The 144,179-nt window shown below is 34.2% G+C and overlaps 1 protein-coding gene across 1 annotated transcript; it reads right to left on the bottom strand.

The window, feature by feature from the left end:
* Positions 1-27,412: 27,412 nt before the first annotated feature.
* Positions 27,413-87,840, bottom strand: LOC143232454 (uncharacterized). Its single transcript, XM_076467928.1, has 7 exons — positions 86,657-87,840; positions 73,283-73,667; positions 40,725-40,998; positions 40,308-40,475; positions 39,145-39,221; positions 32,227-32,333; positions 27,413-27,864 (listed from the first exon to the last, which is right to left on the bottom strand). Exons 1-7 carry the CDS (start codon positions 86,895-86,897, stop codon positions 27,413-27,415), a joined length of 1,704 nt encoding a protein of 567 aa, XP_076324043.1. The 5' UTR covers positions 86,898-87,840.
* Positions 87,841-144,179: the final 56,339 nt, after the last annotated feature.

The following is a 144,179-nucleotide window of genomic DNA, read 5'->3' as shown; positions in this document are numbered from 1 at the left end:
AACAAACAAACAAACAAACATTTAATGTTATAAGCCATCTGACTTAAAGCCGAGCCTTTGGGAGACCGTTCAGAAATAAATGTTTATTATATAGAACTTCTCACAAGAAAAGAAAGATGGAGCCACTAACACAATATAAAGTTTTTTTTAACTAATTAAAATACGCATGTCTAACTAAAACAAGCGATCAAACAAAATAATCAAATACAGCTTAAACTAGAACAATGTCTGGAGTAAGATATTTATTAAAAAATTTTCACTATTTATGGTTGATGAACCTTTAACTTCTTTGCAGTTTTAATTTTTATTTTTAAATATTATCACAATTAATGCGATGTGAGAGAAAATTATTCAATATATTTAATACTTAACTGCAACTTGTTTGTTTGTTTTACATTTAAGCAAAACGATACGCAATGGGCTATCTACGCTTTGCCTATCAGGGGTATTGAAAATCTAAACCAGGTTTGTAGCGTTGTAAATCCTTAGATATGCCGCCGTACCATAAGGTAGAAGGACTTTGAATATAATAAAAAGCTCGTAAATTGGGCATTCTTAAATTTATATTTACAGACTATAAACTAACTTACAAGTATGCATATGAATTTAGTTGTAACAAATTTACTATTAGATGACAATTAAAGTTCAGTAAAAAATCTATATACTTACTTCTTTATCAAAAAGGTAAATTAATTTTCACACATAATAAATGATTTATCGAAAAACATTTCTGTTAGCACTGTCAAGGAAAAAATACTTTTTTTTTAAATAAATGGTGTGTTTAAATGATTACGTGAATATTTCCTCATAAACTGGGATGCATTAGGACAAATTAAGATAAACAAAACATTTGTTTGTGCTCTTTGTTTTGGCAGCAAAACTATTTGATAATTCCTAAGACGTTTAAAATTGATTTTGATACGTTTATAAATTTTCCTGCCTTTGAAGTGGACAATGTCTTTGTATATCTACTTATCAAAATGACATGTGATTTTCTTGGCTTAACTACTTTGATCAAAATAAGAAACATCGTTCAGCAGGTCTGCAAAACTTTTCTCAAAAAACAAAAGAACGTTAGAAAAACGAGGATCACTTTTGAATGTTGTGCTGCTGTCTACAGACCTAATAATTTTGCCTTTTCATAAATTCTAAAGAATATAGCTTTATTCTGGTAATTTTTTCTTATTTTATTCGTGTAGGGGCTCGGCATGTAATGGATGTCTTCGGATTTACGAATCACAAAATTAGATTAATATTCTTGCCTAGGTAATATATCCATAAACTCAAGTGATGCTTGTTTCAAAGGATGTTACAGAGACTTGTACAAGTTACTATACTTTGGAGTTGTTTCCTTTGAATATGTTTAGTTGGTACGAACGTTGGTGTAGATGTATAAGAGATGTGGGATACTGCACTAAGATCTTGGTCTGACTCTAAAAGTGTGGACATTTGGAAAGCCTTCTCTGCACTTTAGCAAAACTTGAAATCATATAACGAGAAAAAAGCCAGTTAGTAGGGAAAAACTTATGCTACACTTAAGTGTAGTTAGATATATTATTTATTCATTTTGCTTTGCTATATCTTTCATTTTAACACATTGCATAACATTTTCAGAAAATGCGCTTTGCGGATACTTGTAACCACACCAGAAAATTAGTGTACCTATATACCGCAAACTTTCTTGGAAGCTGTTTGGTTATACCTCTTTGGGCTTAAGAATTATCCGGTGAAATAAGAAGTATCTATCCTCACCATGCCTGATGATTAAAGGTTTGCCCGTTCTGAAGTTCGAATTATGGAAGGATAGGGGTATTCAGATCTAAAGCCAGATATCATGTTTACTAGTTGTGTATACTCTTTTGCAGATGACTGGAATTATTAAAGTTATTTATCTTAAGGTCGGATTTCTAATAATCCCTTATTCATCAGTTGAGATATTTGTATTTTGTTCTGTTGAGTAAACAGTTTCCAGCCTTAATCTTTTTAATACTCGTCATAATAAATTTTCTATCTTTATTAACCCCCATTCATTTATTTCATTTTTTCAGTTATTTACGTGCTGCCATCTAATGACAGAAATATTAAAAACTCATTTCATGTTTTTTATTCTGATAAGGAGGGAGATACCTCAATGAGATAAAATCTGAAGACATTCCACGGTTAGTGAACGATGTAAAATCGGGTCAATAATTTAAGGGTCAACATTTCAGTGTAGTTGAAGGTTATTTGACAGATAGTCGTCGTCAAATGTTACAATATATATATTGTATTATTTTGTCGAATGGTTTCGTGTATATATGTTTTATCAAAAACTTAAAGATATTTATATATTGAAATTGTAAAAAACGGTAGTTATACTTAGATAGGAAAGAATAAATGATAAATTAAATAAATAAATAAACGTCCCTACAGATATGAAGAGCTTTGCCCCATATCATGAATCGAAAGTTAAGTGAAATGAATATGTTTATAGGTGATTATTTATTACACTAGATGTACTTTAGTAAGTTCCCTGAAAGAGTACTGTGAACAGATATAATTTAGTTCGGTGAATGAATTTTTTTCCCTTGATAATGTTGTTACATTTCGTATTTGAAATTGAATCTTCCAAAGAACGATACTTTCACAAATTCTAGAAATTGTGTTTTTCCTGCATTACTTTAATGTGTTATTTGACCTTGGATATATATTAAAGTTCTGCTCATGTGGTGTATATCATGTACGTGACTTTTAAACAAAATTCTTACATACACATACACCCTATCAATAATAATAATAACATTCGTGACTCCATGCACATACACCCTATCAATAATAATAATAACATTCGTGACTCCATGCACATATACCCTATCAATAATAATAATAACATTCGTGACTCCATGCACATATACCCTATCAATAATAATAATAACATTCGTGACTCGCTATTTTAATGTTTCAGCTACAGACAAGCTTCTCCTTTGAAACCGTTCCTTTGGCTTCTAAATCTAAAGTGACGTGACGTATGCTTAATATTTTATCTGCAATTGAAATTCGTCACTGTAAGCACTGAAAGTACCATAAACAGTATTAAACATATTAAGTTTCTAGGCCTAAGACGCTGTTAAACATCTCAAACTCCATCATACATGTCCAAGCCAAACCAACAAATATTAACTTAAACACGTTTTAACACTAGTTTGAACAATTTTCAAGGCTTATAACAGATTAATTCACCAAAAGACCCAGTACTACATCTCAGCAACTTAAGTATTAGGTTACGTGGCTTGAAAGTTTGTGAGAATTTTTCTTTTTACTTAGAAAGAGTAGTAATATCAGTGACTTCACATGAAAAAAACAACAAACCTTAACGGTATTTGCTATGTCCACCTGTAACATAACCTTTCTAGAAAACCATTTCTTTACTGTGTTATATCACCGCACAAGACATCTTGAAACAGAAAGCCTGGTGAAATTCACTGATAAAATCTCAAAGTTCTTTGAATTTTTTGGGTCACATACAATTTTATTAGAACTAAAGTACTCAGTTTAGAAACAGAATACCCTAAGGATAATTTTAGGTCTAGTTATTATCTTGTTATTTCAATGACAGTGTGGTATAGGAATATACCATAGTTTTCTCTTTCTTGTAGAATTAATTTTTATTTCTGAATATGTGCCAGTTTGACATGAAACCCTGGTCCAAAAACTTTAAGGTTTCTCGGAACTGACTTTGCCCTGTGTTTTTTTTTTTTTCTACCTCTGTTTTAGAATCAGATGTAACCTCTTCCTTTTAAATTTATTTACAAAAATCCAAACATTTACACGTGGTGCCATCAACGTGTAGATAATATCAGCAAAAACAACAGATCTTTCTCGATAAATTACTGATGGCACTGATCAAAATTTGTAGACATTCCAGTGAACGAAGTATAATCAGGTCGATAATTTGAGAGTTAACATTTAGGTGGGACACAGTGTAGTTGAAGGTTATTTGTCGGATAGTGGACTTATTAACAAACGTATCAAATATGCGTAGCTACTGATTTCGAAGTATTTGTAACAACGACTAATATCGTGTACTTAAAGTAGTGAAATATATGTTATACAGGTTTGTTGAAAAGCAATAAGAGTGTGCCTTACAAGGAATATGATATTAACTTGATTGTTGTCAAACTTGGATGGTTTCTATAAATCCTATTCGACAAACGTTGAGAGGTGACTGATCACGTGTTACACAATCCAAAACAGAAATTGAAGCTTCTTGCGAATTGGGAATTTCGTTACAAGACATTTCTGTTTGGGTTTCAACGAGTTTAGTTCTCCATGAATTTGGATCGAGAGAAGGAAGTCTGAAAAGCTAGTAGAGGTAATCGTGAATTTTCCACGTAAGTACACACACACACCGTGTCTTTATGTTAATAAATATTGTACTCATAGAATCTTACAATATGTATCCATTCCAGCTAGTACTAGACTAAGGCTCAGCTGGTACACATTCAGCACTCTTCCGTAGAAACCTCATATTGTCGAATCTCTTAGTATTAGCAGATATATCGTATTCTTTCGAGTTAATTAATTTTACATTTGTATACCACAACAATAAGAAGTATGTATAGCTAGCTGATCGAATAAAACTATAAAATCATACATCATCTGACTTTGTCTCCAGATTTCTGCGGCGTTTATTTTTATGTTATATTTACATTTATTTATGCTCGCAATGCAATTGTAATAAACACTTTTAAACTATTTATTTTTCCATTTAATTTATAAAGTTGTATTTTAAAGTCAATCCACAAACATTAAATGACAAGAAATGTATAAATATAAATATTAGTCAAAGTTTTTCATGAGCGTTTCAAAATTATTAATTATTCATTTTTTTTTCATTTAGAATTTCCGTAAAGATTGGAGATTTTAGATTCGTTATCGGCCAAGGGTTTCTGAAACATTCAAAACACACTTTTCCACAGATGTTCTGCAATTTCGCTATTTGAAAATAATTCATGTAAGTTAATGCATATATATATATAAAATGTTATTAAAAACTTGGTTCGATGACATCATAGTGAGATAGAAAGCTAAACCAAACTAAAATATTAACTTGCCTTACTAAATCAAATATTGTCTCTGGTTTTTGCTTGAATATTTCTAAGTTAAATATATTTCTTCGTAACTAAAATATCATTCTATTGAATAGTTACGTTCAAATGGTTCAATGCGAACTTATTTAATGAAATTTCGCTCACAACTTCCCAAGGTATTTCTGTATTTATTCTCCCTAATCTTTAGACTAAGGACGGGGGGAATTAGTTAATATCACCAATGTCAGCCTTCGGGTTACTCTGTTCGAGTAGTGGGATTGGATTATTAATTTTTATAACACACCCACTTCTGCAAAGTGTGGAGCTCGTTTGTGTGTCAATCGAACGCAAATCAAGAACCGTTTAAGTTGCAATCTCGTATGTTAACCTCTAAGCCACGCCCAGATAGCTCATATACCAATAGTTTAAAAGCTTACAATATTCATTACGTAAACGCAATGGTAACCGTTATTTTTTGAAACTCACAGTTCTGATTTCATCTGAGTACGCTGTCTGTAAGCATGTGTTTTATCCAGCTGTTAAGTCACCATCTCTTGAAAAATCCCAGACGACGTCATGCTGTTGACGTGTGCACGTGCAAACTGTAGGTCAAAAGTATTGTCAAATGGAATGTGTGAAGAAGAAAATATGACCACAAAACATCATATGGTAAAAATGTACCACAGAATTCAGATAAGTTTAACAGTAGATCTTAAGGAAGTCAATATCAACCCAGGAGACATCTGAATGTTCATCACTGTTGAGGTCATTATTAAGTATTGTACTCGTGTTACCTAATCAACTTATTCTTCTGATGAGTTTTTAAGATTGTTATTAAAATATATTTTCCATTATTTATTAAATCCCACATAAAAGGTTCTACATACTGAATGTGTACATTGCAATATTGTCATTAATAATAAAATATTTAGTAACACTCAGTGTTTCTAATTTTACTGTAAGTTTTATGTTTTCAATACTACTGCTAACAATCTCCTGAAGCCATAACCTTCTGTATTTTTCATTAGCTCATTTTTCGGTCTTAGCGCAGTATTATGTAATGGGTTATTTATGCTGCGTCCATCTAAAGTTTAGCGTTATAAACTCTTAAGTTCACCGTTGTGCCAGTATAGAACATTATAGGATGGTAACTTCTGTCATTTTAGATTTCTAATCAATTTACTTTTAATTTTTACTTTTCAAACATCTTTTGTTCCTATTAGTTGGAAACAACCGCTGTGAACATTAATTATGTGTGGGTTTGTGTATTTTCTTATAGCAAAGCCACATCGGGCTATCTGCTGAATCCACTGAAGGGAAACGAACCCCTGATTTTATCGTTGTAAATCCGTAGACTTACCGCTGTACCAGAGGGTGGCAATTATGTATGTAGTAATAGCACATCTCAGAATTCTGATTATATATTTACACACACAGATATATATATATATATGCATATACTGATTTAGCCATATTCTTCAGACTTGAAAAACTCAGTACCTTCTCGATACTAGCATCATTATTTTCTGTCAGTTCCAGCCATCTCGTCGTATGTCTTTGTTTTAGTAATTTCATATCAAGGTTTATTCGCAAAGATTATTTTATTTTGGTTTAATTAAACTTTAATTGTTCGCCGCTTTATTTAAATTCAATTTATTTTATTTTTTAATTACTGGTACTGACCTGTAACAAAGTTACAATACACAGCAAGATTATCAAAATAACAATAAAAGTAAACAAATTACTTTCTAAGTATAGCTCGTTTCTTCAAATTCCATACGTCACGTCAAGTATTAAGCTTTATCTAAAAAAAAAATTACACACTTAATTTAGTAGATTTCGAAGTAGTTGTAACAGTGACCAATATCGTGTACTTAAAGTAGAATGAAAGGCTAAAAGCTATACACATTTGTATCCTTATAGTCTAAATGACCAAACAATAATATTTAGTAAGAAAGGTGAAATAGGTTAATGTTCAGTTTAAGAGAAATTTCAAATTAAGTATTTAAATGAGTTGGTAAATAGTTAGAAATAATATAAAAATATAATTCTCATATTTGTCTTATACGTATAGGAATAATTTAAATAAAATAGATGATTGACTTCTCCCAAGTTTCAGAAGGAAAAAAAATGTAATTCCTTGGTAAAAATTTCTTCTTTCCTCAAATTATTATTTATGCACATAATCTCAAACAGTAAGTTAATAAAAGCAAATTTATGGAAAAAAATGAAAAAATACAATAATTTTAAAATAAAGGGGGCGTTGTATTAGACTATCCTTCATTTCTCGTTAATACTTACCTAAAATAATCAACTGTTACATTCAAACAAGAATAACTGTTACATGTCTACCTTCGTCTATGTATTAAATCTACTTCATGCAATAAATAGTTATAACTAAAGAAATAACTAGCGGCAAACATGATTCACTGATAATATTGGTGAGAGGGTGCTTTATAAGGAATATGATATTTAATATTAACTTGAACTCAAAATTAAATTTATTGTTGTCAAACATGTAACACAGGATATCATTATTCAAGTAGTAACTGGTTACATTAAACCCATATGTGGGTAAAATAGTTTCTTTCCTTAAACTTCATTTAACAAAAGTATCGTAACAACACGTAGTGTCAACCGTTTCAAACGAATAATTATGAAAATTCATTTTAACCAAACTATAAAACTTTACTTTATTTGTACTAGATGGCGCTAAAAGCAAGATAGTGCATTTGTGTCTTTCTAATTACAACTAATTACACAAGAGAAAACAAAACAGAATTTATAAAAGAAAGAATCACTACTTAAAACATTTTCTTATAGTTTTAAATATAAAATATATATTTTGATGACTTTGAGATAGAGTAGGTATTGTACAGCATTAAATATATTCTATATAACAAGTGAAGGTTCTAGTAATATGACAGCAAGATCAATGAACAAAAATTAAAACTTTTTCGAATCCATTTAAATGAAACAAAAATTTGTTGTCATAATTAGTAACAATAATATCAACTAATTACTAATTAATAGTTTTTTTATTTTTTGTAAATATGAAACTTTATGTTTGTTAAAGAATATTATAAAGAAGAATATAAACTATAATTTATTTGTTTCTTGAATTCTTGGAAGTATTATGACAAAAGAGAAAATTTACCCTCTCTAAACGGGAAACAAAAGTTCAGCTCTCTACGGTAACTGGGGCGTTATTATTGTTAGAAGTCGTTTAGCTTCGTCTTCTTTTTATATGTAAGAGAAAAAGTGCAGCCCCTTAGAGTAAATGAGAAAGTTGTTAGTGACAATATCTCTTTTAGGCCTTGTCACCTCTATCTTTATATGGGAAAGAAAATCTTAGAGCCCTTTATAGCAATTGAAACACTATTAGTTTTATATGTCATTTAACCCTGCCCACTTTTTATACAGAAAGCGAAAGTTACAGCCCTTTTCGGTGCATGAGAAAGTTGTTAGTGACTATAAGTACTTCATTTAGGCTTTGTTCTCTGTTTATACGGTCAAGTGCAGTTTACATCCCGACAGAGTAACCGGAAGATTATTATGCTATACGTCATTTATTCCCGTCCTCTCCATTAAACAGAAAGAAAAGTTACATTCTTGTAGAGTAACTAGGACATGGTTAGTGATCACACTTGTTTTAAAATACGTTGTTTTTTTCATTAGGTTTTTCTTTTATATTTCTACTCGATGAGACCTATGTTGTGATTGGTAAAAATAGATTATTATTTGTGTCAATAGATCAGGAATACTTGTGTACTGCTTGTGACTTCAAGTTAAGCTGTGTGAACTCAGAATTGTTTTACGATTTTTTCATAGTTTTGATTGTGAAAGTGTACAGGTATTCGTGTATTACTGTTTTTACCGCCACTTAGTGACAATGGAAGTAAAGTAAAACAAAACTTCTGTATCACCGTATTCAAATAACGAATGACGAATATATTTTGTATACAACTCAATGAGCGACCATATAAAATTTCCCTTACCATTTAAATGAGTGGAATCATTTAACAAATAGTAAGTTAAGTCATCTGTGAGAACTGCGTGCTAGGTTCTTTAGAGAATCTCTAAATGAACTCTTGCTTTATCTGATTGTCCTGATGTATTAACTAGTATTCGTATAAATGCAAAACCACTTGTAACCGCCCCTCATACCGAACTACCAACTAGAGGGGAGGCAAGCAGGTAACAGCACTATACCATCCTCCATTTGTCTTAAGGAATTGACTGTAACTTTTATAACGCACCCAAGGCTTAAAATGCGGGGAATATTTTCTGACTTGCCACCTCAGAAATTCAAAGTTCTACCACAGGGCCAATCTGCTGTGAAGTTTGTGTTTGTTATTTGTCGAATTTCGAGCAAATATAATCAAGTACTATCTACACTGGGGACTAGGGGATGCAGCTAGTTAACCCTACCCACCGCCGGATCTTGGGCTGCTATTTACAAACGAGTAATGGAATTCATCGTCACATTATAACACCCCCACGACTAAAAGAGCTAGCATGTTTAAATTCCGTGATCAGCAGATTACAAACAGAGCGCCCCAATCGCCAGGCCTTCTCAAGTTTGGCTTTAAATAAACATCTGATTTTTATTAGTTTAAAATGAACTCACAAAAATAACGTTCTCAGCTCCAAATTTTGGATTATTTTAAAATATTCAAATTTAATGCTGAAACAAAATGTACTTGCAAAAATGATAGAAGGACAGCTAAATTTCGAGATATTTTTGTGTAAATAAAACTATTATGTATGTATACCCTCACACACAGACATGCATATGTACGTCGCTTATAGGTGAGCGTTTTCCAGAAGACAGAACGGCGCCATATGTAAATAAATGTTTATGTAAAAACAACTGACACAGATGTGCGTGTGGTGTTCTTGTCTGCTATTTATAAGTCTTCTCGGAAACGTTTTAGTTGTGAATGGTTGTGAATAAATAAGAAAAACACAGAAAATTATAGAAACATAGAGCAGGTGGTTAACACATGTCAGTACGCATCAAAGCAATATACAGGTGATAAAAGAATCGCATACAAAGGTTGTATTTCAACAAATATGTATTTAAATATTTTTAGAAAGAAATGAGCAAAAGGCATAGCTCAAAACAGATGTATATGTGCATCAAACAGAGTTTTCAAAAATTATTGTTCCGTTTAAACTGATCCTAAAGTCACCATATGTTATTTCCAGCTAAGAATGTCACAGAAATGTTGATCTAAATAAAACGAAATGGATTGAAATTTTTTTTTAAATTTATAATAGCTTTAAATTTGTTCTGTCGTATATGACATTCGTTGCTTATCCAGAATAAAGTAGAAGTTTCGAATTCAAGCAAATGTTCCAATAAAGTACAAGTAATTTAACTATTTTCAAGAAGGTTTGTTTTTGTTTTCTTAATTTCGTACAAAGCTACTCGAGGGCTATCTGTGCTAGTCGTCCCTAATTTAGTAGTGTAAGACTAGAGGGACAGCAGCTAGTCATCACCACCCACCGCCAACTCTTGGGCTACTCTTTTACCAACGAATAGTGGGATTGACCGCCACATTATATCGCCCCCACGGCTGAAAAGGCGAGCATGTTTGGCGCGACGGGGATGCGAACCCACGACCTTCAGATTACGAGTCGCACGCCTTAACACGCTTGGCCAGTTTCAAGATGGCTTAGTGCAGCCCAATAACTAACGTGCCGGGCTGTCTGACCAAGGTTTCCACGTTCCTATCCTGTTACCGAAAAAAAAATGCTTTTCACAGTCTGAGGCTCTGGATGCGTTATAAGAATGACGGTAAAATCCATCTATATATTCAGTCTAACAAGAATAGCCTAGTAAATGGTGGTGGGTGATGTTGACCTTTCATTGTTCTATTACTTCAAAATTATGGACAGCTAGCATAAATTACCTTTGTTTAGTTTTTCGCAAATTCAGGAACAACGAAAACAGTTTTAACTTCTCCATGGTTTTCACACCTTGGCTGGTATTATACTTTTTATTAAAAACAATACTTCGTATATGAACAAAATATAAGAAGGCAACAAAAGTTTAGATTTCTCTTCACTTTAAAAATATGAAAAGTGATACTATAACTTTGTTGCTAAATTAGTTTTATTGGTATTAAAATAACATCATGAGCTTTCATCCCAATTAAAATATTTAAACCGTATACACGTTTGATTGTTAACTGTCAAGGTCTTAGCATAAGGTATTATTTCTGCAGTGATCGAAATGATACACACTAGTGGTTTTTATGAGACATAATCTACACTTAATAATTGTTTCAGGTTTTTAGTTACGTTCATTTCAAGTGACTGAAATTATGTACAGAAGTAGTTTCAGAATATAAAATCGTATTTAGTATAGAACTTTTCAGAGATTAAATTACATACAGTTTAAAAGGTTTCAAAGCTCAAACTACATACAGTATATATATTTTAAGGGCTCAACCAACATACAATTTAAGAGTCAAATATACATACAGTATATAAGCTTTAAGAACTCACACTACCTGCATTATATCAGCTTTAAGAGCTCAAACTACATACAGTATATATGTTTTAAAAGCTCAAACTACATACAGTATATATGTTTTTAAAGCTCAAACTACATGTAGTATATGTGTTTTAAGGGATCACACTACATATAGTATATGTGTTTTAAGGGTTCACACTGCATATAGTATATGTGTTTTAAGGGTTCACACTACATACAGTATATGTGTTTTAAAAGCTCAAACTACATATAGCATATGTGTTTTAAGGGATCACACTACATATAGTATATGTGTTTTAAGGGTTCACACTACATATAGTATATGTGTTTTAAGGGATCAAGCTAAATACAGGATATGAACTACGCACAGAATACAGTTTTAAAGACTCAGACGCAAACTAATTAAGGCAACTAAATTTTTGGAGTCCAAACGACATACAGAAACTAACCTTTAAAGACTCAAACTAAGTGCATAAGTTATATGGTTTGTAAATTATGTGTAATCACATTTTGCTCACTAATTGTTTTCAGGATTTCAAACTACGTAAATTTTACAGTTTTAGGTTATGCATATGAGTATAGTTTTCAGGGTTATATGTCAAATTTTAGTTTCCAATTTGTAAATCATACCCTAAATAACTAGAGACGTTGGACATTCTACATTATATGTGCATATGTTATTTTTGACTTTTGAAATATATAAACCTACTTGAACATTGTAGTAACGTGCATAGAAATTTAACATTTACTATTCTAAAAACACATACGGCAACCATATTTGAGTCCCGCTGTGTTTAACGCGAACGAAACGATAAACTGTTAGAATACTGTTAAATTCTACAATATTCTACCGTTTAAAAAATAATAAACTTTAATTATTGAAGTGTAACCTTTGTGATATATTTTGTTCGGAAAGCATTTAAACAAACCACATCATTATAGTAATAAGCTTGTGGGTCTGACTTGATCATTAGAGCGATTGATTCATCATCTGTGGATCTCAGTTGGAACCTCCGCCACTGAATATGGTAGACCTTTCAGCTAATTTTTAAAAGATTAGCCCAAAAGTTGGTGGTAAATGGTATTGGCTAGCTGTCTTCCCACTAGTTCATCAATGCTGAAATAGGGACGGCTAGTACAGATAGCCCTCGAGTTACTTAGCGCGAAATTCAAACCAAACCAAACTAATAAACTGATGGCTTTTCCGTTAACAAAACGGTATGCTGGACTTTGTGTTTGATATGTGTGTGTGTGTAGACATCAATGGTAATTTTCCTCTTTTATCATTATTTTAATATTGTTATAAGTACACACTCTTTTAAGAGGATCGTCAACACCTCCACTTTACAAATGTTATTTTGGACATGTCGTATAATTAGCTTAGAAAAATTGACCTAAATCGTCTAAGTTGGTAACAAATCTTGATGGAACTCTTGTCATCTTTGTGACAGTTTCCTGGATGGGAACCACTGAAGTAGATGTCATGTAATCGTACACGTAGTTGGTTAATCCTTCACGAACCGAGAATCTCTTAGCACGAACAACGATCTTCAAGTGGAACAGGTAACACAAACTATTGATCCACGCAATGTGTTACAAGCAACTCAATATGCTTATTAGAGCTAACACAGCAGAAGTGTAAACCTGCCTTGATGATAACACACTGTATCATTAATTCCAAGGTTCACAGCTTAACACTTAAAAATAAATTTCGTTATTTTTAATTAGATGGTAAATAATATTATTCATAAACAAATTTTACTTGCGTCATTTAAAAACTGAAATAAATTCCAACATCTGTTTTTAAAGCTTAAATTTGTTTCCACTTGTCAACTTTTAAAAGTTTAGCTTGTATAGCTGTGTAATCTGTATAAGAAATATTATAAAAATTAGTTTTGAAAGAATGACGTAACTGTTTATCACGCGGAGTGTTGTCTTTGTAAAATTGGTCCCTTAACTTACTTGTTATTACATGTGAAAAAAAAATATACTCTTCAAAAACAGAAACGCAAAAGGCAAAATATGAGACAAATTGTTAACAAGTTTATTCCAGGTAGTTCTGTATGACATGTGTGAAACTTTGCACATTCACTGCTGAACATCCAAAGTCTGCAAAGACGAAGTCCACGCTCACTAGGTGAAGTTTAACGTCACTCAACGTCAATAACGAGTATGCCCCCCCGTGAGCATCAATAACTGCTTGGCATCTCCTGCCCATGGAATCGATGAGATGACGAATCACATCCTATGGAATGGCTGTCCACTCAGCCTGCAAAGCTGCTGCAAGCTGAGGTAGAGTCTGCAGTTGATGTTGTCGCCGTCGCAGACGTCGGTCCAACTCGTCCCAAAGATGTTCGATGGGGTTTAAATCTGGTGATCTGGAGGGCCAGAGAAGAACGTTGATGTTGTGGTGTCTCAAAAAGACAGTGGTGAGTTGGGCTGTGTGAGAACGGGCGTTGTCATGTTGAAAAACGTCGTTGACGTTCACCATTATGATGCCCATGGGCACATGGGACCTAAGAATCTCGTCAACGTATCGTTGAGCCGTAAGATTCCCTCGAATGTGCAAAAGGTCTGTTCTGGCATTGTAGGCAATGGCAGCCCACATCATGACGCTGCCACCACCAAATCTGTCAACATCCTGCACATAGTTTGCTGCAAAACGTCCACCTCGGCGACGGTAAACACGGGTCCTTCTATCCTGCCTACGAAGCATAAAACGTGATTCATCGCTGAACCAAACATGCCTCCATCGTCGATGAGGCCATACCCGATGTGCATGAGTCCACTGCAGCCGTGCTTGACGATGTTGCTGGGTAAGGATGACCCCTCTGACTGGACATCGAGGTCGGATTCCTGCATCTCGTAGACGGTTGCGTACGGTCTGGTCGGAAATCCTACGCCGCCCTGGTATGGTTGAGGCAGTAGACGTCGCAGTGGTGGTCCTATCCCAATGGTGACGTAACTGGATGTTGCGATCTTGTGCGGGCGTGGTCACACGAGGTCTGCCAGATCGTGGACGGTCACGAGTTGATCCATGTTGTTGGTGACGATTCCATAGCCTTGTGATGGTGCTTGGGTGGACATTCACAGCTCTGGCAACATCTGATCGAAATTTGACTGCTTCCAATCGTCCAATGGCGTTGTTGCGTTGTGCTTCAGTCAGTCTTGGCGTAACTGTATTGCGTGTCGGTGGCTTAACACTGAGCTATGGAAACCGAGAACCCGTCACTTTTATAGGGATTTTGCACATGTTGCACTTGCAGAACATGCAGATCTCTCAAACAAATTTATTGGACACGAATGCGTATTGGCGAAAAATCCGATGTTTTCCTCCGTTTTCAAAGTGCACAACTTTTATTGTCATTTTGGTCTGACAATCAGTGCCTTAACACGTGTAACATCACATACTCTGGACTTGTAACGTTATTACATATATTTCTCTTTAAAATAACAAAAATATCCCTTTTGCGTTTCTTGTTTTGAAGAGTATATTTGGTTAATTATTTAAATCCAATTGACTATGAAGTGCAAACTGTTAAGCACCAATACTATTCTCATCAATATCAAGACAAATACTTTTTTAAAGTAAAGAATGAATAAGTTGCATCTTAACAAGATATGATTTCTATATCATTTTGAAAGTGTCTTGCAGTATTTGTAAATATTTAATATTTGTGTGTGTGTGTGTGTTTTCTTATCGCAAAGCCACATCGGGCTATCTGCCGACTCCACCGAAGAGAATCGAACCCTCTGATTTTGGCGTTGTAAATCTATAGACTTACCTTTGTACCAGAGGGCGACATTTGATATTTTGCCATAATCTTTATTCAGTTAATTTCGTATAAACTTATGTGATATTTATTAAATAAACAAATTATTTTGTTTATCTATTAATTGAGTTTACACAACTTAAAATTCAACGCGATTAACGTTAAGAAAATAAACATTTTGTAGCTATCACTATGATTATCATAAAACAATTTGAAATAATGTCCAGCAGTACAGCAGTATGTCTCCGGATTTACAACGCTAAAATCAGGGGTTTGATTCTCCTCGGTGGGCTGAGCAGATAGCCCTTTGTGGCTTTGCTATATGAAAAACACACACTTGTTAATGAGTTTATAAAAAATCAAGTGTCTGCGGCGTGTTCAAGTTTTCGAGTTCAGTTAATAGTAAGCTAATTATTTAATAAACATATACGGTATATATATATATTGATATAAATGTATGTACGACAATATCAATTTGTTTTATTTTCAAGAAAATGTGTATTTTTAATAGGACACGTAAAACACAATTAATGAGCTGAAACTATAAAGGGGTCCGCCATGGCCAGGTAGTTAAGGCACTCGACTCGTAATCCGAGGGTCGCGAGTTTGAATCCCCGTCACACCAAATAAGCTCGCCATTTCAGCAGTGGGGAAGTTATAATGTGACAGTCAATCCTACTATTAGTTGGTAAAAGAGCGGTCCAAAAGTTGGCGGTGGGTGCTGATAACTAGCTACCTTCCCTCTAGTCTTACACTGCTAAATTAGGAACGGCTAGCGCAGATATCCCTCGTGTAGCTTTGCGCGAACTTCAAAACAAACGAACAAGAGGTAGAATTAAAACAAGCTAAAAAGTTACAAGTTTTCATATAAAAAAGAAACTAACAACGTGCAAAATACTCTAACGTCAATTCTATGAAACAATTTTTCTCCTTAGTAAATTATTGCCTTGTTAAAAGTTAGATGTACATGCCTGATATCAGTTACAAAGTGTAAGTTATTGTAATGAGCTCAAACTAATTTGGTAGTTTAGTGGTGTATAGCGTATTTAGCATGTGCGTGACGTTGCGTCGAAACCGGTGTATCGGCACAATCATTTTGTATTTATTTCCGGTCAAGTAAACAAACACATGAAAACAAACATTTGCACAGCAAAAACATACAACATACATATATATTTGATGAGTTGGGCTGTACAATGTACATTACGAAGATTTTCATCAAATTCCAAAATCTGAACTTCCACAGCATGTCTTAAACTTATATCCTTAATATCTACAGAATATCTCTTATTCGTAAGTCTTAACATCTAAATCATTAATATTCACAGGGAAAAAAATCACTTTTATTCACACACGGACGATAAATAGTGAACATAAATTCCTGGAAGCTATGACATTACTAACCGCATGTAAAAAAATGTGTTTAGGGTTTGAAATTCTTGCTCTCGCTCTTCAACAGTAAAAAAATGCGGAAGAAATGAGCCCCATTTCTGTTGTGTTGCAACCTCGCAACGAATAACGTTGTACAGTAACTATGGAAACTCTAAAACCGCTCTAAGTAGTACGCTAACTTATTAATCATAAATGTCGAACACTTATAAAAAATGGTGCACTTGCACACTTCATCTCAACATTGATTACGTCTGACTGTGAGTATGGCTTAAGCCATTTATCTGTTGTGGTACGCAAAGATCTGAATTATTTCTAACATGCGACGTTGATTCTATTACAAGGAACATAGTAGGCATAGTTTTGGTTGAAATAAATGTCAAAATAACTAATTAGTTTTGCTGTTGTTTTCAGTCTCAGATGGATTTTTTTTGTAGTTTTCCACTGTAGTGTATGAAACACGATATCCTAACTTAAGCTGCTCCGACTTGCCTATTTCATAAGAAAATAAAATAAACCATTCTTATCCTAGCAACACAATGTAGCGAGTAACAGGCCCACACGAATAACAATTTTGGTATCCAAGGTGACCACCAACTAGTAAATTGCTTCTTCATAGAGGAAAACGCTCTCAGTTTAAATATAAAAAACTATTAAAACTATTACAGTTTATGTAGTTCATAACAACTATTTTATTTCTTTCAATGCCCCCAGTAGCACAACGATATTAATGCGAACTTATGACGCTAGAAACTGGATTTCAGTTTTGTGGCTGACAGAGTACATTATAGCTCCTTGTGCAACTTTGTGCATAGATTTAAACAGACAAATAAATTTTCTTTCAAACAACCTGAAAATAAAATTTCTCGCAAAAGAATCATTCCGTGACTTCTCGCCTACAACAGGAAGCTTTATTATCAGATAATCGCTCACCTCCACAACAACGAAGGTTTCCCAGCTGTGCTCTTATATAAGCACATTATCTTACAGCTACAAAAAATTATTTTTAGCTGGTAGTAAATAATGTATAAAGAGCTAGAAATGTTTTTCTATAAACTTATTTCCGGCTGCGTACAGGCGTATTTCGGTAAAACTGCAAAATGTTTATTTGATGTCATATGGTAATACATTTTTTTTATACACTACATGGCCAAAAGTATGTGGACACCCCTTCTAGCTAGTTTTGTAATACATTTTTTTTATACACTACATGGCCAAAAGTATGTGGACACCCCTTCTAGCTAGTTAGATCGGCTATTTCTGCCACACCCATTGTTAACAGGTGTATAAAATCAAGCATACAGCTATGCAATCTCCATAGACAAACATTGGCAGTAGAATGGGGTCGTACTGAAGAGCTCTGTGACTTTTAACGTGGTACTGTCATAGGATACCATCTTTTTAACAAGTCATTTCGTCAAATTTCTGCCCTGCTAGAGCTGCTTCGGCCAACTATAAGTGCTGTTATTGTAAAGAGGAAACGTCTAGGAGCAACAACAGCTCAACCACGAAGCGGTAGGCCACACAAATTTACAGAACGGGATTGCCAAATGCTGAAGCGAGGAGCGCGTAAAAATCGTCTGTCCACAGTTGCAACACTCACTACCGAGTTCCAAACTGCCTCTGGAAACAACGTCAGCACAAGAACTGTTCGTTAGAAGCTTCATGAAATGGGTTTCCATGGCTGAGTAGCCACACACAAGCCTAAGATCACCATGTGTAATGCTAAGGGTCGGTTGGAGTGGTGTAAAGCATACCGCCATTGGACCCTGGAGCAGTGGAAATGCGTTCTCTGAAGTGATGAATCACGCTTCACTTTCTGGCAGTCTGACGGACGAATCTGGGTTTGGCGAATGCCAGGAGAACCCTACCTGCCTGAGTGCATAGTGCCAACTGTAAAGTTTTGTTGAGGACGAACAATGGTCTGGGGCTGTTTTTCATGTTTTGGGCTAGGCTCTTTAATTACAGTGAAGGTAAATCTTAATGCTATAGAATACAATGACATTCTAGAAAATTGTGTGCTTCCAAATTTGTGGCAACAGTTTGGGGAAGGCCTTTTTTGTTTCAGTATTACAATGCAACCGTGCACACAGCGAGGACCATAAAGATATGGTTTGCTGATATTGGCGAGGAATAACTTGACTGGCTTGTACAGAGCCCTGATCCTCAACCCCACCGAACGCTTTTGGGATGAATTGGAACGCCGAGTGCGAGCCAGGCCTTTTTGCCCGACCTAATTAATGCTCTTGTGGCTGAATAAGAGCGAATCCTCGCAGCCATGTTCCAAAATCTAGCGAAAAGCCTTCCCAGAAGAGTGGAAGCTGTAATAGCAGCAAAGGGGGACCAACTTCATATTAATGCCCATGGTTTTGGAATGAGATGTTCAACAAGCACATATGGGTGTGATGGTCGGGTGTCCACATACTTTTGGCCAAGTAGTGTATGTCGAGCATATTGATTTTTTTAAACTAATTAAAATTTAACTTCACCTAAACTAAGTCCGGGATTGACTGGTAACTGTAAGTTTTTTGTTTTGTTTTAGTTTTCTCTTCAGTGGAAAAAGAGATAAACTAAATTCCAAAACTTAGCAATATAACAGGAGTATCCGATAAAGGTCATGGGAAAAATTAAAGCTCAAATTAAACTATGAGGGTATATAACAATAATCAAATGAAAGCTACTTTTTAAGTAACGTCTTAGAACATATGGTGGTGATCAAACTGAAGTTATTTCTGATTAGCGTCTACGAGCATATGACAATCATCAAATTCACTTTACTTTTAATTAATGTGGGATAACACGTGATGATGATTACGTTGAAGCTAATTCAGCTTTTAAACTGAAAGGTCAGAAAAATCAGAGATGAAACAATTATATCGCTGAGATATATAGTGAGGAAAAAGCGAACTAGGGAATAATGACATATTTCAACCACTTTTTCTGTACTTTGAGTGCTTTCCTGCAATACCATTGCTACTGTAACCTGCTTTCGATATCAGATATGTCATTCATCTCAGTAGTATGTCTTAGTAGTATGTCCCGTTGAATAAATGTTTTTGTGTTATACGGTTACTTTCTGCACGACATTAAGCAGAATAACTTCGGCACACACAAATATTTTCCTTGTAATCTCAAGACGGCTGGTATGGCTATTAAAACTTTAATCAAAATGAAGTACAAAACAGCCGTCTTGAGAATATATTTTTACTTCAAGTGGATTTCTCGTCATCACAAAATATTTTTCTTTATGATAACCATTTAAAAAAATCCCCTTTTCTATATTTATATAGCATTCGAAGAATTTGTAACTCTTAAAATTTCGAATTCAGGAAAATATAAACTTAATTTAAATTTTTTTTTCTTGTATGCCAGAAGTATTCTCACCAAATTTATAATGCAATCGTTGTAATATATACATACAAAAGACATGAACTTAAGTGAACCATTTTGTTTAAATTGTACTTCATAGATATCAGTTACTACTTTTACATGATATATCATCTATTCATCTCTGTGATCCAAAAATTTCTCACTTTGATTTAATGTTTATGAATTTTGGAAGTCAAACAGTACATGATTTTTTTTCTAGCTGAAAACCTTAAACGTAATTTCGAGTGAGATATTATTTCTTAATATAGAACTGATATAACAAGAATCATAAATTCACCTCTTTTAAGAGAATTATTAAATTTATTTTTTGTCTTTTTATGAAGTCACGAAACGAAGAAACTTGACTTCCTTAGGTGAGATCAGTCATAAAGTATTTGAAAGACTGTGAAATACATGAAAATAAGGTATTTTTTATGTTAGTTTTAAAGGTTCGGCAAAGCACTTAAGGTAACAGTCCTTTACTTTCAGTATTTACTGGTGTTTTTGAACTGGTGGTTTGAAGGAGACTGGGCCTTAAGTATGGATGAAACTTCAATCCAGAGTATAAGGTCACTCAACGTCAATAACGAGTATGCACCCCGTGAGCATCAATAACTGCTTGGCATCTCCTGCCCATGGAATCGATGAGATGACGAATCACATCCTGTGGAATGGCTGTCTACTCAGCCTGCAAAGCTGCTGCAAACTGAGGTAGAGTCTGCAGTTGATGTTGTCGCCGTCGCAGACGTCGGTCCAACTCGTCCCAAAGATGTTCGATGGGGTTTAAATCTGGTGATCTGGAGGGCCAGGGAAGAACGTTGATGTTGTGGTGTCTCAAGAAGACAGTGGTGAGTTGGGCTGTGTGAGGACGGGCGTTGTCATGTTGAAAAACGTCGTTGACGTTCACCATGATGGGCTGTACATGGGGCCTAAGAATCTCGTCAACGTATCGTTGAGCCGTAAGATTCCCTCAAATGTGCAAAAGGTCTGTTCTGGCATTGTAGGCAATGGCAGCTCACATCATGACGCTGCAACCACCAAATCTGTCAACATCCTGCATACAGTTTGCTGCAAAACGTCCACCTCGGCGACGGTAAACACGGGTCCTTCCATCCTGCCTACGAAGCATAAAACGTGATTCATCGCTGAACCAAACATACCTCCATCGTTGGTGAGGCCATACCCGATGTGCCCGAGTCCACTGCAGCCGTGCTTGACGATGTTGCTGGGTGAGGATGACGCCTCTGACTGGACGTCGAGGTCGGATTCCTGCATCTCGTAGACGGTTGCGTACGGTCTGATTGGAAATCCTACGCAGCCCTGGTATGGTTGAGGCAGTAGACGTCGCAGTGGTGGTCCTATCCCGATGGTGACGTAACCGGATGTTCCGATCTTGTGCGGGCGTGGTCACACGAGGTCTGCCAGATCGTGGACGGTCACGAGTTGATCCATGTTGTTGGTGACGATTCCATAGACTTGTGCTGGTGCTTCGGTGGACATTCACAGCTCTGGCAACATCTGATCGAGATTTGCCTGCTTCCAATCGTCCAAAGGCGTTGTTGCGTTGTGCTTCAGTCAGTCTTGGCGTAACTGTATTGCGTGTCGGTGGCTTAACACTGAGCTATGGAAACCAGAACCCGTCACTTTGTTAGGGATTTTGCACATGTTGCACTTGCAGAACATGCAGATCTCTCAAACAAATTTATTGGACACGAATGCGTTTTGGCGAAAAATCCGATGTTTTTCTCCGTTTTCAAAGAGCACAACTTTTATTGTCATTTTGGTCTGACAATCAGTGCCTTAACACGTGTAACATCACATACTCTGGGCTTGTAACGTTATTACATATATTTCTCTTTAAAATAACAAAAATATCCCTTTTGCGTTTCTTGTTTTGAAGAGTATATTTGGTTAATTATTTAAATCCAATTGACTATGAAGTGCAAACTGTTAAGCACCAATACTATTCTCATCAATATCAAGACAAATACTTTTTTAAAGTAAAGAATGAATAAGTTGCAACTTAACAAGATATGATTTCTATATCAATTTGAAAGTGTCTTGCAGTATTTGTAAATATTTTATATTTGTGTGTGTGTGTGTGTTTTCTTATCGCAAAACCACATCGGGCTATCTGCCGACTCCACCGAAGAGAATCGAACCCTCTGATTTTGGCGTTGTAAATCCATAGACTTACCTTTGTACCAGAGGGCGACATTTGATATTTTGCCATAATCTTTATTCAGTTAATTTCGTATAAACTTATGTGATATTTATTAAATAAACAAATTATTTTGTTTATCTATTAATTGATTTTACACAACTTAAAATTCAACGCGATTTACGTTAAGAAAATAAACATTTTGTAGCTATCACTATGATTATCATAACACAATTAGAAATAATGTGTTAATGAGTTTATAAAAAATCAAGAGTCTGCGGCGTGTTCAAGTTTTCGAGTTCAGTTAATAGTAAGCTAATTATTTAATAAACATATACGGTATATATATATATATATTGATATAAATGTATGTACGACAATATCAATTTGTTTTATTTTCAAGAAAATGTGTATTTTTAATAGGACACGTAAAACACAATTAATGAGCTGAAACTATAAAGGGGCCCGCCATGGCCAGGTGGTTAAGGCACTCGACTCGTAATCCGAGAGTCGCGAGTTTGAATCCCCGTCACACCAAATAAGCTCGCCATTTCAGCAGTGGAAAAGTTATAATGTGACAGTCAATCCTACTATTAGTTGGTAAAAGAGCGGTCCAAAAGTTGGCGGTGGGTGCTGATAACTAGCTGCCTTCCCTCTAGTCTTACACTGCTAAATTAGGAACGGCTAGCGCAGATATCCCTCGTGTAGCTTTGCGCGAACTTCAAAACAAACGAACAAGAGGTAGAATTAAAACAAGCTAAAAAGTAACAAGTTTTCATATAAAAAAGAAACTAACAACGTGCAAAATACTCTAACGTCAATTCTATGAAACAATTTTTCTCCTTAGTAAATTGTTGCCTTGTTAAAAGTTAGATGTACATGCCTGATATCAGTTACAAAGTGTAAGTTATTGTAATGAGCTCAAACTAATTTGGTAGTTTAGTGGTGTATAGCGTATTTAGCATGTGCGTGACGTTGCGTCGAAACCGGTGTATCGGCACAATCATTTTGTATTTATTTCCGGTCAAGTAAACAAACACATGAAAACAAACATTTGCACAGCAAAAACATACAACATACATATATATTTGATGAGTTGGGCTGTACAATGTACATTACGAAGATTTTCATCAAATTCCAAAATCTGAACTTCCACAGCATGTCTTAAACTTATATCCTTAATATCTACAGAATATCTCTTATTCGTAAGTCTTAACATCTAAATCATTAATATTCACAGGGAAAAAAATCACTTTTATTATATCAACATTTGTAAAGTTCGAATAAATAAAGATATCCACACACGGACGATAAATAGTGAACATAAATTCCTGGAAGCTATGACATTACTAACCGCATGTAAAAAAATGTGTTTAGGGTTTGAAATTCTTGCTCTCGCTCTTAGATTTGTCTTCAACAGTAAAAAAAATGCGGAAGAAATGAGCCCCATTTCTGTTGTGTTGTAACCTCGCACGAATAACGTTGTACAGTAACTATGGAAACTCTAAAACCGCTCTAAGTAGTACTCTAACTTATTAATCATAAATGTCGAACACTAATAAAAAAAATGGTGCACTTGCACACTTCATCTCAACATTGATTACGTCTGACTGTGAGTATGGCTTAAGCCATTTATCTGTTGTGGTACGCAAAGATCTGAATTATTTCTAACATGCGACGTTGATTCTATTACAAGGAACATAGTAGGCATAGTTTTGGTTGAAATAAATGTCAAAATAACTAATTAGTTTTGCTGTTGTTTTCAGTCTCAGATGGGTTTTTTTTGTAGTTTTCCACTGCAGTGTATGAAACACGATATCCTAACTTAAGCTGCTCCGACTTGCCTATTTCATAAGAAAATAAAATAAACCATTCTTATCCTAGCAACACAATGTAGCAAGTAACAGGCTCACACGAATAACAATTTTGGTATCCAAGGTGACCACCCACTAGTAAATTGCTTCTTCATAGAGGAAAACGCTCTTAGTTTAAATATAAAAAACTATTAAAACTATTACAGTTTATGTAGTTCATAACGAGTATTTTATTTCTTTCAATGCCCCCAGTAGCACAACGATATTAATGCGAACTTATGACGCTAGAAACTGGATTTCAGTTTTGTGGCTGACAGAGTACATTATAGCTCCTTGTGCAACTTTGTGCATAGATTTAAACAAACAAACAAATTTTCTTTCAAACAACCTGAAAATAAAATTTCTCGCAAAAGAATCATTCCGTGACTTCTCGCCTACAACAGGAAGCTTTATTATCAGATAATCGCTCACCTCCACAACAACGAAGGTTTCCCAGCTGTGCTCTTATATAAGCACATTATCTTACAGCTACAAAAAATTATTTTTAGATGGTAGTAAAGAATGTATAAAGAGCTAGAAATGTTTTTCTATAAACTTATTTCCGGCTGCGTACAGGCGTATTTCGGTAAAACTGCAAAATGTTTATTTGATGTCATATGGTAATACATTTTTTTTTATACACTGCATGGCCAAAAGTATGTGGACACCCCTTCTAGCTAGTGAGATCGGCTATTTCTGCCACACCCATTGTTAACAGGTGTATAAAATCAAGCATACAGCTATGCAATCTCCATAGACAAACATTGGCAGTATAATGGGGTCGTACTGAAGAGCTCTGTGACTTTTAACGTGGTACTGTCATAGGATACCATCTTTTTAACAAGTCATTTCGTCAAATTTCTGCCCTGCTAGAGCTGCTTCGGCCAACTATAATTGCTGTTATTGTGAAGTGGAAACGTCTAGGAGCAACAACAGCTCAACCACGAAGCGGTAGGCCACACAAATTTACAGAACGGGATTGCCAAATGCTGAAGCGAGGAGCGCGTAAAAATCGTCTGTCCACAGTTGCAACACTCTATACCGAGTTCCAAACTGCCTCTGAAAACAACGTCAGCACAAGAACTGTTCGTTATAAGCTTCATGAAATGGGTTTCCATGGCTGAGTAGCCACACACAAGCCTAAGATCACCATGTGTAATGCTAAGGGTCGGTTGGAGTGGTGTAAAGCATACCGCCATTGGCCCCTGGAGCAGTGGAAATGCGTTCTCTGAAGTGATGAATCACGCTTCACTTTCTGGCAGTCTGACGGACGAATCTGGGTTTGGCGAATGCCAGGAGAACCCTACCTGCCTGAATGCATAGTGCCAACTGTAAAGTTTTGTTGAGGACGAACAATGGTCTGGGGCTGTTTTTCATGTTTTGGGCTAGGCTCTTTAATTACAGTGAAGGTAAATCTTAATGCTATAGAATACAATGACATTCTAGAAAATTGTGTGCTTCCAAATTTGTGGCAACAGTTTGGGGAAGGCCTTTTTTGTTTCAGTATTACAATGCAACCGTGCACACAGCGAGGACCATAAAGATATGGTTTGCTGATATTGGCGAGGAATAACTTGACTGGCTTGTACAGAGCCCTGACCTCAACCCCACCGAACGCTTTTTGGATGAATTGGAACGCCGAGTGCGAGCCAGGCCTTCTTGCCCGACCTAATTAATGCTCTTGTGGCTGAATAAGAGCGAATCCTCGCAGCCATGTTCCAAAATCTAGCGAAAAGTCTTCCCAGAAGAGTGCAGGCTGTAATAGCAGCAAAGGGGGACCAACTTCATATTAATGCCCATGATTTTGGAATGAGATGTTCAACAAGCACATATGGGTGTGATGGTCGGGTGTCCACATACTTTTGGTCAAGTAGTGTATGTCGAGCATATTTATTTTTTTAAACTAATTAAAATTTAACTTCACCTAAACGAAGTCCGGGATTGACTGGTAACTGTAAGTTTTTTGTTTTGTTTTAGTTTTCTCTTCAGTGGAAAAAGAGATAAACTGAATTCCAAAACTTAGCAATATAACAGGAGTGTCCGATAAAGGTCATGGGAAAAATTAAAGCTCAAATTAAACTATGAGGGTATATAACAATAATCAAATGAAAGCTACTTTTTAAGTAACGTCTTAGAACATATGGTGGTGATCAAACTGAAGTTATTTCTAATTAGCGTCTACGAGCATATGACAATCATCAAATTCACTTTACTTTTAATTAATGTGGGATAACACGTGATGATGATTACGTTGAAGCTAATTCAGCTTTTAAACTGAAAGGTCAGAAAAATCAGAGATGAAACAATTATATTGCTGAGATATATAGTGAGGAAAAAGCGAACTAGGGAATAATGACATATTTCAACCACTTTTTTCTGTACTTTGAGTGCTTTCCTGCAATACCATTGCTACTGTAACCTGCTTTCGATATCAGATATGTCATTCATCTCAGTAGTATGTCTTAGTAGTATGTCCCGTTGAATAAATGTTTTTGTGTTATACGGTTACTTTCTGCACGACATTAAGCAGAATAACTTCGGCACACACAAATATTTTCCTTGTAATCTCAAGACGGCTGGTATGGCTATTAAAACTTTAATCAAAATGAAGTACAAAACAGCCGTCTTGAGAATATATTTTTACTTCAAGTGGATTTCTCGTCATCACAAAATATTTTTCTTTATGATAACCATTTAAAAAATCCCCTTTTCTATATTTATATAGCATTCGAAGAATTTGTAACTCTTAAAATTTCGAATTCAGGAAAATATAAACTTAATTTAAATTTTTTTTTCTTGTATGCCAAAAGTATTCTCACCAAATTTATAATGCAATCGTTGTAATATATACATACAAAAGACATGAACTTAAGTGAACCATTTTGTTTAAATTGTACTTCATAGATATCAGTTACTACTTTTACATGATATATCATCTGTTCATCTCTGTGATCCAAAATTTCTCACTTTGATTTAATGTTTATGAATTTTGGAAGTCAAACAGTACATGATTTTTTTTCTAGCTGAAAACCTTAAACGTAATTTCGAGTGAGATATTATTTCTTAATATAGAACTGATATAACAAGAATCATAAATTCACCTCTTTTAAGAGAATTATTAAATTTATTTTTTGTCTTTTATGAAGTCACGAAACGAAGAAACTTGACTTCCTTAGGTGAGATCAGTCATAAAGTATTTGAAAGACTGTGAAATACATGATAATAAGGTATTTTTATGTTAGTTTTAAAGGTTCGGCAAAGCACTTAAGGTAAAAGTCCTTTACTTTCAGTATTTACTGGTGTTTTGAACTGGTGGTTTGAAGGAGACTGGGCCTTAAGTATGGATGAAACTTCAATCCAGAGTATAAGGTGGATAAATGAAGCTGAGAACTATATATATGATTAGGAGAGAATGAAGCATTTCTATCAGTTACGCTAGATATAGTTGACAAAGACGTCGGAACGGGTCTGGACGAGGAACAGTCAAGTGCTGAAGACAGTGACATATGTCCATAGGTGCCCTCGTTGGATCCAGTAGCTCCAGTCATTATACTTGGAGCTGAGACCATGGGGAAAATTGTTCTTGGCAGACCCAAGTAAAATCCGGCAAACTGGTTTGCCTGTTGCTGTTGGACAGTCATTAGGGAACTAAGATCGGTCATGCTTAGAGGGATTCCTGGCATTTTCCAGGGATTTCCGACTTGGCTGGCCATGAGAAGCAGTTCCGTTGGAGGAGTTATTCTGCCTAGTATAAAACATAGAAATATTAGTTAAGGTAATTAATACTTAAAGTAAGATAAAAAGTAATTAGACACATCTGCACTCAAGTTAAATTTAAATGGTTTGTATTTTATCTCAATTAGCAGAGTAATCAACGGTGATCAGAATTTGCTTAAATATCTATACGAAGCTCTGCAAACATAGTTGAGGAAGACTGTATTCATAAGATAGCTGGTATGGATATTAAAACTTTAATTAAAATAAAGTACAGAACAACATTTCGACCTTCTTAGGTCATCTTCAGGTTAACTGGAAGATTCAGCTTTTTATGAAAATAAAAACTTTATCATGAGATTGAAGCATTCTCTACAAAAATTCTTTTTCCATTCTACTGAGTATTGAAACAAGGAAGTTTTATCACATTACCAGTAACAGAACCAAGTATATAACAATGAAAATAGGAAATGTTAATACGAATGAAAAAAATCTATGTTATGTCTAACAATAGACGGGAACTGGTGAAACCCGTAACCAGTTTATAATCTGATAGTGTACGTTTGTACATAATGTTCATGTTCCTCCGCAAAGTTTCCTGCAAGATAGCAATTTTCTCTTTAAAACATCTAGCAAAACTTTTGTTTAAGGGCGACGTATTTCTTATCACAACTGCTTTTTTTTTTATCTTTCTGGTGAAGTTTTCTGTTATGTTGCTGATAATTATTTTATATACTTTAATATATTAAAATTTGTCATTCTCACTGCAACCAAATGATCTCATCAATTCCATAATACGTAAAAGGTCTGGCATGGCCAGGTGGTTAAGGTATTCAACTCGTAATTCAAGGGTCGCAGGTTCGAATCCCCATCACACCAAATATGCTTGCCCCTTCAGCCGTGAAGGCGCTATAATGTTACGGCCAATCCCACTATTCGTTGATAAAAGAGTAGCCCAAGAGTTGGCGGTGAGTGCTGATAACTAGCTGCCTTCCCTCTAGTCTTACACTGCTAAATTAGGGACAGCTAGCGGAGATAGCCCTCGAGTAGCTATGAGCGAAATTCAAAACAAACAAACACGTAAACTCAGCTTAAAATAATGATTTATGGAACAAACTGTTTGCAAATCTGATTTGTAAATATGTACATAAATAACATTAAAATTATATCTTGAATGAATCAGGTGAAGCTTTAATACTTGTTTCGTTCGTTCAAAACGAATTATTTGTCCTTTTCAAAATAACAGGATCCGAAACACAATATTTTGGCTTTATGTATTTTTCATTTCCTCTGTAAGGCCCAACAGACCCGACAAATTCTAGGTGAGGACTTAATAAAACCAAGTGTACCACAATTGCAGAGCTCAAGAGATAATATGTTCTCTTCCTTTACTACACTCACCAGATCATATGTTATTTTGTTTTATAGTCTTAAGAGCTCAAGTGTTCTTTATATGCAATAGTAAATTCAACAAACCATATGAACTTTTCCTTGTGGCACTCGTCAAATCAAATCATTTTAGGGTACTTATCACACCAATTATTATTCTTTTTTTTGGATATTGCCTAACAGACCATACGAACTTTTGTTTGCGTTGCTTAGTAGAAGATAAAAATATATTTTGTAGTTGTTTTTTTATGCAAACTACTACAGTAAAATAAGATAATTTAATGTTAAATGGACACAATTTCCACCTTTTAGGATGTCCGACTTTAAAGCGATTAACGTTCATATACGAAATTGAATACCATATGTTACAAGAACAATAAATGACAATTTTTCAAGTAAACACGGTAACAACTTGCGGCCATATTGGACGTAAACATTATCCGTGGAAACGTGATCTCCGCTACACAATCATCTAGTTTTCAGTTCATTTTTCAATAATTTACTTGCGAGTTAAACAATATATGCAAGTCAAAATATGAAGAGAATTGCAGAAAAAATAGTTTTGACACAATAAGTTTGTATTCCATTCTATAAGGAATGATAATCACGATAAATGCCAATAAACTAGTCGATATTGCAATCGGATGACCCGAATTAGGACTACAAACCAACATTAAAGTCCGACAGGTTAAAAATAAAGACATCGTCCTGACAACATCTTTTTATACCGAAAGAGGCCTTGAGGCCTATGAAAGCCTTGATGCTTATAAGTATTTTGTGGCCAGCTGGATGTTTGGTTTGTTTTAAATTTCTCGCAAAGCTACACGAGGGCTATCTGCGCTAGCCCCGTTCCTAATTTAGCAGTCTAAGACTAGAGGGAAGGCAGCTAGTCATCACCACCAACCGCCAACTCTTGGGCTACTCTTTTATGAACGAATAGTTGGATTAACCGTGACATAATAATGCCTCCACGGCTGAAAGGGCGAGCACGTTTGGTTGAAGGGGATTCGAACCCGCGACCCTAAGATTACGAGTCGAGTACCTTAGCCACTTAGCCATGCCAGGCCGCAGCTAGATGTACGATGACACGCTGTAGAAAGTGTACAAGTCCTACAGAGCTTTATCAATGGTAAGTCGCAGTAGTTTTTAGTAAATAACCCTATTGTTTATGTTCTATCAGTGGTATATTTATAACCCACATCTACTGCATCGTATTGCACTGAATTTTAAGCCCTCTTGTATTATAAGACCACTTTCTTTGCCAAACATCATCATATATTTTACAATGGATTTTGAGGCCATTTGTCTTGACAAAACCACATTTTTAATAAAACTTTATTTATCCCCTACTGGACTCTTCCACGTATGTACCTATATCACAGTATGTAGAATACCAGAAGAATTAAATATTTACAAGCTACAGATTTTATCAAGATATGTGTAATATAATTGGGACAATGTGTATACGTTGTATATACAAGTAACCACATATAAAATGGGATCTGCATAGTCTGTGATACGACAACGGTTTCAAAGCCTTGTCAATGTTGTTCTGGTCTGAACGGTTTATTGCCGTAGTACATTTAACTCTACATATTTTTGAAACCTATAAAACGTTAACTCCGTATTCCTTGGTTGTTTGTACAATTACCTGTTGCAGAGTTGATTGCCATGAAAGTTGCTGTTGTCATGAAATAAACTTTCTACATAACCTCTTAAAGATATACAACAGAAAGCACACGTTTGTACTTTTATGTTCAAATTTATCTCCAAATAGGGCCTGGCATGGCCTAGCGCGTTAAGGCGTGCGCTTCGTAATCTGAGGGTCGTGGGTTCGCGCTCGAGTCGCGCCAAACATGCTCGCCCTCCCAGCCGTGGGGGCGTTATAATGTGACGGTCAATCCCACTATTCGTTGGTAAAAGAGTAGCCCAAGAGTTGGCGGTGGGTGGTGATGACAAGCTGCCTTCCCTCTAGTCTTACACTGCTATATTAGGGACGGCTAGCACAGATAGCTCTCGAGTAGCTTTGTGCGAAATTCCAAAACAAACAAACAATCTCCAAATAGACGGTCTCTCCACATTCTGGAACCCGTTCATACGTTGCACAACATATTAAGTATTATAACTGCGATGAGACAAGACATATGCAAAGAATAACATAAATCTTATGTGGTTACATATATAAACCAAGTTGTAGAAAAACGTATTCACATATTATATATGATAATTTCAGAAACTGTATAGATCTGATTCAAAGAGTCTGTATTTAAAGGCAAATACGAAGAGTTAAATACACAATTATTGATATAGGTTTTCTAAAGGAAGCGTTTGATTAATTGAATTTAATGCTTTTATATCATTCTTAAGTTAAAGTATTCGTGTATTTTATCTTTAAAATTAAAAGGAAATATCATATTAGCAAAAATATAAGAGAAAAATAACAACAAAAGGAACATGTCTGAATGACGTAACAGATATAAATGTATTCGTCTAAGAGATAAAACAAATCAATAACACAGTATTTATATTTATAGTAGGTCAGTATTAGCATACTTATGTTTATAACAGGTTTATAATACTTTATTTGTATTTATAACAGGCCAATGGCATCGTATTTATATTTATAACAAGTTAATGATACATATTTGTCATAAGTCAATAATACAGTACTTATATTTATAACAAGTTAATGATACATATTTGTCATAAGTCAATAATACACTACTTATATTTATAACAAATCAGTGTTATGATACATATGTATTTGCTGTTTCATATTCAGTTTAACTTCTCGAATATTAAATGAAATTTCAGTATTTTACCATACTGATTTTCTTCCCTTCAGAATAGTATAAAATATTGTTTTGGTAAATGTTTACGATATTGGCTGGTAATAAGTTGAATAGCAATAGATAGTTATTATTAATTATAGAACTTACATGTTTTATTTAAGAGACATACAGAATGCATGAAGACTAAAAACCATGCTCTAACGCCTACCTACCTGCTGCTTCAGTTACTGGATTCGAGGTTATTTCACCAGCCACTAGAGTCCGAAACGGTGAATGACGAAAAGCGTACTTTCGAAAAAGTGTTTCCATGGTCCCTCTGCTTTAATAGGACGTGAAACATTTGTTAAGCAGAAAAAATCAAAGAAATAATAAAAAACAAATGTGATATTTTCTTAATATCCTATAAATTAAGAATATGGAAATGAATAAAAACCAGAAAAAAAGGTAGATAATAATTTGAGAAACTTAAGTAAATGACACAGAAAAAAGGTTAAAACGCGTAGATAATTCTTAACAATAAAAGTGTTTATACAGCACATAATATGGAAGAGCGACAGAAAGAGTAGATTTATGAAAATAAAAACAAGGAAAAATCATTCACTGGTAAAAAATGATAGTGATAAAATTAATACATAGTTCAAAGTGAAGATAACGTAACTTGGAAAAACAACAAAATATTACAAAACACAAGGGTGCATATAACTTTGAAGGTTGAAACATTTGGCTTGTCTGTGTGAGAACTCAACTCTTGGTCGGTTGTAATTTGTTGACAAGGGTAAACATGGCATAAATATACATGTAGTGAACACAAATTCATCCATTCTGTTCTCATCCATTATTATTTATTTAGCGACTTTTTCAGCCTTAGGCCTAGTTCAGGTGAGTATAAAGATTGTGTTAGTTATGAAACACTGCGATATATATAGTTAAAAACTACTTATGTGGTGTTTCAAAGGCTTCTGGATGCTGCAAATATTGACGTATTTCGTCATAATAAATGCCAGGCATTTAAGTACCAGAATAGTCACTCCTGTATTAGACACTAATTTTATGTCACTAAAATTTAGGTAGACGAAATGGTTGTCGTTTCAAGAACGTTCGGATAAGTGTTACCTCTAAAAAATACGGAAATACAATTGTATTATAAACATGTGCTGCACGAGATGTGCATGTACTACAGATACGTACTATATATGTATTATGTGTACATGCTGTACGAGATATGCGAGTATTATGGATATGTGCTATGCTAAGCCTATACGCAGTAGCTTAGATAGCTTACGCAACACAGAATGAAATAGTGTCACCGTAGCTTGAAATATGTAAAAAGTTTCACAAGCTGATCAATACGAAGGTGAAAAATATATTCGGTTGCAAATGGTCTCTGTATTAAGGCTTCGATAGAGTAGTGGAATCTCGAATAATTAAAACATGTACCAAAAATAATTAAGAGGAAAAAAAGCCTTGCAATAAATCTGAATTTGCTCCGACGGAAAAAAAATAATGATATATGAAAAGTATTAGAAACGTCAGAACACTTAGATATTATTACGGAATAATCACAAAGAAATAACAACGGTACTCACGAGATTAAGTGAGAAAGAGGGTTTTACCAGAAAATGTTCCTCCGCGGAAATTAAATGGTTACATTGTTGGTAAAAAAAAATTAGGTAAAGGAAAAAGACTTACACCATAAAAAGATGAGAAATTGTGTATTTTAATTATTGTTTGATAGTCCATACTAGAGATGAGTAAAAACGCTAGGAAGTTGTCAAGCGGTCTCTTTGTTTCTTGCTAAACTTCCAAAACAATAGAAATTAATGTATGTTTAATTATGATGCTACCAAGTCGAACAATATAAAATGAATGGCATCTTGTTCCCGCCAAAAATAGTGTAACAAAGTTTGAAAAAGGGTTGTTTTGCTGGTTTGTTTTTTATCCGAATATTTATAAGTGGTACTAGAGAGCATTTGAATTACCAGATTTTCTACAGATTTAAATCTAAAAATTTACTTTGATTGACTTATGGGAATATTTTAAAGTACCAACACGTCTCAAAATACCGTATACCGAGTCTTTGAAAGTACGCAGTGTTCTACACACACATTAATGACGACATTCTGGTACATGGTTGCACGTAATAATGAAATTAGAACTGTTTTTAAATTACCACAAGAGAATAATTTAACCTTGGAACGAGAAGATTGCAATTTCAATAACTATTTGTTAAAATATATTAAATACAAAACGTTGAAAACTAAAGTTTTTCTTCAAATCTAAAAACAAAACCTTTCCAACAAACTAGAGCTAGATTTAACGTATTTGAAAAACACGTTTCGACAACTATAAACTTCCTGGGAATAATATCAGTTGTGTTTTACAGAGACATTCCGTTGATGAATTCATTCACGCACGAACTAGATGACAAGGTAGTTAGATATAACGACGCCGCTCTCACTGATATATGTACAAAATAACGTTGTAACACATACTGGCTTATTAACGTCAGTCCTAGCCGAAGTTGTCATAACGCCGAATAAACTATTTTATGTCGACGCTAGCCACTCACGCACTACATAACAAACTTGGAAACAACCATTTATACATTTATTATAAACAACAAGTAAATTGCAGATTTCGAAGCTTTACAGCTAACCTTGGAATACCCAGAACCAAATAATTACACGGACTGATCACTGTTATTTCCATTTATGACCATTCAGAGCTCAAATCATTCATTATTTAAGGAAAATAAAATGAATAGCAAGATGTGTCACGAGATCAGATTGTAGGACAACATACGGAAAGTCATAGAGTAGAATAGGTATTGGAGAAATGCTCACAGTAGGCAATAGTGAGTGCCTCTTGGAAAGAATAGAAGAAATAAAAAGTGGTACAGTCAAACAGTAGGTAGATCATAACTTTAAGACTGTTACCAACCGTCAGTAACTTTGCTAAGTATGTTGCTTCAGTAAAGTTCCAGCCATTCCTAGAAGCTGCGAGTCTATTTAACATTATTTCCTGAAATACGCATCTTGCATTATTATTGACTTTATCAAATAATGATTTAACAGTGAAAGAATTAGAACTGATAAAACACCATTTCGAATGAGATTATTAAATTCTAAAATATCTGATAGAACATCCTCACACAAATAATGGTTTTTATGTCAAACCACTTTGAACTTCTTAAGATGTCAATATTATTCCCCTGTGAACCGTAGAAAGACATCGGTGTTCATTATCATTAGAGAAATACAGTCTAGATTGTCATGCTTTTCATTAAAAGCAGGAAAATACAGTTTAGGAAAGTCCTGCTGCTCTTGCCTTATTTGTTGAAGCTGTCAATCATTACCGATGTCATGAACTAATCTACCGCGAGTGGCAAAATTTAACAAATCAAAAACTATTTAATGGCTGGCTATTGAAGAACCCCTCTAAAAAAACTGGTTGTCATATCAGGAATGTTGAGCTATTCTGGTGAAAAGCCAAGGCTTAAGAAGAAAGACTTACGAAAAATACGAATTAAATTTAAAGCATGAAAAGTCTATATACGATACCCAAGACCCAACTCTGGGTCGCCTTAGAGAATACAGTAGAAATATCATATGAAAAAAAATAAACCAGTTCTAACATGCTTCAACAAAATGAGAAAAGACTTAAGGCTTTTCAATAAAAGAAGTCTACCGCTAAACTTCGCGTGCAATCCACGTGTTTTGTAATCAGATGTTTTCATGTCTCTAATTTTTCACTTGTAAACGTGTGTTAGTCAGCTTTATGAAACAAAAGACAGACGGTCAGGGATAAATTCTCGAGTCTATATCCACACGTCAACTTGAAACTGATATTCGAAATGCGCTACTAATTACTAATAGTATATGACACTTTAAACACTTTGTGTAATACTTATTACATGAACTGTTTTATTGGCCTAAATATGCAAGCACATAATGTGACGAATCATACAGTAACTGTGGCTGATTAACGTTTTCTTAGTGCTTAGGTGAGTGGATCTTGTTACTAAACGACGCGTAGAATGACACACCGATAGAAACAGACGCAAAGGTAAGTTAGGTGACTGTAGATAATTACAAGTAAAAATGTCGGTAAAAAGTAGATCGGCACATCGATTCCGTTAATGGTATGTTTGTAAGGAAAAAAGATATTATTAAGTGGGCAAAAATAAATAGAGATAAAAACAGATAAACATAGATACAGATATTCCCAGCAATGCCAGATGTTTCTACGTGCATACATATACAGCGTCCTTGTTGAGGATTAGACACACTAAATTAATACGTTTATATGTTTTGTAAATATTACACGAAAATCAACGTAAATCAAGATATAATATCATGGTAGCGATAAACTCTGCCTATCATACAAGGAATAGATGATGTGTAATATATATATGTGTATATTATTTGTCTGACATGTGACAGCATATACTTAGTATGTGAATGAAACAAATCTCGTGTCGTGCACAGAACTGAAGTGCTCTTCGCAGGTGATGTATAACTAGGAAAGGTTTATACTCAAGCACCTATTTCTGAGAGAATGCATCGTATATGAATATTCGTTCACCCTCTGTCATACTGCATACGTATAGGTTTTGTACAGTGTTTTATGAACACAAAATTTCACATGTAACAATACCTGTCACTATTGGTAATGTTGAATGTTTTCCCAGTATTTTGTTTAATTTTGTTAGCTTATATAGTAAATTATAAAAAGTGTCACTAAAAAATAGAATTTATTATAGACTACTTTAATACAACTATTAAAACAGTTATGTATATGAAGTTTCTTTAGACGAAGCTAAATTTCTCACCATTTTCTCTTACAATACGACATTAGATTGATCTATTCTTTACTATTTTTCCCACGCGTTTTGATTTGCTTTTAAAATTAGCCCACAAGAAACAGGGTTCATTTGACTCTTGCATATTCTTATGTTTGGACCAGTATTGCATAGAATACCATACCGTAGACACTAGAAAAGAGCTTCAGGCCTGCAGGCATGTGTAACCCAGGCTGTCAGCCTTACCTAATGGAGTTAAATGTTTAAATACCTTAAAGGATAAAAATGTTAGTGATACATGTAGGATATGTTTCGACAATGTTTTTGTATTTTGTCGAATAAAAAAAGTTAGTTGCATACTCAGCGTATGTTTAGGTTCAGTATGTTCGGTTTAGATGGGTAACAGAGGTTAGTTGCATACTCGACTTATGTTTAGACTTTATATGCTTATTCTTCTCGAACGAAAAGGGTTAATGGCATACTCAACATATATGTAGACCTTATGCGTTTGTTTTGTGTCGAATAAAAAGGGTTAGTGGTATACTTGACATATGTTCAGATATTGTGTGTTTGGTTTTGTCGGGTAAGAAATGGTGAGTTGCGTACAACGTTTGCCCAGCTGGGTAAAAAGTGGTTGGTTAGTTTCGTGGAACATATTCTCAGATGCTGGTTTATTTTTTGCAGCGTATAATTTATAAAAAAATAAAATCAGACAGAAAATTAAGCCGTTTTCTTTATTTTCTTAATATAAAAATATTGATCTACGTATTTACACGTTGAATTTTTGTAAATAATGAAAATACTATGATTTTGTGCTTGAAAAAAAAAGTCTTCATCAATTTCTGTACGTGATCATAAAATCATGTTATGATTAGGAAATACGACTCTTCAACAAATAGTGTGTACTTCAGTTGTTTGGACAGTTTAAGGTTTATTTGTTCTATTCCTTGTTTTATTTGTATGACTCACTACTTAAACATACATGTGTTATTCGGTTAATGGAAAGCTCAAGTTCATCTGGCGTACGTTTCTTGTCTTCTATTTTTACCTATTGATAAATTATTAATTATAGAGTTATGAGAATGTGACTTTGAAAGATAAATTTAATTCGTAATCTTAGGTTTTAGGAAAATTTAAGGATTTCATTACGTATCTGATATTCTATGGTAACTGGTTTTCATCATTCCCGGACATAAACAAACAAACAATGTGACTGTTAGCCGTAATTCGTTTACGGTGATGAAGAATGTCTTATGATTTTGTAATTCATGTAATTGTAATTCATATTTTGTTCTTATTAATTTTGTTCGTGCTTGGTATAATACTGTATGATGGGTAATTAAATATAGTTCGATTTTGCTCAAGCAACATAAATATGATTTTGTTTCATTCCTTTTAGGGCATAGCTATAAAATGGACTGTATGCGCTCTGTCCGCTGCGGGAAATCGAGCCCTAAACTAGCATTATAAGTCCATAAATTTGCTGCTGATCTACCACGAGACCAAATTAAAATTAAATCATTCTAATTCAACCCCTCGTTTTAAAACCTTTATTTCTATGCTAATAAGTTGTTACTCAAGTAGTAGTGTGAAATCCATTATTCGAAAGTTTTCAAATATTTTAATATTTAAATTGGTATCCAAATGTTCAAGCATAATACAAATAAAAAACATATAATAAAGCTTTTGAATTCTGATTGTCAATCGATGTTGTTTATGTAACGTCTTAGGTTTCATTAAAATGAGATAATACATAGAAGCAAAATTATGGTTCTTGAAAATACATAGTTATGATGGTATTATTTCTGTATTTTGATGACTATGTTGTCAAGAAATAAGTTTATAAAACGTTAAAAGTTACTTATAGCGGAACTAGACAAAACAACTCATATTATAAAAATAATGTACGATCAAATAAAAATAATAAAAAACAAATCTCCCTTTTAACACTTGTTTTGAATTTATCATTAGTGGGATATAGAAATACTAATATCAACTGAAACATTCGTTTCAAAATAGTCTCAGTTCTTTCCTTCTCAAAATAATTTAGTTGTAATTATCTTACATAGGCTGGTAATGTTTTTATAATACTAGAACTGCAAGAATAAGTTGAATTCAGTACGTCAATAAGATAAGCCTACTTCTATTTTTTCAATAAAGGATGAATAGCTCGCCTGTGTGTAAATCTATAAACTGCAAGAAGTTTACCTCACATTTTGGAGATATATTTGTATACAGTTTGTTTATTGGAGTTAATTTCATATACAATTCTTTTCAGAGAGTGACATTTGTTCTGTAAAAAATAAGCACCTAAAAATTCGAAACTTACCTCTCTAAATCAGTAAGTCTAGAGGAATCTCGGAAACCTTTAGCGAATGGATTGCTGTCAATTTTCAGTTTCGTAATCTGACGAAAAAAAATAAATTATAAAAAATAGAAAACATAATAATATTTGTAATATAAAAACTGATAACCTATCAATAATGAAGTAAATATACCTTAAAACAACAACAAATCAGCTGGAATAACATGAAATTTACTGATATAAAAACGCTGTAAAGTAATGAAAGAGTAATGGTATTGTAAAACTAATATATTAAAAACATAGAAAGCAACAACAGAACTAGTAAACCAACAATTCAAAGCAATGGGTATATTCAATACATTACATACAGAAATATTATTGCATCCTATATTTATAACACATAGGCTATAAAAATAATAAAATAAAATGAAGAAAAACTTCAAGATTTACAAAATACCCATGTAAAAGAGCAAAATCAATACACATGTGCGAGATATCAGACGTATAACAAAAACACATACAATAATCCATAAAGCCAGAAATATAAACAGGAAACACGAAAAGCTACGTTGTAATATAGACAATTAAAATCAATACGATAACAGTTATACGAAGAACGGTACAATTAATTTGTCAATATGAGTAACCTAATCAGAATTATTCAAAGTATATTTTATACCCTAAGAAAGAAGAGTCAATTTACTGTAATTACGTATTTGTACTGTAAATTATATTCTATCATAAAATCCACCATGTACGATAAATGAGCTACTTTTGCTTTCAAGTTGCATTATCATTTATGTCCAGATATAAATTCAACAAGCACTTAGTTTGTGTGTTACAGTTCTGCGTAAATTGCATGCATATAATTCACTTACAAATACACACATTCCCTTTAACGATTACTTATAACTTATACAAAAACTTTAGCGCAATTAAGAATAAGATTTTGCATCGAAACTGCCAAGAAATATTATATCGTATACGACTGTTCTTTCAACTAAAGTGGTTAGGCTGTATACCAAGTTATTACTGTGATCTGGTATAGGTTGTGTTTAACCGTTTGTAAGGAAAGGCTTGTTTAGGTGTTTAAATAAATTTTATTTGGGAACACACAATCAAAAGAGATCCGTGTCTCTTGCCGTTAATTAAAAATTTGTACGAACAACACGTTTGCACAAACGTACCAGTTGGTTCTGGTAAGCCGTCACTGCTGTAAAGACAGTTTCAGGGAAGACGAAAGTTCTGGTTAGCTCAGTTTCCAAATCTGTTATGTGAGGCGGATTCAGATGATCTTCTCTGAGTTTAACCAAATGGATCCTGGGCTGATACTTGTGCATGGAGTTTAGAACGATCTGAAAAAAACAAAATACAGTGTTGGAGATCTGTCGTTTTATAAATCTTGTAAAGCTTTTGTGTATTTTGAAAGAATTCCAAAAAGCACTTTATATAAATTGTAGGCTTAACATTGGAACATAATTTTCTTGAATAGTTACTTAACTTCACCATCTGAAACAAACTAAGTGAGACTGAAATAACACTATAGACATTGTATGATATTTATAAATAACCTCTTTTGTGTGTTTGTGATTTTTAATACTTACATGACACTGTTTATCCATATCGTTATTGGTCAGTTTAACCTTTTCAAATGAAACTATCTGCTTCTTCAGTTGGTCTCCAGTGAAAGGACAGTCCGGATGGAGATAGAGGCGAGGCGGGGAAGGAGGGTCAGCTTTACCGGCAACTAGCCAAGAGGACCGATGGTAAGCGTAGCGGTACCGTTTGTTGTCCACCGGGACGATGTCCATTAGTACAGCATATTTGGTCTCAACGTCGATATTACTAAACGAAATTCTCAGCGTAGGAAACATCCTCCTGTTAGCAGAAAAATATGTAATCAAATTATTCAGATTTAAAGCTTCTGCTAATATTTAACTGTTTTCGAACAGTGTTATGTATAAAAGTACATCAGACAGGTTAAGACAGCAAGACATTTGTCCTTAGGAGAAACCGTTAATGTATGTTAATGCTATTCAGATGCTTTAACACTTGGCAAGGTTTCATATAATTAAGAAAATACCAAAATGAAATCTGTAATTAACCTAAAATATACTGAGAAGCATTAGAAACGCAACAACATGCATACAGTTAAACAATTTTAATACACCAAGTTAAACATAAGTTTTGTATGAAACAACTCATTTTACAACTTGTTGCCTTTTAAATGCCGCTCAGTTTATGATTTAATACAGTGACGTATTTTTCACCATTATTTTCCTTCTAACGTACTTACGCAATCTAAAAAACATATTTGTCAAGAAGTCAAATGTGATACTGACAGTATATTAAGTTTCAGTGTTCTGCTGTTTATAAAGCTTTTCTTGTGACTAAGTATTGAGTATATGAAGACAATAGGCTCTCGTGAAGACTCGGCAGCAAGGTTAAGAGCTTATAAAGCCAAATTGCGGGTTTTGATACCTTTGATGGAGGCTGCTCAGTTAGCCCATCGTGTAGTTTTGTTCTTATAAAGAAATACACAAAAAACTCTTCCACAAATATTACTGTATTAAATATAAATAAAACAACACTTATAGAAGCAGAATATACACACTATTACAGGAAACCGACTCTTTTCTTTCTTACTATTTGTTCAGCTTTAAAAGTCATGTAGGCATACAATACCAGAATTGTTAGAGGGGAATGTTTAGGAGGATAAAATATTAATAATTTCAGTGTCAATATTTTTTTATCTAAAGCAGAAATTCAAAAAGCCAGACTACATTTGACATTATGTTCTCCTGATATATGTCGAGTTGTGATAGTTTTATTTTAATAGCTATCTCGTTCACGACATGTTCCTTATATACAAATAAACATTTTTTATTACAGTTTAACTGAACATTTTATAGGTATTATATGTTTAAAAACGGCTGATATGGGTAGAGAAGGCACTAAAAGGTTTGTGATTTATAAAATATAACTTAATTAATTTTACAGTGAAGTAAACAAACCATTAACCTCTTATTAACTTATTACGCATACAAAATATCATAATTTATGTGAAACGTTAGAAATATCGATCTTCTATACAAAAGTTGGTGAATATGAATATAAGGATATTTTAATGATAACTACTTAGTATTTGTAAAAATTTGATATATAGAATCAAGTAAAGTGATTAGTTTTAGTCCCTTCTGTGCTACATCTTTTTTCATCTTCATTTGTTGAAGATTTCTATCTTCGGTTCATCGCAATTTACATCAACCAAACTCCAAGTCTCACATTACAACTGAAACTAGTTTTTTCCATCGTAACTCAGTTTTATGGTCATTGTTATGCATTATTGTCTGACACTGCAATTTCCGTTCTGAGGTCAGTCTTTAACCGTGAACCTTGAACTTTTGACAAATCCTCCAATATAGTGAACAATACGACCTTATTCTGATGCATACATACACTCGTGGTATCCCAACCATATGTAAAGTCTGGGAATTTCTTTTTAAATAAATAGTGTCAAGATGTTCTGATAGTAGTTATAGTTCACCTTTGTTTCACTGTGTATTTTGATAAATTATAATTTTTGATCATGTGAGAAACTTCCAGCAATGACAAAGATAGAAGGAGAATTTCCTTACTTTCTCTGTAGATTATGGAAGACAATTTGTGTGTGGTTGATAGCAAGTCCCCCGTTTCGTGTCGTGCAACCAGGTCTAGTCTAATGTTACAATCAACTCCACTCTGTCGTGTTCAAGGAAATCTTTGTGCGCACAGTTTGCCTTTCAATCGCCAATGTGGAGCATTTGTGCATCCATGGTTAATGATTTTTACAAAAACCAAAATGTTTGTGAATTTTCCTGAGGTCAGTTGATCAGGATATGTGAAACTCCAGTCATAAGTATTCAGTGGTGACATGTGGAACCAATGGTATGAAATACAACCATAAGGCGACCATTGGATCACAGACATTTAGTTATTGGTGGTTGGGAATTCACAATGAATCGAATATTCAGGTGCTAAACATATCACCAATATTCCAACTACAGCAAAACTTCACTAAATTAGGCAAAGCAAACATTTCTAATAAAATATCATTAACTTTCCGTAGTTTGCTATATGTATGTTTGATATCATGGAATTTAATTGCTTTACATACTTTTGTTTGTGTAAAGGGGGACCGTGTACAGTAAGCAGGAACTAATATATTAATTAGTATAACATATCGTTACAACATTAAAAGAAAACCCCATAATTCGCATATGACTGGAATTTCATGTTAATTTAATTACGATTTCTTTCTTGTGTGTGTTTTTAATGCCCTTCCTGTATCTAAGCGGTAAATCTGAAGGCTTACAACGCTAGACATCGGGTGGGCACAACACAAATAGCCCGTTGTATATCTTTGTGTTTAATAGCAACCAAAACAAAAACTGCTTTTAACGTTCTTTAGATAAATATAAAATTTGTATGTGATGTTATCACTTGCCATACATACAGGGACAATGTATAACACCTTACGCATTTAGTAAATACAGAGCTCAGTAGGAGGATAGTCACATTTGTAATCGTAGTAATTTGATATTAAAATTTTACATACATTTTTATAACAAACGATACGTTTTATTAATAATAAGCAACAGTGTTGTAAAATATTTCAAGTTTTTATTTTCTAAACTAATAGAACAATGAGCTAGAATTAAATGTTGCACCAATCAGTATTACAGAGAAGCGAACTTCACGTGAAGTATGGAAACAGAGACATCTATACATCATTTAAGTTTCCCTCTTGATTATCGTACATGATAGATTAGTTTGTCCAGACTATGGATTTAAGCTTTAGTTGTTCGCGTCTTATTGCTGCCAACACCGCAATAGCTGCGTATCTGTAACGTTCGATTGGACAAGCCTCGATGGATGCATTTGGTTTGCTGCCTTCCTTCTTACCTACCAGTTCAACGTATGAAATTGTTATGCGCAAATAGCAACGTTTGTGTATCTTTATCTGAAACTTCCCAACCAACATACTTTTTCATGTTACACGTGTTTCCTCTAATGTCAGTTTCCTTATTTAAGAGAGTAATTTAATGAAAGAAAACGTTTCACGAAAATATAATTAAATGAAAGACAAGCTGTGGACATTTGTTTAAAAAGATTCAATTAATATCGCTTTTAGTTTCTTTATTATTAATTAAGTTTTATGCTAAATTATTAATATTAAATCAGGTTTATATTTGTTATTGCCTATTGCTCTAGCATAAATTAGAAAAATGTTTAATGGTAGGACTATTCCATAACTTCGAGAAATACTTTAAGCAGTAGATTAGTAAATATATTCGTTAACTTTAAACATATTAACATCTGGGAAGACAGCAAAACGGAACAACAGCGTGAAGCCCTCTTAGTGTTAGTTAGAATAAATAATTTCAGTGAAATAAATATTTTTATTAAAGTGCATAATGACGAAAAAAAAAAAACAGCTTGCTCAGTTAAGTCTTTATAACATTTTCTCTCAATGACTGTGCTTAAAATTATTAACATACCCCTTGAGATGTTATAAATAGTGCAAATAATTTCGAGTTATTTTGAAAATGCAGAAGCTGTGGATTAATGTGCTTAATTTGGACAATTGTGAACAACACCGTTGATGTTAGGCTGAGCTTACGTATGTTTACCTCGTTACTACAAGGTGCTGCCCCCAGTGGTCGGTGGTTGAAAATTATGGACTCCATAATTTGGAGGAACGAGAGCTCATGCTTTGGCGCAAGTACCAAAACCTCCTGTAGCGTTTAATCATAAGCGTAATGAGCAAAAGGTTATGTCAAAAGTTATCCTACGTTCTGAAGCATAGAAAACACACGCGAATTTTGTGATAATAGATGCATGACTACATTTCAGATTAATCGTGTCTAAAGCAAACAGTGTATGCCTTTAAACAAGTAAATACATGGCGTGCAGTTAACAGTGTGAATGACTTCCTGACTTCTTTTAAAATCGTGATATTTCAAAGACACTCAGTGTAACAGGTAGTTACAACATGAATGAATAAAATTACCATTGGGTTATAGCAGTTCGTGTAACAACAAGTTTAAACTAAACTCGTCTCTATGTATTTTGTTTTGTTAGTCTTCTGCATTTTGCTGACGATTAAAAGAAAATGTCTGAGATACAACGTGTCACGCGATCAGAAGACAGTTTTGATTATGTTAAATTTCTATGAGCAACATGGTTACCTGTTCGTCGACATTGTATTTACTTCTAGGAAAATATTACCTTGTGCATGAGTGAACTTTTATTTTTATGTGTATAATATGAGGACATCTACTCTTCAACACAACAGGAGCTAAATAGGTTGGCTGTGTCGGAGCGGATGTATGTTAGATAAAAGATAACCGTGATATCAAACAGTAGAGTCCTTATTCATTTTATTGTTGTCCTCCAGACATCAAACATTATCTTGGATCACCTAGAATCTTTCTATCTATTCATTGAGACAATTGTAGAAATCGGAGGAAACTGTATGATTCGCTGATTGAATTGATTACATGTGCCACGGATGTCATAGTTTTGCGTGTTATCTCATGGCTTTGTCGACATGGGAACAGGAATTGTATCAAAAAGACAGGGTGTTCTGATCACAACAGAAAACTCCTAAATTTTTCCGCCCAGCATGGCCAGTTGGTTAAGGCGCTCGACTCGTAATCTGAGAGTCGCGGGTTCAAATCCTCGTCACACCAAACATGCTCGCCCTTTCAAGCGTGTGGACTTTATAATGTGACGGTCAATCCCACTATTCTTTAGTAAAAGAGTAGCCCAAGGCTGTGGGTGTTGATGACTAGTTGCCTTCCCTCTAGTTTCACACTGTTAAATTAGAGACGGCTCGCGTAGATAGCCCTCGTGTAGCTTTGCTCGAAATTCAAACCAAACCTAAACTTTTGCATTAACTGAGATTCCAGAGGGCTCTACTCACGTCAAAGTGACAGCATGGAAGAGAAGAGAAAATGTTGTTTGTTTGTTTTGAAGTTAAACACAACGATACACAATGAGATCTCTGTGCTCTGCTCACTCACCACGAGTATCGAAACTCGGTTTTTAGTCCAACGTAGTGTTCAGTTCTATAAAGTAGTTATGCACCCAATACACGTTTGAATAAGTCTCAGGCTGATTTAGTGATAATTTGTTACTGATTTATATATATATATAATGCTCTGGAGTAATTTTATGTATTTTTATCTTGATCTTCAGAAAGGGTACTAACTAAAGGCGTGACGATACGACACGAGTGAGCTCAGCATAGCCACGTGGTTAAGGCACTCGACTCATAATCCGAGGGTCGCGTGGCGTTATAACGTAACGGTCAATCCCACTATTCGTTAGTAAAAGAGCAGCCCAAGAGTTGGCGGTGAGTGGTGATGACTAGCTGCCTTCCCTCTAGTTTTACACTGCTAAATTAAGGACGGCTAGCACAGATAGCCCTCGAGTAGCTTTGCGCGAAATTCAAAACAAACCAAACCGCTCTCGCATAAATGCCTGGAAGTGATTTTTTTTTAAGATTGAACTTATAACAACCATGATTTCTTAAAATTCTAGTCTCCGGTTTTTAATCCATGTCAGAATCTGTTACCCTTGATTATTACGATTTTTTGTTTTATTAAAAACATTTTTTATATCATCTATATTCCATCTTTAATATTGGTTTCGTAAACACCATTTGTTAAAATATTTTAGAGTGGGAAAAGATCTTGACAGCGACAACTTACCTATTTGTAATGTCTTCAGTCTCACCAAGCAGAAAAATATATAATATCAGATAGAAATATTCAACTACAAAAATTGTCAAGAATATAAAACAGCATTATATCAATTTTACCATAAACTATAATTCAAACTGTCGGGAACCAATTTGGAAATAAGTAAGTGTTGTCAAATAATCACGTAATACCTTACAAAAGCCTTTACACAAACAATATAGCTACAAAAACACACAATAAATCATATCTGGAAACTACATACACAACTACTAAATCTCATCAAAAAAACAAAAACAATACATGGAAAACAGAAAGCAAGCAACATAAACGCAAATAAACACACTAAGAAGTATGAACAGAAATCAAACTTCTAAAACAAGAGCAATAGGACAATTTCTACCTCAAAATATGAAAAAAGTACAACCAAAACAAATGGGTTTCTCGTCATCAAGAATCACAACCAAAACAACTCTGGTCACACGCAAAAAGGTTCTCCAATGGAAAAACACAACACGTAAATACCCACCACTTGAACATAATAACACTATGGCATACACGAACATAGATGAGGTTGAACCTTTGAAACAACACTTACAGAACATGTTCCGAACGCATCATGAACCAAACATGAGTATATGCTTCTATAATATATTAAACAAACACATAACAAAGGACACCAAAATGTACAAACTACACTTCACTACAAATATAAATAACATTAACAAAATATAATATGGTAGGAAAGATGACTACAGAATAAAAATAACGAAAAAGAAAATAACCAAATAAGAAATATTGAAAGCAGTTAAATTAACAAAAAAACAGAGCTCCAGGAGATGATGGCATACAAGCCATCCTCCTCAAGAAAGGCGCTCAGAGGTTGTTTGACCATTTCATCAGCAAATGCAAAATAAATATTGAAGGAATCTTCTCTGAGTTATTTACGACAGAGGGGGTGTCTCTTGGGGAGGGATAGCTAGCCCTATCCTCATGCCCATAAACGATCCAAATCAAGGATACTTTTCACAGTTCGTTGACGATGTAGCAGTCTGGGAAAGTGCTCCAACTACATCAACAGTAGTTACAAACCTAGAGCCCCAGTTAAATAGAACAGGTGAATGTTGCCAGAAATGCTGAATTAAGATTTATGTACCAAAACCTAACTGGTAGTTTTTACTGAATTAACAAAGCATGAAAAGACCCAACAAAACTCAGAACGCTTCTTCAGATTGCTATATCTGTAAAATTCCTGGATCTTACATGTGATTCAAAATTAATTTAGATCAACCATTCAAACAACATCAAAACCAAAATTTGGCAACAAGCGAAATATGTTAGCAGTCTAACTGGTAGAAACAGTGGAGAAACAAACGGTAATGCATTTAAAATATACCAAACATACATACGACCTGTAATGGAATATATAGCTTCAGCATGGATAAATGTAGCACCTAAACAAATACAAACAAAATCTTAAACACTACAGAACACATTACTCAAAACATTTTACAATCTTCCCAGATCAACTTCATGCACAAATACACAAACACAGAAACGGTAACCAATATACTCCTACATAGTGCGCTAAATTATTTAATTATTTCGCGAAAACGAAATCTTGGAACAAAAATGACTTTTTATCCGAACCTGATAGATACTGCATACGTGCTGGTGATAGCTCTAAGCACCTCTCTCCTGCGAAGAAACAAGAAATAAAAATAATAAAATACGCCACCTAATTTTAACATAGAATATATGTCCAGTGCCGGAATAGAATTTCAACTGTTTGCGCAGCGTAGAACTTTGAACAACCAAATAAAGTGCCAGTGTATTTCTGCATCAATGTTACCATAATTACTAACATGGACATCGTCTTGAAAGTAGTCAGACCAAAATTCACTGATTATCTTGTAGTAATTATATAATATTATTCAGGAACCTAGAACATATACCTAATCTTCCCAAATCTTAAATGACCAGATTCCAATGACGGGAAAGAGAGAGAGGTTTCATTTTATCGACAACTCATTACTCGTTTTAAATTAGAATACAATTGCTACTAATTACATTGAAAGTAATTGAAATTTAAATAACTGGTAAGTTATGTATTATAAACCAGAGTAATATTGGAAAAACTATGGAAAACCCAAATTACCTGTGTTGGCCGAGCTTCATAAAATATTGGAATTGCGGCTAAAAATATAAAAAAATATAAGAACCATTGCATTCTAATAATTGCAAGTAAAATGGTAAATTAGATTTCAAGAATTAGCTACTGTAGTTGTATTTGTTCTTTTGTTCTAATATATCTAAAGAAATTATCAGAAATCCAATTTTATTCACTGTTTTCTAATCTTTGGATCAAGTCTTGTATAAAGCTTTTCCTTGGTTTTCTTTTCTCGACTGTATTTTTTTCTCTTCTTACGTACAGTTCCATTTTATAAACATAGGGTCTCCTACTATGGCAAAAAAAACACCTCAAATTTTGATTCCGTATTTTCCATGTCTGCTTGAAATATATTACAGAAGAGGCAACTACACAGAACCTGACTGGATGCGCATCAGTGATGACATTTTCTGAAAGTACACATCACCGCTGAAGAATCTTCACACATTTACTAAAAATAAATTTATAAAAGTTTTGCTCTCTTTGTCTATGTTTTTGAGCATTATCAGGTCGAATTCATCTGACTATTTGACGAAATGTCTTACTTTCTCCACTCCGTGCAAAACTGATATTCCACTGTCCTGATTCTAAAGATGTTCGATTGATTCACTCTTTGATTTACAGATACCATCTTGTATCATCAGTTCGAAGAAAGATTGCAGGGCATTAGAATCCACATGTTTCCCTTTTTTCTTCCTTTTTTTCATTTCGTATTGGTTCTATAATATTCTACTTCTTGAATAGATTGAAAATAGACGATGCTTTGCCAATAATTCTTTTCGCATATTTATTTGTATATGATTTCCTGTAAACATTTGTAGGTTATCTTCTGCCAGCTGGCTGCTGTCTTTGTGTTGTAAAACTCTTCAATTATTTATTATTTGATAAATACATCATGATGATTTTGATTATCATATGAACTTGTACACTATCGTTTTCATCGTTTACACTGTTTGGTTTCATGAACACATCGCGGCTAACTAAACTCACAGTTATCTTCAGTATTATTAAATACATTTTAAATCCATATCCTTTGACCCTGGATATAATTTTTATTAAATGCGTAGTTACTGGAGTGAAGACTTAAAAAAAATACTGAAAGTGTAATGACTCTAATACTACGAGTGCCTGCCTTTTACATGTATCAAAGATTACTCAGTATGAAGCAATAAATACTATCTTATTTTCTAGGTAATATATACATTGTTTATATGGATTTGGACTGGTATGATGTTAGAGGCCCTGTAAACAGAAAAATGAAGCAGGTTGGCGCATAAATAGTTTGACAAAACGTGCTTTAAAAGTCTATGGAGTCTAGATTCCGTTGATAATTCTATATGTTTGTGAGCTATCTGCTATGTCCATCGAAGGAAATTGGACTCCCTAATTTTAGCGTTGTAAATCCGAAGATTTATCGCTGATAAAGCTATTTGTGTAGATAAATAACTCCAGTGACTGTGTATAATAAACCACATTAATTAACCTGTCCATATCATAAGAGAAATACTTAATTCTCATAATTTAACAGTGTAAGACTAGATGGAAGACAGTTACTCATCACCGCCCTCCGCCAACCCTTGGGCTACTCTTTTACCAGCGAATAGTGGGATTGACCGTCGCATAACACGGCCCCACGGCTGAAAGAGTGAGCATGTTTGGTATGATGGGGAATCGAACCCACGATCCTCAGATTATAAGTCAAGCGTCCTAACCACCTGACCATGCCGGGCGGACTTAGATGACAAGCATTTAACACGTATACATTATAAGAATAACATTTTACCATACTGTGTCACAAAAGAAATATTCAAGTTATTCATGTTATAACAAAAGCATTAGGAAAGTAAAGATATAAGCTTTATACGAAAATTTCTGAACTTATTTAGATTAAAGAAAGTATATGTGGTAATATGGAAAATTTGAGCTGTGTATGTTTAAAAGTATCGTTAGTATGTGTGTGTGTGCTCAAAGGTATACGTTTAACCTATCTGTACTAACTTCATATCTTAAAACATGTGCATCTTACCGCTGTGTATTACCATCATTATTGCTCTTTTGAAAAACTTGATAATTTATTAATAAGACAATGAATATAATGTGTAGTGACCATGTTTTTGTAAGTAAGTGCTAAAATGGTTACTTGACTTTCCCACAGAGGAAAAATCGTGCAAGTTATTGAATACGCATCGAAAAGTCATTCTGTTGCCTTGAAAAAATGGCATCTTATAACTTACAGGAAATAACGAATAGAAACTCAAGTATCCTTCCTTAATAACGTTTAATTTCCTTCTTAATGCTGTTATGTACATATATACAAATTGGTAATTTTATTTTGTTTAATCTGTAATTTTCAAAACGTACTTAAACACAGTTGGTTGAACAAAACTTTTGTTTGATTGTTTACGTTCGCGCAAAGCGAGAGCTCTCTGTGCAATCCATCTTTAATTTAGTAGTGTAATACTAGAGGGAAGGCAGCTAGTCATTACCACCCACCGCCAACTCTTGAGCTACTCTTTAGCAACGAGTAGTGGGATTGACTGTAACATTTTAACAACCACACTCCTGAAATGGTGAGCATGTTTGGTGTGATAGATATTCGAGCCAAAGACCTTCAGATTAGGAGTCAAGCGCACTAACCACCTGCCTATACCGGGCCAACGAATGTTTTAATTATATTTACATTTTCTAAATATCTGTCGTTCTTTAGTGACCTGTCTTGAATATTATTTCAAATAGTTTTTTCCTATTATATTATTTATAGAATGTTACTATAATTTCAGGTCTAGCAATTAGTGGGCTGAACCGGGAATCTGAGGTTTCTGTATTTCCCGTCTGTTGTCACACGATCATGCTCCACCCTGTGTTTAGAATAGACTGAGTCTTTGTTAGGCGCCGCTGCGTAACCATATTCCCTCTATTTTATCAGATCAAACTAGAGATGGACATACGCAGATAACCCTTTATCTAGCTTTGCGCGAAGGTTCTAAAAAGTCAAGATTTCTAAATGCAGTCATTTCTTAACGACACATTCTTTTTAATGTAAACATATTTTATGAAATTTTATTAGCATAGTGGTTAAAAATATACATCTCTAAAATAAGTAAACACTTGATAAATCAGTCTCTTCGGTGTCTTAACCAACGTTATTAAAATTTAAAAAAATATGACTGACAGACGTACTATAAGCTGATGAAATGAAACATGTAAAGAATACGTATATACATTATTAACCATGTTGTAGTCCAAAAATAACTATTAATTTTTATTTTTTATAATGGCTTAGCATGGCCAAGCGTGTTAAGGCGTGCGACTCGTAATCTGAGGGTCGCGGGTTCGCATCCCCGTCGCGCTCACCTTTTTAGCCGTGGGGGCGTTATAATGTGACGGTCAATCCCACTATTCGTTTGTAAAAAACTAGCCCACGAGTTGGCGGTGGGTGGGGATGACTAGCTGCCTTCCGTCTAGTCTTACAGTGCTAAATTAGGGACGGCTAGCACAGATTGCCCTCGAATAGCTTTGTGCGAAATTATAATGCTACCACGGCTGAAAGGAGAGCATGTTTGGTGCGACGGGGATTCGAACTCACGACCCTCAGATTACGAGTTGAACGTCTTAACCCACCTGGCCATGCCAGGCTCTTGTTCTCTTGTGTAGTCATTTTTCTTTTGGTGCCCGTGTTTGAAATTACATTGTGCGGTACATTTCTGTAATGTATTCTGATACTTTTAACTACTTGGCGGACACCAGTGTAGCAGTATACAACGATGATAAAAATTAGTAGAACTTCATTTACGAAGATGAAAGGATAATTGTGTAAACAAAACACAAACAAACACTGTGTGAACGGATGAGGGGTTTGCAACATGAAACGAAACTTTACCAAGTACTCTTTTCTCCACCTCGACCCAGTCTTAAAAACTGAAAATCAATTAATTATGAAAGGATTAAGGGCATCTCAGTTGAAGTATCAATTTCAGATACACGTTAACACGTGTAAAAGGCAGTGTATCTCTGAATAAAACCAGCTACTCCTAATACATAGACGTTGATTGTGTAATTTTTTTCTATATTTAATTTACTAGTGCGAACACCTAATAAGTTGTTAGGAAAAAATCAAACTTTCTTTTGTATTAAGTAGATTCCTTGTGAAGTGGTCCGTATGAAACATTTATATCTCAACTGGAAACATGAAACTACAAAATGTACGACCAAACTAATTAGAGCTCAAGGAATATTGCGAATACGCTTAAATCCTTTAAAAATAATAAGTATTCATTTGAGCTAAAGGTTAATCATTTGAGGAATGTATTACACGCGCGCATGTGTTTGTTAAACAGCAGAATTGTGATCGTGAACTTCACGCTGACATCAGTCAGATGTTTTGTTTTTACTATCTTCTGAAACTACATTGATACTTGAACTTACACTTTTTCATTTCCTAAGTTAATCTCACTTTATAAAAAACAACTTACCGATGTCACACAAGACGGACAGATCTGTTTATACATATCTGAAGCTGTAAATACTCCAATATTTCTTTCTACAAACTTCAGGTTGTTTGTCATAGATCACTACTACGTCTTATGAACCCTGATATTCATTGAAAGGCCTCGTGGGTGCTGGATACGGCAGATATAGTACATTTAACAAATTCTCCTTTATTTTTACCCATGAGATCTTAGAAACAAAATTTAATTTTCAACTTTTAGAACATTGAACCAGACGACCGTCAATACAGGTCATGTTTTATTATAGTACTTTCAGCCAGAATCAGGACCTTTTATCTTAATAGCCTGGCTCGACAATATCACTTGGAACTTGAACAAATTTCCGAACACGAAATTGTAGAATACACGCTGAAAAAAAGGTTACCCAGAGTCAAAGCTGGAGAACATAGTCCTGCATTACAGTAAAAGCAAGATAATCTGAGGTTATAAAGATCAGTCGTGTCTGGTTCTCTTTACAACTTTTGGTATCTGCATTGTCACGATGGCTGTTGTCGAATCTGTATAGACAGTCGACTGCACAGCTCTCTAGATTAGATTGAGTATATTGTTTGAGCACGATCAGAAATGGTTCTGCAAATGCAGTGCTACTAAGATGAGATATTGGCAACCAATATCAGCCTTTGTCACTTTTGCCATTCAATCTAATTTTACTGTGAGATACTACCTATCACCATCGTGTGCAGTCGTCACTTTCTGCCTTAAACAGGAAGCTATTCAAAGAATGAATAAACTTTCTCGGTCCCGGACACTTCCAAGACCAGTTTTAAAGGTGGAATTTACATCTACTTCGCGTACCAAACACACTAGATCAGCTGGTAGATCACATGGTGATAGAACGGGGAGAAAAATTCTCCAGAACTCCACCCAGAGGCACAAAATATGTGTACTGAGACGTTACAGAAGTGGATTTGTCACTCCTGGTGGAGATATTCACTATCATAAAGAATACATCTATTCCGAAAATTTTATTCTGGAACAAATAAAATATTATTTGTTATTGAAACGCCCTCAACTAGGACCAGCAAAGTATAAGGAATATTTGTGAATACATTCTGTGAATACATTTTGAGGTAAATGATAATAAAACAATAAATATCACTTCATTATAGGTTTCAAGTTATTGTTTAACTGTTCCCCGCTGGTACAGCTGTAAGTCTACAGATTTACAACGCTAAAATAAGCGGTTTGATTCTCCTCGGTGGACTCGGCAGATAGCCTAATGTGAATTTGCTATAAGAAAAACACAACATTGGTTAACTATTTGCAAAATAATACGCCAATAACGTATTGTCTCAACTTTTTAACAAGTATGTATGTATTATGCATGTTTTTAAAGTAAATAAATTGATAAAAAACTGAAAACATGTATTCATTCACTAACTAACCACAAACAATTTAAAGTCAATACGCTTGTGCAAAATGTGTGTTCATAATAACATCTATATTCAGTTGTTACATGTATTGCACATAATTGAGAGTTCATAATGAAATATTTGTTCATGATAGAGTGCTTATAAGTGTTTGTTCATAATGGATTGTATGTATAGTCATTGTGTTTGTGTGTTTTTAAAATTAGCGTTCATAATAAGCGAAAATTGTTTGTGTGTGAGTCTTCATAATATATGTATATTAATTATTTTTGTTTCAGTGAACGTTCATAAAAATTAGAATTTTCCTTTGTTATTTGTTTTAACACCCGTATGGTCATAATGACAAACATATTTACTTGTTTTCTGAGAAGAAAAAAAAAGAATGGTCGATATTGCTCTGTGGAAATAAACGTTAAATCCATGAAATCCCGTCTTACGTTTGTCTACATACCGTAGAGAAGATAGAATCTTAATTCTTACATACGACTTGACTTAGCTGATAATGAACGTCGTACAAAAAAAGGTATCCATGAAAATTCCTACAGAAGCGTTAATCTTCGCGAAAAATCCTTCTGAATGTATTTAACATTAAAACAAAGATTTTCTTTTGCCATTCGTTAACTCTTATGCCTTTAAATAAATCTTGAACTTCAGCACTTAAATGGAGATTTAAGAGGTTTAGAGTTGACTGTGTGGAAAATCTCAACGCACATCGAAGCTTCGGAAAGTTATACTTGGCTTCGGGGCTGCGCAACCGTAATTAAAGGAGAGAATTAACGTAAAAGACTGACAACAATAAACGAGGTGTCTGATGAAGGCAGGCAGCCAACAGGCTGGTATTTGCATTTCCACGAGCCAGGCTTATGTCCGAGAACTTGATGCGCTCGACGCTGACACGTTTCCTCGCTAACCGAATTACGTGCGATCAGCGGCTTGCACTGTGAACAGATTCAGAAAGTCTTGAAGCAGGCTTTCCGTAATGGAATAGCACAGATGGTTTTCATTACATGAGCGGTAATGACTAGGTGATGGAATTAGACATTATCTTGGAAATGCCGAGCTTCAATTTACACTATGAAAAACATTCAAAATTGAGATAAGCAAAGGCCCAGCATGTGCTAATATCCACGTGCGCATGAATTGTAGAGTAAAATCTAAACTCTCATCTCGTAGCACCACGCGCTTTAACACTCTTGCTATCATTACGATATAAACCATATACAAAACACCCTGTGCTTTTACAGGAAGAATCAATAATGAGTTTCACAACTTCGAGCAGGCCTACATTTGTTTAAAAAACAGCACGCTATTCTTGACAGGTTACAATTTTTTTATCAAAAAACTGGCAACCTATGAGAGCAAAAAACTTTATAATTATATTATCCTTCCTCGTGAGTTTATCCTATGAACATATGTACTTTTTATATTAGATACTGAATAAAATGTACCTAACTAGATTACTTTTTAACAAAGGAAAATAATTACGTAACACGATTTTTTTATTTCATTCTCCTTAACGATATAATATGGAAGTCTCATATATATTTATCCCTGTTTGTTTTTTTAATTTTGAAAATCTAATAACATCATTACATACAAAATATACTTATTCGAGCAGATCTAATTTTTTCGCATAAACATGTTCTAACTAAAGATGGCTGTATATTTAAAAAACAAAAACTGGAAAAGATTAGGACTAGATGATAATAGCGCCAAGTGACAAACTGGGTTGGTTATCGCACCGAAAAATAAATGTGAAACTTTACATTATTTCTGATTTAAAACAGCTGTTTATTGGAATTATTCTTATAATTATTATCACAAGTAATCCAAGATGTAACGTTCTGAAAAACAGCTTCAAAACTTCTGTATAGACAAAAGGAAATAAAACAATAATATATAATTTAGACTATCTTTAAAATGTTTATAGCAAAAACAAAAGTGATTAATACATTAACTTCAATATCATGATTTTAGGACTACTAATTTAATAAGTAATTCGCCCGGCATGGCCCAATGGTTAAGGCACTCGACTCGTAATCTGAGGGTCGCGGGTTCGAATCCCCGTAACACCAAACATGCTCATCTTTTCAGCTGTGGGGCATTATTATGTAATGGTCAATTCCATTATTCGTTGGTAAAAGAGTAGCCCAAGAGTTAGCGGTGGGTGGTGATGACTAGCTGCTTATCCTCTAGTCTTACACTGCTAAATTAGAGAGGGCTAGCGCATGTAGCCCTTATGCAGCTTTGCGCGAATTCAAAAACAAACAAACAAACAAATAATAAATGTAAGAGAAAAAGAAGATGCACTCTTCCTTAAACAAAACAGTGTTCATTACTACTATTGGTGTGACTGAAACCATTATTTAAAATGTAATGTAAATTTGTCTGTAACATGTCATGAGTGTTTAAATGACTACAAAAACTGTATACCACAAACATAACTTCGTACAATTTGGGAGTTACTTGTCCGCTTAATTACTGCAGTAGTACCATGTATGAAGACTTTTAAAAGAAATGTTTGTCAGTGGAACGAACAGTGAATTAAAATAATAGAGAAAAAGAGGTCAAAAGGAAAAAGACAAATACTATCTTGTTCAAACGGTTTATTACATGCGTTTATTAACACAGTTGCAAGTTTCTGTTTTCTGCCATTATATTTAGCGGACAACCAACTGTGTTATGTACGAAGCTTTGACAATGCCGATTAGAATGTCAGTTAAAGTTGTGATTTTAAAACTGATACATTAGTTTTATTAAACACATTTTTTTTTTCCCTTTTACTGTAAACATGTATTTTTTAATCATGTAATGAACTAGCGTTCAAGAACCGGGTTTTTATTTAAAGAATTTTAAAACAAGCTCCACTATTCAAACTATATATATTTTCTCTAACAAATTAATACCCTTCTAAAACATGATTGCGACATAATTGTAGTCATTGAACTTTTTTACGTGTGCCAAATGTAGTACTATTGCAGACCTATTCAATATTCTAGTGTGGACTATGTACTTAGAGGAACAATCACTCTATGTTAGACGAGGATTATCTGTCCCTAACTTGGCAGTGTAAGACTAGAGAGAAGGCAGCTAGTCATCACCATTCACCGCCAATTCTTGGACTACTCTTTTACCAAAGAATACTGGGATTGATCGTCACATTATAACGCCCCCAAGGCTAGAGGGCGAGCATATTTGGTGTAACGGGAATTCGAACCCGCGACCCTCAGATTACGAGTCGAACACCTTAACCCACCTGACTATGCCGGGCCTATTGCCCAGTTATGTCGGGCCAATAAAATAAAATATATAAAAGAGTAAAGTACGTCGGTAGCCTAGCTGCCAACAGCAGAAATAGTTCAGCCAATAATGTATTGTTATTCTATAAGAATTTCATCGCATCAGTTATAAACTACGTCTGTTACGAGTAGTAAATGTAGTGATATCTAGTATTACAAAACTAAAACTAATTTCGAAATCACATTCTACGTTCTGCAACTTCAAGTTCCAAGACTAATGTTCTTAAAGGTTATGCAAAACTGTGTTAATTTCCATATGTTGCCAAAAAAACTTCGTCGTTCAATCGCCTGGTATTTCTAGAAAAATGTTAACACTAAAACACTTATGTGACCTCATTGATAAAGTCAATGAAACTAAAAATAACGTAATTAGGTAACTGTACTTAATATGTGTTTGTAAATCCATCTAATGTCAAGGTCATTTATTATTCTCGATATTTAATCCATTCCTTTTATAACTAAACTATGTTTTTGTTTTTAATGCGGATAGGAGTAAATGTCAAACGTGAGTGATGTTTTAAATCATATAGACTTCATTATATTGCTGAGGATATTGTCTGTAAAGGGCTGTGTGGTACTAAACTTATAAACGTTGGTAGCCTAGTAAAACCATCAACCAGATGTATGATAAAACCTACGATAAGACCGAGCGCGCAATCCACACTACAGCAGGGAGAAGAAGTCTTCCTTGTACCTGAGTTTCCAAACTTGACCTAAATCATAGCCTAGATCAGTCACAAAGCTAAGACTAGTTGTGAAGAAGCTAACTTTAGCGGGTATATCAAAGTATAAGTACTGTAACTCGTTGCTATCTGTCATATAAACATATACAGCTGAAAGTTGTTGATAAAGAGAGGCAGAAATCCTGTCAAGACCTCTTCCCATTTAAAACTGGCTTAAATTCTTTAACACGCGGTGTTTTAAATTACATTTAAATAAATTTATATATATATATTCCTTTCTCCAATGTTGTATTCACACTGTTCGTGCAGAATAGCCACATATAATTAATAACCGAGCACGTATCGCATTTTGATTATTCTATGCAAAATAGTAGCTTAAACACAAAGGTAAAGTGAGACCCATTTTTCATTAAGGCAGGAGCCACACGGGTCCAAGTGTGAATATTCTCACCGAACACCTTTCTCTTTTAACATTTGTAAAGAAGACAACATGAAGCTCATAAACAAGGTAAGGGTTTGGCAGCAGCCGTTTTAACTCACAATATAAATGTTAATAAAGTAATTACAAATATCTATTAAATCTATAAAATAACAAATAAATATTAATAATTGCTGAAATTATTATTCTAATCATTTTTTAATGTATCAAGCCCCTTTATGCAAAGAAGAGCCCAACACTATGTTTTTATGATTAAATGACAATATAGCCTAAAGGTGGTTTGTGGTCTATACTGTATAACCAGGTTTTATCCATAAGATTAAAAGTATATGTACTCCGTCATTAGGTTTTATCAAGTTTAATACTATTTAAAATACATGTGAGAAAAAATTTGAAATAAATACGATTTTGCTTTAATCCAAGTTATACCTTACACAGGTTTAAAAGTACACTCATGCTGTAGTGGACGCATGTTTCTTTTTTTTTCGCATTTTCAGAAGTGTTTCCTTTAAAATCTTAGGGCTAAAATTAACGAATATAAATATAAAAGTGATAGAGCTTTGATTCCGGGAAACCATTGTTAGAGATTGTTACACATTGTTGTTAAGTTCCTTGTTGAGCTTATGATTAGCGGGAGAAATGTTTTATTGAAACTTGTTATGGAAACAGAACTATGACAGCAACAGGAACTTATTACATTAATGTATGTTTCATGAATGTATGCTTCACGTTTATATTTCTGTGTAAGTAAAGATTTGCTATTCGTTCCTATTCTGTTTCAGAGTATACCTGTCAAACGCTTGGTTCCTCAGTTGTGCACTGAAAGCTAGATTATTGTAACTAATTGTTGGAACCTGATGATTAATGAGTAACTAACTATACTACTACAGTTAACATATGTCACCTTAATACACCCACAGGTGTGAAAGCACATGACCTGAGAAGTGAAACCAAAAGGTTTTGTTTGTTTGTTCTAAAAGAAAGCTACACAATGCGCTGTACACACCGCGAGTTTGGAAATCATAACTTTTTATCGTTATAAGGATACATTAATTACACTCAAAAACGTACTAACGGAATGAAATTATTTATACTAGATAGTATTCTTTATGTTTCAAATGACAAATTTACGGATTATTATAATATTTTGGCCATCATATTGAAGCCTGTGCTTTTACAATGCTGATTAGCCAACAAGAAAAATCAAGCATTTTTAGTTGGTTGTGATACATTTTCAATGAAACAATGCTTTGGTCCAAATGAGTGTTCTCACGCATGTTTTCGTTTGTTTCTGTACAGATTCAAATAACCTTACAATTACACATATTCATCTTGACTGTATATAGAAAATGAAGCATATGTTGTCCAACTTCTCTTGAAAGCATACGATAATCTCAATACATAAACGTTATGATAATATCAAATTTTGTTTCACGGCAGATTGAAAAAGGTATCGTAGTTTGTATGATAGATTGTCTCAAAAAAACATTGAAGTGTGAGCTTATGACATAAAAACGCTTCCAGTCACTGTCCATTAGAAATATTATACATCTGTAAACATTTCTATTAGTTTTTAACTAAACGCTCCCCGCTAGTACAGCGGTATGTCTCCGGATTTACAACGCTAAAACCTACGGGTTCGATTCCCCTCGGTGGGCTGAGCAGATAGCCTTTTGTGACTTTGCTATAAGAAAAAACACACAAAAATACATTTTAACTAAACTGACTATATAGATTGAGAAGAAAATCATAGAGTGTTGATTGAAATATCTAAGTGAGAAGCCAGAACAGAATTCTGAAGCTTCTAATATTACTTTTAGTAATGTTCAAAAGATGGCGTGCCAGCAAAGGATTATTTGATTTTTTTTTTTGTTTGTTGGTACAACGAGCAAAGCGAAACAATAGGTTTTTTGTGCTGCGCTTACTACAAGTATCAAAACCCAGTTTTTAGCATTATAAGTCTTCAAAGGCACAGCTAAGCCAACCATTGTGGGGAGGAATGAATATAATAGTATTGTTGAAGTTAATTTTATTTTTTTAGCTAATTTGTTTATGAAATAATAAAAGTTTGTCTATTACATACTAATCGCTCCAAATCTGACTCGTATGAAAACTTAAAATGGCTACAGAAAGCAAAGTCTAAATATACTGCAAAATGCACAATTATATTCTATGGGAAAATTATAATAAAGTTCAGACATTTCTCATTGTTCATATGGCCATTTAACTCCTGTTAATTTCATGCAGATGGTGACAATTCTGTGAGGTAAACAACATGTTAAAAATGTCAGAAATTTATCACCGATGATTAACAGTAATCCTAAATACCGATCAGTTTGTTTGTTTAGAATTAAGCACAAAGCGACACAATGGGTTATCTGTGCTCTGCCCACCATGCGTATCGAAACCCATTTTTTAGCGTGTAAGTGTGCAGACATACCACTGCCACTGGGGGTCACACCGATCATATTTTAACGATACGTTGAGACTGGGTTTTCAATATATATATTCTGTATATAAATATTATAATATATACGTTAAACACTAAACGTTTATTTTTCAAATCAACAGAATGCTAACTTTGACAGTGAAAATCTTAACACTTTACCTATAGTTTCCAAACCTAGAGTGCAAATAAACTAACAATGCAGTAACACATAAGTTTGGTTCCCCTCTTTGACTTAATAAGAATATTTTTAGATAATGTGTGTTAAAGTTTGGTTAAGAGAAAAAAAATACCTCGTACAAATTATAACATATCCAAAGAATGGATAAATGTATATTGGAATAACTGGAATGAAGAGGGCAGCATTTACTAAGCGTCTGCATTTCAGTATTTGAGTTTCTAAGAAGTTCGATGTACACAAAACGTTTCGTCAACTGGGCACCCTCGCTGTTAAGGATATTTTCGGCCGTAAACCCAATAATGTCTTTCAGGGTTCGGCCATATGCTAAATTAACAATGCAAATTAATCACTAAAATAAAAGTATAATGATTAAAAATGATAAAGTTTAATAATAATAAATATTATAACCAATACTCTTAATGAACGTAACACCAAAGAAAGAATAAATTGCATCTTATATACAGAATACATAAATACTAGTTGTTAGCTCCAAGTACTGCCATAGATATAACGTTACATCTGAATAAGAAAACAGGAAGAATACCGTCAGTACAAAAACCAGACTTATTGAAAATGTCCTCGGCTAACGTCTTGACTTCACAATAAACATTTTATTCCGTAAAATGCACAGCTTGAATCAGTTTCAAATCTTCCCTTCTAAAATAAACATATACGCTGCCATCAGTTTCTTGTACGCTAAGTTTTGCTGTTAAATTGGGGAAGCAGTGCTCGAGGTTTCTTCTATTAAACATTTTATGTCAATAGTTTGTAATTATTTGCGAAATGTTAAGTCAATTTCTTTTTTAAAATTATTTCAGTTATATTTTAAGAAGAAAAATTGTTAAACTTTCCAATTAGGTGCGTCTGAAGTAATTTTACGTTTTTTTATAGCGAACAATAACGTTTTGATGTCAAGAACATTCTCAGGACAAGATCACTTCGTTACACTAACTTTGAAATAACTTGGAGAAACACTAACGGTATTATTAGGAGAGGGATCACTTCGTTACATTATCTTTTACGTAACTTGGAGCATAAATGAGACACCGGAATGTAACTCTGAGTCTCTCCATTATCGCTAAGCTATTCTATTACATATCTACTGATATAGAAACCTGTTAAATTTACGTAACAAACAGTTACCTCAGAGTTCAGTGCAGCCTGAGACGATATATCAACTGAAAATTAACACAATAAAGCAGTACTTGAGTGACGCTCGGTTATGACTCTGATCCACCTGAGTGATGCTGGGTTATCACTTTGATATACGTGAGTGATGTTGAATACCACTCTGCTATACGTTATTGATGCTGGGTTATCACTGATTTTCGAATGATGCTGAGTTATTACTATGATCTTCAACAATAAATTTCTACTTGAGTGATGTTGGGTTATCACTCTGATCTACTTGGATGATGCTGGGTTATAACTCTGATCTACTTGGGTGGTGCTGGGTTATCACACTAATCTACCTGAGTGATGCTGGGTTATCAGTCTAATCTACCTGAGTGATGTTGGGTTATCACTCTGATCTAGTTGGATGATGCTGGGTTATCACTCTGATCTACTTGGGTGATACTGGGTTATCACTCTAATCTACCTGAGTGATGCTGAGTTATCACTCTGATCTACTTGAATGGTGCTGGGTTAACACTAATTTTTGAGTGATACTTGGTTATTACTTTCACCTTATACGGTAATACATTACCTGAGTGATGCTGGGTTATTCAGTGATTTTCAACAATACAACAGCTTAATCACAGCACCTTCGTAAGCGCCACTTTAGCTACTGGTTTGCGACCACGGCACGTGCAAAATGGTTTCGCATTTCATATTTTATTTTGAGAAGATGTTAGAAATCTAAATCTCTGATACTCATAGCTCTTTACCAGCCTTGGACCTGATGTCCTTCAGTACGGCCATTGAAATGTTGGAGATTATGATCGGTGCAAATTTTATTAGAAATATCATTAAGTTGTCTGAAGTTCTTGGGTATATACATTATTGTGTACTTAAGAGATATAACTGTGGTTAGAAGTAACACGACTTCAGCTGCTCTCGATCAGTTCTTTGGAGAGCGTTCTTTGTAAAATGTGTTTTCTTATAGCAAAGCCACACCTGGTTATCTGCTGAAACCACTGAGGGAATCGCACCCCTGATTTTAGCGTTGTAAATCCGTAGACTTACCGCTGTACCGGCGGCGGACTCCCATCTTTATGAAAGAAACAACTGAAAACATATGAAAATATATATATATATTAAGGAAGATAGTTGTAAGTTGTAACCCTTAATTTAAATAGCGACACGCTAAGATAATGATAACCTCATATCAAACACCTTAGCAGCTTTAAAAAAAATTAAAATTATTCCAATGCATGTTTTCTAAATAAATTAATTAACAGATCACTGATCGCAATTGACTACAAAAATAATTTTGGGAAAAGTGTTAATACTTAAAAAACATTTATGTTGCATAGGTTCCCTTACAAATTTTATTATTTAATCCAATACTTTAAAACCACCTGTATTTATTAATAAATATTATCAAACTATATTTATTGCCTGTGTTTTGTTTGCTTTTGTGAAAGTCTCAGTAATATATAATTTACTAAAATATCGTTGTTTCAGTCAGTGAAATCGTGATTTGAAGATGAAGCGTTTGGGGTGAATGTGGCTCAATTATTATCGTGTTGAAGTGCAGATATTAGGTTTCAAGGTTTGCGCCCCGTTATCACTGAAAAGAAAAAAAATGGTCTTCATACTTTGGGACCGTGGGTGTGATATAAGAGTAATGGTCAGAACTCATTTTTTGGACTAAAAGGATTAGCCTGAGGGATAGTGGTGTGTGGTGTTGACTATTTTCATTCCCTCTTGTCTATCACCTTAGTGTCAGGGATGACTTTCGCAGATATCCTCAGTAGCTTTGTTTACAATTTGACAAACAAAAATTAGTTTAGTGCATCTGCGATTTTACTGGTACAGTAAATGTCGTACAATAAAAACTCATAATTCGAATTAACTTCTTGGTTATCTGAATAGTTGGACTGGTATGGCTTAATATTGAATGTATGGGACTGTAAAGCTGAGAGTCCATGATTCGTCTCCTATTCCTGAAAAAAAAAGTGCGTCAGAGTTAGGAGCAGTGGGTGGGTTATATATCAGTGTTATATATAGCACAGATACTCATTATGTAACTGTTCGCCAATATCCAAAATACGCCAACCGAATGTGAGTAGTTTGTTTTCAACAATGATTAATGTTATTAGCTACGTACAGAGTTTACTTCACTTGAAATTAATATTTTTACAGTTACGTACACCATTTACTATATCTTAGAATTAATATTGTTGGTTAATTTTACAGTTTACTTTCACTTGATATTCATATTGTTGTTACGTGCAACTGTGATAAGTACGTGCACGGTTTATTACCACTTGTGATTATATTGTTAGTTACATACACCGTTTTACTCTCACATGACATTAATATTGTTGTAGTTACGCATACGATTTACTACCACTCAAAATTAGTACTGTAAGTTGCATATCGTTACGGTTACGCACGCAATTTATTACCACTTGGCATTATTTATAGCAGTTTTGTTTTATTATTATTTAAATAATAATAAAACTTAACTTTGATTAACTTAATCAACACGACTGTCTGACCTGACCTGGAAAGCATGTATTAATATCTCTGACTTGCTATACCATAATCAGAATGCCTATCGAGTCTCATTACATGGTCGCTGGACACTGTTAAGAATTAAATCTTTGCATGAGAACTGTTTATTGAAAACATTATAACGCTGTATAGAATTCATCTGAAATAACACGTAGTTTTACTACCTGCCATTCTAACGTGCCACGTGAAATATTAACGCATTACAAATCAATGATGTAAATTTGATTCACATCACGAGCTTGCTGTACCAGTACGCCACTCATATTTAATACATGATTTCCGGCGATTTTTCGTGTAACAGTTCGCAGAAACATTTTGGCGACGTAAATACAATGACTATGAGATTGCAGTAATTTTTTACGGCTCTCCTCGATCGCAAACCTTTCATAAATACCACCGAACATCTGCATTAACATCGGATGTATTTTAGTTTTTTTGTTTTTCATTATGAATTAAAATACTGTTTGAAATATGAACCACTGAAGTGTACAAAGTACATTATTGTTATTATTAACTAACAACTTTATTAGACAATAGATTATTTTAAATTTCTTGATCTGTTTGTGTGTTTTCTGAATTTTGCCCATAGCTACAGGAAGTCTATCTGCGCTAGTCATCCCTAATTTATCAGTGTGAGACTTGAGGTTCGGTTTGGTTTGTTTTGAATTTCGCGCAAAGTTACTCGAGGGCTATCTGTGCTAACTGTCCCTAATTTTGCAATGTAAGACTAGAGGGAAGGCAGCTAGTTGTCACCACCCACCGCTAACTCTTGGGCTACTCTTTTACCAACGAATAGTGGGATTGACCGTCACATTATAACGCCCCCACGGCTGAAAGGGCGAGCATGTTTGGCGCGACGGGGATGCGAACCCGCGACCCTCAGATTACGAGTCGCACGCCATAACCACCTGGCTATGCCGGACCCTTTAATTTTCTTCTATCTTTGATTAACATGTACAACACCAACAGAAAACACTATTAATTTACTTTGTTATCCCACTATTTATATTTTGTCAGCTTATATCAGCTTATTTATCTGCATAACTATTTATCTGTCTTTAGATTTGGTGACAAGAAGTCCATTGATGATGATATAGTATAATCGAAATGTTGTACGTTTACAATAAAGGTTTCTTCATTATCTATTCAAGCCGTGTCAAAACTTTAACTTATATGTCTGCCTTCTGTTTTTATTACGTGTCTGTCCTAACCGTCTATAATTAAAAAGCTACCTGTATATCTTTGATCTAAGTTGTAAAGATATGAATTACATTTTACACTCTTAAACAAATTTGATGCATGAATATGATTGCGTCAAAAGTTGATCTTAGATATCTGGTGTTACCGCTAATATAATAACTGTGGTCATACATAGCTGTCATATGAACATAAATGGCTATATTAGTATATAAGTATGTATATTATTATTTTATTTTATAATAATTCATATTTCATTATAATTATTACTTATTTGCGTGATCTTCCATGGTAATAAAGGTATAACGTTCAATAACCAATCAACAGGTCGTCAGCCAGTCAATAAATAAATTATATCGAAAATATGAAATTGCAATGAAGCAGTTCTTGAACAAAATTATAGTATTTTATATGGTAATTACCGTTCGTACAAATACATATGAAAAATATCAATTTATGATGTTAGAAAAACACGTAGGTGCAAGAAGTTTTAATATAAAATAATAACCCGAACGCCTCTGAAGGATAGACATTTGTTCTTCAGGGGAAGACTGGGAATTGTGGTGTAACTGAATAAGTGATATATAATGGTAGTTGAGCGACGTCATGAAGTCACCTGGCCTTCCAGGAAATGTTTTATATATGCTTAATGTACTCCTATTATATGTGTTTCATCGCTGGTGCAACACGGCTGGAAACGAGACAGTTATGTAAAAGCGTGTTAGACATATTTTGCTTTAGAAATGGTCAAGAAAAACTGCATTTCAGTGTTTCTAAAATAAAATAAAGTTGACACAAGGAGACTGACTGAAGAAAAGAAATGTTTACAAAGAAATTAATGGAAAATTATCATAAATCAGTAGTAACTGTTAGAAAGATCAGAGATAAACATTGAGATTTTACACTGGATAAAAATAAATAAATAAATAAATGCATTTTTCTGACAGAGAAGAAATCATTGATCGAAGATCGCTGATTCCAGGACCTACATTTATTTCGTTAGATTTAACAGTATTTTGATCATCAATCCAATAGCTACTTTTATCTCCATGTGGGATTTAGTTTTAAAGTGGGTTTCAATGCCTATGAGACTAACATTTTTAATAGAATGATCAGGTTGGTTAAAGTGTTGAACAACAGAAAGGTATATGATTGTTGTAACGTTCCCAAATAGTTGTTCGTGTATGTCCAACATTTTGGTGACTGCATCTCTTACGCTGTAGAAGGTAAATGGTACTTTTTGGTCTACAAGTGATGTCTTTAGAATTCTTAGTTTCTTTAGTTGTGCTTGCCAGAAAAAGCCAATAATTTGTATAAACTCGTTAAGTTTGAAAATTTGCCATATTACATTGTCTGGTGGGGTATAATTTATTTATCTCGTTTCCAGCCGTGTCCCCCTAGTAATGTGACACACACAATACATTGAAATATATAAAAAAACATAAGTCCTGATATCCCAGATGACCATAACGTCGTCCAGCTCCCTTTATATACTAGTCATTCAGTTACGCCGCAATTTCCTGTTTGCCCCTGAAGAATAAATCTCCCTCTTTAGAAAGCGCTCGGGTTATAAGGTTTGAACCATTTTGTAAAATATTGATGATAGCACTCACTATATAAGTTCAATATCAATAGTTATATAAATTAACATTTATTAGGCAATCACCAAAATAACTTTACTGCAATTACCTAATCATAAAAGACTAATATTGATCGTAAATATCTCTAATAATAGAAAAAGCCTAACTTATATAAAAAAGAACTTCCAATGAAAAACTACAGTTTATTAATATACAGAGACTGATTTTTCCACACATCTGAAAGAGCAAGGGCTTAGTATTGTGATTATAATATCTAAACAGTGGAACTAAGGCACACATTACAAAATGTATATAATATACTGTATCCTTATAGAAGGGCTATCAGCAGAAGTAGAACGATCACAGTGTTAGTGGTACACCACTTATCAGATTTGACTCTTGTTTGTAAGCCTCACTTGGATAATAAAATTATTGTTTAAAACGTAATGGTAGATTTGATCACTCAAATTCCCAACATCGTACGTATAAAGTTATAATACACGGTCATTAATCGGTTTAGGAGATATATTTACTCTGAATCAAAAAGAAAATTTGATTAGCACGTGAGCTTTCATAATGATCGCATACATGTAAAATAAATTGTTTAATGAAAATTAGATTTCGTTCCCTACATAGTTCAACTTATTTTTGTTATTCTACTCTTTTCTTCCTTTGAATGTTAAAATTAATATAACTTTGTGTTTATCTACATAAAATAACTTGAGAAAGAAATTCTCTTTAAAACGGATAAAGTACTCAGCTTACAAGAACTAACTAATGATAGTTAGATAAAATGTTACTAATTTGATTTGCGATCTGACACATTACTTTGTCAATTTCTATGCATCAGCTAACATTATTATTACCCTATCAATAGATTCGCATCAGAGAGAAAAATATCACGTTTCATCCTTTTGTTTTAAAGTTTTTATAACGCATGCGCATTTACGCTTTTCCAAAAAAGGTTTAAGTTGTTTATATGCTTTTTTATATTAATGTTCAGGAAAATTATGAATGGTAAAACGTATGAATGGTAAAAAAGTACAAGTGGATAATAAACATGCTCATGATATTGTTAAAAAATGAAACGTAAAGAACTGGTTGAAAACATTTTATACCAAAAGTATTCGTGTCCATGATACCCTGCAGTAATAACTGAGAGGAGTTTAACGCATCAACTATTTCACAAATAATATTCCCCCTCCAACAAAACCATTAAGGCTAGGAGTTAATAAAACATTAGATTGTCAAAAAAAATACGATGATTAAAATAAATGTATATGCTCTTTATATCTCAGAAATAACTCAGCTGTAGCCGTATTGACAGTATGTTTTTTATATCTCAGAAATAACTCAGCTGTGGCTGTATTGACAGTATGTTTTTTATATCTCAGAAATAACTCAGCTGTGGCTGTATTGACAGTATGTTTTTTATATCTCAGAAATAACTCAGCTGTGGCTGTATTGACAGTATGTTTTTTATATCTCAGAAATAACTCAGCTGTGGCTGTATTGACAGATACAAGTACGAAGATTAATTCTGATTCTATTACAGGTATACTTCACTTGTTTACAGTTTCTCATCTAAACAAATTTTTGAAACGTTTTTAACCCTAAATATCTTCACGTAATAACATTTTCCTCACAACCGTTCTATTGGACCTTGGACTGACGTACTGCAGTCAACCTAAATTGGTCAAATATACCTGAAATCATTTTGTTTTGGAGTAAAACATACAAACCAGCTGTTTAGTATAAGCTTGAGTTTTTCATCTGACTTAATATTCTATTCACAACCGACCAACCAGATTTCGTTTTGACTACTGTGCTAGTCAATACCGAGTTTTAATCTGATATTCCATGATTGGCATGTGTTTTGTTGTTGTTTTATTCACTAAAACGTCCTTCAAGAACACACGTCTCTTCACGTATTAAACTCGCATTTTAGTAAATCGACTACTTGAAAAAACATGTTGTGTCACTATTTGATTACTACTTAGCAGTATCATTGTTTTGCAGAATAGACAGACGTAAATAACATGACAAGGAACTTCTGGACACCTGGAGGTTGATGACAGTATCTATCATCACAGAAACATATGTTTTGAAGGTACGTGGAGTTTTTTATCTTGTTTTATAGTCTAGTCTCTTGTTGCATTATACATCTATTACTAACATTTTATCAGCGAAACACAGAAAACTTGTATGATTAATCGGAGATATTGCAGCAAACACGTTGAAACCGTGTTTGGCGCGCTCACTGTAAAAGCATCGGATATTGAAAACTTCATTGTAAAATAACTTCCAACGACGTAGTTTTACGTTTTAAGTTTTAAAAAAGGGCATGAAACTTTTCTAGAAATAAAAAATATTTTGAATTGAAGACTTACGTTAAAGTACTATTGCTGATTATTAATAATTAGGTCAAATACATTGTTTTTCCTACTGTCTCAAAAACAAAGATTTTGGATCAGGAGCTGGAACATCACAGCACAAACCTCTATTTAAAGTTTAAGATGACTTGGACATGAAACATGATTGATTAACATGATATCAATTTGTTTTTTTTCGAATTTCATATAACTATTTCACTTTGTCTGTGCCATTGAAAATTTAATTTGATGTATTTATGTATTTGTGTATACTTATGTTTTATATTATATATACTCCTCTGTAACAATCTCAATATGTCAACCGGTAATTTTTTAAGCCAAGAATTGTTTTTTACACCTAAGTTGCCGGTCCAGACAGCATGTGCTGGACGGTGATTCAAACTCGTAACTCCAGGTAACGAATCGAGCGCCCTCACTACCAGGTCACACCAGGTCTTAAGTACGTACTAGTACAATAATAGTAATTTATTTCAGCATTCTTAATAATTCCGTACAATCTCTACAGTTAAAATGTTTAACTTAAATTTATCATTAAGACCTTTCCAACACACAAAACAATCGGTGTGTCATTTTTGTATAATATTTTGATCATATGGCATTTATTTTTCACATCCTCTATAAATAAGATTTTTCTGTCTTTCAAAAGAAGATATTTGTTTTAAAAAACAAAAGAAAATAAATTATCTTACTATTCTCTTTGTACATAAAAACATTCTTAATATTGAAGTGCAAAATAAATTACTAAGATATACACAGTTAAATATCACAAGCCGAGTTTAGGTAAACCTTAACAATCTATCTTAAACATTAACAAGTGATCTAAAGCTAATTTGTTAATAACTGTTATAAAGTTCATTATATAATACAACATTTCTGTTTTTTAACAATTTTCCACAATAAAACTATTTAAAGCCATTAGATATCGGCCTAAATCGGTTTGTCTCTTCAAACTCTACAAGTACTTTTTCCAAATCTAATCATACTGTAAAATCAACTGTGTAAACCAAATATAATCTTACACGAATATAATAAGAACAAAACCTGTGACTAGAATGCTTTTGCCTCATGAAAATTTGTCATACAGCCTGTATTATAATAAGAAATATCATAATAAGACTTATTTATTTGCATACATGTTTTCCTCATACAGCTCGTGTTATAACAATTATAACCAGCTTCAAGTCCTTTTAAAAACAAACGTGTACTTTGATTTCACCATATATATAAACACAGTTTAGGTTATACCTTAATAGTGTGTCAGTGGTTGTAAAGTCAAAACTTATCAAACACTAACGATCCAGTTAATATGTTTCTAACTGATCTGTATCCTAGTTTTTAAAACACATTTTAGGTTATATTTTAAGAGTCGATTCGCTGATGTAAAGTCTAGTTTTATGAAACACTAACATTCTTTCTTGTACATTAATAACATAATTGTTTGCATATGCTATAATTTTCTAAACGTAAATCACAGGCCTAAACTTTATTGGATTTATGTATTAACCGTATTTACTAGAAACATGTCAAAGACTGGTATGAAGTCCAGTGTTTACGAAATACAATCTGTTATTAGCAAGTACTAAAACTTCATTAAAAATAAATAACTGAGTTAAAATCCAGTATTTAACAAGTAAAACAGTAATATCTGGTTTCTAATTCTTTTTTTTAAACGGATAATTTCAGTTCACCTAATATATAAAAAGCTGAGACAAAATACATTTATCAGAGGGTTATGTAAGCAACTTCCTAAAAAAGGTTACATAAACCACTCAATATAACACCGCTTTAATAAAAATTCGTTCTTAGCTTAATAATTATAGCCTTTTAACTTTCAGCATATCTTCATAAGATAAAACCATTATATCGCACAAGATATAGGTTGAAATTGATCATCACTTCAAATTATCTACAGGTGATACTTAAAGACCTAATCATAGTATAAATAAACTGGAAAATAGCAGGTTATCCTACACTTACGAGAATAAAAGGAGTGATTTTAATACTTACGTTCCATGGAATTTTGTTGTACAACTTGTGTAATAACAAGTAATATCATAATAAGATTTATACACTGTGTTTTATGACAACTATAATATCCTAATGAAACTTAATGATTTATTTGCTGTCTTACAGATCTGAGTTTGGTATTACCCTTATATATTCAAATAATATCGTACGACAATATGATTTAATGCTTTTTATCGGTGAAAATGAATAGGCCATTATTTGAAAGTGTTTAACGCTTCTTTACTTTAGAGACACCCAGTTAATGATATTTCTCATATGAATACACAATGTTCGGGTTATTTACATTATGTATATGAACAGCCAGAACATGAATTCAAATGTGTAAGGTTAGTATGAAAATAACGAATGGGAACGCAACATTGCGTTTGGATCTTGTAAACAGTAAATATAAGTAATTAAACCACACGCTAAGTTATTACACAAAGAAATAATAGCTCACCGTCCTGTTTTAGTGATAATCATCTCAGTTCCTAGTTCATGAAACTTTTCCCACAACTCCTTTGTCTCTAAATAAGCATGGACATGCTTGAGTTCTTCACAGTTACAGCTGGGAAGAACCTGCGGGTTCTCCTGTTTCATCTTCCTGTTACCGTGACTAGATTCACAGCTTTTGTAGCCCTTACTACCGGAACTACTTGGTTCGTTTTCTCGCTTGATACGGTCTGTGCTAATCGTAATATCATTGTCACTGTTATATACTGTATTCGTATCTTCGTATTCTAAAGTTAACTTGTCTGGAACTTGAACTTTCTCTAAGGAGCAGGATGAACTGGAAACTGCTTCTATTAGTTGTCCACGACTTATTGTTTTTTCCACAAATTTCTCTGTAAGAATAGACCAAAAAATCTCAAAATAACTTTGTTTTACGAGGACTTTCTAAAATCAGAAAAAAACAGTTAAAAGTGTAATACATGTTCGTCATCGGTTTTGTAGTGTGTAGATTTCTAAGTCAACACAATTAATAGCTTTGATTCACTGAGAAGAGTTAGAATGTCCATCGATGGGACAGTGGTAAGTCTACGGATTTATAACACTAAAATCAGGGGGTTCGATTTCCCTCGGTGAACACAGCAGATAGCCCTATGTGGCTTTGCTATAAGAAAACACACATAATACACTTAGATAAAATTCATTTAATTCCTCAAACTAACACCAGAGTGAAATGCAGTGGTTCTAATCCTCGTAAATATTTATACAATGGTGGATAGCAAGAACAATTATTATACTTTCTTTCGTAAAATCAAGGATGTATTAGTGTCTCTTCATTTCTACAGTGCATATTTTACATTTCAATGGGTTGATGGTTTTGCAAGGAAAAAAAACAGTGATTTTTTTCAAAAACATATTTTTGTTGTTGTTTATTGGTTAAAATGAGATGCAATCTGATCACCAGTTCATGAAGAATAATTGTTTGAAAATACACACTTCAAAGACTTATATCTTGTGAAATAAACACTGTTTGTTTTAGAATCTTTGCACAAAACTACACAAGGATTATATTTGTGCATAGCAATCCCTAATTTTCTAATTGATACAGTACATGAAAGCAGTTAGTTAATAGCATCCACCACCAACTCTAAGATAACTCTTACCTGACCAAATAGCGGGTTTTGATTGTCACTCTAATAACTCACCCATGGTACAAATTGTAAAGTGAGTTTTAGTGTCAACGTTCAACTTGGATTCATAACTGGCTCATACAAGGCCTATAACATTGTGATATAATATTGTGTATAAAATGAGATATTTATACCAAAAACTTAATGTTTTAGGTTTGGATTCCCAAAATAACAGCAGTGTATTAGACACTTACGTGAATAACACAGTGCTGTGCAAAAGTGTTAGACCAAAAAATATTTTGTCATTGTTTCCGTCTTATGGAGATATAAATCTTATATACCATTACAGAATGTATATTTCAACACTATGGTAATGCTTCACTAGTCCCTCTTGACAACTGAATATGCCAGAGTGAGAATAGTTATCATTCTTTATAATTCCCATACTCTTGTACTAGAGACATGTCATAAGGGTTCTGCTTGAATGAATATACTAATCAAAATTAGGGTCTGAAATGATTCCAAATTTGAAATATTTGATTCAAAGCATAGATTATACGTCCAGATGAAGTAAAATGAAAGCTACTTACTTCAACCCATAGTACCTGCAATGAAGCATAGGGCAGATAGTGTGATTGTTTGTGGAGTGTTTTTCTGCTGAGGAGACAGAAGATACTTGCAAAATAGATGAAATAATGGACCAGCACAAGTACCATCAGATACTAATCAGTCATGTTATACCCAGTGGTTTGTATATTATTGGTAAAGGATTCTACTACTAAGAAGATACTGACCTCAACTACTCATCCAACCTATAAAAAAATTAATTAGCTAAGAAAGAAGCTGCTGGAGTCATTCAAATGATGCAATGGTCCCCACAGAGCCTCGATCTCAACCTACCTGGACAGATCCGGGATTTGATAGATCAAAACTTGACAAATTAAAAGTTACTCCCATAGAGTTTTTGATATGTGTTTGTGTTTTCTTATACCAAAGGCACATCGGGCTATCTGCTGTGTACACTGAGGGGAATAGAGCCCCTGATTTTACCGTTGTAAATTATTTTTAGTTGAATATACAAAATCAGTATAATAGTTTAGCATGCAATATATGTCGTAACAACGGCTTCTGATACTGTTAAACAGTATTAATACATTTATACATGACAACACGAAAATAAACAGTAATATACTATTGCACTCTATAAGATTCTTAAATCCTATATCGCTGGACTATAGTGGCACTTGAGCAAAGTGTTGTTGAGCAAAGTCTGAAGCAATTGTTCCCAACCAGAGGTGCGATATAGCGTTCCAGAGGATGCAAGATAACATGTGTTTTGGCCACCTTCACCTTTATTCTCAAATAAATAATTACTGTAAGGGGTGCGAGAACATATTAAATTTGTTTTAGGGGTGCGGGGCATAAAAAAGGTTGGGAACCACTGCTCTAAAGCTTCAGAATCTTACATAGTGTTAAAAATATAATATACCTAAACACTAATATCTCAAAAGTGTAGCTAGTTATGAACACATTGTGTATTACACGCATACTGAGAAATGTATTACTACCTCGAAAATAAACGTTTAACAATATTTATTTTCATAAACAGTAGTTGGATCTAATATATGAACTTTCTTCAGCTTACCAGGGGAGTATTTTCACGTCAAGTTAAAGCGACAGCATACAACAGTAGGTAGCACAGTCCACGTGCATCAAAAGTCATAGCATACCAAATAGTGAATACAGATCACATACAACAGTACAAAGCAGTAACAATATTACGACAGATACATATAACACGATAGTTGAAATAATTTGATAAGCCTCAGATTTATACCGAAGGCGAATAAAAAAATCTTTGAAATCAAGCAAGATCATTCAAAGTAAATCAGACGAGATTAGTTTCACCAACGCACTGATTATTTTACGCTAAAATGTAAAATCCATAAAAATATATATTTGTAGTTTATTCAGTGGCGGTTCACCAGAATAGAACAAAAATACTATTTTATTAAAGAACATTGTTACCTATCAATGTCCAATTATAATTAATGCTTTAATCTCTCCAGTTTCTATTGGTAACAAATATTATATCAGTGCCTGTTTGTTTTGAATTTCGCGCAAAACTACGCTATTTATCCCTAATTTAGCAGTGTAAGGCTAGATGGAAGGCAGCTAGTCATCACTACCCACTGCCTACTCTTGGGCTACTCTTTTGCCAACGAATAGTGGGATTGACTGAAACATTATAACGCCCCTACGGCTGAAAGGACGAGCATGTTTGGTATGACAGGGATTCGAACCCGCGACCCTCGGATTAGGAGTCAAGTGCCTTAACTACCTGGCCATGCCGGGCCAAATCAGTATCAATCATTTTAATGTAAACTGGGCGTGAGAGATAGGAATGGATGTTGTACTAATGAGGATCTTTGTCACATCACTATAAGTTGTCAAGAGTAGCCGTATTCCTATAAAAACAATTGTAGCTTTCCCCAACACTTTTCCTGTCACATTCCAATAGGCTATTCATGTTATTTTTTCTGGCTGTATGGTATTTTTTACGTTGATTAGCTTGTTTTAATAGATAAATTCAACTAAGCTGATAGACAGACTTCAGTGATGAAGAATGGTATTTTAGGAGATCTTCTACGAGCTGCTGAGTGTGCATTCTTTGTGCAAAAAAACCCATACTACTCCAAGTTCTATAGACGTCTTATGAGTTGTGAATAAGTTGTCCAGGTATTTATTATATAATATATGTTTGTTATACATTTTGGTAAAAACTGTTCAACTATTAATCTCCTGTAGAAAATGTCGAAAAGAGGGATTACAATGCCGACTGTTATTTCTATTGATCAATGGAAGAGTTTTTCCTCTGATGGAGACACGTTTCATTAAGCTTTCGAGTTGACGGTCAAGGCGAATGATAGAAATGAGTTTTTACCAAACATACTTATGTTTTGAAATCATTTTTGAACTTTCTGTCACTTTGCCATACACACACACACATAAAATATAACCGTAATTTTCTATTATCTTCGAGGAGAAAGTTAGAGGACAACTGTTGATAATATTTTTACGGTAACGAAAATAAGTGATCAACAGAAAGTATGGCTTCATGAACAACAAAGAGCATACTTGTTTATTCTGAGTAACATTTCACAAACAATAACCAGGTGGATGTATAAGAAGGAAATTATTAATTGAAATTATTGTTAATAGAATATATACATAAGCTTATAATTGTATTACCTTATTTTTTCTATTGTCCCCTAGCGAGTCAATACTTAGTTCACAGACTAGACAATGCTACGGTCCAGAATTCGATTCTCTACGATGGACAGAGCACAAGTAATCTATTATGTATGTCTGTATTAAAAACTACAAACCCTTTTTAAAAGCGTTTTGTTAACAAGCTATGTTAGAGGAACTTTTATGTCACGTGACTGAATGCCGAAAGTTGGCGAAACATCGATAATCACGTGTTCTTGAAATACAATACAAATAACAATGAAATTAGAACGAATTTGTTTCCTCGCTGATTGTTCATTTTTTTTAGCAACATGCCTCCCAGTGACACAGCAGTATGTTTGGAGATTTACTACGCTGAAACTTGGTTTTGATACCCATGATAGGCAGAGATTGTATAGCTTTCTGCTTAACTTCAAATAACACAATAAATTACCATTACATGCTATATCCAAAACGTATTGTTTTTAAATATTATTTTTAATTTGACCATTACGAAGTAAAAATAAAAAGGAATGTTAAAATAGAAGTAAAAATCTATTTAATTGTGACATGTATGCTAATCGTTAAAATATGAAAAACTTGGGAAAAACAGTTGGGGCTACTTTCTAATGTAATGCGCATCAATCTTATTAGGTCTAGGTTTAAAAGTTCATTTTCGACTAGTTGATAATACTGATAATTGTGTACGTTATATTAAAATGATTTAAAATATGCAAATCGGTAAGTTACGTGATAGCTACACCTAACATAGCTGTGAAACTGCATATATTAAAAATACATTTTGACATTGTTTGAGGTTTTGTTGATAATGTGATGCTACCGAAAACTAATTTATTTTGTGAAAGGTTTGAAGCAGCCTCTTCAGCCCCTTCCAACACAAAATGAGTAAACACTCTGTTCATAAAGATGTGTTTAAAGTGAGGAATTAAAATTTCCAAGCACCCCACTAGTATAGCGGTAAGTCTACGGATTGACAACGCTAAAAACAGGGGTTTGATTATCCAAGGTGGGCTCAGCAGACAGCCTGATGCGGCTTTGATATGAAAAACACACACACACACTCTACTTAGAATTTCCAAGACGAAGACATAGTTTATTCTTAATGACATTGGAAAACAAATCAGTTTGAATCAGTTTGTGCTCTAAGACCATCCTAAAATAGACTTGTAACAAGTCGTGGTAAGAGAAGTTGAGCGTTTTGTAACAGATGAGAAGCCAAACACAAAGGTCAGTGGCAAAAGCAGTTCCAGCGGACCTGACAACAACCTACTCAAGAATGATCTTCATCTGAAAATGCAGCACAAGTCACGTGGACACAAGTTGCTTTCACAACATATCCGTTTAACCTTCCACATCTCAAGCAGCTGGAGAATGAAACGGTTATTCATGCCGTTACACAGAAAGATTTACCAGTCAAGTTATCACATTTCTGTCCAATCGGACTATGGAAACGGACGCTGGAAAATCGTTGTGCACTGGATGGTTTTTGCGAGAGCTGTTGAGAGAAGAGATATGGTTTTGACCTAACAACCTTACGACGAGTTGTTTGCAGGAACTGTTGACAAGATGCATGACCGCCGAAAGGTAGAGAATGATCAGAGATGGAGGCATGATCTGTAACGACATGGGCGTGGTGAGGTTCCTAAGTTATTTTAATATAAACTATTTAGCTTGCATAAGTTTTATTATATATTTGTAAAATAAAATTTTAAAATATACGTGAACAGTATTATTTATATTTTATGACATAGCCAGATGGTTAAGACGCTTAACTCCCCGTTACATCAAACATGCTAGCCCTTTCAGCTGTGGGGCGTTATATTGTGATGGATAATCCCACTATTCATTACTAAAATAGTAGCCCAAGAGTTAGCAGTGGATGCTGATGACTAGCTGTGTTCCCTTTAATCTTTTACTGATAAATTAAAACAGCTAGCGCAGATAGCCTTCATATAGCTTTGCGCAACATTCAAAACTTTATGATATAGTAAAGTGCAAATTGTGTATGCAGAGAAATTACTCTTACGATGATCTTTTATTTGTTTATTATTTGTAAAGACCTCAACTCGAGAGAGGTACCTCAGAATACACAACAACAATAAACGTATATTCAGTGCAGATTTGTCTAAACTTGCCGGTGAAGAAGTTTCGATGAAAGAAGACATTTAGCCACAAAAGCACAGGAAGCTAACCAACAATTTCTCTTTTAGGCTTAATATGGATATGTAAGTTGTTTTTGATATTCTGTACGCATTGTACATAGTATTTAGATATTTTTACACATATGGTCCATAGTATTGAGTTACTTCACACATTTTGTCTACAATGTTGAGATATTTTACACATATTATTCAGAGCATTAAAATATTCCATTAGACCAATATATATATATAATGTGTGTGCATTTCTATATATGTATATATATTTGGTATTGCATTTGCATGATCGCTGTTTTCCTGAATTATAAAATAACTTTAATGATCCATCAGGAGGTTCTTAATTTTCATCTGGATGAATTTCATAAACCTGTACTTGCTGCTAAGATGTTAAATCTGTTATCACATGATAGATACATATATCAAAGTTGCACAGAAGTCTGCTGTAAACAACTCAAAGCGTTGAAATAAAATTAGTGTTAAACTTGATAACAACTGCAACAAGACCAAACATTCTTAAATAGAAGTTTGCAGTGAGGATTATAGGACATCCCTTCTGGATAAGTTACATGTTAAGAAGAATCTCTGGGTTGTTTGCTAGACAACGAAAAACAGGATAAAGTCTCAAGTTGAATTTAAGTTTTGTTAACTTGGCAATGCTTTTGGTAGTATTTCAGCAACATGTAGCAATATATTTGTCCTTAAAAAAAAAGATTATTTTGAATATACTCAAATATTATAAAGATTATAGAAAGACTAGAGGTGCGTTAAATTTTAGAGAGTTTATATGATCCAAAGGCTTAAATATATTAACTGTGGTATTATTACTTACTTTCAGCATACACTTCAATATATAAAGGAGTACGGAGGCCATGTATAATATAAGTCAGTATTTGAACAAAGTGAATTAAAGACGAAGTTTAAACCAGTAGATATGATATCATGTTTAATTATGTTTATTTTTGAATTTCGCGCAAAGCTACTCAAGGGCTACCTGCGCTAGCCATCCCTAATTTAGCAGTATAAGACTAGAGGGAAAGCAGCTAGTCACCATCACCATCCACCACCAACTCTTGGGCTAGTCTTTTACCAACGAATATGGACACATCTGTAGGAAGAATGGGATAGAGAAACAGATGCTATGTGGAAAAATAGAAGGAAGGAAAAGCAGAGGGTGTCAAAGAACTAAATATATCGACAGCCTCAATAACTATGTCACCAAGAACTCAATGAGCAACATCGAGTTGATAAGGAGGATTGACAACAGAGAAGTCTGGCATGCCATGGTCGTCGATGTCTGCCGCAGATTTGACACATGAAGAAGAAGAAGTGCGATTGACCGTCACATTATAACGCCACCACGGCTAAAAGGGCGAGCATGTTTGGGATGCGAACCCGCGACCCTCAGATTACGAGTCGCACGCCCTAACCTACCTGGCCATGTCGGGCTTTGTTTGATTATGTCCTTCTGGTTCAATTAATGTGCATTGAGTATGAATTAATTATAAATCACATGTCATCTCTGAGTAAACATAGTTAAATTTAAAAATCTAGTCCTAACAACACAAAAGAACATTGATAATGACAATACTTATATAATTAATAATCCAAAGATTACGATAATTTAAATAGTTAAAAATAAATTGCCGTGGTATTTATTTTACTAATAGGATGGCGTTATGTATGCATTTTCAATAATTGTAACCTTAACTTCACCTGTTCTTGTTTATGATAAATTCTAAAGACTTTCTGCCGAGGAGAAAAACAACAACTTCATTTTGTATATATTATTGTATAATACAATTGTATATATTATTGTGTGATATTATTGTATAATATAATTGTATATATATTATTGTGTAATATTATTGTATAATACACACTCTTGAATGATTTATTAGAAAACACACGATACTTAAACAAAGCACCCCACTAGTACAGCGGTATGTCTCCGGATTTACAACGCTAAAATCAGGGGTTCGATGCCCCTCGGTGGGCTGAGGAGATAACGCGATGTGGCTTTGCTATAAGAAAAACACACACTTAAACAAAGCATGTTACTTTTTAAGAAATCCACATAAAAGAAATGAAAGATTTAAACCTTAATAACTTTTCTTTGACAACGAATGTTAGCACTTGACTCTTTATAGTAAATAATGGAATAAAATATACATCTTGTACTGCTGTATTTCGACCATTCAAGCTGATATAATTTTAGTCAACTTTTTACACACCATACAACTATTTTCCTGTACCTCTTTTCACTTATTTTGTTCATAATAAATAAACGTCATAGAAAATTTTAAAATTAAAAGGATAATCCCTCGCCCTCTTCAAATAGTTACACGTGAAACCGAAGAATTGGATGCACTTATCTTATTTCTTCAAAGAGCTGGTGAATATTTTATTCCATACATTCAAAATCTCTAATTTAAAAAAACACACACCAGAGAACAGAATAGCTTTTGTATAATTTTTATCGCAGTATTTTCACTGTGTCCATGAATATTATATTCATAATAAGATTTACTTATTCTTATTTTAGTCATTATGTTTATATATATACATGTTGTCATAACCCAAATATACGGCGTGTACATGTTACTCTTTGAAGTTTCGTACTTGAATGTTTAAAGTTACAGAACGTAATGTCGTTTTGATGTAGCAAATGGAATTATTTGTTTATTCATTAATGCTCAACATACGTAACCTTTGTTTCACAATAGTTTTGTGTTTTTTCTATTTCTTAACAATAATATAGACTACTGTTTTATTTTACATATACATATATATGTATATATATATATACACAAATAAAATGTCGTGTTTATTTTAATCTACAGAATATGTGATAGTCGCAAATTGAGCATTATCAACATATTTTCACAGACACTAATGTGTAATATTGGTTAATAGATAACTGATATGTTTTGAGAAAAGTGGGGTTTAACTTTTTTGTTGTTTTTGTTTTTCTATTTTGATAATAAAGTAAAAATCCGAGGATTCATATGTCAAAAACGTTAACCACTTCTCACAAGAACGTTAAAGATCTGGCAGGATATAAGTGCAAAAACAAAATAATTCGAAAGTTGACAAAATAATTGTCGTACCCTTCTTAATGTGATATATAGTGGTAGTATTTAGTAAATATATTGAATAGCATTAACATGGGTGTTGAGCTGAGGATTCTTCTACAGTAGATGTCTGTGACTTGTTGGCGATCAATAAAAAAAAAGCGAATAACACGCACTCCACTTGTTCTTAAAATAATATATATATATATATATATTGTTTACAAATTATGTACACTGCACAGATCATAGGCATATTATAAACACTTAAACTGTCATTAGGCCCGGTATACCCAGGTGGTTAGGTCAATCGACTTGCAATCTGAAGCTCGTGGATTCGAATCCCCGTCATGTCAAACGTGCTTTTCTTTCAGCCGTGGTGGCATTAAAATGTGACGGTCAATCCCACTATTCGTTGGTAAAAGAGTAGCCCAAGAGTTGGCGATGGGTAGTGATGACTAGTTGCCTTCCCTCTAGTCTTACACTGCTAAATTAGAGATGGCTAGTGTAGATAGCCTTCGTGTAGCATTACACGAAATTTAAAAACCGGCAAACAAACAAATAAAACTCGTCGATTTACCATAGTCGTATACTGTTCTTTCAGTAATCGCCTGACTCTCGTACTTTAGAAATCGCCTATTCCTTTTGTCATAGTGTATTCAGACTGGTTCATTTACTTTAGAACTCGCTTTGACGAAATAAACTATACTTTTTATCTCTTTCAAAACTACTGGTTTTCCTCTGACATATTGACGATTAGGCAGATAACTTTACGTTTAACTTTCCTTGGCCGAACCTCTAATTCTCGTGATTTTACTTCCTCGTCTGCTCCGTCTGTCTGCTCATCTCACACTATTTATATATTTATCATTTAATCATTTGTTCGCCTTTTAAAAATCTCTATATCCTCGACATCAATAAATTTTACACGACATTCGATAGCCTCAACATCAATAAATTAAAAACACAGCTTCCAACAGTTGTCTACCTATAACTCTCTTTTTGTTAAAAATTAAACAGTCATAAAATATTAACTCACAAAATAAATTAATTAAAAATATCTACACTATACAGTCTTATATATCATGACAGTTGTTAAAGATACAGGAAAACTGCTTTTTTTAAATAATTTGTTTCTGGGAAATGAGTGGAGACACTAGTTTGAAAACTACACTACATCTTCAGAGTATTTTAGATTTTTTTTTCCATTTCCTTCTCTTTCGTTTTCTTCGGATGGATATATGTTTTAAAGTTGTTAATCAATACTTCAGTTCGACTGAATATTCTTACAACAAATAGATATTTATTTTTGCTGCTCATTATAATTTCATTAAATAACAAAATTTGTGTTTATTTGTGAGGAAAATAATCACTACAAAATACGAGAACGTAATAAGTATCATTTACTGACAAACAATTTAGAAAATATTCTTCTTTTGTTTTCAATTTTAAAATATCCTTCAAAGCTCAATTCTCGATCAAAATCGTGTTCTATTATAATCAACAATATATTTGTGCTTTGAGAAACAGTTGAATCATTAATTATATTACCAATTATTAGAACATTAAAAAAAAACTTTAACTCCTTCGAAGTTATATTGAGATTTTCAAAATATATATTACATGCCTAAATATTTTTTTTCATCTTTTCACGCAAAATGAACTCACAACAAAATTAAATTGACGTAAAATATATTTTAGCCAAACAATAATAAAATTCATAGTATTAAACTGTCAACAATTATCTTAACTAAAACTATACATCACAGGTAATATAATATCGACTTGGCAGTCATGTTCAAACAATAATATTCTCAATTGTGAGGAACTGTCAGTTTGACTTCAATCAAACTATATAGTCTTATCTATTGAATGAATATCATTTTCACGGTTTTCGCAAAATTATAATACAGAATAAAGTAATGAGTTGTTAACCTTGTAGATTCAGCCAAATTTTTATGTCATCAAAACTAACATATATAACATGATATAAAGATACTCATCTAATGTTTTATAAAATTGTTATACTTCAGATAAATGATATTATAATCAAAATCCACTCAAACTTTAGATATATTAATCAACGAAATAAATTGAGCCTAGTAGTATAACCAAAATATAGAAGTGTTTAAGGTAATAATACATTGTTAACTTCTTTATTTCAATCACTCTGTGTTAGCTAAACTACCATGTAACAGACCATCATTGTACTATCCAAACTAAAATGGCACCCATGTTGACAGACAATTATCGTGGTGTCGTCAGCCAAATTAATATGCTATATATATGTTAACAGACTGTCATCATAATTTAATTAGCCAAACTAAAGTGCTACACACTTTAATAAACTACCAACATGGTAAAGTTAAGCTAAAATGTTATCTATATTAATATACTACCACCTTGGATTGTTAGCTAAACTAAAATGTTATATATATTTTAATAGACTACCATTATATTAATGTTAGCTAAACTAAAATATTGTCCATTTTACTAAACTACCACCACGGTATCATTAGATAAACTGAAACATTATCCAGATTAATAAACTGCTATTACGGTATTGTTAACTAAAGTAAAATGTTATCCAAAATAAATACCACTATGTAGAACAGACATACAGCGTATGAAATATTGTATTCTACCAACTATACATTAAGTTAACAAGTTAAAATGTGAACGTGTGTGTGTTTTAAACGTTCTTATTACAAACTAACCCATATTAAATATAGAAAGAGCTAACGTGTAGATGACGGTGAAGCTTTTATAGAATTTTAGGCTGGTCGTGATTGATCAATAATGCTTTGTCGAGTTGTAATATATCGTTACATTTGTTACTTTGTAGTGGATTACCTTTCTGTATACAGTTGCCAAATACTGATGTTTTAATATAAGTTATTTGTTAACTGGAGGCTTAACCTCAATCACATTGATAAGTTGATGGGAGTATTTTTAACACTTAACCGATAATTATATTGATAGAAAAAATAAAGTAATTCCCATGTTTTCAGATATTCGTAGCAAAATGACAAATAAAACATAAACTGACACAAACAATCTATTTAAACAGTTTCTAGTTTTGAAAATTCAGATATGTTATAATTACAAGGATATCAGCTATCAGTGATCTAAAACTTTCTTTTATACTTATTAAATCGGTATTTCTGTATAAATAATGTTTCATATTAAAAAGAGAAGCTCTTTATAGATTGTCCAAAAAAGCTAAATAATTTTACGAGTAAGATTCTACGTAAAGGTAAGACGTTACTCATACAAAGAGGTGATTCTACGTAAAGGTAAGACGTTACTCATACAAAGAGGTGATTCTACGTAAAGGTAAGACGTTACTCATACAAAGAGGTGATTCTACGTAAAGGTAAGACGTTACTCACACAAAGTGGTGATTCTACCTAAAGATAAAACGTTACTCATACCAAGGGCTAGTTCGTCGTTCTTGACATAACAGTAAAACGTTACTTATACAAAGGGCTAGTTCGTCGTTCTTCACATAACAGTAAAGCATTACTTATACAAAGGGCTAGTTAGTCATTCCTCACATAATAGTAAAACGTTACTTATACAAAGGGCTAGTTAGTCGTTCTTAACATAACAGTAAAACATTATTTATACAAAGGGCTAGTTAGTCATTCTTCACATCACGATAAAACGTTACTTATACAAAGGGCTAGTTAGTCGTTCTTCACATTACAGTAAAACATTATTTATACAAAGGGCTAGTTCGTCCTTTTTGACATAACGGTAAAACATTACTCACCTAAAGGAGAGGCGGTCTTGCAGTCAGCTAGAGTTGTTCGGCCGGAGTTGTAATCGCAGACATCGTCACTTGATCCAATGCCGGGACTTACATGTGACGTTGCTATTAAGGAATCGATGGAGAAGTGTTTGGCTCGCACGGACAGTGGGGGAAGTACATTTTTGCGAGCTTGGAAAGTTACGGGTGGTGACAGCGTGTCCCCGGTGTCCATATCCGGGCTACGTGCGCCTGGCGCCACCATATAATCCGTCGTGGGACAGTTGGTATTCGACGAGAAATTAAGTAGTCTCGAGGGATTTCTTAAAGAGAACGTCAAAAAATTAGAAAGCTTAGAGTCTTGATAAATAACAGGTTTAACTTATTGTTCAATAAAAATAGTTCGGAAAAATTAAAGCATAATTTAAACAAAATAAGGGGTATCTGAAAAGATAAAATATTGTTCAGCTTCTCAAACGGATCAAGGCTTATGAATACTGTTTGGCATATATCCAGTAATCACCTGAAGAACGACTCTCATCTTGACGTCAGTTGATGGGAAAGTCCACAGCAAGGTCAGTTGTAAGCAACGACACTTAGAAATCAGCCTACGTCAGTTTCTCGTAAATATGCACAAGTAAAATGTGTCTCTTCCTGATGTCTAAACTATTGTGTAACATGGATATTCCCTGAAGGCCTTGTCTTAATGAGTATTCGTTATTGGGCTCAGCGTGAGAGATTATAGAGACCGTGGATAAACCAGTAGAGAAACAATTAAAACAAATGCTTAAAGCCTAATGGATAGAGACCTGGTGCAAAAAAAAACAAACAAAACGTTTTGAGACATATTTCACTGGTCCCTACTCAAGACGGAAGAAACACTTATTATAGTTTCGACATTCCGCGCGTGAGCATTTACTGTCAATTTTATGCTGATATCCCGAAATTTGGAGCTATATTGGAAAGCATGTCCGAAATGTGTTGAGTGCTTGATCGTACAGTTGAGTCAAGAGAACACGCCAGATATGTAACACTGTTCGTTAGTTTGTTTCTCCAGGCCTGTGCAGGTGTTTCACTCGCTGTTCACCACCTTCAGAATGCTGTAAGAGACATTTAACAGTTTCGAATTATCAACGGTTTAATCTGACTTTGATCGTCAAAGCTAACGCAAGTAGCCAAGTATACACAGTAGCGCCCTCTAGAGTAATTATCCCACTTATTTCCATTTGCTCCTGTACACTTGTACTAGATGATTAAGCCCATCACTTTATGAATCTTAACATTACATGATCGATGCAACCTATGTTGCTTTGTGGCGCCACCTACTCCTTGGAGGAAATATTCTGGACTCCACCTCTTTAGACGTGTGCAAACTGATACAGTGTGTGATAATTGGGTGTCGTTTCTCTGGATTACTGCTGAACAAAGTAGTGGTAAATTAAGTTAGTGTATTGTAAGGGAAAAGGCGGAGCTGTTAACAAAATTAAGCTATGATTGGTTGCCTTACTCGTCAGATTCGTTGCTGAGATGTGGAAGTTTGGATACATATACGTTTCCGCGAGTTCACTCTATAAACTTAATGAGAAAGATCTTAGTTTAATCCCTAAATGTTTACTTGTCAGTGACCACTCATACTAACATTAACCACCTAATTATATATACGTTACTCTCCTTAGCTGGCCCTAAACACAAACACTCCAACCATGATCTGGAGTAGTTAACGTCTGCGAGCCAAAGTGATAGATAATGTCCATTGGTTTCCCAAGTACTTTTATTTTTAAAACTTGTGTCGAAATGCTTTAGAGTTGTTTTTCTGGGTTGTTACTAAACAAATTATAAGTGTTTATAATCAAATTATAATAATTAATTTATTATTATTTCGATAATCAGTAAAATATAAAAGTAATTAAGAAAATAATCAAACAGATTGATGCAAAGTTAATTTAACCTGGAGAAAAACACAATAAAACTACAGCAAAGTTAAACCAAAACAGAAACTTATCATTCTCAATTACATCCACAACGGTTTTAATACTAACAATATACTCATCTATAAATATTTAAACTAGATATTTTTAGTAGTGTTTATACGTTTCTGACATTTTAACTTCTTCAACATAATATAAATCATTTTACCTTGTTCATATTATTTAATCATTCTCACTTATAGTTTTCACAATTTCTTGTTTTATTTTGTAGCCCATTGTCTTGTTTAGAATTTCAAAGTCAACTGTTTCTTTTTTAGTATTAATTTCAACTTTAATCTAGTATTATTTCATAAACTGTTACTTCATTTGTACAGTAATACAATATACTGTTAGTTATTATTAAGTCATTATGTTTGTACATTGGTTAGTAATCTTTTCATGTCATTTTCTACTCATTAATTAGAGTTTTTAAGAGTTCCAACTTCCTTGAGTGAATCCTAATATTTACTTGTACTTTGTAATCCATCTTCAGTTTGTTTGTATTACTCACTGAATCTTCAGTTTGGTAATGTTTAGAAAATCCTTACTTTGACTGGTATTACTTTATTAACTTTCACTTTCCTCGAGGGTCTTTAATAGATGTTCGTGTTGTTTGGTATTGTTAAGTGAACCTATCAAAATGAATGGTTCACTTTGATTTTTATCACTTTCTTTAACATTGTTAAATGATTCCTCTGTTAAATATCGTTTAATTAATCCCTGCCTTGATGTATTTTTCCCACGTGTATCCGTATTGTCTAAAGAGTTCTTATTTTGTTGGTAAAGTGAAGTGGGTTTCGATATTGTTGCTAGATATTAATTTTGTTTGGTTTGCAATGATCAAAATAAGCTTTGAGTGATAAAATATTACAGCGGCAGCCTATTCGAATATATGAATATACGATCCATTAGTATGGTAAGTATATTTAGAAATAAATAGAGAAAACAAATATTTAAAATTTGTAAATAAAAAAGAAACGACATAAGTGACTCTAAAAAGTTAGATTTTTTTTCTACAAATAGTTTATGTACTTATATCTATACAGTACTTTGTCTAACGCGTATAGTTTATAAATGAAACGAATAAATATGCGTTATGACAATGTACCACAATGGAAAAGATATAAGATACATAGCTATATATTTAAAAGTTGTTATTTATTTAACTAAAATAACCCTACCTTTCTTCTTTTCTTAACATCTGTACTTCTATTGAGACTTAAATTATTTAACAATATTTAGTAGAAAATAGAGGGAGCTTAGTACTTTCGTATTTGTTTTCCATTGTTAACTTTAAAATTCGGCACTTTATATTTCTCTTTTACTTTCCACCCAGTAAACATAGCATGATGTATTTTTGTTCTAAGTTGGTCATTATAATAATTTTCTATTATTATATTATAATGTATGTATGCTCATAACAGATAATACGCCCATAATTTTGAAGAACGATAAGTCTATTTCCACACCTATCCCTAATATGAGTTCAGGCAGACACCATGTCTTAAATATTGAACGTTTTTGAATAAAAGAAACTTTTGTACTATGATAAATAAATATTAAATGTATAATAATAACTAACCAATTGCCTACAAAATTAATATACATATTTAATGGTAACAACTCTTGCAATTTTTTCACGGTCTGATGATTGAGGCACTTGATTCGCAATATGAGGGTTGCGAAACTGAATCGCGTTTCCAAACATGTTCGCCCTTTCAGCAATGGAAATGTTATAATATGTGGTCAATCCAACTATTTGTGAGGAAAAGGTAGCTTGAGCGTTGGAAGAGGATAGCTGAATTCCCTCCAATCTATCAAAAAATATAGGGATAGTTATGCGCAGATAGCTATGTGCGAAATTCAAACCAAAGAAATGTTTCGTATCAGTGAAGCACAATTTATTGTATACTTCTTGTCTAAATTAAATCTTAAATGTTTTCTAGGCAAGACTTTTTGCAAATCAGTTTTAATAACACATGAATGAAAACAAAGAAAAATATGAATAAGATGTCAACTACACTGAATCTGTCATGTCTTGTGCCGATGAGGCCTTTCGGGGAATACCAGACAGACATGATAGTGGTTTAGGTGCTGCTTATATCACCAGCTTCCACAAACAGCGAATGCTATAGTATGAACTAGATTGAGTATTCCATTTGTAATTATTACCAATTTAATTCAAGTCATTTAGAAAAAAGGATTTTAGAGCAAGGGTTAATAACAAAACGGGCCCGGCATGGCCAAGTGTGTTAAGGCACTCGACTCGTAATCCGAGGGTCGTGGGTTCGAATCCCCGTCGCACCAAACATGCTCGCCCTTCCAGCAGTGGGGGCGTTATGATGTTACGGTCAATCCAACTATTCGTTGATAAAAGAGTAGCCCATGAGTTGGCGATGACTAGCTGCCTTCCTTCTAGTCTTACACTGCTAAATTAGGGACGGCTAGCGCAGATTCAAAACAAACAAATGATAACAAAACTATTTATCACTTTTCAAAATTGTTGTTTCCTGGTAATTATAACCTTTAAGACATGGATCTGCATGATGGTGTTACGTTCAGAATTCCTAAACAATAAATACTTGGGAGATAGAAAAAAATTCGCTTTAGTATTTAACTAATTAAGTATGAATTATTTATCACAAATCGTTTCCCGACTTTATTGAAGTATTTTCAAAGAGTGTTGGTAGTTTTTTTGATATTTCGATCTTTAATAAAACCTAGTTGATGGCACCTATTAAGAAAGTAAAAAATATTTTAAAGAACAATGTTAGATAATGTTCCTCCTTCTTTCTTTTGTTATTAAATCCCTAAGGACCTCATTAGATACTAACAGCATGAACCTGCTTTGTGAAAAGTAATAATTGGCTCATTTAACTGATTACGTACTTGTGTCTTTAAATACAAAGCTAAAGGTCTCATAAAAAATTGGAAAGATACGCTATTCGGAGATCTTCATCTTTCTTCTTGGGATAAAATTCTAAAAATAGTCCATGTATACCGTCCGACAGTTTCCAGTTGCCATACAAAAAATTACGGTTGTCGAACCAGCTAACTTCGGGCGATTGATGCTAACACACCCCTAGACATTTTAAAAATAAGATAACATTGTCTTATGCATGAGTAAAAGTCTCCCGCTGGTACAGCGATAAGTCTATGGATTTACAACGTTAAAATCAATGGTTCGATTCCCCTCGGTAGACTTAGCAGATAGTCCGATGTGACTTTGCTGTAAGAAAACACACAAGTACATGCATGAGTAAAAATCGAACTTTAAATTTAATTCACCTCTGTCATTTATAACATGTAACTGTTATTGTTGTTTTAAAGTGCAAAGCTACTAAAAAGGTTGTATGTGTTTTGTCTATCGCGAGGAATCGAGCCACGAATTTTATGGTTGTAAGTCCAAAACTTACTGCTAACTCAGAGTAAGACTTGTAAATAACAAAACAGAACCGGTTTCAACACAGAAACTTGGATACCATTGGAAACTAATCTAAGCTCGTTATACAAATTCTGGTAAATTTTGTTTCTATATATAATTGATTACGGCAAAATGTGACCAAGTGGCTAATTTGCCGGATTATGGACCTGAAGATTCATGGTTTGCATTCCATCGCAGCAAAAAATTGCTGCTCTGTGACCTGGAGACAAAAGTGCGTTACAAGAGTGACGGTCAAATTCTCTTCGTGTGGATTGCTGATTAAACTGTTTTTTAAATAATTCTTAAACCATTTCAAGAGTGGCTTTCCTGTACAATAATCATTAGTTTTAAAAATTAACTGTTCTAATGAAATGCACTAAAAGCGCCAGTGAGGATTAAAAACAATATATATCATAATCATTTCATTTCTTCCAAAAACATCCTCTGTTGTACTCTTGTTAGTTTGATAGCAGAGCACAAACAGTCCATTGCTTAGTTTTGTGTTTAACAACAAGATTAACATTTAGTTTGATAATCTTATTATTTCTTTAGAATTATATGAAGTTTATTTAAAAACAAATCATAATCAATAAATAATATGTCGTGAAATTATAATTCGTATTTGATTACTATATTCATTGTAATTGTCAGATTTAAACGCTAGTATAATATTTCAAATTTTTAACTTTTAGTTTAGTCTGCATCGAATATCAAATTTGACAATTTGACTAAGACAGACAATTGACGTATTACATCGGTTTATTTTTTAATTTGTGTATTATTAATGCTTGAAATGCTCTTACGATCAAGTGAAGAGACATTGTTTGAGACTATATATATTTGTTTAATGTTTAAATCGTTATCTTCCATTGTCTCTAATTGTTTATTCTAACAGATTGCGAGTATCTGTTTAACGTATAACTCATTCTCCTGATTGTCCCTAAGTACATGTACTAACAGACTGCTTAACTGTTTAATTATTAAATTGTTGTCTTGCAATGTCCCTAGGTACATTCACTAACAAACCACATTATCTTTTTAATGATTAAATCGTTGTCTTGCAATGTCCCAAGGAACTTACACTAACAAACTACATTATCTTTTCTATGATTAAATCGTTGTCTTGCAATGTCCCTAGGAACTTACACTAACAAACTACATTATCTTTTTAATGATTAGATCGTTATCATGCAATGTCTCTAGATTTTTAGTGTTTTGTTGTTGTTTGATTCAGAACCAGCTTACCGTGAAAGACATTAACATTATTCTGTGATATCTATACATGTTAGTCGATCACGAAATTAATTTTAATTTTTGTATAGATATAAATCACTGTAGCCGAATATAAAAAAACAGCTTTTAAACGCTTCTCTTTTTGCTAATTCAGATAACTTCGTTCACAAAGAAGCAGGTAGAAACATAGTCGTATATGTATATATATATATATATAAATATAACTTATGCATGTGTGTATGGACTTCATCAAAAGTAGTTTTATCTGTTTTGCACATTCTCTTTGTAATGTGGTGTTAACTATTCCTTTCGACACTATTAATTCTATTATATCGTGAGGACAGCAAAAAACGTACGACGGTTAGCTTTGGTTTGTTTTGAATTTCGCGCAAAGCTGTACGAGGGCTATCTGCATCAGCCGTTCCTAATTTTGCAGAGAAATAAAAGGGGAAGGCATCTAGTCATCACCACCCACCACCAACTCTTGGGCTACTCTTTTACCAACGAACAGTGGGATTGACCGTCACTTTATAACGCTCCCGCGGTTGAAAGGGCGAACATGTTTGGTGTGACGGGGACGAAAGTTAGAACACCTCTGGTAATGTAAAATTCATTAGAAATGGCGGAAAACTAATGAGGTGTCTGGCGTGTTTTATAAGTATTCCAAAAATGTTATGATTATTTATGCACATTTCAAGGTGATTGAACATTTCAATGTCGTTTTACAATAGGTATGTAAATACATAAATAAACATTAATGAATATCTATATGTGTGTACACAAAATACCTCACAGCTGAAAAGTATAAGTCTGACAAAAATGAGCGCTGAGAAACGCGTTGAGACACAGAAAAAATATTCTTGAATATCATTCTTAAATAATTATTTTTAATTAGTTATTACAATGTTTCTTCCATTATAAAAATATGTGCCTTTATAATTATTTGATGTCCATTATTCGTCGCTCTTTAGAATAAATATTTTTTTAACTTTTAATAACACTCTTAAATTTCTTACACTATTTCATTAAGTCATCTTATATTTACATCCAAAACAATAAAAACATTTAATACTCTTTATATAAGTGCTTCTAACATATTCATAGTATATGATAACAGCTGTAAATTGTATACATACACAATTTAAATTCCGTATATAAACAGAAAAGTTTCAATAACTGAATCATAAGCAAATATGATCAAACTAAAAGAATCTAGTTAAAAGCACATTTTCTGGCAAGTTTGATTTTTCAGAAAAGAGAACATGTTTACTCGCCCATAAAACAGTATTTTATTTAGCAAGCGTGATGACAATTGTAAAGACGTGTCCACCATAACAAACAGAATATGCGTAACTTTAACACAGGTTTCTTGACGTAAGAAGCGCGTGATGTCTGTGCTGTATGCACCTTCAGCACGCGATGTATCTTCGTTAGGTCAACCAAACGATTAGAATTTGCATCTTTTATATAAACCTATCTTTATACAACTGTGCAGTTAACAACTAAAATGCGCATAACTATTCAAATGTATGAAATATATCATATGACTTTAAATTTAATGATAAGAATAATATGCTATAACAACAGAAAATACTGCTTATAAGAAAAAAATAAAAAACAGGATATCTGAGGTATGACATTATACCATTATGTAGCACTAACATATCTGAGGCTTGAGCTGTGTTTTTCAGCGACAAGGTATCTGATTGAGATCGAACCCTGTCCTCAGTCAAATTACAACTTTTACACACACAGACTTATAAACAAACTGTTTGCACGAGTGAATGGTTAGTGTACTGTTCTAGTTTGCTGATCTAAGTTGCTGCTTCATGGGATAACCTCGTGTCCGTGAAGCACCAGTAAAATGATTGTGGGCCATGTGCACAAGTCCATCATGAAAGCTGGATAAAGCACTTGGTAGGATCACTGTTCTGTCTTAACGTAAAACCTTGTTTATCGGTGACGAAATTAGACTGGATTCGAATTTCCTCCAAGTTGCTCTTTATAAAGCCCTTTCACGGCGAATCTGTGTACTTGAGATTGACAAGGTTGTAAAAGTAAAGATTTAAGGGGTCAGGCATGGGTGGTCTTGTGCAATGAGATGTGACAGACACAATAGTCGCGTGGTTCAACCCGGAGGCAGAGTGTCAGAGTTCGCCTCCAGTTTGATGAGCCACTTCGCTGGTTATATCTGGTCTGTGATGAAAGCCACATGACAGACTTCGGCTATTCGGGTCGAGAGTATTAGTCATTTTAGAGCTTACTCATTCTGAGATTAAAGGTGAAAGAGGAAAAAAAAGAGTAGAAGAGAATCGTGCGATTCGATTGTGTATAGTCTATTTCAGTAACTATATAATTAATATAATTATCATTTCTTAGAATGAGCAAAGGTATCGACATAACACTTGCTACACGTGTCTCTTTGTTTTTTTGAACTTCGCACAAAGCTGTTCGAGGGCTAACTGTGCTAGAGGGGAGAGCAGCTGGTCATCACCACCCACCGCCAACTCTTGGGCTACTCTTTTACCAACGAATAGTGAGATTAACCGTTACGTTACAACACCTCCACAGCTGAAAGAAAGAGCATGTTTTGCGAGATGGGATTTGAACCCGCGACCCTCAGATTACGAATCGAACTCCTTAATCCACCTGACAATGACGCCCATCTAAATTACTTCCCTATATAAATACACACACACATATATATATATATATAAACACACATATATATTCTTATTAATATATACATTACATATTACTTAATCAAATATATAGTGCTCACAAACTAAAAAATCAGTTTTCCATTCTTTAGTGGGTTTTAAATATTTCTTATTTGACATGTTACCATTTTTCAAAACAGAAACGGCTTCAAACTCAAACACTCTCTTATTCAATATCAAACTCATTCTGTTATTGGTTGTTATTTTAGTGAATAAAAGGATATAACAAACTTATATATATGGTGTTTATAATGTCTTTTACTTACCACATGTGACCTGCAAAAATGGATATTTAAAGATGAAGTAACATTATTTCTAACCAACTAACTCTACATGGTATTCAGCTGTTATAATGTTTGAGAGAACTGCTATTTTCTCTTGTCGTTCAATTGATGTATATTGATTCTATAACAGATTTGTCATGTATCACTAAGTCAGGCCGGTTTCGAAAAATTTCAAAAATATATAACTCAAGTGCTTATCTACACTAAAACGTTCAGTTCCTCAACAAAAAAATACCTATATATTTATTTTTCAGCAACAAGTCTTCTTAAATTCATAATATTTAATAGAGCCTTCCATAAGACACAAACGTCTTTTTATTTCGTTTATCTGAAAAAAATACAAAAGTAAGTGTTTCTTGTATGACAACGGAATAAACGGTATATTTCCAGCTGACAATTTCTATCGATAAACACACAAAATAGCAGTTACTATAGCAACCAGGACAGACATGAAATGTGTCTTGTTCCTTTAAAGATGCAAATGATTGTTACATTTGTTTTCGTATAATTTATCACACAAATCCTATAATGACAAAAAAAGAGAGAGAGAGACTATGTTTACAAACGGCTGTAGTTAAACTACTTGGAAACATGTGAACCACAGTAGTAACGTTTCATATAGAAAGAGCATACTAGCTACATCTGGTGGTGCTAAAAACGCACGTATATTGGAAAAAGTGTAAAAGATATGTAACAAGCTAAGCTACACAGGATTTATAATAAAAATAGCTTAGGTTATTGAGTTAGATATAAATAACCTATGCGATAATCTGCAGAAACCAGTACATCTGTCACATGTGATAGACAACGCTTTTCTCCATCACACATGTAGGGAAAAAACCCCAACCTTAACAGTGTATCAGTCACAATTAAGAAATATTCATCTACTTGTTCTTTAACATCTCTACAAAAACACATTCTACACTATGAGTGTTGCTTGTTTCTGAGAGAGTTCTAAAACTGAGTAGTTTATTGTATGTACAGTTCTTCCCAAATTAATGTCAAACATGCAAACGTCTTTCCCATATTGTCCCAAACACAAAGTGACAGTTTGTTATAAAATATGCAATATATTATGTTTACTGTTCTTGATCTACAGAAATATGTTTTTTTTTTAGATCATCCTGGAACATGTGAATTATATACGATTGTTTTCATTTTAATTCAAAACATGTATTGTATTGTACGTGGTCGTTTTCTGGTAAACGTAAACCACTGCAGTATAGTATCTGGACTTGATCTTTAATTTAACTCTATTAATGTTCTAAGGTCAATTCAAAACTTATGGGGCTGTTTTAATTTCACTCTAACTATACAGGTATTATATCTGATTGTCCTAAAATAAATCATCGTAATATCTGATACAAAGCTATGTAATACATCAAATACGATTGTTCTATTGTTTCAAAACACAAAGTGTATTTTGTTGGTTGTTTTCAGAGAGATATAAAACATTTCAATGTGTACTAAACAGGATAAATGGGGATAAACATACCACTGGTATACACATGTATGCACAAGCATCAAAATGTTACTAACAAGCTATTAATGCGAATGATAATTATTACATTCTTACGGCGTATTAATGAAACACCAAAATTTGGTTATGGTGGAATTCTAAAGTCTTTTCCTAACATTTACACTCCGAGGTTTGAGTGTCAATTGCAATACCATGGTTCAGACACTTTAATTAAATTTGGTTTGTTTTTTAATTTCGCGCAAAGGTACACGAAAGCTATCCTCTCTAACCCTCCATAATTTAGCAGTGTAAGACTAGATAGAAAACTACTTTTTTAACAACAAATAATGTGACAGATTGTAACCTTATAAAATCCCCACAGTTAGAAGGGCGAGCATGTTTGATAGGTAGAGAATCGAATCCCCGATCCCCAGTTTGTGAGTCAAACACCTTGACCACCTGGTCATGTTGGGTTTAAAGATATAGAAAAATATAATTTGTCTACCCCCAGTATTTGTTTGTTTTTTCTCATTTCGCGAAAAACTACACGAGGGCTATCTGCGTTAGGCGTTTCTAATTTAGCAGTGTAAGATTAGAGGGAAGGCAGCTAGTCATCACCACCAACTCTTTAGCTACTCTTTTACCAACGAATACTGAGATTGATCGCCACATTATAACGCCCCCACGGCCGAAAGGGCGAGCATGTTTGGTGCGACGGGGATTCGAACCCGCGACCCTCAAATTACGAGTCGAACGCCTTAACCCACCTGGTTATGCCGGGCCCGTAGTTAATGTATTTTTATGCAAAGCTACAGAATAATGCAGCTCTGCCTTTCAAAACTTGAGGTTGACATGTAAGCTATAGAGATTTGTATTTATTGTAAAGTGATCCAGGACTTTGTCTGCCTTATCACCATGCAAACACCATTTTTTTATATAGGAAGGTAGTTTCTTATGAATGATGTGTAACAAGCAATTTTAAACATTTAGTTACGCTTGAACACAAATTTAATACTTTGTGAGGGCTTATTACCAGTTTAGCGAGCTGCAACTAACTATTTATCATAAGTTATTATATCCACGATAGAAAGTGTATATGCTTTATCCCTGTAGAAGGGTTTGTTTTCATTTTGGAAATTACTTTACGAATGATTTATTTTTACTGATCACATGACAGTTACATCTAATAAAGAAGAGGTGGAAATGCGTATACCGGAAATATATTTTGACATTATTAGACATTTGATTGGTAATGCAATGTCTTCGAACATTGATCGCTTTTGAAAAGGGTTTGTAACAGCCCCTTCCGACACAATATATATATATACACACACACTAAGAAAATAAAGATTTGTTCTAAGTTGCGATTTAGAGTTTCCAAGAAAATATATCATTAATTTTTAATGGTACTGGACAACAAACTAATGTGGAACAACTTGAGATCTAAGACCATCCACCTCCAACAAAAAGAGACCTGCAACAAGTTGTACTCCAGTCGTGGTAAATAAATTGTGGCGTCTTATACGATATAAAAACCCAAGCACACAAACATCAGTGGTAAAAGCAGTTCGCGTGCCTCAGCCGACAGAACGCAACATAATAAAGTAGGATCTCCGTCTACAAGAAGCGACACAAGTGACGTGTACAAAGGTTGCTTTTACGACATATTCGTTCAACCGTCGCATTTCTCAAGCAGCTGGAAAATAAAACGGGTATTCATGATATTCCATAGAAAAACATATCGGTAAAGTCAAGGTAGTGGGTAGAAATATTCTTGTAGGTATAATATGCTTCTTAGATTCCTTAAGTCAGTTATGGTTATTTCAGGTGCACTATGGACTAACGTGATAAACAAGTTCAGTTAATTGGATACAGAGGAATTCTATGGTACCAGTTACAATGAAACGTGAATGGAACAGAAGAAGCATGAATACAGGTATAACCACAAGTTCTTGTTTCTTCCTTTAAATAGTTGTTTACCTTTTCATGTGCTTGGAATATATATATATATATATATATATGACAATTCTAATGTCAACTTTTGTTAGGTTCAAAACAGTGTTTTTTTGTTCGTTTCTTAACTCTTTACGTCACAGAAACTGCCTTTTCCATTGCAAAAGAAATTAGTATCTATATATATAACATGGTTGAATTTGACTGTCCGTAAATTTTCTCGCAATTTTTTCTCGCAAATGCTGCATATTTCATATCATTAGAAAGGACTTCGTCCAAAAAGAGTCTGGATTGCATATTGAATTTTCTGTTCAGAATCGCGGCACCTGCTTTTTTTGTTTTGCTTACTCAATTATTTCAATGCAACGAGTATGGTATACTATGGCACAATGTCTTTATCACCACATAATGTTTGACTTCAATTTCAACTGCAATTTTTTTCAATTAGCAAAGTATTTCACACAATCAAGCCTTAATTTAACTTGTTTGTAATTTCCTTAAAACAATGAACATTACACTTATTACAATTTATATTTGGTTTCTCGACTTATTTAAATCTAAAATACGCAAGCGCAGTTCATTCAAAACCATACATTTGTCACATTGTAAAAATGCATTCAGAAGTTTATGCATATTCATCTGTTTGCCTTCATTACAATATTACATTTACTTTGCTTTGCAATAATTTAACTTTGCTTTGTTTCAAAGACAACTATAAACATCTTTTAGCTACTTTTTCTTTACTACGAGTATTTTTCATTTTTGTGAGTTTTTTGTTGTAACAGTTTTACGAGTTGAAACAAAGAAACTCGCGAAAATTACTTTATTTTATTGTTTACGTAAAATTTTATTAACGTTTTGTTTACGTGAGTTTGTTTGTCTGATTGTGTAATTTTGTTTCCAAATAGAACAGGAGTTATTGATCAACATATCATAGGTATACATATGAATGCACAAGCATTAAAATGGTACTAACAAGCTATTAATGCGAATGATAGTTACTGCAACACCATGGTTCCTTAATTTAGTTTGGTTTGTTTTGAATTTCGCGCAAAGCTACACGAAGGCTATCCGGTCTAACCCTCTATAATTTGGCAGTGCAACACTAGATGGAAAGCTACCTTTTTAACAACAAATAATGTGACAGATTGTAACCTTATAACATCCCCACAGCTAGAAGGGTGAACATGTTTGATGCGACAATGAATCGAATCCCCGATCCCCAGCTTGTGAATCAAGCACCTTAACCACCTGGCCATGTCGGGTTTAGAGATATAGAAAAATATAATTTGTCTACCTGCAGTATTCGTTTGTTGTTTTTTTAATTTCGCGTAAAGATACACGAGGGCTATCTGCCCTAGCCGTCTCTAATTTAGCAGTGTAAGACTAGAGAGATGGTAGCTAGTCATCACCAACTACTTACCCTTGGGCTACTCTTTTATCAACAAATAGTGGGATCGATCATTACATTATAACGCTCCCACGGCTCAAAGGATGAGCATATTTGGTGGGACGGGGGTTTTGTTTGATCAAAAGCAAATATTCCAATGATCATATAATTTAAGTAAGTGTTTTCCACTACATTCCACACACAATAGTTATCTTTGCACGAAACATACAAACTGAATAAACACTTTATCGTTCTTCATATAGAAGACAGTGTATTTACGGTATTCTAGTTGTTAAAATCCTGGACAAAGTCTATTAATATCTTCATATAAAAATAATTACGACTTGTTCACCTTTTGATTACATTGATCACTGATTTGGTTTCGGTTATTACTATGCTTTAATTGGATTTGTTATTATGTATTTTTTATTTGTGTGAATTTGAAACAAAAGTTTCTTACAGGTCAAAGGTAAAGATATTTTTAAAATTATAGAGTGAAATGTCTGAAAAGTGAGTTTTTTAAATCAGTTGAATACCTTAGTTAAGGCGATACTCTGACACGATCTCTCATTTATCTGTGTATATATTTATAGATATATTTGTATAAAATATTCATATGAATGTGTAGAGAAGCATATACATGCATAAGATCGAAATTATATATATATATAGATATAGATACTATATATTTTTAATTTAAGGGAAACGATCCCGGGTTTCCTTTCTTATTATTTTAAACCTGGCATGGCCCAGTGGTTAGGGTGCTCGACTCATAATCTGTGAGTCGTTGGCTCCAACGCCCGTCCCACCGAACATTCTCAACCTTTTGAACTGTGGGAACTTTTTAATATGTTGCTCAATCCAACTGTTGATTGGTAAAAGAGTAACCCAAGAATTAGCGGTGGGTGGTGATGATTAGCTGCTTTCTCTCTAGTTTTTCACTGTCAAATTAGAAACGACTAGCGAAGATGGCCCTCGTGTTGTCTTGAAAGAATTTCATAACAAACCTATTATTTTTTCCTCGGTATTCTCATTCATTATATTAATGAAAAAAAAGAATATTACAGTTCATATCTATGTACCTTTTTTGCGCAGCATTGTCTCATTTAGCCAAACGTAGATAATGAATTACAGATGACTATATTCTTAAACTGCTATTGAACAAATTGGAAATTGGTACCTATTGATTAAATGTATATAACAGCAACAAGAATGTCATTTGGAATGGGTTGAAGTATTAGTGGGTACAGTTAAACTTAACTGACAAGTGTGTTGAATACCTAAGACATCCTTTATAAAGCTAAGCTTTCTTTATTAATATTCGAAAGTTATGAAATGAACAAATTAAAAAAAACATACAATTTTATTCATATCTTATTACATGCATGGGTGTTTCTTTGGAACATCACACGTAAAAAGTATATTAAAGCCAGAATGTTATACATTTCTAGAATTAGAATTAGCTATCAATTTACACATCGTTATTATTTCAGTGATACTCTCATGCAGGGGTCACCGAACTACGGCCCTCGAGGTCATTTTGTCCGGTCAGCCAGCAGCTAGCCGCTTGGAAATAAAAAGTGACATTTCATCAAATGTCCGACTGTCATAACAAAATAAATCACACCGATGGTCGCTTTAAGCTGGCAAACATAAGACGTTATGATAAAAAGAAACAAAGCTGTCACGCGCATTTTAACCAACAGGAAAGTTCTTCTTTCGTCCTTGCTGCCCGTTTATTCATATCGAGGCACGTATCTATGAAAGCATTAGGATTTCGAAAATAAGTACAGACTTAACCCTCGTCCACTTCGTTTTTTTGTTTTTGAATTTCGCACAAAGCTACTCGAGGGCTATCTGTGCTAGCCGTCCCTAATTTAGCAGTGTAAGACTAGAGGGAAGGCAGCTAGTCATCACCACCCACCGCCAACTCTTGGGCTACTCTTTTACCAACGAATAGTGAGATTGACCGTCATATATAACGCCCCACGGCTGAAAGGGCGAGCATGTTTGGCGCGACAGGAATGCGAACCCGTGACCCTCAGATTACGAGAATACGTCTTAACGCGCTTGGCCATGCCAGGCCAACCCTCGTCCTGTCGACTCGTCTTGTAAGTTCAGCGGCTTAGGGTTACCGCTTTAGCAAGCTCATTTCTCTTAGTAGTCGGGTTATGCGCTCTTCGTAACTCATTCTTAGGTAAGTGTCGTGGCAAACGTACGTTTCAATATATTTTGTTTGTGCGTTCTTGGATCAATACAATACTTTTCTCACAGTGTTCTGTGTTTTTCATTTTCAGATCCTGTTTTTTTTTCACCCATCGTTATGGCTGCTTTTAAAAGAAGAAATGTGTACTCTGGTGTCGTGCTTTCAGTAAAGAATTGGGAGAAAAGTACTTCTTTGTGGAAAAAACCCAGAAAGTCACTTGTGTGATATGGATCGATAGTGTTGCTGTTTTGAAAGAGTACAATCTTCGGCATCACTATAAAACAAAACACCTATCAACATATTTGAAATTTTCAGGAAAGTTCCGTTCTGAGAAATTTGAATCCATGAAACGTGTTTTTGAATCTCAAAAGAATCTCTTCACCAGAAAGTTTGCTGAAAATGAATCTGTCACTTGTACAAGTTACAAAATAGTGCCTTGGATGGCAGAGCGAGGAAAACCTTTCACTGACGGAAACTTCATCAAAGAGTGTATGATGGAAGCAGCAAATGAGCTGTGTCCTGAAAAAGTCAATTTCTTTTAAAGTATCAGTCTTTCAGCAACTTCAGTTATACGAAAAGCAGAAGATCTTGGATAGAACATCGCATTACAGATACGCCAAAAAGCTAGAAACTCTCTATGATAATCTCTGGCACTGGATGGGTCTACTGATCTCTCGAGTACGTCACAACTTCTCGTGTTCATTCGTGGAGTTAATTTGGACTTTCAGATCACGGAAGAGTTGGCATCAGTTTGCAGCATGCACGGAAGAACAACTGGAGAAGACATTTTCATGGAAGTGCATAAAACTTTGCAAGACTATAACCTTCAGTGGAATCAGCTTAGAGGTGTAACAGTTGATGGACGAAGAAAACATGGCTAGAGTAAAGAAGGGTCTGGTGGAGCTGATCAGGAAACAGTTGGAAGATCTTCAACTCCCAAGCGTTCTGTTCATACACTGCATCATACATCAGCAAGCACTCTGTGGAAAAGATTTAGATATTTCTTGCGTACTGAAACCAGTCATTTCTGCAGTGAACTTCATTCGGGGTCATGCACTTAATCATCGCCAGTTCAAGGCGTTTCTTGAAGAAATTGATTAGGATTTCTATGACTTGTCTTATCACACGGCGGTGAGATGGCTCAGCTGCGGTAAAGTCTTGTTGAGTTTTTATAAGCTGAGAAGAGAAATAAATATATTTCTTATCGAGAAATATAGAGCCGATCCACTTCTGTCGGATCCAACCTGGTTGTCAAGTTGTCATTTTTGGTTGATATCACATCCCACATGAATGAATGAAAACATGAAACCATGTTTTCTATCCAATAAAATACTAAAGTTTGATAAATGACTTTTCAAAGGATCTTTTATCAAACTTTTCCTACAAATGATGTAAGACAAATGAACCTGTAATTTAAGAGATAATTTCTATCACTTTCCTTGAAAAGATGAATGACATTATCTAATTTTAATCCTTTTGCTCCTGCACACTATTCAAAGACTTGCAAAAAATAATAGCAAGTGGTTCACATATCCAATCCTTAACCTTCTTGAAAACACTTAGGGAAAAATATTACCTGGCTCAAGAGCTTTATTGTTCCTTAAATTTCCCAATTTTGTGTTACTAAACTAACAAAATAATCATTATTAATAGAATAATGTTGGTCGACCATGTTTCCTTCCGTCAATTGTTCAAAATGAGGAATACCATTTAAATCATTGTTAGTTAAATTTGTTTCCAGATACCCATATAAAAATTGGTTCATTGCAGGAAGTAAAATTTATTTTTATATTTTGTACATGACAAAGTTAGTAAGGTCATCTGGCGCTGTACCACCCTACCAAGTGATAACGTTACTTCAAAGGTAAACTCACCTTTCAACAAAACGCACCTGAAAATAATATACTGAACATGAATCACTTCTCGACATTACTGATGAATCGTATTTATTGTACTACAAGATGTTTTACCTTGAAAGACGTTATGAGTTACTAACTAACACATTCATATGCCGGATGTCGAGGTTGAAAATATGATATTGAATTCTTACACTTGATTGATAAAAACAACAAACACAGTATCTGTAATTTTCAGAAATACATAAATACACATTAATTGTTGCTGTTTACTCGGTACAGAGATATCAGTGGACTATGTACAGTTTACCCACCATGTAGATTCGAATCCGAGCTTTCAGCATTTTAATACCTCAACTAACCTTTGTCCCATTGGGGGACATTCGTTAGTTTACTTGAGGTTTGGCTATATAAAAGAAGTATTAGTTTTAAATGTAATGCTCATAAATAATTTTTTAAAGTAATATGTGATTTGGAATATCAGGAAGTATACGATTATATTATTTTTATTTCAGCAGATTTTCTGCCTATATAAGGTTCCCCGCTGGGAGAGCGGTAAGTCTTCGGACTTACAACGCTAAAATCAGGGGTTCAATTCCCCTCGGTAATCACAGCAGATGTCCCGATGTGGCTTTGCTATAAGAAAACACACACACTAGGCGTGGTCTACTGATTAACAATTCGAAATTAGGGGTGGTTGTATTTTTGATCTGGATGTAAGAAACTATTTAGATAAAAAAAAAATATTGAATAGGCAGAGTTTATAACTTTACACTGTAAAACCATGTGTTGTATCATAAAATATTTTTAATCATACACATTTAGTTAGTTTGTTATCTGATACGCGCCCTAAGCTGCTCAAGGGTTACATGAACCGATAATCTAAAATACTACCACTTCTTATTTGACAGAATATTGATATTTTAAAATACGATTTTTGTTTTTTCTTTGCGATAACGAAACGTAAACGATAAGACCAGTTTATTCGTGTTCTGACATACGGTTCACTATCACAGTGATTCTCAACCACGCATAATGTCCTTCTCACAACATATCACTCATCCCGGTTCGAAAAAAAGACAAACAAGTACTCAGTTAAAACAAATTTCTTTATTATTTAAATGTACATCAACCCACAATTAGAATGAACACGACATAAAATAAATTTTCTCGTTAAACTACGATAAGAATAAATAATAATAACTATTGACTTGTTGCTATTGAATTTGTTCTATAATTGATAATACTCATTCACTTTACCCTCCATTATTATCATTCATCCTGATTTTGAACCACCCATCCAGTTGGAAAGCAGTGTGCTAGGCCACGCTTGGCATCGATATTTAAACATTTTCCAATAACAAGTTCATTTACTAAATTGTTAGTGGCCCGGCATAGAGAGGTGACTATTGCACTCGACTCGTAATCTGAAAATTGCGGGTTCGAATCCCCGTCACACCAAACATTATCGCTCTTTCAGACGTGGGTGCGTTATAATGTGAGGGTCAATCCGACTATGCGTTGGTAAAAGAGTAGCCCAAGAGATCACGGTAAATGGTGATGACTAACTGCCTTTTCTCTAGTCTTACACTGTAAAATCAGGGACGGCTAGCGCAGAAAACTCTCGTGTAGCATAACGCAAAATTCAAACCAAAACTTAATTATTTTTACTGATAAACCTTCTCAAAGTAGGCCATTTTCTTCATACGTTTGTAACCAGAATGTTGGATGTTCATTGGGTTTTATTTCTTGACAAAAGATTAGCAAACTATTATTCAGTGAATTGTATTAAAAAACAAAACAATATTTTTACTTTTGTTTTATAAAACATTATCTCACCAATCTCATTTTCCTTGCTGCTACTATTATTCCAGTTTGTTTCGGATTTATGTGTACCTCATGTAGCAGACGCTACAGACTTGGAAGAGTTGAAAACAGGCTTGATGAATACACTACTTAAAAAAGTCAGAAGTTAGTTGTTGAAATCAAAGGTAGAGTCTTGTTGGACCTGTTGATGTTCTTCGGATGTTATGTGATGTAATAATATTACTTAGCAGCTTCCATAGCTTTTGTTAATATGTTGTCTTTTCTTTTAAATTCTGTCTACAGTGTTTATTTGTTTGTGAATTTTAGTGCAGAGCAATTTGAAGACAACCTGTACTATACTACCCTAATTTTCAAGTGATAGACTAGCGGAAAAGCTGTTAGTCAACATCACCCTACGCCAACGGTTGGATCACTTTCTATTAACGAATAATGCAGAAAAGTGCAAACTAAGCACTTTAGTCACGAGATCTATTACACGTATAGAGGTCAGAATTATTAAACATAATATGTGTGAGTGCACCCAGCTCGTTTTCTTTTTATAAGGTTTCTACAGAAATCACAAAAACATACAAAAGTATTAACAACAACATAAAATCAGAACACTATTCAAAATCACAACACAAAATTATCACAATTAGTATACGTCAAACCACCTAAAGACTCAATGGAAATGGAAAAACAACACTTGTAACAATCCTTCTGCATGTGGACTTCATCACAATGATGGAATAAAGAGACCATCCAAAAGTCAATTTTCGTAAGTACATTCAAGATGTAGTAATACTAAACTCTCTGAAATGGTTATCAGATAACTTAAGACCATCAAAAAAAAAAATAAAGTAATGTTAAAATATAGGAATTTCAACCAAGCAGATTATAAATAAAAATAAAGGAAGCATTAAATATCAGTTTAAGTGTTAACACATTCAGTCAGCCAAGCACAGAAACCTTGATAAGTGACAACACATACAGTCAACATAGCATAGAAATCTTGATAAGTAAAAAATACATTCAGTCAGCCTAACATAGAAACCTGGGTAAGTGATAACACATTCAGTCAGCCTAGCATAGAAACCTGGATAAGTGATAACACATTCAGTCAGCCTAACATAGAAACCTGATAAGTGATAACACATTCAGTCAGCCTAGCATAGAAACCTGGATAAGTGATAACACATTCAGTCAGCCAAGAATAGAAATCTGGAAAAGTAGAAACACATTCAGTAAGCCAAGCATAGAAACCTGGATAAGTGATAACACTTGCAGTTAGCCTAGCATAGAAACCTGGATAAGTGATAATACATTCATTCAGCCAAGCATAGAAACTTGGATAAGTAAACACACATTCAGTCAGCCAAGCATAGAAACCTAGATAATTGATAACACATTCAGTCAGCCAAGCATAGAAACCTGAATAAGTGATAACACATTCAGTCAGCCTAGCACAGAAACCTGGATAAGTGATAACACTTGCAGTTAGCCCAGCACAGAAACCTGGATAAGTGATAACACATTCAGTCAGCCAAGCATATAAACCTGGATAAGTGATAACACATTCAATCAGCATGGCATAGAAAGCTGTATAAATGATAACACATCCAGTCAGCCTAGCATAGAACCCTGGTTAAGTGATAACACATTCAGTCAGCCTAGAATAGAAACCTGGATAAGTGATAACACATTCAGTTAGTCTAGCATAGAAACCTGGATAAGTGAAAACACATTCAGTCAGCCAAGCATAGAAATCTGGAAAAGTGATAAGACATTCAGTCAGCCTAACATAGAAACCTGGATAAGTGATAATACATTCAGTCAGCCGAGCATAGAAACCAGGATAAGTGATAACACATTCAATCAGACTGGCATAGAAACCTGGATAAGTGATAACACTTTCAGTTAGCCCAGCACAGAAACCTGGATAAGTGATAACACATTCAGTCAGCCAAGCATATAAACCTGGATAAGTGATAACACATTCAATCAGCATGGCATAGAAAGCTGTATAAGTGATAACACATCCAGTCAGCCTAGCATAGAACCCTGGTTAAGTGATAACACATTCAGTCAGCCTAGAATAGAAACCTGGATAAGTGATAACACATTCCGTTAGTCTAGCATAGAAACCTGGATAAGTGAAAACACATTCAGTCAGCCAAGCATAGAAATCTGGAAAAGTGATAAGACATTCAGTCAGCCTAACATAGAAACCTGGATAAGTGATAATACATTCAGTCAGCCGAGCATAGAAACCAGGATAAGAGATAACATATTCATTCAGACTGGCATAGAAACCTGCATACGTGATAACACATTCAATCAGCCTAAAATAGAAACCTGATAGTGATGAAACATTCAGTAGGCTTAGCATAAAATCCTGGATAAGTGCAACACATTCAGTCAGCCTAACATAGAAACCTGATAGTGATAAAACATTCAGTCAGCCTAGCATAGAAACCTGGATACGTGAAAACACATTCAGTCAGCCAAAAATAGAAATCTGGATAAGTAAAAAACATTCAGTTAGCCAAGCATGGAAATCTGGATAAGTGATATTACATCAATCAGCCTAGCATAGAAACATGGATAAGTAAAAACACATTCAGTCAGCCTAACATAGAAACCTGATAGTGATAACACGTTCAGTCAGCCTAGCATAGAAACCTGGATAAGTGATACCACATTCAGTCATCCTAGCATAGAAAACTGGATAAGTGATAACACATTCAGTCAGACTAGCAGAGAAACCTAGATACGTGAAAACACATTCAGTCAGCCAAAAATAGAAATCTGGATAAGTAAAAAAACATTCAGTTAGCAAAGCATAGAAACCTGGATAAATGATAACACATTTAGTCAGCCTAGCCAAGAAACCTTGATAAGTGATAATACATTCAGTCAGCCTAGAATAAAAACCTGGATAAGTGATAACACATTCTGTCTGCATAGCAAAGAAACCTGAATGAGTGATAACACATTCAATCAACCTAGCATAGAAACCTGGATAAGTGATAAAACATTCAGTTAGCCTAACATAGAAACCTGATAGTGATAACACATTCAGTAAGCCAAGCATAGAAACCTTGATAAGTGACAAAACATTCAGTCAGCCAAGCATAAAAACATGGAAAAGTGATAACACTTGCAGTTAGCCTAGCACAGTAACCTGGATAAGTGATAATACATTCATTCAGCCTAGCATAGAAACTTCGATAAGTAAACACACATTCAGTCAGCCAAGAATAGAAACCTGGATAAATGATAACACATTCAGTCAGCCAACCATACAAACCTGGATAAGTGATAACACATTCAGTAAGCCTAGCCTAGAAACCTTAATAAGTGATAACACATTCAGTCAGCCTAGCATAGGAACCTGGTTAAGTGATAACACTTGCAGTAAGCCCAGCACAGAAACCTGGATAAATGATAACACATTCAGTCAGCCTAGAATAGGAACCTGGATAAGTGATAACACTTGCAGTAAGCCCAGCACAGAAACCTGGATAATTGATTACACATTCAGTTAGGCTAGCATAGAAACCTGGATAAGTGAAAACACATTCAGTCAGCCAAGCATAGAAATCTGGATAAGTTATAACACTTTCAGTTAGCCTAAAATAGAAACGTGGATAAGTGATAACACATTCAGTCTAGCATTGAAGCCTGGATACATGAAAACACATTCAGACAGCCAATCATAGAAATTTGGATAAGTGATAACACATTCAGTCAGCCAAGCATATAAACCTGGATAAGTGATAACACATTCAATCAGCATGGCATAGAAAGCAGTATAAGTGATAACACATCCAGTCAGCCTAGCATAGAACCCTGGTTAAGTGATAACACATTCAGTCAGCCTAGAATAGAAACCTGGATAAGTGATAACACATTCCGTTAGTCTAGCATAGAAACCTGGATAAGTGAAAACACATTCAGTCAGCCAAGCATAGAAATCTGGAAAAGTGATAAGACATTCAGTCAGCCTAACATAGAAACCTGGATAAGTGATAATACATTCAGTCAGCCGAGCATAGAAACCAGGATAAGTGATAACACATTCAGTCAGACTGGCATAGAAACCTGCATACGTGATAACACATTCAATCAGCCTAAAATAGAAACCTGATAGTGATGACACATTCAATAGGCTTAGCATAAAATCCTGGATAAGTGACAACACATTCAGTCAGCCTAACATAGAAACCTGGATAGTGATAAAACATTCAGTCAGCCTAGCATAGAAACCTGGATGAGTGATAGCACATTCAGTGAGCCAAGCATAGAAATCTGGATAAGTGATATTACATCAATCAGCCTAGCATAGAAACATGGATAAGTAAAAACACATTCATTCAGCCTAAAATAGAAACTTGATAGTGATAACACGTTCAGTCAGCCTAGCATAGAAACCTGGATAAGTGATACCACATTCAATCATCCTAGCATAGAAAACTGGATAAGTGATAACACATTCAGTCAAACTAGCAGAGAAACCTAGATACGTGAAAACACATTCAGTCAGCCAAAAATACAAATCTGGATCAGTAAAAAAACATTCAGTTAGCCAAGCATACAAACCTGGATAAATGATAACACATTTAGTCAGCCTAGCCTAGAAACCTTGATAAGTGATAATACATTCAGTCAGCCTAGAATAAAAACCTGGATAAGTGATAACACATTCTGTCTGCATAGCAAAGAAACCTGAATGAGTGATAACACATTCAATCAACCTAGCATAGAAACCTGGATAAGTGATAAAACATTCAGTTAGCCTAACATAGAAACCTGATAGTGATAACACATTCAGTAAGCCAAGCATAGAAACCTTGATAAGTGACAAAACATTCAGTCAGCCAAGCATAAAAACATGGAAAAGTGATAACACTTGAGGTTAGCCTAGGACAGTAACCTGGATAAGTGATAATACATTCATTCAGCCTAGCATAGAAACTTGGATAAGTAAACACACATTCAGTCAGCCAAGCATAGAAACCTGGATAAATAATAACACATTCAGTCAGCCAACCATACAAACCTGGATAAGTGATAACACATTCAGTAAGCCTAGCCTAGAAACCTTGATAAGAGATAACACATTCAGTAAGCCTAGCCTAGAAACCTTGATAAGAGATAACACATTCAGTCAGCCTAGAATAGGAACCTGGATAAGTGATAACACTTGCAATAAGCCCAGCACAGAAGCCAGGATAAGTGATTACACATTCAATCAGCATGACATAGAAAGCTGTATAAGTGAAAACACATCCAGTCAGGCTAGCATAGAATCCTGGATAAGTGATAACACATTCAGTTAGGCTAGCATAGAAACCTGGATAAGTGAAAACACATTCAGTCAGCCAAGCATAGAAATCAGGACAAGTGATAAGACATTCAGTCAGCCTAATATAGAAACCTGGTTGAGTGATAATACATTCAGTCAGCCGAGCATAGAAACCAGGATAAGTTATAACACTTTCAGTTAGCCTAAAATAGAAACGTGGATAAGTGATAACACATTCAGTCTAGCATTGAAGCCTGGACACATGAAAACACATTCATTCAGCCTAGCATAGAAACCTGGATAAGTGATAAGACATTCATTCTAGTATAGAAAGCTGAATAAGTGATAACACATTCATTCAGCAAAACATAGAAACCTGATAGTGATAAGACATTCAGTCAGCCTAACATAAAAATCTGGATAAGTGATAGCAAATTCAGTCATCCAACCATAAAGATTAAAGTAAGTGATAACACATTCAGTCTAGCATTGAAACCTGGATAAGTGAAAACACATTCAGACAGCCAATCATACAAATCTGGATAAATGATAATACATTCAGTTAGCCTAGCATAGAAATCTGATATGTGATAACACATTCAATCAACCTACCATATAAACCTGTATATGGAATAAATCATTCAATCAGCCTAGCAGAGAAATCTTGATAATTCCTGACACATGCAGTCAGCCTAGAATAGAAACCTGGATAAGTGCTAACAAATTCAGTCAGTCTAACATTGAAACTTGATAGTGTTAAAACATTCAGTCAGCCTAGCATAGAAACCTGGATTAGTGATAACACATTCAGTCAGCCTAGAATATAAAACTTGATATGTGATAGCACTTTCAGTCAGCCTAGCATAGAAACCTGTATATGTGATAATACATTCAGTTAGCCTAGCGTAGAAACCTGGATAAGTGCTAACAAATTCAGTCAGCCAGGCATAGAAACCTGGATAAGAGAAAACACATTAAGTCATTCAAGCATAGAAATCAAAATTAGTGATATCGCATTCAGTCAGCCAAGCATAAAAACTAATTTAGTGATAACACAATCAGTCAGATTAGCAAAGAAACCTGAATAATAGATAACACATTCAATGAGCCAAGCATAGAAACTTGGATAAATGATAACACTTTAAGTTAGCCTAGCATAGAAACCTGGATAAGTGATAAGACAATCAGTCAGCGTAACATAGAAACTTGGATAAGTGATAACACATTCAGTCAGCCAAGCATAAAAACGTGGAAAAGTTATAACACTTTCAGTCAGCATATCACAGAAACCTGGATAAGTGAAAACACATTCAGTCTATCTAGCATAGAAATCTGGATAAGTGATAAAACATTCAGTCAGCCTAGAATAAAAAACTTGATATGTGATAGCACGTTCAGTTTAGCCTAGCATAGAAACCTGATAAGTGATAACACATTAAGTCTGCCTAGCATAGAATTTTGATATGTGATAACACATTCAGTCAGCGTAAGAGAGAAACCTGATAAGCGATAACACACTCAGTCAGTCTAGCTTAGAAACCTGGATAATACATAACACATTCAATTAGCCTAGCATAGAAATGTGATATGTGATAACACGTTCAATCAACCTGGCATAGAAACCTATATATGTGATAATACATTCAGTTAGCCTAGCATAGAAACCTGGATAAGGGCTAACAAATTAATTCAGCCTAGCATAGAAACCTGGATAAGAGAAAACACATTCAGTCATCAAAGCATAGAAATCAGAATAAGTGATATCGCATTCAATCAGCCTAGAATAGAAACCTAGATAAATGATAACACATTCAGGCAGCTAAATATAAAAACTGATTTAGTGATAACACAATCAGTCAGCTTAGCATAGAAACCTGGATAAGATATAACACTTTCAGTTAGCCTAGCATAGAAATGTGATATGTGATAACACATTCAATCAACCTAGCATAGAAATCTATATATGTTATAATACATTCAATTAGCTTAGCATAGAAACCTGGATAAGTGATAAAACATTCAGTCAGCCAAGCATAGAAGCCTAGATAAGTGATAACACATTCAGTTAGCCTAGCACAGAAATCTGGATAAGTGATATCGCATTCAGTCAGCCTAACAGAGAAATATGGATAATTGCTGACACATTCAGTCAGCCCAGAAGTGAAACCTGTATAAGAGCTAACACATTCAGTCGGCCTAGAATTGAAACCTGGATTAGAGAAAACACATTCAGTCTAGCATTGAAACCTGGATATATGAAAACACATTCAGACAGCCCATAATAGAAATCTGGATAAGTGGTAATACATTAAGTTAGCCTAGCATAGAAACCTGGATATGTGATCACACATTCAGTCAGACTAGCATAGAAACCTGGGTAAGTGACAACACATTCAGTCAGCTTAGCATAGAAACTTGGATAAGTGATAACATATTCAGTTAGCCTAGCATAGAAATGTGATATGTGATTACATATTCAATCAACCTGGCACAGAAACCTATATATGTGATAATACATTCAGTTAGCATAGCATAGAACATTGGATAAGTGCAAACAAATTCAGTCAGTCTAGCATAGAAACCTTGATAATAGAAAACACATTCAGTCATCCAAGCATAGAAATCAGAATAAGTGATATCGCATTCAGCCAGCCTAGCAGAGAAATATGGATAAGTGCTGACGCATTCAGTCAGCCCAGAAGTGAAACCTGTATAAGTGCTAACACATTCAGTCGGCCTAGAATTGAAACGTGGATAAGTGAAAGCACATTCAGTCATCCAAGCATAGAAATCAGGATAAGTGATAAAACATTCAATCACCCAAGCATAGAAACCTGATATGTGATAACACATTCAAACAGCCTAGCATAGAAACCTGGATAAGTGATAAGACATTCATTCTAGTACAGAAACCTGAATAAGTGATAACACATTCAGTCAGCAAACATAGAAACCTGATAGTGATAAGACATTCAGTCAGCCTAGCATAAAAACCTGGATAAGTGATAACAAATTCACTCATCCAACCATAAAAATTAAGATAAGTGATAACATATTCAGTCAGCGTAGCATAGAAACCTGAATAATTGATAACACATTCAGTTAGCCTAGCATAGAAATCTGATATGTGATAACACATTCAATCAACCTACCATAGAAACCTGTATATGTGATAAAACATTCAATCATCCTAGCAGAGAAATCTTGATAAATGCTGACACATTCAGTCAGCCTAGAATAGAAACCTGGATAAGTGATAACACATTCAGTCAGGCTAACATTGAAACTTGATAGTAATAACACCTTCAGTCAGCCAAGCATAACAACCTAGACAAGTGATAACACATTCAGTCTATCTAGCATAGAAACCTGGATAAGTGAAAACACATTCAGTCAGCCTAGAATGAAATACTTGATATGTGATAGCACTTTCAGTCAGCCTAGCATAGAAACTTGAAAAGTGATAACACATTAAGTCAGCCTAAGAGAGAATCCTGATAATCGATAACACACACAGTCAGTCTAGCATAAAAACCTAAATAATTGATAACACATTCAGTTAGCCTAGCATAGAAATGTGATATGTGATAACACATTCAATCAACCTAGCATAGAAACCTATATATGTGATAACACGTTCAGTCAGCCTAGCATAGAAACCTGGATTAGAGAAAACACATTCAGTCATCCAAGCATTGAAATCAGAATAAGTGATATCGTATTCAGTCAGCCTAGAATAGAAACCTGGATAAATGATTACACATTCAGTCAGCCAAAAATAAAAACTGATTTTGTGATAACACAATCAGTCAGCTTAGCTTGGAAACTTGAATAATAGATAACACATTCAATCAGTCTAGAATAGAAACCTGGATATGTGAAAACACAATCAGTCACCCAAGCATAAAAATCAGGATAAGTGATATGACATTCAGTCAGCCTAGCATAGAAACCTGAATAAATCATAATACATTCAGTCAGCCTAAATCAGAAACCTATATATGTCATAATACATTCAGTTAGCATAGCATAGAAAATTGGATAAGTGCAAACAAATTCAGTCAGCCTAGCATAGAAACCTTGATAATAGAAAACACATTCAGTCATCCAAGCAGAGAAATCAGGATAAGTTATATGACATTCAGTCATCCAAGAATAGAATTCAGGATAAGTGATATGACATTCAGTCAGCCTAGCATAGAAACCTGGATAAGTGATAACAGATTCAGTCAGCCTAGAATAGGAAACTGGAAAAGTGAAAACACATTCAGTCATCCAAGCATAGAATTCAGGATAAGTGATATGACATTCAGTCATCCAAGCATAGAATTCAAAATAAGTGATATGACATTCAGTCAGCCTAGCATAGAAACCTGGATAAGTGATAATAGATTCAGTCCGCCTACCATAGAAACATGGATAAGTGATAAGACATTCATTCTAGCTTAGAAACCTGAATAAGTGATAACACATTCAGGCAGCAAAACATAGAAACCTGATAGTGACAAGACATTCAGTTAGCTTAGCATAAAAACCTGGATTAGTAATAACAAATTCAGTCATCCAAACATAGAAAGTAATGTAAGTGAAAACACATTCAGTCAGTGTAGCATAGAAACCTTGATAAGTGATAACACATTCAGTCAGCCAAAAATAGAAACCTAGATAAGTGATAACACTTTCAGTTAACCTAGCATAAAAGTCTGGAAAATTGATAACACATTCAGTCTAGCATTGAAACCTGGAGAAGTGAAAACACATTCAGACAGCCAATCATAGAAATGTGGATAACTGATAATACATTCAGTTAGCCTAGCATAGAAACCTGGATAAGTGAAAATACCTTCAGTCAGCCAAGCATAAAAACCTGGAAAAGTAATAACACATTCAGTCTATCTCGCATAGAAACCAGGATAATTGATAACATATTCAGTTAGTCTAGCATAGTAATCTGATATGTGATAAGACTTTTAGTTAGCCTAGCACAGAAATCTGGATAAGTGATAACACATTCAGTCTAGATTTGAAACCTGGATAAGTGAAAACACATTCAGTCAGCCAATCATAAAAATCTGGATATGTGATCACACATTCTGTCAGCCTAGCATAGAAACTTGGTAAGTGATAACACTTTCAGTCAGCCTAGCATAGATACCTGGACAAGTGATAACACATTCAGTCAGTCTAACTTTGAATCTTGATAGTGATAACACATTTGTCAACCTAGGATAGAAAACAGGATAAGTGATAAGACATGTAGTCAGCCAGCTTCGAATCCTGGATAAGTGATAATAGATTCGTTTAGCCTGGCATAGAAACCTGATATGTGAAAACACATTCATTCAGCCTAGCATAGAAACGTGGATAAGTGTTAAGACATTCAGTTTCGCATAGAAACCTGAGTAAGTGATAACACATTAAGTAAACAAAACATAAAAACCTGATAATGATAAGACATTCTGTCATCCAACAATAGAAATTAGGACGAGTGATAACACATTCAGTCAGAGTAGCATAGAAACCTGAATAAGTGATAACACATTCAATCAGCCAAGCATAGAAACAAGGAAAAGTGATAACACATTTAGTCAGCCAAGCATAGAAACCTGGATAAGTGATAAAACGTTCGGTTAGCCTGGCACAGAAATCTGGATAAGTGATAACACATTCAGTCTAGCATTTAATCCTGGATAAGTGAAAACACATTCAGTAAGCCAATCATAGAAAATTACTTAAGTTATAATACATTCAGTTAGTTTAGCATAGAAACATAGATATGTGATATAACATCAAGTCAGCCTAGCATAGAAAGCTGAAAAGTGATAACACATTCAGTCATCCTCACCTAGAAACTTGATAAGCGATAACACACTCAGTCAGTCTAGCTTAGAATCCTGATCAGTGAAAACACATTCAGTTAGTCTAGCACAGAAACTTGGATAAATGATAACATATTCAGTTAGCCTACCATAGAAACCTGGATAAGTGATAACACATTCAGTCAGCCTACCATAGAAACCTGATAAAGTGATCACACTTTCAGTTAGCTTTGCACAGAAATTTGGATAAGTGATAATACATTCAGTCTAACATATAAACCTGAATAAGTCATAACACATTCAGTCAGCCTGACATAGAAACCTCATAGTGATAAAACATTCAGTCAGCCTAGCAGAGAAACCTAGATAAGTGCTAACTAATTCAGTCAGACTAGAATTGAAACGTGGATAAGTGAAAACACATTCAATCATCCAAGCATAGAAATCAAGATAAGTGATAAGACATTCAGTCGGCCTAGTATAAAAACCTGATTTAGTGATAATACATTCAATCAGCCTAGCATAGAAACATTATATGTGATAACACATTCATTCAGTCTAGCATAGAAATCTCAATAAGTGACAACACATTCAGTTAGTCTAGCACAGAAACCTGGATAAGTGCTGAAAAATTCAGTAACCCTGGCATTGATACCTGGATAAGAGATAACACTTTCAGTTAGACTAGCACAAAAATTTGAATTTGTGATAACACATTCAATCTTGCATAAAAACCTCAATAAGTGATAACACATTCAGTCAGCCAAACATAGAATCCTGGATAAGTGATAACACTTTAGTTAGTCTAGAACATAAATCTGTATAAGTGATAAAACATTCAGTCTAGCATAGAAACTTCAAAAACCTATAACACATTCTGTCAGCCTAACATCGAAACCAGATAGTGATAAGACATTCAGTCAGCCTAGCATAGAAACCTCGATAAGTAATAACACATTCATTCAGCATAGCATTGAAACCTCAATAAGTGATAATACATTCAGTCAGGCTAGAATAGAATCCTGGATAAGTGACAACACATTCAGTCAGCCAAGCATAGAAACCTGGACAAGTGATAACACATTCAGTCAGCCAAGCATAGAAACCTGTATAAGTGATAACACTTTCAGTTTTCATAGCACAAAACTCTGAATAGGTGATAACACATTCAGTCAGTTTAGCAAAATATCTGGATAAATGATAACACATTCAGTCTGCTAAGCATAGAAACCTGGATAAGTGACAACACAATTAGTCAGCCAAGCATAGAAACCCGATTTCATGATGACACATTCAATCAGCCTAGCACAGAAACCTGAATAAGTGATAACACATTCAGTCAGCCTAACATATAAACCTAATAGTGATAATACCTTCAGTCAGCCTAGCCTTGAAACCGTGATAAGTGAAAACACATTCAGTCATCCAAGCATAGAAATTTCGATAAGTGATAACACATTCAATCAGCGTGACTTAGAAACCTGATGGTGAAAACACATTCAGTCAGCTTAGCATAGAAACCTGGATAAGTGATAACACAGTCAGTCAGCAGAGCATAGAAACCTGGACAACTGATAACACATTCAGTCAGCCTAACATCGAAAGCTGATAGTGATAAGACATTTATAAGCCCAGCATAGAAACCTGGATAATTTATAACACATTTAGTCAGCCAGGCATAGAAATTTTTATAAGTGATAAACCATTCAGTCAGCCTAGCATTGAAACCTGGATAAGTGATAAAACATTCATTCAGCCTAGCACAGAAATCTGGATAAGTGATAACACATTCAGTCAAGCATAGAAACCTGAATAATTGATAACACTTTCAATCTGCCTAACATTGAAACCTTATAGTGATAAGACATTCAGTACGCCTAGCATAGAAACCTGGATAAGTGCTAACACATTCAGTCAGCCTAGCATTAAAACCTCGATAAGGGAAAACACATTCATTCATCCAAGCATAGAAATTAGGATAAGTGATAACACATTCGGTCTGCCTAGCATTGAAATCTGAATAAGTAATAACACATTCAGTCAGCTTAGCATAGACCCCTGGATAAGTGATAACACATTCAGTCAGCCAAGCATATAAACATGGATAAGTGATAACACATTCAGTCATCCTAGCATAGAAAACTGGATAAGTGATAACACTTTCACTCTAGCATAAAAACCTGAATAAGTGATAACACATTTAATAAGCCTAGCATAGAAACCTGCATAAGTGATAATACATTCAGTCAGCTTAGCATAGAACCCTTATATGTGAAAACACATTCATTTAGCTTAACATAGAAACATGGATAAGTGATAACACATTCAGTCTGTCATAGAAAGTTGAATAAGTGATAACACAATCAGTCAGCCTAGCATAGAAACCTGATATGTGATAACACATTCATTCAGCCTTGCATAGAAACCTGGATAAGTGACAACACATTCAGTCTTGCATTGAAACCTGAATTAGTGATAACACATTCAGTCAGCCTAGCATAGAAACCTGGATATGTTATAACACATTCGTTCAGCCAGGAATAAAACCTGGATAAGTGATAACACTTTCAGTTAGTTTAGCACAGAATTCTGGATAAGTGATAACACATTCAGTCAGCCTGTCTTAGAAACCTGATAGTGATAAGACATTGAGTCAGCCTTGCACAGAAGCCTGGATAAATGATAACATATTCAGTAAGCCTAGCATGGAAACGTGATATTTGATAACACATTCAGTCAGACTAGCATAGAAACCAGGATAAGTGACAACACATTCAATCAGCCAAACATAGAATCCTGGATAAGTGATAACACTTTCAGTTAGTCTAGAACAGAAATCTGTGTAAGTGATAAAACATTCAGTCTAGCATAGAAACCTCATAAAGCGATAACACATTCTGTCAGCCTAACATCGAAACCAGATAGTGATAAGACATTCAGTCGGCCTAGCATAGAAACCTGGATAAGTAATAACACATTGATTCAGCATAGCATTGAAACCTCAATAAGTGATAATACATTCAGTCAGCCTAGAATAGAAACCTGGATAAGTGACAACACATTCAGTCAGCCAAGCATAGAAACCTGGACAAGTCATAACACATTCAGTCAGCCAAGCATAGAAATCTGATTTCATGATGACACATTCAATCAGCCTAGCATAGAAACTTGAATAAGTGATAACGCATTCAATCAGCCTAGCATAGATACCTGGATAAGTGATAACACTTTCAGTTAGCCTAGCACAGAAATTTGGATAAGTGATAACATATTCACTCCAGCATTGAAACCTCAATAAGTGATAACACATTCAGTCAGCCTGGAAAAGAAACTTGAATAAGTGATAACTTATTCAGTCGTCTGACATTGAAACCTAATAGTGATAATTCATTCAGTCAGCCTAGCATAGATATTTGGATCAGTGCTAAAACTTTCAGTCAGACAAGCTTTGAAACCGGGATAAGTGAAAACACATTCAGTCATCCAAGCATAGAAATTAGGAGAAGTGATAACACATTCAGTCTAGCACATAAACCTGAATAAGTGATAACACATTCAATCAGCCTGACTTAGAAACCTGATGGCGATAAGACATTCAGTCAGCCTAGAATTAAACCTGGATAAGTGAAAACACATTCAGTCAGCCTATAATAGAAACCTGGATAAGTAAAAACACATTCATTCAGCCTAGAATAGAAATCTGTATAAGTGATAACACATTCAGTCTAGCATAGAAACCTGAATAAGTGATAACACATTCAGTCAGCCTATCATCGAAACCTGATAGTGATAGACATTCAGTCAGCCTAACATAGAAACCTGGATATGTGATAACACATTCAATCAGTCTAGCATAGAAACCTGGATAATTGATAACACATTCAGTCAGCCAAGCATAAAAATCTTTATAAGTGATAAAACATTCAGTCAGCTTAGCACAGAAATCTGGATAAGTGATAACACATTCATTCTAGCATAGAAACCTGAGTAAGTAATAACACATTCAGTCCGCGTAGCCTAGAAACCTAAATAAGTGATAACACTTTCAGTTCGCCTATCAGAGAGACCTGGATAAGTGAAAACACATTCAGTCATCCAAGCATGGAAATCAGGATAAGTGATAAGACATTCAGTCAGCTTAGCATAGAACCCTAATATGTGATAACACATTCATTGAGTCTTGCATAGAAACCTGGATAAGTGACAACACATTCAGTCTAGCATAGAAACCTGAATAAGTGATAACACATTCTGTCAGCCTGATTTAGATACCTGATAGTTTCATCACATTCAGTCAGCCTAGCACAGAAACCTGGATAAATGATAACATATTCAGTAAGCCTAGCATAGAAACGTGATATTTGATAACACATTCAATCAGCCCAACATAGAAAATTGGATAAGTGATAACACTTTCAGTTAGCCTAGAACCGAAATCTGTATAAGTGATAACACATTCAGTCTAACATAGAAACCTGGATAAGTGATAACACATTCAGTCTAGCATAGAAACCTGAATAAATGATAACACATTCAGTCAGCCTAACATCGAAACCTGATAATGATAAGACATTCAGTCAGCCTAGCATGGATACTTGTATAACTGATAACACTTTCAGTTATCCTAACACAGAAATCTGGATAAGTGATAACACATTCATTCAATTTAGCATAAAAATCTGGATAAGTGATAACACATTCGGTCTGCCTAGCATAGAAACCTGGATAAGTGATGACACATTCAGTTAGCCTGGCATAGAAACCGATTCATTCAGCCAAGCATTGAAACCTAGATAAGTGATAACACTTTCAGTTAGCCTAGCACAGAAATTTGGATAAGTGGTAACACATTCACTCTAGCATAGAAACCTGAATAAGTGATAACACATTCAGTCAGACTGACTTAGAAACCTGATAGTGATAAGACATTCAATGAGCATAGCATTGAAACCTCAATAAGTGATAATACATTCATTCAGCCTGGAATAGAAACCTGGATAAGTGACAACACATTCAGTCAGCCAAGCATAGAAACCTGAACAAGTGATAACACATTCCGTCAGCCAAGCATAGTAACCTGTATAAGTGATAACACTTACAGTTATCCTAGCACAGAACTCTGGATAGGTGATAACACATTCAGTCAGTTTAGCATAAAAATCTGGATAAATGATAACACTTTCAGTCTGCCTATCATAGAAACCTGGATAAGTGATAACACATTCAGTCAGCCAAGCATAGAAAACTGATTTCATGATGAAACATTCAATCAGCCTAGCATGGATACTTGTATAACTGATAACACTTTCAGTTATCCTAGCACAGAAATCTGGATAGGTGATAACACATTCATTCAGTCTAGCATAGAAACCTGAGTAAGTAATAACACATTCAGTCCGCCTAGCCTAGAAACCTGGATAAGTGATAACACATTCAATCAGCCTGACTTAGAAACCTGATTCTGATAAGACATTCAGTCAGCCTAGAATTAAAACCTGGATAAGTGAAAACACATTCAGTCATCCAAGCATAGAAATCAGGATGAGTGACAAGACAATCAGTCAGCCTAGGATAGAAACCTGGATAAGTGATAATACATTCAGTCAGCTTAGCATAGAACCCTTATATGTGATAACACATTCATTCAGTCTTGCATAGAAACCTGGATAAGTGACAACACATTCAGTCTGGCATAGAATCCTGAATAAGTGATAACACATTCAGTCAGCCTAACATAGAAACCTGATAGTGATAAGACATTCAGTCAGCCTAGCATAGAATCCTGAATAAGTGATAACACATTCTGTCAGCCTAGTATAGAAACCTGATATGTGATAACACATTCCTTCAGCCTAGCATAGAAACATGGATTAGTGACAACACATTCAGTTAGCATTGAAACCTGAATAAGTGATGACACATTCAGTCAGCCTAGCATAGAAACCTGGATATGTGATGACACATTCAGTCAGCCAAGCATAGAAACCTGGATAAGTGATAACACTTTCAGTTACCCTGTCACAGAAACCTGGATAAATGATAACACTTTTAGTTAGCCTAGCACAGAAATTTGGATAAGTGTCAACACATTCAGTCTAGCATAGAAACCTGAATAAGTGATAACACATTCAGTCAGCCTTACTTAGATACCTGATAGTTTCAACACATTTAGTCAGCCTAGCACAGAAACCTGGATAAATGAAAACATATTCAGTAAGCCTAGCATAGAAACGTGATATTTGATAACACATTCAGTCATTCTAGCATAGAAACCTGGATAAGTGTTAACACATTCAATCAGCCAAACATAGAAAACTGGATAAGTGATAACACTTTCAGTTAGCTTAGAACCGAAATCTGTATAAGTGATAACACATTCAGTCTAACATAGAAACCTGAATAAATGATAACACATTCAGTCTAGCATAGAAACTTGAATAAATGATAACATATTCAGTCAGCCTAACATCGAAACCTAATAATGATAAGACATTCCGTCAGCCTAGCATGGACACTTGTATAAGTGATAACACATTCAGTCAGTTTAGCATAAAAATCTGGATAAGTGATAACACATTCGGTCTGCCTAGCATAGAAACCTGGATAAGTGATGACACATTCAGTTAGCCTGGCATAGAAACCTGGATAAGTGATAACCGATTCATGCAGCCAAGCATAGAAACCTGATTTAATGATGACACGTTCAATCAGCCTAGCCTAGAAATCTGAATAAGTGATAACGCATTCAATCAGCCTAGCATTGAAACCTAGATAAGTGATAACACTTTCAGTTAGCCTAGAACAGAAATTTGGATAAGTGGTAACACATTCACTCTAGCATAGAAACCTGAATAAGTGATAACACATTCAGTCAGCCTATCATAGAAACCTGGATATTCAAATAATGGAAATAATTAAGTAATATAAATTCTAATGGTAAAGTACGTTTGCTCTTTCAAATAAAAATCGAGGTATAATCCCTATGACCACATACAATCCTTCTCAAATCTTTTTTATTAATAATTAGCTTATGGTAATTATAAAATAATAATTAGTAATTAATTGAACTCAGATGATTGTATAGGCTACTAACTCTAGCTTCGACAGTTTTATCATTGGTGCAATTTTACATCAAGTCATTAGATAACAGTGTCGTAAGTAGGATGAAAACACTAAAGTACATTTTCAGCTGAAATATTTTTGATCAAATACTTGTAGATAAGACATAGTAATTGAATACCTAATTATTTCTGACGAAAACTTTAACGTTGAATTTTTTACTAAAATACATTTATGAAGAAATCTGGAAGATTAAAATCTTACATTAGTTGTTTGTTTATATACAGTTAATATTTCAAATTTAAGTACCATTGTTACCTCAAAAAGGATAGGAACCTTTTTAAAACACCTACAATGTTTTAGCTTGAGACATCACATTTATTGTAAAGGAAAACAATAAATAGTCTGAATCGGTTTCTCAATTTATGTGATTGATATTTTGAGTTTACACATTAAGTAATATCTGTGTAAAAACTTCAAATGTCCCTCCTCAATGTGTAGACGTTTGAAAGTAACATCAAAATAGTGTTTCACTTTGATTCTTAACCCGCAGACATTTCCAATTAAAGTGACATATGCATCAAAGACGTGTGGTTAATTTTCGAAATTTTCAATATTCGTTTGTTTTAGCTCCACCCTCGATGGCTCTGAGGACTTATAACGACAAAATTCAATACCTGTAGTGAGAGAAGCATAGTTAAAGACAATTGAGTAGCTTTGAGCTTACCAAGGTTTTAACAAGCAAACAAAATTGTTTGTTTTATTCTACAAATATTCTATACTGGATACTGTGAATGGTTAAAAGAGTCTAAACCACCAGGGAGTTGACTAGTACAAAAGAAAGTGGGATAAAAATTAACGCACCTAACTAAATGTGGATCTAGAACTTAGAAACAGACCTCCAAACACTTAATGTACGAACGTGGTTAACAAGGAATGAAGTAAATGTTTTCGTACGTTAATATGGGAAAATCTGTAGTGCTGATAAGTCAACTGTAATGTTATCTCTGTTAGTACCCTCTTGTTTGTAAAGCAACGAGTTGATAAAAGACACCGAAAACAGTACTTTTTATATGGGAAGTGAAACACATTAAGTAACAATATCCTATAGGCATGTCGTATTAATGTCATCTCATTTTAATGGTGGATCAAATATTTTCTCTCTGAGATTCTATATCACTATTGTAGCCAAAGCAGTCTGTATCTAGTAATATATCTTGAAAGTCTCAAACATTTTCGCGAGTAAATGCACGCATATAGTAACACAGATTATTTGGTTATTTAATTAATTATTTTATATATATAACATTCATCTTATTTGGAAACTCTATTAAAGATGGTTTCATCATGATTAATAATAAATTTAATACAAATTATAACACGCATGTTTTTTTCTAAGGGAAATTATGAAAAATTTAAATTTTTACTCTTCTTATGTGTGAAATAGCTACACGCAATAACCAAAGTGTTTTAGACGAGGTATCTTTGAAACACACGATTACTTGTTCGTGAAAACTGTTTGTCACCTGAAACACTTAATACCAGTATCTGAATTAACTGACATATTTTTAATTAACTTTCCTCACAATTCCATAGGAACCACTATTGAAGCACATGTTTTACTTGTAAGTTTATCAATAATGTTAGAGGCCCAGCCTGGCTAGCTGGTTAGGGCGCTTGACTCGCGATTTGTGGGTTGCGGGTTCAAATTCTCCTTACGCCACACGGGCTTGCCCTTTTAGCCCTGGTAGCGTTATAATGTAAAGATCAATTCCACTATTCGTTGATGGTAGGTAGTGATGCCTAGCTGCCTTTCTTCTTGTCTTAAACGGCTAACGCAGATAACCCTCTTGTGGTTTTGTGCGAAATTCAAAACCAAACAGCCAAACAGTAGTGATGGTCACGTAGGTAGCTCCTTACTTGAGAGGTGGTTTGCTGTAGTTTTATTAGAAATATAGAGCCATTGACGATCACCCTAACGTATTCTTCATGTTTTAATATAGTTACAGAAACACACCATAATGGCCTTTAGTTTCTCAGTTTTACCGATTAAGTTTGATTTATTTGGAAGCTCGCTAAGATTACATGGGGAATATTTTGCTCCAGCTGTCCTTACTTTGGTAGTGAAATGCTAGAAGGAAGGTAGTTAATCATCACCACCCACCGCCAGCTCTCGGGCTTTTCTTTTTACCAACAAATGTGAGATTGATCGTTAATTTATAACTCTCCCGCGACTGAAAGGGCAAACATAGTTGGTGGAACGGGTTTTCAAACCTAACTATCTGACCACGTCGGGCCAAGTGATAAATCTCTATGCAATACAGAAGATTATTATATAACACTATGTAACCAAATTTTTACTTTTTCTTGTTCCTGGACAGAAAGTGTTATTTCCCAATTGCTTATACCGAAAGTAAATGGAAAAGACCTATTTTTCTCTTCAAACTTTGCTTTTGTGACCTAGGTAATAAAATTTTCCAATTTACCCATTTTCCAGAACCTTCCAGATAGATTCAATGCTGAGTAGCTGATAGAGAATTTTTTCTAGCTTACAAGAATTCTCAAGAACTTTCTAGAGTGTTATAGAACTTACAATAATTTTCTAGAATGTTGTCGAACTTTTCCCCTGGCTCATTTGGTGCACCTCAAAGAGGAATACAACAGCGTCAAGACCTTGCTTGAAGCCTTGAAGTATGATAAGTATGGCTGGGAGGTTATGGGACACTTCAAAATGGTGGCATTCCTGATGAGTCTCCAAGGAGGCTTTACCAAGTTTCCTCTTATCTTTGCCTTTGGGACAGCAGGAACACCGCAGCTCACTACAACAGGAAACACTGGCCACAACGGACCGAGTTCTCTGTGGGGAGGCATAATATCAAGTGTGAGCCACTAGTGAACCTCCAGAAGGTGTTGTTTCCACCATTGCATATAAAATTGGGTCTTATGAAACAATTTGTCACAGCTCTTGGTAAGGAGTCTGCACCCTTCAAGTACCTTCGAGACTTCTTCCCTAAGCTGTCTGAGACAAAGGTCAAAGCTGGTGTCTTCGTTGGACCACAAATAAAGAAGATCCTGGAGTGCACAGAATTCCCCAAGAAGCTCAATAGGAAGGAAAAAAGCTTGGGGCAGCTTTGTCGCAGTGGTTCGGGCTTCTTGGGCAATCACAAGGCCGAATATTATGTGGAATTGATTGAGACTCTGGTGAAGAACTACAGCAAAATGGGCTGCAGGATGTTCCTGAAAGTCCATATCCTTGACGCCCATCTTGACAAATTCAAGGAGAACATGAGAGCATACTCAGAGGAGCAAGGGAAGCACTTCCACCATGACATACTGGAGTTTGAACGCCACTACCAAGAAGAATATAACGAAACCATGATGGGAGACTGTATTTGGGGGCTGATACGTGAAAGTGATTTACATTACAGTCTCAAATCTCGAAAAAACTACTCATTTCTAAACATTTTGTTCATTTTTGTATAACATTGGTATAAATACATGTAAATATTGATTTATATGTTGTTTTATTCCTTATGTAAATGAAAATGTGCAGATTTGCTTGTTTTTACATAGAAAATAAGTTAATTTCTAAATGTCATTATCCAGGTCACAAAAGCAAAGTTTGAAGGGAATAATGGCCACTTTCTGTAGTTTTACAACATAAGCAATTAAAAAATAACCCATACTATCCAGAAACAAAATTTGTGTTAGTAGTGTTATTGTCGATATCCTTCGTTAAACATAAGTTTGTATGAAATTAATATCAATTTGATGAAAATATTCCGTTATTCAAGTTGTTATATTACAAATAAAGACCTGCTGTTTCTGAAAATCATACGAATGTTTTCTGACGTAATGAACAATGTTTTTATATTTTTATACATATCCGTGAAGAAAAGTTTAAAACTTCAAACTACTATGTATTGTAGAACTAAGAGATCCAAGTATTCTCTTGTTACGAAAAAAATCTGTATCTCTAAGTGTTCTTATGTCATCATGTTTTAAATGTTTCTTTTATTGCAATTCAACTTTCACACGAAAACAGGTTGAAATGTTGCAGAACACAACTTATGCTTTTCGACGTCTGTTTTATGTTAAGCTAAAAGGTACACAATAGGTTATCTGTGCTGTGCAAACCATGGGTATCAAAACCCTGGTTTTAGTGTTATAAGCCTTCAGACTTACCGCTGTGTCATTTGGAGCCATATTTCATGTAGCTAAGCAAATAACTCACGTCTGTATTTTTCACTCCTATGAATTACCTTATCAATTAAATAGTATCTCGTATTTCCCATTAAAAATTATCTATTTTCTACTTTTTCCTGTCATTGTTTGTGACTACTTTTATGCAAGATAATTTGAAAACGAAATATTTTTGTCATCTAGTAAAACATCATTGCGTCGTTAAAATACTATTTGTAAGTATTTCTATCAGTACTTATTTATGTTTCCGTGAACCAGAGCTCGTTCGGTCACAAATATTATCATTTTTAACTACAGTAAACCTGTTGTTGGATAATTATATTGAATTTTAATTATATATAAATTTTATTATTATGACCTTATGATATGAACGTCGACTTTACGTTTATAGTTTTCAACTAATTTAAAGGCCCGGCACAGCCAGGTTGTTAAACCGCTCGTCACGTAATCTTAGGATCACGTGTTCGTATCCCCGTTAAACCAAACATGCTCGCCCTTTCAGCTGTGGGGGCTCTATAAGTGACTGTCAATCCCACTATTTGTTGATAAAAGAGTAGTCCAAGAGTTGGCGGTGGTTGGTGATGACTAGCTGCTTTCCCTTTAGTCTTATTAGGGACTGCTAAATTAGGGACGGCTGGCGCAATTAGCCCGCGTGTAATTTTGCGCGAAATTCAAAACCAACTAAACTGTAACTACATCTGTACTCTTAGTTTGAACGTTTAGCGCTAACAAAGTAATAATAAATTTATCTGGTCAAAGAAGGCATGTATCTTATAATATCGAAAGAGGTAGTTTTATATATCGTTTTGCTTGTTAAAAATTAAATATTACTATATACTTGACCACAAATCAACATTTCATAAGAAGCGTAGAATTAAAAAGTATTTAAAGGCCATTAATAAAGGTGTTTTAAATGTTATAACGAAACGTTTTACATTTTACATAACATAATATTCATTTTTTTTTTATGTTTTGTATTACAAAATGCAACGTTGTAGTTTCCAAGTGTCATGCATATATCTTTCATTGTGGAGAACGAGGTACTCCTATTGAATAAAAATGAAACAAATATTAATATTTTAGTGTGTCGTACAGCATGAAGGCTATGATGCTTGCTCACAATCTGCGAATCCCCTTTGTCTAGTATGTTCGCTCTTTCAACCGTGTTGGTGTTGTAATGCTACGGTAAGACCCATTATTCGGTGGAAAAAGTGTATTCCAAGAATAGGCGGTAGGTTGTGTTGATTAGCTGCCTTTCCTTTAGTTTTTTATTATTAAATTATGGATGGCTAACTGGAGAATATATGGGCGTCATCTGGTAAAAACCACCTGAGAATCGTTGATAAGGCACCATCTAAAGTGCCCTAACAGTCATAAGAGATTCCAAGACTAATGAAAAAAAATGTATTTTACAATTTGTGGGGCTCCGGTATACTCTCATTGGTCATCTAAATCAAGTGAAATGTTATTATTTTAATGGCGGAGCTCTGGTTGTCCGAAAATTTCTAAAAATGTAAATATACAAAGTGTCGTAGTCTGATTTCTAATCTATGTTTCTTTGACGCTGTAGTCAACTTTGTTTCTCACATCGATGTATACCCAGAAAATTGTGTTTTCTCTCTCTTAAACAACTTTAAACAAACTCATAAAGATAGCACCTCGTGCTTCACTTTCGAAGGACTTTTTAATTTATTTCTCAGTTTGTGTACTAGCCTACTTGACGAAAATATCCGAAATGTACTCCGTATTACACCTTGGGAAAGGGAGAGATGAGGCATCAGCCTTCATAGTGTAAATTAGAGTTCAACAGTCCCAACCTTTATCGCGAATTCAGATTGAACGATATTAATAATACTTACTGCTAACCGTTCAAACGCAGCTAACGGAATACACCAGCATTCGTCTTTCAATTAGTTCATTTGTATTCAGGTGCTTATTGTTGTGTATCATGCTGAAAGAAGTAAAGCTGGATGATTGGTTATTGTTAAACACAAAGATACACAATGGGCCTCTGTAATCTGACTACCACAGACTTCAGAACTCAGTTTTTAGTGTTGTAAGCTTGCAGACTTACCTCTCAGCCAATGGGAAAAGGACAAGAGGTAAAGTCTTTCCTCAAAATCTTTCCACGATACACTATCCAGAATATAAAAATACGGCAAGGCAACTGTAACTACCTTAACCAGTTAGCCTAATTCCAAACAAGTTCACAACGTGCTACTATCCTCACAGCTCCTCACGGTTGGAACGATACAGTCATGTCCATAGCATTATTCAGGAGACTATGAAACACACAGCTGTCTATTCAAAATCATCAGTGTTGACAAGATTCTTAGCTTCACGTGACAATTTTACCTTGTACTTTACCTCATTCTCTCGACAGACTCTCATGTGAGCTGACAGCTTGCTTTCATGACTGTGGTTAGAGGCTTATACACTTTAGCCTTTTCGTGAATTCAGACAACATGGAGTTCCCAGTAGGCTTGAATCCCGCTGAGTTATTGGTGGTGGATTTAATTTCAGATATTCAGTTTGCTAAAGCTTGTATTATGTGGGATGGACGATTATTTACTGGTCAAGTAAGCTACATAGAGCAACTCTAGTTATTTCAGTAGGCTGTAACATCTCAGAAACTTCTATCATTAACACTACTCCTAATAACGCTTATTCGTTGTCGCCCCACGAAGTCCTTTATTAAAGATCCTCTGCACCATCTGGTTTGTGGTATTTTTATATTTTATTAGGTTTCTTAGCCGACGTTTGTATACTTTTCTATTACAATGAGATAAAAAGCATTAAGACATTTGCTTAATATTCTAAAGTTATAAGATATGAATAACGTTATCTATTTTGTGCATTGTTTCGCAAATAAAATATGGGGCTCTCATAAGCCAAGCGATCTCTGTTTTCTTATTCGAGAAGTTACCACCCAACATTTACTTGGTAAGATATCACTTTTCAACAGCTCAGACTATCTGATTCTAAAGTGTGATAGTACATGAATGAGAAAGTCGTGAACAGCTCAGTGTTACGTATTTTAATTTATCTCGGACAGTCTCCGATTAATTATATTTCGATTTCAAATAGCCGGAAATTTAGTTGAAATTCGATATGTATCGAATTTATGATATTTGCTAACAAGATTTATACTCACAATTTTCTTTCTTTCTTTCACAAACATACTTTAATAAACAATAAATAATACAATTTATATTAACGATTATTACAAATAATGGTTTATATACAAGAGTTTTACAAACTTACAAACTATACTGAGTCTTCTATCTGGTCTAGAACTGAATATGTTATCCGTCACGGTGAGTGAATTTATTCTGTGTTGCTATACAGGTACACTTCATTTGACGAGAAGCTATCTAACTTTTTGACATGTTTTTTTTTCAAAACGAAAATATATAATGCCTTCGTAGAAATACTAACAACAAAGTTAATTCACTAAAGTTAAACGGTTTGTTATGTTCGAAATCTATAAACGTTCCTGGTCAAATATCTATAATTTTCCAATCACTAAGCGTTAATCACTGATCAATAATAATAACTGTCTCTCGGCGTCTTGTAATGGCTTGTTTTATACACTCACTCGAGATTTTCGAACGTTAAATAGTGTTAGAAACACGTAAACCTCATATTGTTGATTCTTTCTCTCGAGAATCCTCTGCAAATTTGGAGAAGAGGCAAGAATTGTGTAATACACATCCTACAATACGTCACATGCATCAAACTGAAACAAACGTAAGTATCAATATAAACGTATAAAGGATAAATCCGTTACATCAATAATTATTTGATTGTTGTTGTTGTTGTTTTGAATTAAGCACAAAGCTACACAATGGGCTATCTGTGATATGCCCACTATGGGTATTGAAACCCAGTTTTTAGCGTTGGAAGTCCACAGACATACCGCTGAGCCACTGAAGGGTTATTTGTTTGTGATCAAGCACAAAGCAACACAATGGGCTACTTGTACTTTGCTCACAACAGGTGGCAAAACCTGGTTTCTAGCGTTGTAAGTCCATAGACATACAACTGTGTCACCGGGAGGCTCAGTAATTAATGATGGAGTATAAAGTGAACATTTGGATGTTGATGAGTAATTGAACATGGGGTTTAAAGTGAGTATTTGAGTATAGCTTAATAATTAAAAATAATGTGCAAAATGATTAACCAGACATGTCTCAATAACTAAATATAAGATATGAAGTAGTTAACTGGATATAGTTCATAAATTTAACATTTTGTATCAACTGAGTATTTGGATATGGTTCAATAACATGGACCTACGATGGTTTTATTGTCTTGAAATTTATACATGTTCTATAGTAATTCCTGTTCGCTGAATCAGAAAACGATATCCATTTTTCTCCATCACGAACAGACGTTTTATAAAAAGCCGTATTTACTTTTATATAAGTGAATTACTTTCACTGAATTGGATTACAATGTTGACAACCACTGGCTATAGATTTCTCTAGACCAAACGCGACATCAATCTTATCGATCGTTTTAGAATCTAAAAATTATTATACAAAAAATATTCTTTGGGGTAAACGAAATAAAAATTTGATTTAAGTAAAAGTTTATTTTTTCTTCTGAACTTGTAAAAAAAGTCCTTATGTGATAGAAAAAAAAGAATATTATTTCGAAATCTGCGTAACTGAATTATGGAAACTAGTTATTAAAACCAAAACAATTTTTATGAACTTTAAATTCGCAGGCCAGTGTAATTAAAACACGAGGCATAATGTGGTTAAATGTAAATATTTCAGTAACAGAACACAAAATATAAAGTGATTACCCGGATGTAGCTTAATGATGAAACATTTTGTATGAAGTGTGGTATGAAGGTGTAAAGTGATTGACTAGATATAGTCTACTAATTAAATATAGGGTCTAAAGTGATTAACTAGATATAGTTCACTAATTAAATATAGGGTCTAAAGTGATTAAATAGATATATTTCAGTATTTAAACAAAGGTGTAAAGTGATTAACTGGATATAGCTCATCAATAAAACAATAGGTATAAAGTGATTACTGATTATTTCAATAACAGAAATGACAACAGTTGTGTAACTAGACACACCTCAATAAATAAATATGGAATAACTGTGAAGTAACAAAATAGGCATAACTTAACATGAGTTATCAAGGGGGTCACTAAGGTTGTATAACAATAATCTAAAGAAATGTAACACTATATATGGATGAACCTAGCCGGAACTGTGAAGTATAATTTCAACCTTTCATTTAAAGAAGTAATACCACATACACGTTTGAACTGTTTCTTCTTCCTCTATGCACCTAATAAAATATAACAATAAACAGATGTTAATCTGCCAGGTTTCTGTAAATATTCCGCTAACTCTTTTGTATTTCTTTTTAAGAAATTTCTAAGATGTAGTAGTTAAAGAACTGACTCATACGCTTCACGTCGTGTAAACTGCAACTCTGAACTACGACTCCTTGAACCCCCAAATTAACAAGTTTGACTTATTGTTGCCAGATTGGGGAATACGCGTGCAAATTTACATAGACAGGAAAATATATAGGTGTGCACCAGGGAAGATGAATAGGTAAGTATATATAGATATACACATAATTACATAGACACATAGAGTATAAAGTGTCGGATTTTACTGTATAATAAGAGTTAGGACGATGTTGGTGTTGTTTTGAATTAAGCACAAAGCTATACAATGGGCTATACCCACCACGGGTATCGAAACCCGGTTTTTAGCGTTGTAAGTCCGCAGACATACCGCTGAGCCACTGGGGAGCGAGCTAGGACAACCTGGTAACTAAAAGGAAGAGCTTAAATATTAAGCTTGGCAGCAGAAAGCAAATACGTCGTCTCACAGAGACGAAGAAAGAGAACTGACGAGAGCAATTGAAAGAAAATAAGTGAACAGACCCCTCCCCTCGAGATCTGTCGTGAACATAGATGTTGTCGTTTCTTTCACAGTTCGCCTCGCTATGTCAACTTTAGCCAGCTGCCAGAGTGAGCCACTTGGGGAAATATTGGGAAAATAATTAGTAATCCTCGGCTGATGTCTTATCCGCTTCTATCCCATCCTCATTCAATGAAATTAGGCTACCGAAATGACAAATTGAGGATCAATCAAACCATCTCCGCTGTCAAATCATGGAGTCTCGCTGTAGAGCTGGTCACATAACGCGATTATAATGAACATGAATGGTTCTCTTTCGCCACGTTGGTTCTTCACAAAGGTCATATAATGTGCCAAAGCGATTAGGTGCAACTGATGCTATCATTCGTTTCTGTTTACTTTTGCCCCTGAATAAAATATTGTGTTTTTAAAAGGTTCTCGATGGAATGGTTTGTTTTACACGTGTTCTATAATTGTTAGAATATTTTATGTTGAACTATTTTAAGTTTGTTCAGACAGATACGGCATTAGAAAGTGACCGCCTTCATAAATTGATAACTCGTGTATCTATTCATTATTATAAAATAATAAATCTGTTTTAAACTTTTAACTTTAATTATTTGTTATTTTGAATTTCGCGCAAAGCCACTCAAGGGTTATCTGCGCTAGCCGTCCCTAATTTAGTAGTGTATTTAGTCATCACCACTCACCGCCAACTCTTGGGCTACTTTTTTTCCAACGAATAGTGGGATTGACCGTTACATTATAACGCCCCCACGGCTGAAAAGGCGAACATTTCTGGTGTGACCTAGATTCGAACCCCCGCGACCCTCGGATTACGAATCGAACGTCTTAATCCACCTAGCCATGCCGGGCCGTTAACTTTAATTATACAACGACATGATATATTTAAAACATTATATAACCATAATATTTACATTTATTCATTTATTTAAATAAGATTCGCATACAAATATTAAGCAACAAATATTATTCAGTACTAGTATGTTTACTTAAATCTGTTTGATTGCAAAATGTTAAATATTCATATAAGAGTAAGATACCCAAATAATACATTATAAAAAGCACTCTTTATTATTCTAAAGTGTTAGAAGTCAACTCCACATCAGCATAAGCATTGTTCTACAGTTTATTCTCAATTAACCAATTAGGGTTCTGATAATAGTTATTTAACCTACATTTTGTTAGGATTTACCATTTCAGAGGATTTGTGGCTAAGATATTTTCACTTACTTAGTTTTAACGAAGAGTTTCCAGATGAGTTCTAATATATTACCTTAAATATAAGACTTGTGTATCACATAAATGTGGTTTTTGAATTTCACCCAAAACTACACGAGGGATGTCTGCACTAGCAGTTCACAAGTTAGCACTGAAAGACTAGAGGAAAATCAGCTAATTTTATCACAACTTATTATACTTATAATAAAGGCCAGGTGGTAAGAGCGCTCGGCTCGCAATCTGAAGGTTGCGATTTTGAATCCCCGTTCAAATAAGCTAGCCCCTACAGTTGAGCGGGCGTTATAATGTGACTTACAGTTACTTCATAACTGTAGCATGTACAATTCAGAATGATAGCAAACTATGTCACTCGTCTAAAGAAACACTGCTATCTCTCAGGTTCACAAGGGTATAGTTGAAATAAACACGATTTTAATATTTAAAAGCAAGCGGATCTCTTATTTATTCATGCGATATTCGTGTGTGTTTTGTGTAAACACTTTTTAAATAATTTGTTCTCATGCTTATACAGAAGTTTTAATTTATATTTTTGTCATTAAAGGATAAATATGATCTTCTGCTTTGAAAGTAGCACAGAGAAATTAAACAATATGACGCAGGTTTCTTTTTTCTTCTTCTGGTTAACTGATAGAGTTATAGAAAAAGTAACACATCTTTCCAATTAAACATTACATTCCATATCTTAGTAATCATGGCTTAATTGGCGTCACTAGTTTCAGTAGCAAGCTTGTAAACTAGGAAAACGTCCAGCACTTGAGGTTTGTTCTGACCATGTAACCCCATAATACAAAAAGAAAAGCAGGTAATCTGGTGTAACGACTGTGTGATTTTTAATAGCACTAAAGATCGAATAAGAGTAACGAAAACAAACATTAATGTTATCCAATTGTGTCTTCCGATCCTCCTCTCTGTTGCCTCCCAGATACAAAGGATCATGTGTTGAGGATGACTGTTTCTCTTAGGAATCATCATCTGTGACTTTCGTAGTGCATTGTTTGTTGTATTGATTCTGTCGAAAACACATTCACTATACTACATAATAAATATACGTATATCCGGCGACACGAAAAAACATGGAATAAAGCTCAACACTTATAAACAAGCAATTTCCCAAGATAAAAATAAAGAGTGAAGAGGGAACGTAGTAAAAATAGTCAAACTCCATTCATATAATACTTAGTATAGACAAAAATGTAACCAAATATAATGGGTAATTTAACAAGCTTTATTCGTAAATCATTTACTGGGACAAAACGAAATGGCAGATTGTGAGTAGGTTAACAGCTTCCAATTAATAAAATATTTAGTGGCTAAAACCACAACAACATGTACTTATTAAGTTAACAAGTTCTAGTTAACAAAATATACAGTACGTACTTAGTACGGTATCGACGATGAAGTGAATTATATTTGAATTTTTTAGCGATTGTATTATAATAGAGAAGACAGTTCGGCTTGTCAACTGAAATTTTGAAATAGTTAAATGAGCGTAAACGTACTTTTGGTAAGAGGAACCCATCTATCTATATATAATATATATATAGTATTTAGGACATGCCTGTAACATCAATAATGAAAAAGAATTTGTTGTACATAAGTTTAACTTGTTTCGAATATATTTATATTATTCTGAAAGCGAGTGAAGTGCGTGTTATCCATTTATCGTTGAATTTATCTTTAACAAGTCACAGACACCTACCGTTGAATAATCCTAAGCCCAACAACAACACAATGTGCACTACTATTAAGAAGTACAAGTAAAAGCCTTTTTATTATGACAATTGAAGAAAATAATTTAAATCTCGACACTGATGCATAAAAATGCAGTTCGTAAAGTGTTTAACATAAAAAATCTGGGTAAATGAACAAATTGTATTCGAGAAGCTTAAAGCAAGCATAAAATATCATATGAAATCATAAAAATACTCTGTTACAAGTATAAATAAATAAGCAAGTAGTGTACTTCTGGTAATTTCTCAAATTATGAAACTTACGTCTTATTTTGATCATGTTTCAAAAATAAAATAAAGGTGATGTTCAGCTGTTAAGTTGCTATAAAGATATATTCATCCAACAACATCTTATTGCACCATTTATCTATCATCTTCTATTATTGATTATTATTAATCGTTAAGCCTATTTAAACATACCCCAGAAAGTTATTACAAACTGATCAAGTTTATGATTGGTGAAAATATTATATTGGCACTTTTATTTCCAACATATTTGTAATTCAGAACTTCTTACATTATGTTGTTTTGTCCAACATTTTAATTAAATCGTTTTTGTTTTTTTACACTTTAAATACATGGTCTCGTGTGATGTTGTTCCAACGTTTCTTTAATAATAGATTTTCAACTCTTCAGAAATGAAATCTAAATAGTATGATTTTAAATACTCTAAATCATGCTCATAAATCATTGGTTTTTACTTAATAGATTAAAATTAAATTTTATAAGGTGTGTGTTTTATATGGTGTATGTATTTTGTAAGGTGTGTGTGTTTTTGAGGTGTATGACGGAGACTTATTGATGAATGTAATATCAATTAACGACTATTAACATCTGGAAACAACACATATTTTTTAAAAATATTTTTAGTTAACTCTCAACTGGCTTAAAAGAAACAGTTACTTTTTTTTCCGAATTCAAATCTGCCATTTATTTCACCAAACTTCCTACTTTTTCCACAGTATAACTCATTTCATTCCAATTGAAGATGGGGCTGTGTATCATCTGAGTGTTACAAGTAGAGGTAGTCATTACAATGAGTTTGAGAGAAGTAATTGAGAGACACGTTCTTGTCCAGACGTGATGTCAGCAGTACAGGTCAGGCATGTTTTACTTTCTAGTGGGACAACAGCCCGTTCCTTATTAGAACCAGAATCAAATGAACAAAAAACGAGCTCTGCGACCACTAGTTCGACTACATCTGGTGTTCTTACAAGATCTACAGGACCAACCAGAATCGCTAAGAGATGCAGACATAGTTACGGACCATTATTCCTGACGCCTTTAGCGACAATACTATTCAAGAGACAATACCCCGTGTCTCGGGTTCGGACATATACTATTTCATAGACCCACTATCCAATGATGCCAACATAGAATCTGATGACGAAGGTTTTTACCACTGTGAGAAGAAGGAACAGAAAAGGAAGACACCGTGGGAAAGAATTAGTTCTGAAGATCAAACTAACTAACACACAAACCTCAATGTTGAACCACCCACAACCCTAGCAAACTAGAACACCCTTCCTGCAAACTCCACCAACCACGGCTACACTTACACAACATGCTAGACGTACCTCTACTGCCCCAAGATACCCTCTTGTATCACAAACACGCAACCTCTAAACTTAACACTTTCACAGACGTTTAACTTCACAGGTAATAACTCGTCTGAAAACCGAAAACAACATGCTGGGACACCTTCAACTCCCACCCCCTCCCGTAACAAAACAGAACACTAAAGCATCACGCAAGCACCTCATATAGACATTGACGAATACACGTTATAACTTCTTAACGTTGAGCTATGAGAATTCCCCCATCAATTTCAACTACCTGAAAGCTCTAACGAATCACCAAGTGCTCACATATGTAACTCGGATAAGTATTATTTTCATCTTCTCAATCTAAAGCCACACCACATAACACTACGCACATGAACATGTATACATGAAGCTCAATGTTCTAGGCGCTTTTTACTCCACGAAACGTGAACTCTACGACATCAACAGCAATTCCAATGCAGATGTAATCGTCATATCAGAAACATTAGCCAACAAGGAACAAGTGTCGCTGTCCCCGGGTATAAATCTTACTGAATCCCAGCTGAAACAGATAATGGTGGTATAGCTGTCCTTTTAAATAATAATTTAATATTATAAAATAGAAAAAGTCTCACCTCAACAACAAATAGAATTATATTTTGTAATATCCACTTAATGCCAAAGTCATACCGGTAGTTGCCACATATAGCTCCTCTCAAAACACTTACATATCTTCAAGGTTGCATAAACAAACACCCTCCACTAATGTTTATTGGAGATTTAAATGACCCACATACAGATTTCTTCAGCAGTCACACAAATAACGAAAATGCGCTCCACACATTACTAAAAATAATAATGTTCATGGAATTAACACAAACACACCAACAAAATACAAATCAACGAAGGTCACACTTGAAATTTCCTGAAATTTCTGGCGATCATTTCCCTACTTCATTTTCACTAAAATAATAGTTACCACATCCAGTATGAGACCTCCAACTAGTTCTAACTACACGCAGGCTAACTGGAAATAGTTCAACACATTTGATATTTTCCTTCAAAAACAATATGAAAATAAAATAAAAAGCAATTAGATAACGCTGCAGACCAACTTACACTAGCCCTAACGAAAGCTGCAGAAAAAATTAATTCTCCATATCCTCTGGAGGCAATCACTGGAAAGTCACGCTGAAAATACATTCAATTATCTTCGAAAATTAATCCCTTAGGCGATTACTGATAGCCACGTGGAATATTTCCCCTAAGCCTAAAATTAATAAAATAGCTACACAAATAAAACGAAACATAAAACTACTTAGAAATGAACTGGATAGACTTTCGCAAGAAAGTCTTGATAATTCACATAATAACACAAAGGTTTTTCGAAAAAATAAAATAATTAATTTCTGAGAAAAACAATAAAAACATATTCCACGCATTAAATATAACAATATTACAGTTTAAAAAGACATTGAGAAAGCAAATATTTTATCGAGCTATGTTCTCCAAGCATTAACCAGAACAACCACAAAACAATTGATAACCATGTAAATAAATATCCAGATTTACATAATCGAAGTTTGCTAGTCAGTAACTTAAGCACCGATATACACTCGTCAGCAGTGGCATCATTCCAAACTGAAAGGTCTCTAAAACTGAGCTAAAGATCAACTTGAAAATCGCAAAAAAAACTCAATTAACAAAGTACTTTCAGGATTGGAAATTTATAAAAGTAATTATCACAGTTATTTCTAAAAACTCACCAGCCAGTGGTCCTAATCCTAACATTTTCAGACTAATTAATTTGATTAGTTGTTTTGAGAAGCAAGTTGAAAGTATTATACCGAAAAAGACTTACAAACATACAAACCAAAGATCATTCAACATGACTTACGGAATTGGTTTGTAAATCATTCAACACTATTCAAGCCACTAGAGGAGCTTTGCTTCATTTAAGCTTTAAATAGTATGTGGCATAATGCCATAAGATATAGATTTCATTCAGTGAAACGTCAGTATTGCTGTCATTAGATAGATATCAAACGTTTTAATTAACCACAATGCAGTTGTTATATTGAATAATACTCTATCAAAAACAATAAACATTATAACAGGAGTCTGGTATGAATCATTTCTCTCGCCACTTCTTTACATCACATTTGTAAACAGTATACCTTCACTAAACCTCACGTATGCATATTATACCCAATACGCTGATGACAATAATGTTTGAAGTGTGGCCATCGCAACTTTTTTTAAGCATGCACTGCACAACCTTGTAACTGTGAAAAATTATTTAAACTATGTAGTCAAGCGATCTGGCTTAGGTGGCGTTGTTTTTAGTCATTTTATTCTAAGTCCAACAGACAGAATGAAATGTTTGAGTGAAGCATGACTCTTGAGCTACACTAAAATCGAAGTGATTTAAGTATCTAATCTTTCTGTTTTCACCACGTTCAAAAATATACATCGAGTTCTTTGACAGATTGCGTAGTTAGAGTATTCATGATGAAACTTTGTAGAATGGACGGTAACTGCCTGTTATGGAGAAATAAGTGTAGAGTGCGAAGTTTCGAAAGTCTTCTGTCTTTTGTCATCGTCTGACCTGAAGATGACAGACAGAAGACTTTCGAAACGTTGCCCTCTACACTTGTGTCTCCACAATAGGCAGTTGCTGTCCATTCTACAAAGTCATACATGGAGTGATTATGGCTTGGTTATGACCTGGTGATTATGAGGCTTGACTCACAAACTACTGGCCATGGGTTCGACTCATATTACCGAACATGCTTGCTAATTCAGCCGGAAAAAGGAGAGAGGAACATTATAAGTTATGGTCAATGTAATTTTTGTTTGTAACGACTAGTCCAAAAGGTGGCGTTGGGTGGCTTTCCCTACAGTCTTTTACTTCTAAATTAAGGATGGCTATTGCAGATAGCCCTCAAGTATATTTGTGGTTCTTGTAATTCACGAAACTCGCAATATTTTATTAATTTTTTACCAATACGTGGCAAACACTTCAAGCAGCATTACTTCAGTCATACGTTTTTTATGGGAGTTATATACTTCCTAACATTCTTAACTATCCAGTACTTTCGTGACTAGTGCATATTTTCTACATCTTTCTGACAGTATTACAGTGGGCAGCTCATTAAAGTTCGTGCAGTAAAACACAGATATGCAGCTTTTTCACTACGCAGTTAATACCACTTCCTTCATTTCCTCTCCACTTGTTTTAGAAACACAGAGAAGATAATTTCAAGCCTACGTCAAAGAGATCAATTACTCGCATTTACTTGCGAACTCTATCAAATTTCAAACTCTAGCTCACAGTTTAGAGGAGTAAGTGGTGCGTGAAATCGAATTTCTTACAGTCGGCACCCCTCTCCCTTGCGGACAAAATTTGGCCCTATTTACTCTCTTCAATAAATACATTACTTAAAACAGGCTTGTCGCTCAACCAATCAGTATCTTACTTTGTCCAGTATCAGCTTCATTCAGAGCCGAGTGGGATCATTCTGTTAGGTGCTTTATTCGTACTTCTGTTTCATTACACTAACGACTGACGTCATCGTAAATTATATAGCTTGTTCATTTCGAAGAGCCGATGGTGGTTATGAGTGATTTACATTGGCTGTGTTTATTTTATTTTGAAACCTTTGCAGACTTCTCGCGTAAAAAAAATTCTGAATGATATGTTGTTTTATTTCCATATTTATAGAAGAAATGTAATAACTTTCGTCAATTTTGCGACAAATATTCCAAATACAATTTTATTCTTCTTCTTTAAGTAATGACAATATTAATTACATATCTCTTAAGATTGGTTTGTTTTGCATTTCGCGCAAAGCTACGCGAGGGCTATCTGCGCTAGCTGTCCCTAAGTTTGCAGTGTAAGACTAGAGGGAAGGCAGCTATTCATTACCTCCCACCGCCAACTCTTGGGCTACTCTTTTACCAACAAATAGTGGGATTGACCATCACATTATAACGTCCCCATGGCTGAAAGGGCGAACATGTTTGGTGTGACGAGGATTCGAACCCGCGACCCTCGGATTACGAGTTGAGTGCCTTAACCATCTGGTCATGCCGGACCATCTTTTAAAATATTTATCAAATTTTGTATGAATAGATATAAGTATTCATTTACGCAAATTCTATTTTCAAGTTTTTTACAATACTAAATTGGAAATAACACTCAGTGTCTGAAGACAAATTATTTTAGCTTCAAGATTTACTTCTGAGTACAAATACTAAAAAAAAAAAGTAATTATCAACCCAGACCGACACCTTATGCGTTAGTAAGACAAACAAACATGACCCGGTAGGCATGGTCAGATGGTTATGGCGCTTAACTCGTAATCTGCTCTTACTTTTATCCATAGGGCGTTATAATGTGACGGTCATTCTCATTC

Source organism: Tachypleus tridentatus, chromosome 1 (genome assembly GCF_004210375.1).
Source record: "Tachypleus tridentatus isolate NWPU-2018 chromosome 1, ASM421037v1, whole genome shotgun sequence".
Taxonomy (NCBI): Eukaryota; Metazoa; Arthropoda; class Merostomata; order Xiphosura; family Limulidae; genus Tachypleus; species Tachypleus tridentatus.
Note: the sequence above shows the minus strand (reverse complement) of the source record. Positions and strands in the feature narration are given on the sequence as shown.

Excerpts from the sequence above, each read along its gene's own strand:
- LOC143232454 (XM_076467928.1), bottom strand. The coding sequence starts at position 86,897 with ATGGTGGCGCCAGGCGCACGTAGCCCGGATATGGACACCGGGGACACG. Across the intron at positions 40,999-73,282 it reads ATTATCACTAAAACAGGACG|GAGGATGTTTCCTACGCTGA; the intron begins GTGAGCTATTAT and ends TTCTGCTAACAG. Across the intron at positions 40,476-40,724 it reads ATATGGATAAACAGTGTCAT|ATCGTTCTAAACTCCATGCA; the intron begins GTAAGTATTAAA and ends TGTTTTTTTCAG.